The 132415-nt window shown below is 36.6% G+C and overlaps 5 protein-coding genes across 8 annotated transcripts; 3 read left to right on the top strand and 2 right to left on the bottom strand.

Moving 5' to 3' along the window:
• Positions 1–3546: 3546 nt before the first annotated feature.
• On the bottom strand, positions 3547–10856 carry LOC117338043 (protein C8orf37 homolog). The gene is made up of 6 exons (XM_033899206.1): positions 10670–10856; positions 7560–7629; positions 6994–7052; positions 6686–6751; positions 4998–5146; positions 3547–4354 (listed from the first exon to the last, which is right to left on the bottom strand). Exons 1-6 carry the CDS (start codon positions 10765–10767, stop codon positions 4257–4259), a joined length of 540 nt encoding a protein of 179 aa, XP_033755097.1. The 5' UTR covers positions 10768–10856; the 3' UTR covers positions 3547–4256.
• Positions 10857–11089: 233 nt separating this feature from the next.
• LOC117337882 (vesicle-associated membrane protein/synaptobrevin-binding protein-like) lies at positions 11090–30266 on the top strand. Its single transcript, XM_033899025.1, has 7 exons — positions 11090–11233; positions 16344–16496; positions 20846–20952; positions 21608–21703; positions 23036–23110; positions 24886–24984; positions 25103–30266. The coding sequence occupies exons 1-7, from the start codon at positions 11179–11181 to the stop codon at positions 25274–25276; spliced, it is 759 nt and encodes a 252-aa protein (XP_033754916.1). The 5' UTR covers positions 11090–11178; the 3' UTR covers positions 25277–30266.
• A 2792-nt stretch (positions 30267–33058) lies between these two features.
• LOC117337881 (kelch-like protein 10) lies at positions 33059–37020 on the bottom strand. Its single transcript, XM_033899024.1, has 2 exons — positions 36907–37020; positions 33059–35076 (listed from the first exon to the last, which is right to left on the bottom strand). The coding sequence occupies exons 1-2, from the start codon at positions 36907–36909 to the stop codon at positions 33064–33066; spliced, it is 2016 nt and encodes a 671-aa protein (XP_033754915.1). The 5' UTR covers positions 36910–37020; the 3' UTR covers positions 33059–33063.
• A 1725-nt stretch (positions 37021–38745) lies between these two features.
• LOC117337880 (low-density lipoprotein receptor-related protein 12-like) lies at positions 38746–63988 on the top strand. The gene is made up of 11 exons (XM_033899023.1): positions 38746–39085; positions 39421–39480; positions 42926–43058; positions 45391–45596; positions 46109–46240; positions 49221–49388; positions 49922–50275; positions 50707–50826; positions 51529–51648; positions 56973–57098; positions 57965–63988. Exons 1-11 carry the CDS (start codon positions 39064–39066, stop codon positions 58948–58950), a joined length of 2427 nt encoding a protein of 808 aa, XP_033754914.1. The 5' UTR covers positions 38746–39063; the 3' UTR covers positions 58951–63988.
• Positions 63989–71017: 7029 nt separating this feature from the next.
• On the top strand, positions 71018–116432 carry LOC117337879 (heat shock factor protein-like). 4 transcript variants are annotated; one of them, XR_004534908.1, is made up of 14 exons: positions 71019–71194; positions 91758–91866; positions 92381–92511; positions 93761–93885; positions 94401–94476; positions 96416–96595; positions 97177–97389; positions 97604–97785; positions 99343–99402; positions 101201–101306; positions 106411–106452; positions 106666–106732; positions 110933–111195; positions 111254–116432. XR_004534908.1 is itself a non-coding variant. In XM_033899020.1 (13 exons), exons 1-13 carry the CDS (start codon positions 71087–71089, stop codon positions 111109–111111), a joined length of 1575 nt encoding a protein of 524 aa, XP_033754911.1. In that variant the 5' UTR covers positions 71018–71086; the 3' UTR covers positions 111112–116432. The 4 variants fall into 4 exon arrangements, 3 of the variants coding, with proteins under 3 accessions (XP_033754911.1, XP_033754910.1, XP_033754913.1); XM_033899020.1 differs by having other exon boundaries at positions 71018–71194; positions 99346–99402; positions 110933–116432; XM_033899019.1 differs by having other exon boundaries at positions 110933–116432.
• Positions 116433–132415: the final 15983 nt, after the last annotated feature.

Raw genomic sequence — 132415 nt, 5'->3', positions numbered from 1 at the left:
TAAACCAACAATGTTACTACAAAGCGTTTTGATAGGTGAGGCCAAATATATCTATTCTTCTTTGTCAGACATTGCAGACTATCAGGTAGTAAAGAAAGCTATTCTAAATGCTTATGATTTTGTACCTGGGGCTTATCGCAAGAAATTTCAAAATTCCAAAAAATAAAAAAGAACAAACTTATTTAGAATTTGCTCGAGAGAAAGAACAATTGCTCAATAGGTGGTGTATTTCTTAAGAAATTGACAAGGATTTTGACAAACTTGGGCAGTTATTGTTAATAGAATTCAAACGTCGTATCTATGGAAATATCAAAACTCATTTAGATGAGAGAAAGGCTGAATCACTGAATGAAGCGGTTGTAATGGCTGATGACTACGCTCTCAACCACAAAGGACCATTGATTAAAACCAGTTCTTAAGAGAAAAACAGTACCAAAGGTACTGGTGTTATTCAGCCTAGGGACCAAGCAGTTTGTGCTCTTCTAATGATATACCTAAAGTATAGGCTAGGTCTGATTCCAAACCAGATCGAAGGTCTCCTTCTGGTCCTGTTTATAATTACTGCAGAAAAGTAGGACACATGCTATGTCTGACTGTAATTTCCTCCAGAGCAAGGAGCAATGGCAAAAACAGTCAGATCCTTCTTTGCTATGTCAAAGCCTAGTCAGACACTTATTGATATTAAGGAAGATTCCAAGTGACTGTCTATTGAGGTAGTCTGATAGTGTATTGGAGAAGTACTCTCCCTTCATTTCTGAAGGTTTTGTTTCACTTGTCGGTGATCAAGCCATCTTGAAACCCGTGAAGATTTTACTTGATACTGGAGCTTCTCATTCTCATCAGTGCCTTTGTCCGAGAAGACTTCTAGTGTTGTTAGTGGTTTGCTTCATGGTGTATTGTTAGGTTCTGTTAATGTGTCTCTCCATTGTGTTTATCTAAAGTCGGACTTAGTTACTGGGCCAGTAACTGTTGGTGTTAACAGGAATTTTCTATAGAGAGCGTGTTTACACACCCCTAACACCACAGGACCAGTCTGTGTTTACACACCCCTAACACCACAGGGCCTTTCTGTGTGTACAAACCTCTAGTTTTGTAACAACAGGGCCTGTCTGTGTTTACACACCCCTAACACCACAGGGCCTGTCAGTGTTTACACACCCCTAACACCACAGGGTCTGTCCGTGTGTACAAACCTCTAACACCACGGGGCCTGTCTGTGTTTACACACCCCTAACACCACAGGGCCTGTCTGTGTGTACAAACCTCTAACACCACAGGGCCTGTCTGTGTGTACAAACCTCTAGTTTTGTAACACCACATGGCCTGTCAGTGTTTACACACCCCTAACACCACAGGGTCTGTCAGTGTTTACACACCCCTAACACCACGGGGCCTGTCTGTATTTACACACCCCTAACACCACAGGACCAGTCTGTGTTTACACACCCCTAACACCACAGGGCCTGTCTGTGTGTACAAACCTCTAGTTTTGTAATACCACAGGGCCTGTCTGTGTTTACACACCCCTAACACCACAAGGTATGTCTGTGTGTACAAACCTCTAACACCACGGGGCCTGTCTGTGTTTACACACCCCTAACACCACAGGGCCTGTCTGTGTTTACAAACCTCTAACACCACAGTGTCTGTCTGTGTTTACACACCTCTAACACCACAGTGTCTGTCGGTGTTTACACACCCCTAACACCACATGGTCTGTCTGTATTTACAAACCTCTAACACCACGGGGCCTGTCTGTGTTTACACACCCCTAACACCACGGGGCCTGTCTGTGTTTACACATCCCTAACACCACAGGGTCTGTGTTTACACAGGAGAATGGTGTGTATACACCCTATTTTGAGGGCCTGTCAATGTTTACAAACCTCTAACACCACAGGGCCTGTCAGTGTTTACACAGGAGAATGGTATGTACACACCCCTCACACCACGGGGTCTGTCTGTGTTTACACGCCTCTAACACCACAGGGCCTGTCAGTGTTTACACAGTAGAATGGTATGTACACACCCCTAACACCACAGGGCCTGTCTGTGTTCACACACCCCTAACACCACAGGGCCTGGTTGTGTTTACACACCCCTAACACCACAGGGCCTGTCTGCGTTTACACACCCCTAACACCCTGTCAGTGTTTACATAGGAGAATGGTGTGTACACGCCCCTCACACCACAGGGCCTGTCTGTGTTTACACACCCCTAACACCACATGGTCTGTCTGTATTTACAAACCTCTAACACCACGGGGCCTGTCTGTGTTTACACACCCCTAACACCACGGGGCCTGTCTGTGTTTACACATCCCTAACACCACAGGGTCTGTGTTTACACAGGAGAATGGTGTGTATACACCCTATTTTGAGGGCCTGTCAATGTTTACAAACCTCTAACACCACAGGGCCTGTCAGTGTTTACACAGGAGAATGGTATGTACACACCCCTCACACCACGGGGTCTGTCTGTGTTTACACGCCTCTAACACCACAGGGCCTGTCAGTGTTTACACAGTAGAATGGTATGTACACACCCCTAACACCACAGGGCCTGTCTGTGTTCACACACCCCTAACACCACAGGGCCTGGTTGTGTTTACACACCCCTAACACCACAGGGCCTGTCTGCGTTTACACACCCCTAACACCCTGTCAGTGTTTACATAGGAGAATGGTGTGTACACGCCCCTCACACCACAGGGCCTGTCTGTGTTTACACACCCCTAACACCACAGGGCCTGTCTGTGTTTACACAGGAGAATGGTATGTACACACCCCTCACACCACGGGGTCTGTCTGTGTTTACACGCCTCTAACACCACAGGGCCTGTCAGTGTTTACACAGTAGAATGGTATGTACACACCCCTAACACCACAGGGCCTGTCTGTGTTCACACACCCCTAACACCACAGGGCCTGGTTGTGTTTACACACCCCTAACACCACAGGGCCTGTCTGCGTTTACACACACCTAACACCCTGTCAGTGTTTACATAGGAGAATGGTGTGTACACGCCCCTCACACCACAGGGCCTGTCTGTGTTTACACACCCCTAACACCACAGGGCCTGTCTGTGTTTACACACCCCTAACACCACATGGCCTGTCTGTGTTTACACACCCCTAACAACACAGGGCCTATCTGTTTTTACACACCCCTAACGCCACAGTGTCTGTCTGTGTTTACACACCCCTAACACCACAGGGCCTGTCTGTGTTCACACACCCCTAACACCACAGGGCCTGTCTGTGTTTACACACGAGAATGGTGTTTACACACCCCTAACACCACATGGCCTGCCAGTGTTTACACAGGAGAATGGTGTGTATACACCCTAACACCACAGGGCCTGTCTGTGTTTACACACCCCTAACACCACAGGGCCTGTCTGTGTTTACACACCCCTAACACCACAGGCCTGTCTGTGTTTACACACCCCTAACACCACAGGGCCTGTCAGTGTTTACACACGAGAATGGTGTTTACACACCCCTAACACCACAGGGTCTGTCAGTAATTACACAGGAGAATGATATTAATAAGTTCAGTTTAATTCACTTGATATGTACATAATTAACATTGTTTTTCATACAACCCTTTAAATAGTCATGTAAACAGCATATTCTTTAATTTGATTCTATAAAACATCACAGACATCACACAAAGTCAATAATAAGTATCTAAGAATGAGAGCAAACATTACACCTCACAAACTGTTCAGACAATTTCATATTAATTCAATCTTTTCTACAACAATCTTACTAGAAGGTTACTGTGAACACTGTTCATTCATTTAAAACAAATACAGTACTTAGTGTATACTGTTTTGGTTTTTGTTGATGTGTAAATAAAAGAGTTCAATTTCTCAGTATTATTTATATATATATATACATGTACAGTGTATATATATATATATAACATTTTGCAAAGTGTAAACTTGAAATCTTATTGTGTTAATAACAGTTTGTCAGAAATTCCTGATGCTTCCAGAATGTTATGACATTCCTTCATCAAGATAAGTAAACAAGAATCATCCATTCTGTCAGTGCCTAAAGATTGTGTATGAAATCCCACCACAGCAACAGTAAATTAATTTCCAAGAGGTGATGGTGTATTGTGAAAAAAAAACCCCACATTTTCCTGCAATTACTGTCTCACAGGAAGGAAATCCTAAAGCGACTGATGAGGAAGGGTGTCAATTTGAAATGTGCATGGATCATAAATGTCTAAATATAGGCTGTTGTCAATGTTTCCCACACACCCACTTAAGAGCAGAATCTGTCAGTTTTTCTAGAGTGGAAACAGAACGATGACAACACTGGCAGCAATAGGCCCGGCAACCTGAAATGAAACAAGTCATCTTTAGAATGGGTTCAAATTATCTTTTATGTTCTTTAGTCAACTATCATCACTCTAGTAAAGCTGCACTTTTTTATGAATTAAAATTTATTTACACATACATAAATATATTTTTTGTACTGCTATGATATCATACCAGCTGTTTAATAAACCGATGAAGAAACTGAATACCTTGTAGGAATATAAGAAATATCTGAGTAATACCACGCCTAAATCAATAAACTGGAGTGTAGAGTGCTGATGCTGCCTATAGAATTGGGTAGGATTTTGGCAGTTAAAGGCACATAACTCTGTCTGGTAACAGGTCATACCCAACATGTTTACAGCATATACTAGAACAAGGGTCCTATCCTATTAGTAAGGGGACATCACTCTGATAAGAACTAATACCTATGATGGTTACAGCATACAGAACATGGGCCTGTTCCGTGTAGTAAAGGGACATCACTCTAAGTGGTATCCTTGTATGACTGCAACATGCAATTATGCTGTAGAGTTTACTGTATATTAAAAGAACTTGAAATTAGGTAATAACTTGTAATATGTAGTTAAGGAAATTATAAACTGAATGCTTGTAGCTATGATTGGGTTATATATGAGATTTTAGCAGACAGTGAACACTTACCTCGTTTTGAACGCAATTTCGATTTTAATCTTTGGAAGTCTGGGCAATTATTCCTGAGAAATAGATAATCTGTTGATGCATCCCATTCAAAACTGTCAAAAATGGCAACTTTAAAATCACACGATGTACATCTCATCTGATCACAGGACCTACAAAAAGAAAGAAGTTTTCATAAATTATATTTTGCATATATTGCGCTTATATCATGAATTTTTATAAATTTTGAAGTTTTTGCAACAGTTAGGGTCAAATGAGGAATGGATATCAAGGTGACACCAACAGCCAGAGTCATATGAGGATGGGTGTCACGGGCACACCAACAGCCAGGGTCAAATGAGGATAGGTTATTAGAAATCAAGGGGACACCAACAGTCAGGGTCACATGAGGATGAAGGCAAGATGACACCAACAGCCAGGGTCAGATGAGGATGAAGGCAAAGAAACACCAACAGTCTGGGTCAAATGAGGAATGGATGTCAAGGTGACACCAACAGTCAGGGTCAGTCATATGAGGATGGATGTTAAGGTGAGAACAACACATGAAAACAAAACACAGAAAGAAAGACTTGACAGGAAAGAAAGAACCCAGTAGTTTATGTAGATTTATTGGGTCTTTGCATGTAAAGGCCTGTTTCCAAAATGGCCCCTTCTCTGATTCAAATTTCCTGTTGGATGTTTTGGAAATATTTATCAAAAGAAATTTATACTATGTTGCGAATTACAATTTCGAGATAACCTTCTTTTATTTACGACCTTATGTCTTTGATGCTCAAAATGACAACTTTATAAAAATACATTTTCACTGACATTATGAAATCTGGGTGTCGGAAAGGTGTAAAATTATTCTTCGGAAAAGAAAAACATTGTAGTTGAGCTAGATAAGAAATTATACGGGGGCAGGCTCCTATGGAGAATTAACATTACTGGAAACAGGCCCTTTCCTACATATGGAAGACACAGAAGAAATTGTTGTAAGTAAAACAAGATCAAATCATATGTAGTACAGCATTCCCCTTTTGGATAGCCATGACTTTGGCACTTTTTCTTTGTTTCAAATCATGACTCAACCCCTTGTGATAAAGCTATGAATTATGATAAAAACCACAGAGTGTAGCCTGCACATCCTGTTCAGAGACTAGTGATCCATAGTCCTGGAGATATTATTTTAGTCAAAGTCAGGAGACACACCTTTTCAGATCTATCCAACAGTACAGGGCTGACATGACATAATGAAAGGTGCACATGCACAGGTGTGGGGTGTACAATGATGTCTCTCGTTCTATTCACAGGTCTAGTAGTGTTTTTCTCATGATCTACTTTAACAATGAAATGTATATTTAGCTGATAAGATATTTTCTAAATTTGCCAGCGGTCTAGTGCTCTTATTTTTATTAGGTTATTACATACCATAAATGGAATATAAATGTTTATTACATTATTACAGATGAAATTCATACTTGATTAAAACTTCATCCACACTTATTTTATCAGTGATGATATATGAATAATATATTATCACTGTGATGAACATGAGTGAAAGATATTGGTACATCTATATATGTATACAGTCATACCTGTGAAATATATGCTATATTCAACAGGAAATCATTCAATATCCTCTGTAAAGCATATAAAAGTAGTTAACCTCTACTACCATGATATATGTATCACTTTCGTTCCCTTCTTACCTTGGGGTTAGAGAATTGGCCATTCCTAGAGAGCTAGCAGAACCTCCTAAATATAACGGGAAACACCTGTAAAACACAATGTTATAATATACCTGTAATACCTGATAATTCATGTAATTACCTCCCCTGAAAAGGAATTGTCTAAGCAATGACTCCTAATTATAAAGTCTGTTAATCTATGAATCATAACAGATCATGTTAAATGTGCCCTTACTAATTCAATGACATAAATAATCTAACACACATTTAACTGAATAAGGATTAAGGGTTGGACGTAATGGTCTGTAATACAGAATTGGTTGACTTACCTGCGGGCAGATTCTGGACGTATTACAGTTTGATTGCTTGACTTTACATCACTGGATTTCTGAAAAACAATTTAAATAGGAGTATAACAGTGAAATGATCATATCTGATACTGTGTAAATGAGTTCCTTAATTTCCAGTCATGTTAAATTACCAGTAATAATTCCACAGTTACCAAGGCTTAAACATTAGCTGTTAGAACAAAAGTTTCGTCTACCTGCACCACATGGCATGGACATATTATACTGACAGAGGTTATATTCTATATAAGTTGGCATGGACATATACTGACAGAGGTTATATTCTATATAAGTTGGCATGGACATATTATACTGACAGAGGTTATATTCTATATAAGTTGGCATGGACATATTATACTGACATAATATAATTGATGATATATGGATGAAGTTGTCTTATCATGAGATAATTGTTTACATTTATATTTACCAGTATATATGTATACATAAAGTTAGTATCAAGAAAAAATAAAGTGAAAAGTGATAGGACGAAAAGGGGTTCAAGGCTGATGTTTCTTTATGAATTGACATGTAGATATTTTACTTACAATTGGTTTAAAATCTGGATCCACTGTTATATCATTCAAAATGTCATCCAGGTCATCTTCTGTTGATTTTCTGAACAAAAAGGAACATTATATGAGAATATGTGACAATGTTTAAACACCTGTATTCACCTGATAAAGTCAATAAATCATATTGAAAGACTTTATTCACGTGACTTTCAAAGTTAATTGATGACATTGATGTGAATCAAATATTTAATATTCCAGTACACAAATAAGTTTAACATCATATCCTACATGTACATAGCTGCTTTCTTGGTTATATTAACTTGCTTAACATATTATTTTAGAACATTTGATCCCTGTGACCTTGAAAACAGTTCAAGGTCATTCCTGTGAACAAAACTGAGTTGACCTTTATCTTGGCATGGCCAATATTAGGACTAAAGGGCATCTAAGTTATTCAGAAGATATTATTTAAATACAGTTCAACATATTTAACTTTTGAGATCTTGAAAGTAGGTCAAGGTCATCCATATGAACAAACTTGGCAACCCTTCAATCCAGTACCCTATAGGCTCAAATCTGGGCCTCTTGATAGCATGAGAATTTGTTAAAACAATTCTAACCTACTTGACCCCTGTGATATCAAAAGTAAGTCAAGGTTATTTTTTATGTAAAACCCTTCATTGTAGCATCATATACATGTACTGCTGGCATTATGTCTCATGATTATTGAAAATAAGCGATTTAATATTTTAATACATTTGAACCCTATCATGTGACCTTGAAAAAAGGTAAAGGGCATTCATACAAACAAAATTGTTATATATATCAACAGAACACAAGCTTTGCTTTGCAGTTATGATTATATGATATAATCATCGACATGGTGCATAAAGACCCGGTCAAACCAAATTAAATACAAAAGCCATTACACGGCCATAGCCTTAATTCAATTTTCAAGGACCCTAATAAAAGATATTACACAAAATAATTAAGCCTCATATTTCACACTTTCAAATTGTGATTTCGAATTTCCTTGCTGATTTTCTTGAAGTGTATCAGGTTGCGACACTAAATGAAATTTGTTTTCAGATAGACCCAAGGTTTAAAGTCTCTCTTCAAAGGAAGAATATTTTCTTGATGGCTTTAGCTAGCTCTTTATTATCTTAATTCTAGTCCGATTTGTTAACCGATTGCACTATCTGGCTGCTATGAACCAGTCAAATCAAATCCCAGATCCCCTACACATATATATTAGTCTAGATCCGACCACACCAGCCATCTAAACAACACTAATACGGCTGCATGACAACAATAAATCAGTTATTCAATCTTCTTAATGTTGAAAAATGACAAGATAAAAACAAAAATGTCCCCATCAAATGAAACGAATAAGCATAAAAACACTGGAACGTTATTGGACTTCAAAACAAAAATTACGTAAGTCCGAGTTTCCTCTGGCCATGACATGTCAGGGAACGACACTAACAGTAGCCCGGCAGACCTGTGCTGCCTGGAATCTGGTCGGGCTGCCAGAATGTCCAGACCATGGCCAGCAGCCCTGTGGGCTGCCAATATTTTTAGCCAAAAGTATAATGTCCAGCTAAAGTTTTCTTTATTTACTTCAATAATTTTATTTTCAAAACTTTTTTTATAAAACCCTTTGGTGTAAGATCTAATATTTTTATGCTCAGAATGAACTAGAATACAGGAAACTGCATATAGAATTCAATTTCTTCCTCAGTGTTGTGGCTATGGGCTGTAGGGACATGCCGCCAAATACCCCAGGAGGGGTACCGGTTTCACCTTTTGCAGCCCGGGCTGCCTCATTTCAAAACCAAGGCGATAAAGTTAGTGTCAAACACCTGCATGTACACCAGACTTTGAAATATATACATATTGTCATATATATGTGTAAAAGGATCGGCTTTTCACCTCAAACCGACACCTTTAAAATATTTATACCCAGGTTCGGTGATCTTGGGTCCGTCAGGGTCTTACATTCTGGGTCATAATTTGTACGTGAAGTCTGGCAAATAAACACAAACTCAAGATATATAAAGTTCAGGTAGTTTTATTAGGATACCACTAAACACTATGTAAAAATATACAGAGACATAGGGACAAATTATACAATTCTGTCACGCACTCAACACACACATACTATAGGACAACATGGCAGTAGTTTAGTAAACTAGCGGCTACATGGCCATACTATAACGATAGTACACAAAACTACTGACAGTGAGTGTTACCATAACAGTCTAACAAAGACTTTCATTCTGACTACGTGAGTCGGGGAGAGCTGAGCCAGGCAGTCCTACAAAGACTTTCCATCTGACTACGTGAGTCGGGGAGAGCTGAGCCAGGCAGTCCTACAAAGACTTTCCATCTGACTGTGTGAGTCGGGGAGAGCTGAGCCAGGCAGTCCTACAAAGACTTTCCATCTGACTGCGTGAGTCGGGGAGAGCTGAGCCAGGCAGTCCTACAAAGACTTTCCATCTGACTGGCGAACTACACAGGTGTACCGGCTTATATAGACAACCGCGGCAATCCGCACGTGCAATATTCGCGCCAAATTACCTGTACTCGGAACACTTCCGCTGTCAAATGACTAAGGAATTCCGAATAGTATAAACAGCCGGTATATCGAACAATACAGTCGTAACTTGTAAGTAGACAATCACCATATAATCTATTCAATAAAGTTTATAAATTCCTCAACTGTTACATATGCATCACGTCGACAGATAAATGTCTGGTGTACTGTAGACCCGATGCCAGACATCATCACATGTCTCTAGAATGTCAAAGTCTGGTGTCATGACCAGAGGAAACTCGAACAAAACTTAAAGTAAAGTAAGGTAATCTTAACTATGCACTGACAAATGACGTACTTAAGATTTAAAATATATTCTAATATGCAAGTATGCTGCATTGACTCATTCAGTAAGGCAAGTAGGGTGTATTACATGTTGTCCAAACAGCCACTGTACTCAAGTCATGTAAGTGTTTCTGTCTATTTAAGATCTACTGCAACTATATAAATATATTAAAATATATCTATTCGAATCTATACTGTACAGTATACTGCAGTAGAGTCTGTATTTTAAGACATGCCCTGTTGTATCATATGAGCATCATACCTATTTTTGTTCAGCTGTTTATTTTTCTGTTTATCTCTCGAACAGTATTTAGTTTCCACTTCATCAAGAAGGTCGTCTAAATCGTCTGCCATGACCATATAGAATCTATCAACCGGTTCGGACAGTTTTTCTTTTTCTACAGAACTATTTATGTTTACATCATTGTCAAAACAATTCCTGTTCGAGGCAAGCGTTTACCGGATACAGATTTTTTAATAAAAAGTTGCATTTATGGGCCACAGTATATTTTAAACTTCAAAATGTTGTTGCCTAGACATTAGTTGCATGTGTATGATATGATATTAAAATGATCTTTTTATTGATAGCAATATTCTATATTTTTAAGAAAATGTTTCGTTTCATTAGTTTTATATTTTGACACAACCGTCTCGATTTCATACATCCGACTTATGTATACGCATGCGCATTACACGAAGCTGTCTGGCAGACGTGACATAGGTTAAAACCAGCGATCTTTCCCAAATTTCACAAGCTCTGTACACACAGAGATGGCAAGACAACAAGTTCTACATTTAGAACCTTCAAATGAGTTGAGGTTCAGAGGTATGGCACTAGGCAAGGTGAAATATTACGGTCCACACCCATGTTGTAGTCGCTCAAAATCGCGAACTTACCGACAACATTTTCGTCATACTGGGTTATCCTGTAAAATCGATTCCGAAAGTTGCATGATCCAGCGGTTTTGTGTAGTCTCTCTATCCTCCAGAAATGTCAATTAGACAAACACGTTTATATGTAGTTTTATACCAAATGTACAGAGCGGTATGGGATGGATTATAAATAACGAAAGCACCAAAGCAATTATGATTCCTACAGTACCGAAGCAGCTAATATTGACCGACATATCCTGTATGACATAACGTATTGTCGTAATACACACAAAATAATCAGCATCTACAGTGTAATACTATAGAGTACATTAACTAATTTTATGTCATGCACTACATCAATTCATTGTTTTGACACATGAATCAATGAGTGGCCACTGATCACGATGAGTCATAATTATTTGCACTGGCTGTGTTCGTATCAATGGCTATTTACTGTAATAGATTGTCGAGTACTGTTATCATCAGGTCATATCTATAGAGTGTGGTATTTGTTTTCAAATTATCATTAGCAAACTAGAAGATTGTTTGTCTTCTATACTGATTGACAAATCGACTGCATTCTGTTATAACTTGATTAGACCAATGTCTTTTGCTGATTTGTTGCATTGGCAGACATGCTTGCATTTTGCCAGTCCTATTTGGGAATTGAAACTTACATTTTTTTTACCCTAAATCAAATTTTTAATCCAGAAGTTGGGAACAAATTGTATGTTCTATTTTAACTTTCGCACCCAGTAGGGATCTGCTATTTCTGGAGATGCATGATTGGTTTGGTGTTATTTGTTTAACGCCCTGTCAACAGCTGAGGTCATTTAAGGAAGGCCTCCCGTGAGTGCGAAGTGCATGTGTGTGGTAAGTGTGTATGCATGTTTTGGGAGGCTCATGTTAAATCTCCTTGCGATAGTCTGGATCTTTTGTCGATTTTTAGGTCACCTGAGACAAAGTCTCAAGTGACCTATTCTAATCCCCTTTTGTCCGTCGTCGTGCGTCGTCCGTCGTGCGTCCGTAAACAATTTACATTTTCGACTTCTTCTCCAAAACCCACAAACCAAATTCTATGAAATTTGGCAGGAAGCTTCTATGGCTAAAAGTCAACCAAAATTGTAAATTATATGGTCCCCACCCCCCAGGGGCCTGAGGGGCGGGGCCAAAAAGGGTCAAATTGACTAAAACTTCAAAAATCTTCTTCTCTACTCTCAGATATGCTGGAATCAAACACTCTTCATAGATGGAAGGGTCTTAAGGTGTTTTACCATAATTGTAAATTTCATGACCCAGGGGTTTCACGTTTGCCCCTGGGGAGGGGCTAAACTTTACTATAGTTTATATAGGGAAATCACATTTTTGACTTTAATTTGTTTTATTTCTATTGGAATTCATTCTAATTTTGTAAACATTGTCAGCATGGGATGACAGTTTGATGGCATGCACATGTTGGCCCTGACTGACCCCCAGGGGCTGATGGGCGGGGCTAAAAAGGGCCAAATTGACTGAAATTTCACAAATCTTCTTCTCTACTCTCAGATATGATAGAATCAAAAACACTTCATAGATGGCTGGGTTTGAAAGTTCTTTACCAAAATTGTGAATTTCATGACCCTGGGGTCTCAAGTTTTGAAATTTCACAAATCTTCTTCTCTACTCTCAGATATGATAGAATCAAATACACTTCATAGATGGCTGGGTTTGAAGGTTCTTTACCAAAATTGTGAATTTCATGACCCTGGGGTCTCAAGTTTGCCCCTGGGGCGGGGCTAAGCTTTACTATAGTTTATATAGGGAAATAACATTTTTGACTTTTATTGGTTTTGGAATTCATTCTAATTTTGTAAACATTGTCAGCGTGGGATGACAGTTTGATGGCATGCACATGTTGGCCCTGACTGACCCCCCCGGGGCTGATGGACGGGGCTAAAAAGGTTCAAATTGACTGAAATTTCAAAAATCTTCTTCTCAAGACTGAAATAAGGTGGAATCAAATACTCTTTATAGTTTGAAGGGTCTTGTGGTGCTTTATTGAAATTTTAAATTTCATGACCCTGGGGTCACAAGTTTGCCCCTGGGGAGGGGGTAAATTTTACTATAGTTTATATAGGGAAATCACATTTTTGACTGATTTGTTTTGATTTCTATTGGAATTCATTCTGGTTAACATTTTCAGCATGGAATGAAAGTTTGATAATATGCATATGTTGGCCCTGACTGACCCCTAGGGGCTGATAGGGGGGGGGGGGCAAAAAGGGTCAATTAAATAAACTGAAATATTTCAAATCTCAGGTGACCGTTAAGGCCCATGGGCCTCTTGTTAGACTTGGTGCTACCTCACTGAAGCATACTGCCGAAGACACCCAGCAGGACACCCTACCCGGTCAAATTATACTGATAACGGGCAAACCAGTTGTCCCACTTCCAAGATTCTAAACGCTAAGCAGGAGTAGCAACTACCATTTTAAAGACTCTGGTATGTCTCGGCCAGGGGACAGAACCCAAAGCCTTCCTCTCGGGGGCGAATGCTTAACTGAAGGCCAAAAGTGAGGCATTGCCAAGTGAGACATTAGGAAGAAGAAATTAAAGTTGTTCAGAAAGAAGAGAAAAGATAAGATCCCAAATTTGGTCGCCTAGCTCTTACGATCATGCAATTGGGTCAGCAGGTACAATTCTTACGCCCTTAGTACCTGCATGGCAGTGGAGATGCATGAACAAACTTTCTCAAATCCCCTTATGTTCATAGCATTTTGTACGTGTTTTAAATTTTCAGATCATTTTGCTGAAAAGACTTCATGCATCTTTATCAGATGTTGTATGTAAAATGTACATTACCCCTGATCCCTCTGTTATTATACATGTGTTTATATAGTTTAGCCTTCTCAGATGAAGAAAGGTACAACTAAACCCATGTCAGTTTTTGTTTCTCTGAAAGCTCAGAAATGTGTTTGTCTGTGCTGTCCTTGTGTCCTTTAAAAAGACACTTTACCATAATTGCTCTGGATGGCATGTGACAGGCCTCCAGTATGTTGTTCAGTAAGGTAGTCACTAACTGCTATAAGGAGACCCATAGGCCACCTCAAAAGTCTGTTCATGGGGCGATCAACCATGCTAGTGAAGAAACAAATGGAGAAAAAAAAAATGGCTGACATGAGGCTGTGTTGGATTTAAATAGTTATTGTTTGTCAGGGATTGACACTAACGTAATCACCTTGACAGACCGCCGGGCTGCCAGGTTTTGGAATGAGGCAGCCTGGGCAGCCAAAGGTGATGCCCCTCTTGGGGAGATTTGGGAGCATTGTCCCTCACTCTCTTACCCCAACACTGAGGAAATAAATTAATATTCTAGATGCAGTTTCCTGCATTCTAGTTCATTCTGGGCATAAAATATTAGACCTTACACCAAAGGGTTTCAAGAAAAATGTTTTGAAAATTAAATTATTGAAGTAAATGAAGAAAAATTTAGCTGGACATTATACATTTGACTGAAAATGTTGGCAGCCCACTGGGCTGCTGGTCTGGATATTTGGGCAGCCCGACCAGATTCCAGGCAGCCCAGGGCGGACGGGCTACTGTTAGTGTCGATCCCTGTTTGTTATCACTGTTTCTTAGGAAGGAATTCGTATAAATTACCAAATATATATAGGTTCCCGTTGTTTTTCTTGTTATTTTTTTTGGCAGATCAGAAAACTAAAATAGTTGACATGTGGCCATGTTAGGTTTTGATATTTGGAGTTTGCACATGTTGAAGGCTTGGTGATCTAGCTGTAGAATATGCGAGTTGGGTGGCAAAGTGGTAACACTCTTGCCTTTCACCTAGGCGGCCTGGGTTAGATAACCCGATCGGATGTGAAAAGGTTGGGGGTCACCCGCTGACCACTTGGGTCTTCCCCGGGGTCCCCTGTTTCCTCTCATGACCTCTCACGCACTTCAGTCCAGGCAAGCAAGTGTGATTGATATAAGTTGATATAACTTGTTTTGCAATTGTTGTGAGATAGATAATATTTACAAGACTATGTGACAGAAGTGTCCCAACTAGCACTGGCATTGTATTGTATCCATGAACAAGATACTTTACTTCATTGTGTTCTAGTAGACTCAGCTGTAAATGCAGTACAAGGAAGGGCAGTGCAAGTAATGTCATGTGTATACTGTAAGCTGTTTGTGCTGAGATCAAAGCTCCGGCTGTATGCTCCCCAGGGAGACATTTGCTGGTTGCTAAATGCCCAATACCCATGCATTATAATTTTTGAACCTAATTGAGACAGCTTTGTTGCTGTGATATAAAGCAATAAATTATATAAAACTGCAAATAATCATTTTTATTATGTTTTGATGTTTCCAAGAAACAGCATGATCTTTCTCAAATCCATATGGAGACTTTCCTTTTCTCAGGTTGAGCCTTGATTATGAGACTAATCTGTAAAAGATGATGGCCAGATGACCATCTCGGATTCTAAGTTTGTTATTCTTTATTTCAGAAAGTAATGGATGGATCAAATTAAATGGAAATGTTCCCATCTATTTTGGTGCCTATAGCTAGTTCATGTTCAGTTTTCATACTGACCGGAAAACAAATTGAGCAACTGACAAGTATACATATAGCCACTTTTGATTTTGAGTTTGTTTGTTTATTTTTTCCATAAAGCATGGAGCTTTTCCAGTTTCAAAATACGTTTCCTTTAGTTCCTAGTATGACCAAAATGTTTGAGAAAACGGACAGGCATGGGCAAATGCTTTTCACGCTCCTTGTAAGATGAATAGATATTGATATTAACAACTTTGATAAGAAGAATATTTAAAATATTATAAAATATATGTACCATTGCAGCATATATATCATGTGTTATGACTGAAAGGTAGAGTTAGTTCATTGTTGATCATATGCCATGATGAGTAGTCTTGAAAATCTCATTCATGAAAAAAGTTAATAAATACGTAAATGTCAGTTGAGTTACATGTTTTAGTACTAACAAGAGATCTAGAGTACTTTCTTTAGGTGGTGTGATTTTATGTTTAGCCACACTTTCAGCCTATTCACTTTTTAATTTATTCAGGTCCTTTTACTGATGTCGTTACATCGAACCTGAAGTTGAGTAACCCAGAGGGAAGGAAAGTGTTATTTAAAGTGAAAACAACAGCACCGAAACGATACTGTGTACGTCCCAATAGTGGAATCATTGAACCAGGGGCATCAGTCACAGTTGCAGGTTTGTATATTCCTAAATTCACACTCAGATTATTTATTTAAACCTAAGGCTACTGAGCTTTATTTTTCAATAAAAATATAGAATCGGTATATGTATGTAATGCAAACTTTGGGGCCATGCATAGTTTTTGAACCTTGCACATTAATACATGTGCACTGATTTAATTCCAGGGGCAATATACAAGAAGCCAGGGAAACTTTTTTCTGTAAATACTAATTAGGCCCAGGTTTGCACACATATGGAAAAAAAATGTGTGCAGAGGTGGATGGTGGGCTATTCCAGTCACTCTGTGCCCCGGGTCTGTTGTCCATCTGTCCGTAAACAATACTTGTTATCGCTATTTCATGAAAAGCACTGGAGGGATATTTCTCAAACTTCATGTGTAGGTTCCCCTTTAAATTTGTTCCTTCTAGCTATTGTAATCAATGTTTCTTTGTTCCTTCTTGGGCCAATTCAATTTAGCTATTGTAATCAATGTTTCTGGAAAAGAACTAGATGTATATTCCTCGAACTTCATCTGTAGGGCCCTTTGATCCATAGTTTTACAAAATAGTTGTTATGGCTGTTTCTAGAAATGTACTGGAGGGATATTCCTCAAACTTTATGTGCAGGATCCCTTGGTCCCTAGTTGTGCCAATTTCATCAGAAAAATAAAATGGCCAACAGGCAGCAGTCTTGGATTGTGAGAATGGATGTTTGATATATATCACTATTTCTTGGAAAATACTGGAGGGAAATTCCTCAAACTTCATGTGAAGCCCCCTCTTGGTCCCTAGTAGTGCCAAGTTTATTTATTTTTTATCAGAAAAATAAAATGGCTGACAGGCAGCCATCTTGGAATTTCAGAATGGAAGTTTTTATTGCTAGTTCTTGAAAGGTACTCCTCAAACTTCATGTGTAGGTTCTTCTTTGTCCCTAATTGTGCTAATTCAATTTTGATTTTTCATCTAAAACAATGCTAACAGTCAGCTACCTTGGATTTTGAAAATTGAAGCTTGGTACTACCATGAGTGATGATGACACTGGCAAAATAATATTATATATATATATATGTATTTGACTTATTATTTATAATTACTTTCTTTTCCCTGTTGTTTTTAACACGTTACCAATTAATAGCAATATATATCCAGCAAACCTAATTGTTTCCATGCATAATGGACCATATTGTATTTCTGGTAAAACAACCATGGTTAACACATATAAAATGAAACCCAGGATTGGACATTTTTCCAGCCCACATTTTTTGAGCACAGCAGTAACTATTTAGTAAAGGCAGGTAAGAAGAGAGGCAACCTTTCAAAGTATTTCTGAAAACGGTCATACCATGGTGAAGTGTAAGCATATTGCTTACAACCCAGGGTAGACCAGGTTATATGTGTTTGTGTGTCATGATATTACATAAATAATTGCATTCTTGTTTTTAGGTCATCTGACCCGAAGGGTCAGGATGACCTATAGTCATCATGCTTCGTCCGTCGTCGTGCGCCGTGCGCCGTGCGTAAACTTTTCACATTTCAATCTTCTTCTCAAGTTCCACCAGTGGGATTAAGCTGAAACTTGCCTGAAATGATCCTGAGATGGTCCTGACCAAGTGTTGTTATTTTTCGGGTCAGTCCGAAATCCAAGATGGCCGCCATAGCCGCCATTTTGAAAACACATTTTAAACTTCTTCTCAAGTTCCACCAGTGCTATTGAGCTGAAACTTGCCTGAAATGATCCTGAGATGATCCCGACCAAGTGTTGTTATTTTTCGGGTCGGTCCGAAATCCAAGATGGCCGCCATAGCCGCCATCTTGAAAAACACATTTTAAACTTCTTCTCAAGTTCCACCAGTGCTATTGAGCTGAAACTTGCCTGAAATGATCCTGATATGATCCCGACCAAGTGTTGTTATTTTTCGGGTCGGTCCGAAATCCAAGATGGCCGCCATAGCCGCCATCTTGAAAAACACATTTTAAACTTCTTCCCAAGTTCCACCAGTGCTTTTGAGCTGAAACTTGCCTGAAATGATCCTTAGAAGATCCCGACCAAGTGTTGTTATTTTTCGGGTTGGTCCGAAATCCAAGATGGCCGCCATAGCCGCCATCTTGAAAAACACATTTTAAACTTCTTCTCAAGTTCCACCAGTGCTATTGAGCTGAAACTTGCCTGAAATGATCCTGAGATGATCCCGACCAAGTGTTGTTATTTTTCGGGTCGGTCCGAAATCCAAGATGGCCGCCAAAGCCGCCATCTTGAAAAACACATTTTAAACTTCTTCTCAAGTTCCACCAGTGCTTTCGAGCTGAAACTTGCCTGAAATGATCCTGAGATGGTCCTGACCAAGTGTTGTTATTTTTCGGGTCAGTCCGAAATCCAAGATGGCCGCCATAGCCGCCATTTTGAAAACACATTTTAAACTTCTTCTCAAGTTCCACCAGTGCTATTGAGCTGAAACTTGCCTGAAATGATCCTGATATGATCCCGACCAAGTGTTGTTATTTTTCGGGTCGGTCCGAAATCCAAGATGGCCGCCATAGCCGCCATCTTGAAAAACACATTTTAAACTTCTTCCCAAGTTCCACCAGTGCTTTTGAGCTGAAACTTGCCTGAAATGATCCTGATATGATCCCGACCAAGTGTTGTTATTTTTCGGGTTGGTCCGAAATCCAAGATGGCCGCCATAGCCGCCATCTTGAAAAACACATTTTAAACTTCTTCTCAAGTTCCAGCAGTGCTATTGAGCTGAAACTTGCCTGAAATGATCCTGAGATGATCCCGACCAAGTGTTGTTATTTTTCGGGTCGGTCCGAAATCCAAGATGGCCGCCATAGCCGCCATCTTGAAAAACACATTTTAAACTTCTTCTCAAGTTCCACCAGTGCTATTGAGATGAAACTTGCCTGAAATGATCCTGATATGATCCCGACCAAGTGTTGTTATTTTTCGGGTCGGTCCGAAATCCAAGATGGCCGCCAAAGCCGCCATCTTGAAAAACACATTTTAAACTTCTTCTCAAGTTCCACCAGTGCTTTCGAGCTGAAACTTGCCTGAAATGATCCTGAGATGATCCTGACCAAGTGTTGTTATTTTTCGGGTCGGTCCGAAATCCAAGATGGCCGCCATAGCCGCCATCTTGAAAAACACATTTTAAACTTCTTCTCAAGTTCCACCAGTGCTGTTGGGCTGAAACTTGCCAGAAATGATCCTGAGATTATCCCGACCAAGTGTTGTTATTTTTCGGGTCGGTCCAAAATCCAAGATGGCCGCCATAGCCGCCATCTTGAAAAACATATTTTAAACTTCTTCTCAAGTTCCACAATTGCTATTGAGCTGAAACTTGCCTGAAATGATCCTGATATGATCGTGACCAAGTGTTGTTATTTTTCGGGTTGGTCCGAAATCCAAGATGGCCGCCATAGGCGCCATCTTGAAAAGCACATTTTAAACTTTTCTCAAGTTCCAGCAGTGCTATTGAGCTGAAACTTGCCTGAAATTATCCTGATATGATCGTGACCAAGTGTTGTTATTTTTCGGGTTGGTCCGAAATCCAAGATGGCCGCCATAGGCGCCATCTTGAAAAGCACATTTTAAACTTTTCTCAAGTTCCAGCAGTGCTGTTGGGCTGAAACTTGCCTGAAATGTTCCTGAGATGATCCCGACCAAGTGTTGTTATTTTTTAGATTGGTCTGAAATGCAAGATGGCCGCCATATCCGCCATCTTAAAAAACACATTTTAAACTTCTTCTCCAGTTCCACTGGTGCCATTGAGCTCGAAATTGGTGAGGATGTTAAGGAAGGAGTGCCAACAAAGTGTTGTTATTTTTTCGGCCTTGTAAAAACTTTGGCATGGCAGCAATGGCGGCCATTTTGTAACATGATTGCGCAATCATGGTTTTCCTGAACAACACCTATTTCAAACTTCTTCTCAAATTCCACCGGTGGGATTCAGCTCTAGCTAACTTACCAGAAATGATCCTTAGATGGTCCAGACCAAGTGTTATTATTTATTGGGTCGGTCAGATATCCAAGATGGCCACCATGGCCAACAGTGCCACTATATACTTGCTACAGAGAATGCATACTACAATAATATAAGGGTTTTAATTTAGAGTCAGATGACCGTTAAGGCCCCTGGGCCTCTTGTTTAAACTGTACATGTATCTGACTTACATGGTTTTCTACAAATACTTGTTTAAAATAAATAGAAGAAAGATAGTTATGTACTACCTTAATGTAATTGTTGATACAGATAAATTGCAATAATTAATTATATTGTCCTGTGTTAATTTGATATCTGTAAGTTTAAAAATAAAAAAATGCATGTGAATAATTATATACACTACATCTCTATATGTTACTTTCAGTTATGCTGCAACCATTTGAGTATGACCCCACAGAAAGAAATAAGCACAAGTTTATGGTACAGACCTTATTTGCACCAGATGGTCCCATTGAAAGCCAAGAAGAATTGGTAAGTGTGTTTAAGATGGAAATGCTGAAGAGCATCATCACATGTTATAATTTTTGTATGTACTTGGCTCGATGAAGAATTCCAATGATTTTGGTCATGTTCTTTAAACTAAGAAGACAAAAAGTTATGAGATGTATGTCCAATGTTGGAGAAAACATTACTGCACATATGTACACTGTACTGTATTTCTCCTACTTCTTTAAAAAAGACTTCTGAATAACTAAAAGGCCCAAGTTCATGACATAATGCCAGTATTATAACATGTTGGAATAAAGGTCTACTCTATGAATTTTGTTACCTTGGCCTAATTTTAGATTCATAATTATTTTTGGAATGACCAAGAAACCAAGGTTCATGATGTTTGACCTATAAGCAGCATCATACTCTGGTATATATAAAAGAATGTTTAGTTTTGGGATCCACATTTATGACCAATATCAAGTTTTAAAGTCATTTGATTAAAATCTTCACAGCCTTCTGTTCCTTAGCTAAAGAATAATATCCTCTTCTAAAATAGATATTATGTCAATGAATTTGACCTACCTACCTTGATTTCTTAGAAGATGGATATGAATTAATAGGTGATCTAGATGAGCAATACAGATCTGTCGGGCCTCTTATTGAACTTGAACTAAAATTTGTGTTTTAATTACAGTGGAAGGAGGTTACCCCAGAAAATCTGATGGACTCTAAACTGAAGTGTGTGTTTGAACTGCCAGTGGATAACAGTCATACTGCTACCCCATCAAGCGTAAGTTGATAATCTATAAGATTTGGGGAGTAGATTCTACTTACAATAAATCTATATTGGTCAGTTTAAAAAAAAATGTTGTTGAATCTGTTTGAATTCTATGAAATTATGCTTCCGAAAATAAGTGTGAGTTTTAACTATCTGAGTCGTCATTGGTAAAACTCCTGGCAAAGTGCAAATAAAGGCCCAAATATACCTGACCTACAGGGTATTGTGTATAAGCCTATTTCCAATGCTTGGCAGATTTGCAACAACATATGTATTTTGTGATTATTATGATCGACATCGTAAAGCAGAAGCCTTTGTATATTCCCCAAAACACAACATGTTTGATTTGTGACCAAAAAGTTATGTTCAGAGACCTAAATATTGAGTCTCTGCATCATTAATATATATTTTGTTTAAATACAAACTATTGCATAAAATTTTGTAATGAATGGTCCATTTGAAAAATGAAAATGCAATAACCTGCAGGTGCATTTACAAAAGTACTACTTTCAAGTTAAAATTTAAATTTATAGTAAGATCAGGTCAGAACATGCCTGTTTTTGAATAATTAGCAGCCTAATGGACTTAATATCTACCAAGCTTATTTTATACCCCCAAAGTCACACACCATAATTTGGAAATTTAGCATTTCAACTGGACCTGAAAGCTAATCCTGTCACTCTCCATGATCAGGCAGCCAGCTCATTCAAATTTACCATGAAACCTTGTCGCTTTCCCTGGGTGATTATGAGGGCATGTTTATTGGATATAATTAAGGAGTGGTCTGGATGCAACTAAAAAATCAAAATGCTTAGTTAACACTGTTTTTCAGAATACACAGGCAATCTTATCTTCTCATACAGCGCAACATCAGCATATCTTACTGATTGCACATTATACATTGTCAGGGCCTAAAGCTGAAATGAACTCTTTCATGCACATGTATTTTCCAAACAATGTAAAAAAAAACAAATCTTTTTCTGCCACAGTTGTGCTACAATGATCGCACATATATGCAACCCATTACCCTTTACCCTTTCAACTTTTTATGCATCTGTGCTATGGTACAATTATCTACTTTCATTATGTACTGAGTTAAATGTGAATTGCAAGATGAAAATATTATTTATTGAGTTACTAGGACTTTGGATTGTATATACAGTGGAACTTCATTAACTCGAACTCGGAAAACTTGAATACCCCGCTTAACTCGAAGTCGAGTTAGAGTTAACGAAGTTCCACTGTATATTAAAATGTTGCCTGATCAAAATATATCTAATTAAAAATTTTTTTTTGAACATGTCTTGTGATACAATACTACAGTAAATAATACTTCTTTTATAGGTCAGCAAAGAACCCGAAGAGAAGCCATTAAAACCTGTGAAACAAGTTCAGCTAGAGAGCTCTCCACCAACCAAAGTAATCAAGTAGTTTATGTCTCTGGGCTACTACATACTGAGTTTGCAGTTTATTATACCCTACTTAGTTTAATTTGTGTGTGTGGTGGGGGTGGGGGGAGCTATAAATGAGATATGTGTATCTGTACAAGATATCTCATGAACCATGGACAGACTTAGATCATATTGCTTCAAATTTTACACCTGATTAGATTTTGGTGGTCATAAGTCACCATTAAAGGTCAAATGTCACCCTTGACAATTTTCAAAATAAAAAGCTGGTGATAGAGATTATTTAGGTCATCCGACCCAAACGGTCAGGATGATCTATGTGCCTTTGTGCTCTGTCCATCGCTGTCTACTGTTTGCTATCTGATATCTGAAAACTGTTCACATTTCAAACTTTGGTTGGTTCAAAATCCATGGCCACCATTTTGAAAAAAAACCATTTCAAACTACTCTCTAGTTCAACTTGTGTCATTGAGCTGAAAATTAGTAAGGAGGTGTTATAGAAAGAAAGACAACCAACAATGTGTGGTTATGTTCAGTGTTGTAAAAACTACCACACGGCAGCCACAGTCGCCATTGCACATTTATGGTTCTACCAGTGGGATTCAGCTCAGACTTGCCTGAAATGATCCTGAGATGATCCTGGCCAAGTGTTGATAGTTTTCAGAATGGTCTAAAATCCCAGAATGCTGCTAAGACTGCCATTTTAAAAATGATATTCTTAAAAGTTTTCCACTGATTCACCAGTTGGATTTAGTTGAACATTGCCTAGAATGATCCTGATAAAGTGTTACTTATTTAAGCTGGTCCAAATTCCCACATAGAATCTGCATTGTTCTCTGTACTGCTAGTGAGTATTCATGTATACTACACAAATACTATAGGGTCTTTATAGTCAGATGAATGTCAAGGCCCATGGGCCTCTTGTTTTATTGGTGAAAGGGGTTAGGTTTATCAATGTGAGCCAGCCCGCAGGCTCACATGGCTTTTATTAGTCCCCTACAGGTGAAACCGGGGGGGCTATAGGTTTTTCCTGCGTCCGTCAGTCAGTCCGTCTGGTTAAAGCTTTATAATGGCACACCATTCTCTTAATAATGGTATTAGGATGCTGATTCGTTGCATAGAGGTTCTTTGGGTGTGTGGCATTACTTTTGTAAGGTTTAAACTGGAAAAAATATTTTCATTTTTTGAAAATTTTGGCATATTATGAACTTAACTTTTTTCTCTGTATTCTTCAGGTTAAAGTTTTGGTTTAAGTTTTATAATGGCACACCATTCATTTATGGTATTAGGATGCTGATTCTTTGTATAGAGGTTCTTTGGGTGTGTGGCATTACTTTTGTATTTTTTGAAATTTTTTCCATATTATGGACTTAACTGTTTTCTCTGTATTCTTGAGGTTAAAGTTTTGTAATGGCTCTCCATTCACTTAATAATGATATTAGGTTGCTGCTTTTTAATTGTGAGTATCAATCCAAGGCTGTTATTACACATTTCACTTTAAATTCACTTTAGATTCTTTTACTCTGTGCAGTAGACATACCAAAAGAATACCTGTATATCTTTTAGGGGCAGGAAACATTGTTTATTCAACCCAATAGATTTGAATTTACACATTGTTTGGAATGAACTTATTTTCATAAAATGATCATGTTTCAGTTTTGGCTAAACTTTTTTACTAAAATTTGGCTAAAGTTTTAACTTGAGGGCTCCGGTAGGGGACATGTATTGGTTTAGCAAAACTCACAGAATGCTTGTTTCTTAAGTATCATATTTTCTTTATTACAGGCCACAAGTCAAGATGCAGAGTTAAGAAAATCTCTGGAAGATAAACACAGATTGGAAAAGGAGGTACAGAGTCTTCGGGATGAAGTTAGTTCTCTAAAGGTAATGTTACATTCAAAGTCTTATAATCTTAGTGAAAAGCTAAAAAAAAAAATTTCTCAGTAATGGAGTTTTAAGTAGTATGATGGTTACAGATGTAACAAATGTTTTTTTCCCACAGGAAAATGAGGTACGTCTACGGAAGGTTGCAATGTCGGACACAGTGAAGTCTACCCCTGCCCCAGCCTCAGTGTCGTCGTCGTCCTCCCAAGCTCAGGCCATGAACCTTCCCCCAGTTGTCTACCTTATTGCTGCACTTGTGATAGGAATTATCATCAGCAAGTTATTACTGTAGTATAACCTCAACACGCTGAGCGACTTTTAAAAAAACTTTTAATGTAAAATAACATAAATGTGCAAGACTTACAAAAAAAGGAATGAGACAAGCTGCATGAACATGTTTGATGAAGGTTACAGAAGGCTTGTTAATCTTTTGTCACTCACAACAAGAGATCGTGAAGATTATGCTGGTCAGTGTCATTATAACATGACTAAGAGTCTTACTGTTTGCAAATCCCACTAGCTAGTAAATGTCTATTTCTTTTTTCAGCTAGGTGGCGAAAATCGTTTGTGTTTTAGTGTTTATGAAGAATATGATATATTAGTCACCTACCTAAACACTTAACTATTGTTAAGAATAACCCTTCACAATCATTTTGACACTCTTTAATAAGATATACCAAATCAATAGTCACATTTTTGTGAAGTAAAGGGGTTAATATAACAATGTAATCAGCACTTGATGCACATTTTGTTTATTCATCAGAGACTTTTATGAAGATGTAAGAAAAATATCTAGTTAAGTATCCTTTTGGAGGATATTTATGTGTGTTTTGTTTGATTTGTTGAAAACTTTCGGGCCATAGATAGGATTGGTGTGATTACCACTGCCAAGGAGTGGAAGGCTACAATCTTTAGAATCTGATTCTGATAATGTCACACAACAGCAGCGAAGACAGCAGACTTTGTTAAATATGTATAATGATAAGAGGTGAATGACTACAGTAAAGGACAGGATGATGTTAATAGTTTGAGAAGAATGCAGGTTTCATGCGATAATCCACTGGAGTGGTAATTGACTTTCAAAGTACAGTAAAACTGAAACAAACAGATTTAGACAAAGTTCTGCTGATTACAAAGTAAATTAAGATCCCACTCAACCACCCTGGGGGGGATCTTCCTGATTTTCTGTGTTCCCTCCACATTGAGACCACCAACCTGGGTCCACGTGAGTGAGTATTGTAAGTTGATGTAATTTGTTTGATATTTGTTGCAAATGATTAAAATTCATTATCAGCCTCTTACAGCAAAATATTTAAAAAAAAAAAAAAAAAGCATTGAGAGATCATTGGCATCTGATCTGCTTCTTGCTGATTTTGCTAATCTAGAATTTAAAAACAAATAGCTGTTGCTATTCAAAACTTTCCTTTGATATAATTACAAACCAGTCAACAAGACTAAGGCTCATATTGCATCAACATACCACATTATTTGTCGCCTACAGGTGAAATATGGGGACTAAAGGTTACCATTCATCAGTCTCAAACATACAATATTTACATAACGCCAAAGATTTCAGTGCTCTGGGGACTACATTCCTTGAGGAATTTTGATCAAACCTTGCACAATGATAAAGGACCATAATATCTTGGACAAGTTTGAGTTTCTACCCAGAATGGTTGTTCAAAATGAAAATCTTACGCAACTGCTGCTGTTGCGTGACATTAAATGCTGCTAATTGCAAATAGCCATGTCTTCATCAGTTCTGTTATTGCATGCAATACAAACTGTCCATTCAATTTGTTATGCATCAAGAATAAACACTTGGTTTACTGCTGTAAATACTTGAGTGGAGATCAACTTCTTTAGTGACATATACCGGTAAATCATATACATTTGTATTCAAATTGAAGGCTTTGCAACATTAATTTGTGTAATGTTCGGGAAAATAGAACTGAAGTTGGTGACATGAAGTCACTCTTACTATATGTATATATATATATATAAGATAATTATTATTATTTGTCTCCTTGGTACATGTAGTGTAATTGCACTAAATAGCAAACTTTTTATTTGCCATCAATTAAGGATCCCTCATTGTTGATTTTTTTGTTTCCACTTTTTTTTTTTTTTTTTACTTGTAATGGTATAAGTAGTTGTTATGCATGGGTTAATGCAGCATGAACTCAATGTACATGTATACAACTAACCCATGCTGTATTTGTATTATCTCATGAAACTGTTTTTACGCTATTTGGATCTTTTTAAACTGTAAACCTGAAATTGGTATTTAATGAAACCCTTGCTTTTATCTTACTGTACAGAGCAACATCACTGTCTACAACATGGAATGGAAGATTTGAGTTTTGCTCAAAGCTTTTCCAGTTATTTGGTGCTTTCTGAATCTTTTATGACCTTGCTGTTTTATTTCTACCAACAAGCTTAAGGCGTACATTATGGTTCAACAAAAAGTATTGGCAGCAAACGAATTAGCCAATAGTTGAATTCTATAATCAAAATATGACTGAAAATAGCAGCTCAACTGGGTTTCTGTAATATCAATTTCCTCCTCGTGATTTGGTATGTTGAGTCTTCGTAAAATTTGTGAATTTTCAGATTGTGAAAAGGATGTGCTGGAAGGATTTTCCTTAATCTTGCACCATTTTTTGAATGCAATTATCCAATTTTCACACTGAGTTCTATACAGAGAAGCACTTATGTGTATTGGGAAGTTATCCCTCTATTCACTTGCCCAGAGACTAAATTCATACTTGTTTTTTATGTCAGCTGTACAAATAATACCAGTACATCTTGTTAACGTAGTTACCGCTGTACAGTAAAGTATGCTGATGTATATTGAGTCTGAACATCTCTTCTTAAAGAAATTTATGGTATAAATCTATGACAGGAAAATTATTTCATGAGTTTTGTATGAGGTAATTAAACAGTTGGATTAGTGCCAAGTTATTCTTAATCATTAAAGTTTGCAGCTTGAGTGTTTAATGTTTGTAATTGGGAAGGAAATGGGATTTAATCTAAAAGGGGCTATATCCCTTCGTATGTTTTTCATTTACACTTGACTTCGTGCAATTGAATGTTAGTGTGAGTACTATAGCTAAGTTAATGGCTGTAGTAATGTGTAAAGAGTTTTTTTATAGGGAGACCTCCTACGAAGGAAGATATTAAAAGCTAGTACCATAACATTTGTAGTCTTATTTGGTATGTGCTAAAATACTGCAATATATGTTAAAATTATACAAACACATTTTACATGTCTGTGAAGTGAAAGTGCATGATTGTATGGTGTTTTGAATAGTTACATAGTGTTGAAGTGGAGGATAGAAAATATGGGTGGACATTATGATATGTATAATTATTATACTTAAGTTGTATAGATTATTTAAATTAGTGCTCATTCATGTATGTTACTTAACTTTCAACAGATCATATCATATATGTTAATGAAAAGAGAGGTCATAGTTTACTGCACTGTTTTTATTTGATTTTTCTCTCTAGTTATTGTGGCTAGCAAACAGTCTAGAAAATGATCAAACTTGTAATTTGATAAAATTCATGTCCACTATAAAGTAATATAGTGTATTATTATTTGAATGTAATGAAGTTTGATTCCCTAAAACAATGTCTCACACAATTGTTGAGAAAATGCCTGAAATAAAACTTGTTAAATGGACGTTGTTGTGCATGTTAACATTTATTATCCTGCTACAGGAAGATCATGAGATGATACCCCATTCCACTCTCCTCAAGCCAAACAAGGTAAATTTAATCCAGTTACAAAATATCTTAAGTTGGATATAAAGTTTCCATAGAGTCCTGTCTAACAGGGATTAGGATATTTCTAATGTCAAACATGCCGTACCCCCATTGCTGTCATGCAAATAGGATGTCAGTTATTATTACTTTTCCAATGCCTTCCTCATATGACTCAATTTCAACAATTGCAAACATAAATTAATACAAGCATTTGGATGATAATGTATGTTGAAAAGGTCACATGATTTAGTATTACTCATTCTTGGTATACTGAAGTTCTATTTGTGTGAAAGCCTGCTATCATAGGAATACATTTTAATTCCTTATTTTCAAATAAATAAAATAAAAAAAAAAATCCAAGTATGAGTAGTTTAACAGTGCTGTACAACATCAATTTAGGACCTCTAGAATGTATGACTTGTGATACATCCTTGAAACAGAATTTGAACATTGTTACTAGTCGCAATAATACGCAGTCTCAATATAGATACTGTACATGTGTATATAAGAGTGTTTGGGACCATGTATGCATGTAGCATTTAATTTTGGTGAAGAGAATAGTAACTTTTTCAAATTAAACACAAATGCAGTTTTTTTGAAGGAAAAAGACAATAGGTAAGCACTGTTTTCACTATTATGTAAATCAATGCAATGTTATGAAGGAAATGTTAGAAAGACTTTTTTCAGTGAAAATGTATCTGAAATTATTCATTTTGTTATGAGGGATTGCTATGATTGAAATATGTTCTTAATTTATTAATGGCAGGTGTATTATAACTATGAAACTACACACTTCACATGGAATCACCAGACCATAACACCAACATTGGTTCACAAGGTTAGTGAACACCACACATGGGATCATGAGGCCAGTGGGCATTCTGGGGTTACAACTGAGGTCATGTACCTAGTAAATCCCCATACATTATATAGTGAACCTCAAACATGGGGTCATGGGGTCACATGGCCAGTGAATCTCCATACATTATGGAGTCGTGTCTAGTGAACCCCAAACATGCGGTCATGGGGTCACATGGCCATTGAATCTGCATATATTATTGACTGGATTGTTTGCAATACAACTAGTAATCGTATTCATTTGTGCAGCCTAGTGGAAAGAAATGGTACCAAGGCAGGCAATCCAGTCTACATCCATTATGGAGTCGCTCGTCATGCAGCTGGTGTGTACATATGGAGCGAGTAGCCAGCATGCAATCATGTGACCAGTGATACCCAACACATTCTGGGGTCGCCAAGTCCATGAACCTCACATGTTATGACCCTTCTTCCTCTTTTCATGCATCAATGCCACAATATCCAAGTTTTCCACTTCATTCGGTTTTGTTATTATTATTACTTGATAATTATTTTCGTGTATGATAATGCCCTTCCAGTGTTTAGTGTTGTGTTGACAGAAACACCCTGATAGTGATTTTATATAGTATATCTAATTTATGTTCATGTTATATGATCATTTAAGTCAATAAAAATCCCATATTCATCACCTCAAACTTGTATGATTATTTATTACTCCATGGAATCGTATGTAACCAAACCAATTTGATATAAACTTGAAATGACATTTCTACAAAAATCCCTGACTGACTGACTGACTGACTGACCTATGTTTGCATGTACCTAACGTGGACTTGAAAAAATGACGTATTTGTTGACATTTTCAGATAACAATTTTTTTTTTTTAAATTCTATAATTGTCGATTTATTGTACTGTCCTTCCCAACCGTGTTCTTTGTGTTTTGGTTGCATGGATTTGTTAGTTTGTCTGCATTATGTTTTGTAATCAGTTTACTGGGTGAAGAGCTCTCTCGAAGACAAAACCATCTACCTGCACAAGTACATACCTACTAGTACAAAAACTGAGAATACCAACACATACACAACATTAATAGAAAAAATGACATGGGCAAAATATTACCAAAATATATATGTACGTGAAGACTATTGAAAATGTTCGAGGGGAATGAGACCAAGTGTTCAGTAGGCGACTCTTCTGCTTCATTGATGAAACCCACCAGATAAATCTCCGGCAACTTCATATTTATGGTATAAGAAAGTATAGTTTTCAAATTTGATCATGCGCGGTGGAATATGGGATACGGGGTTTTTCTTTTCAGTCCGTGTACAGTGAATACACACTAAATACTAACATGACGATTTAACAATTGTCATTTTATTATGGCAATGTCCATGTCACCTTCATTACCATCGTATACGCTGGTACGCAATCTCGATAAATTGACGACACATGGCTTTTAGATCTACATTCTTCAAAAGGGTTGCGTACAGTCCGGACAAACAAGGCTAGTGACCCAACAACTGAATCTGTTAAAGATCAAAATACAAGACAGGAAGAAGTTTGATACAGCAATTGGTAGTTCAAAAGCACGTTAATTTGAAAAATTATCTGCCATTTTAAAGATCTGGGTTGACATTTAGAGCTGGTTCTTTACTAGTTAACTGAAACACGTTCGCACGCACATTAGAAAAGAAAAAAGGTTTTTCGTCTAACGGTCACACGCCTTTTTGGCGTCAGATAATACAAAAGAAATTACAACTGTTTTTTGTCCTCATTTCATGTTGATAGTTTGATGTCGAATTTCACATTCTCGTTGAGTTTGTGAGAAAACAATTTGTATATGTATTGATTTGTTAATGTGAGTTTATTGTTTTCGCAAAGAAAAAAATGCGATAAAAACTATTTTTTTTGGTTGGGTGGGAAGAATAATAATTATAGTTGAGTTTCTGACATTATAGTTTAGAGGAAGTTGACCAAGAAGAGGACATCACGTTTTCGAGAATAAACGTTTTTAGACAACACTGCCTCCCGTTTACCCCGTGTACATTAACACAGCTGCCCGCCGCTTTCATCGAGATCCAATTCGTGTTGGCTGTAGTTATCAAGACGAATATGTCGCCAGTGTTTCAAGACAATCCTAACAATCGATTCGTAGATTTTCTCTAACCGGGTCGAATATGTGTTCGTGTTTGTCTCCTTGTGATAGTGCGGAATTGATGCTGACTTGATATTGCCTCTTCACGTTTTCTAGGGAGGCCGGATATTTCAGCGTCAGTGGTTGAGATGATTGTTTTCCAACACAGGGGCTTGGCACGATTTTCCAAATGATGGTCCATATATATATGTATTACACTATAATACATATACATATGGACCATCATTTGGAAAATCGTGCCAACCGTAATACATATATATATGGACCATCATTTGGAAAATCGTGCCAAGCCCCTGTGGTTTCCAACATACCTTTAGCAGTTGGCATTTCAGAGGGCAGCGCTAATCACGCACTACTAGTAATCACGTGTTTGAAATTTTAAAAAGCTTTGTTCCGATGGATATCTACCCCATTTTCTGACAACTGAATAGTAGGAAAAGAATTTGAATTGTATTAAAATCACTCTGAAAATGCAAGATAACTGCAACTCACGAAAACTTTGGGGAAGTCAGGGGGAACGAGACATGCGTGCACTATGATGAGAAATATAAAAACAATCAAGCAAGGCCAGTGATCGTTAAACGTGTATGCCGTTTTCTCCAATTCTATTAGGCCAGTAGTTAAGATACCACGCAAGGAAGGAAACCAATCGTTGTTTTATAGTCTACTATCAATGTTAACGAAGATGGTCAATTAATGACTGAATGGTTTACAGCTAAGTACTATTGTAAAGTGGCTCTCTGAAACTTGTGACTTGATTCCTTTGTCAAAGAAAAAATACTCTCTGGAAAATGTATGCGTTCAGAAGTTCACCAGATGCTGCAATAGCTTGATTGCGAAAGTGTCATGGAGGGATACTTCTATTGATTGTAATAGAAAAAAATATAACAATGGAAGTCATATTTGATTGACAATAATGACAGAATTTACTTAATGGTCCGAAAAAAACTATATAATAGAGGGCAAAGAATATGGCCTTTTAGTGGTTTTAGTGAATTATCTGTAAATTATATATAAAAACTTTCCAAATTATAAATTAAACCTTCATGCCATATGTTATCAAAAGCTTTTGAAATACCACAAAATACAACAAGGAAATCTTTTCCATTTCCAATGAATTTGTATTGTAGAATTCATATATGGTAGTCATTTATTAAACCAGATTATTCCTTTGTGCGATAATCTGCGACAAAGTACGTTCACCAGATTTTGATCAAGAAATTTTGAGATATCTTTGACGGTATTTTTGTGAATTTGGCAAATTTCTGCTGTTTTTCATGTGTCGTAAATCAGTCTGGCCTAATTTTTAATTAAAATAATCAAACCCTAACTACATTTAAACGGCCTTTATTTCTTCACTAAGATATTTTCTACTGATTCCTCCAATTATACTATAGTATTGATTTGAAAGTCGTTTCCATGGCAAATTCACATTTTTGCGAGCGTCTTGTTTTTTGTTGCGTAACTCAAATGCCTTCATTTCTGCTGACTCCGTCTTGTTGGATGTACCGCCGATGATGTACAACATACCTCGAAAACAGACACACGAAAAGTCCATGAACGAGGAGGCGTGAGCTTTTCCTAGTAATACGGGGTCCCTGTCGTACTCGTATTCCATCACGTGACCTCGAGGACTTACTATATATAGAATGTGTTCATGCAACGCTATGTCGGTAAAGCTACATTGCATTGGGAGATTAGCTATCACAGAACATGTTTGTTTTTCCGTGTCAAAGCATTGAACGGCGTCTGTATATTCACCAAATGAGAGTGATCCACCGCACACCAATATGTTGGAACCTACCACTGCAGCAGATGCGTCCGACACCGGCAACGCCAAAACACCGAAGTGGCGCCACGACCTTGTTCCAAGGTTATATCTTTCTATGCCGGATATGACACTATGCACCTGGTTCCTTCCTCCTAGAATATACACGAAATCGCTAATAGCAACAGCGACGTGCTCCGACCTAGCTTCTCTGAATTTTGGCAAAGATGTCCACTTATTTGCTGCAATGCTATATTCGAAAAATACGCACGGATTCCCTGAACCCCCAGTCAGATATATAAATTGCCCAAGTGAACACGCGGCAAAAGCACTACCAGGATCATAATTTGATATCGAGGCCAGCTTGAACCACTGCTTGGTTTTGAAACTGAAACATGTCACGTGTACACCACCCTCCTGGCCACTAGCTCTGACCACCAGTAACACCTGCTCATTGCGTATTCTCACAGTTCCGGTGTTAACTTTGTCGACGAGCGTTTTCAGGAGATTGCATGAATCTCGTGGAAGTTTCTCATTAGTTATTGCGGTCTTGATGGCTGACTGTCTAACATCCGGGAGACTTAGGCCTTGAAAAAGAATTTCAAGATCTTCGTCTGGTCGATTGTTTGATGAAAACCACTTTAGAACGGCTTCGAATACTTCCGTTTCGTCTACCACATCTAGATTGTCGTTTTTAATGAAGTCCAGTAGCTGATCTCTCGACAGTGTCGAATATTCTTTGCTCCTGACAACTTCGTGGAAGTTGTGAACGATATAAGACAGAGCTTTCTTACGTAAAGAGTCAATAGAATTTAGTTCAGCCAGTCTCAACACACCGAGGATATTATCTGGATCAACGTTACTGGTCAGGAACCTCTCACATTGCCTCTGTAGTCTGCTCAGTTGAAAATAGGAGCACATTGAAATAAGACTTTCGACATTTGTCACGGTAACGCATTCTTCTCCAAGATATATAGCGTTCAGAATTTTAACGAAGTCCGACTTCTTTATACCATGCAAATCAATCTCATCAGCGTCTGTTTCACGCATTCCCGAAAGAAACATTGTATCGAAAAAAGGGGAAACAGAGGCGAGAATGGCTTTATGGCACCGAAATGTTTGACCTTCAACCTTAAGAATGACGTCACTAAATGTACCATCTTTGTAGCACTGTCGTAGTTTTGTAGAAAACTCCGCCATCCAGGATTTCCTTAGCTGGATATACGTCGTGATTTTACCTTTGACCACTTTTGGTTTATAGTTAAGAATAAAATTGATTTTAAGAGCAGACGCCACTGGCTTCATATCAAGTTTTAGTATATCTGATGTCATTTCCGGTAAGGTATAGAGCCAAGCGAGAATTACATCTATGGGCTTTGGAAGTTCAGAAAGTTTGATGACGGATTTTGTTCTGCATGTCATGCCTACTTGTGGCATAAATGCGTCCACCAAAATCCTGTGAGCTTGAGAGGATGTTTTGCCATCACCCAATGTGACGTCAGTGTGGCGATGTTCTTTCCATAATCGACATAGTCCTTCTAGTATATCCGCCACGTGTGTGGAATCTCCGGACGGCTTCTCCTATAAAACACAGAAATCAAACTAAAAATAATACAAAAATGGCAATTGATCAGTATCTATTGAAGTGTCCGGTATTACGGCCATTTCGCGTTGGCCACAACGCGGAAAATTAACGCGACAAAGCAAAACCCAATCACGTGACAGTATTTTAATGTCGATTTTGTCGGGTAACGTTATGTTTGTCGCGTGTCGTCCACGCAAACATGACAACTCGAAATAGTCGAAATGAAGGAAATCGACGATCAGCATGACAGAGAAAGTTAGTTTAAACAATATTTATTAGAGAATAAGTAATACAATACAATAAATCAAAAGTATACAAGAGGATTTGGTAACAAGCTAAAGCAGAGAAAGTTAAAAAGATGTGTTCATACTCTGGATGTGATGAATCGTGTTTATAGATATTAGCGAGGAAAGTATATCTACGCTTGCAATTGAATGCATGGTTTTATAATGAAGACGAAATTAAATTAAAATTAATTAAATAAATCTCCAAATTATGTGCTTGTAGAGCGTCGAGTCTTTAATGTATGGTAGGTGGTATCGATTGACATATTTATTGAATATGTCGCATGACACAAAGTATACCGGTACAGAGGTCACAAGCTTATGATACAGTTATCAGGGATGATGTCAAATCATTGACAAGTTTTTAACTGACTTGAAATCTCAGATATATATATCAGAGACTCGGCAATTGATGCCCGTCCCCAGTTACTGTTCTCAGTATATACAGTTGGGAAAATGTGCTAACTCCCTGTGTAATAGATACACCGGGAGACAAGTAGCTTTAATATCATTTAAAAAGATTAGCTACATATATTACATTGTTCCATTCAAGACGCAAGACAGTGCTAAAGTACATGCCTGTAGCGTGGACTTATCAGCTGGTATTTAAATAATATTTCAAACTTTCGCTGTCGCTTTATTACGGGCATTGGTCTCGATTTGTCATGTAGTTATCTTTGTTACTTAGGATTTTGAAAGCATATAGAGCTATAATTGACACATGTAAAACAAATGTGACCATGTATGATACATACTTTTTATATGCAATTAACGCGATATGTTTTTTTTTTATCAATACATGGATTGCATTTCTTAATTTGCGTTCATATTTAAACAAGTAAATATCAATTACACTTAACCAAGATATATTGTTACCAGGAATTTTGCTCTATATATATAGCGATTACACCAATACAACTATGATATCTTGTACAAACAAGTCTGTGACATAGGTCTAACGGAGAATTCTAGTCTGACCCCGGTAATCTGTTGAATTCAAAAGACACGTAATTCTTAGCCCGGGTTTCCTCTGGCCCCAATACCGGCCAAACTACTGTAATTGACAGCTACCTATAGCTCGATCATGCTTGACCTGGGGAAATTTAATTGGGCTAGCATGACATCACTTATGAGACTAAAATTGGCTATTTTTCACATAGCATTAAATGGAAAATACACCAAAATCGCTTCAATGACAGTATCGATTCGTATACACTATCATTAACATAAATCATACATTCGTCGATGCGCACATTTGTCATATTATATATATGTAATAGGTAGTTCACGTGCATGCAAATATACGTCAGCACTAGACTCTGTATAGTATCACATATGAGGACTGGAACCACTTGCGTGTGTGATACCTAGATCAACTTTTGTGTTCTCGATGCAGCATGTACACGTACCTGCAGAAAGGGGGCGGGGTCGCTCCTCAGTGGTACATATTGTACATGCATATCGATACACTGTTCTACTAGATTTCTAATATAATTATACTGTAATGGCTAAAAGATAACATACATGCAATGACGTACTTACCATTGTCAAACACGTTGAGGTAGCCCTAACATTTACTCAATGTCCATCCAGTGATAGTAATTGACCTCCTGAAGATGCGTGCGTGCACATACACGTTGTTTATCTGTATCCAGGGCCAGACAGGGGAGGTAACTCCCACATAAATTATGTTGAGACTTTTATAAAATTGGTAAAAAAGCTGATTAGTGGATGTATTCTGTTAAATTAACGAGTATGACATTAAATATATAAATAATATATATATAAATGCAAAGTTATTACCTCAACAGTGGATTTTAATCAAAGACTTAGATATAAGTCCGTGGTCTATATACTGATGTATACACTTGAAAGAGGATAATTAGATAGTATATGACCATTTCGACATCATATCTAAACGTTGCATGCCAAAAGTCGAAAAAGGGGAAAGAAATTCCATTTAGGAGAAAGAAAAATATCTTTTTAGCAAAACTGTACTGAGAGAGATCTACGAATTGTGCTAACACTCCATGTGAGACTTTAATTATACGTATTCTCTTCCATTAACCAAAGGGGTTCGTTACACATGATATGATATACGAGATGATAATAATATAATAATGTAATAATATACACGTATTGTGATGTTACAAAGCAGTATTTATCATATTAAGACGACTGGGTATCAGGAATGTGCATTGCGATAATTGATTAGAATTAAAATACTATTTGATTTTTTTTTTATTTTTTTTTTTGCCCGCTGAAAATCGAACCACAATTTTGCTAAATTCACAAGCCTAGTTATATATTTCTGTTGAAATGGCAAATGCTATGGTTAAAACTAGTTAATGAAATATGTGTCCAATGCCCTTTTCTACGATGGCCGATATGGGCTGGCAGAGCCTTATGTGAAACTTACATAACTTAATGTAAAACTGCCCAGCGTTTTTTAAAATGTAAAACTGCGTAGCATTTTTAAAGACGACGTACAGAAATAAATGCCTATTAAACACTGTTCGGCATTTATTTATTTATTTATTTATTCATTTTTGGGAGGGGGGGGCAGATATGCAGGGCATTTATTTTAAAGAATGATACCGAGAGAAATATATACAAAATGTATGCCTTCGTTGAGACAAGCCTGAGAAACTATATTGAAGGTTATACAGTTAGCAGAATCAATGTTATCTTTCGAAACTAAACCAACTACAAAATGTGATAGTGACAGTCCGCTCACTCCTAAAACACATACATATAAGAGTATCAATGACGATAGCAACAAAGATTTTTTTATGAAACTGTGATTCATTGGAGGACTGTGAACAGAGTTACTTCAGATGTAAGGATGAAATTCGCTTTTTGATAAACAGCTGATGAGACCAATCACCCGTCAAATGGTATAAATTAAATCACTGTCAATTAAGCATTTTGAATATAATTAAATTAGCCGAGCACAGTAAAAGTCAACCACATTTTTTTTTTGTAATACATGTATTATATGTTATATTTCTATTTCAGATCTGACTGTCCAATGATCGAAAACCCTCCATATGTACTTTATTTGTCAAAATGAAATTGATGTATCTTCTATATATTTGTTGCTATGAAGCGTTTGAACATCAATATATATCTGAATAGAGCTATAACGTGTAACTCAATCCCTACAGTACAGCAAAAACATCACCGTATTAATGTATTAATTATTAAGTATGTAGTAAAACAAGTCAGTTTCGAAAGATAACTCGAAAGATTACTTATATTGTCTCTGCTACTGACTGTACTGTAACATTTTCATGTCAGGAGCAATGAGTGATAAGATTCCGGACACCGTTTTCCGATACCATTTTAGACACCCCGGAACTTGGACGTTCAACGCGGAAGTTCACCATGGAGGACACACCAGCCCTGCAAGTCCTTCTAGAAAAGGATCTAGATCACGTGCTGTCGTCGGTTAGCTGTTAAGACGAGACATTAAGATTTACCTAAATGGAAACATCAGTAGTCCTGTAAACTGTCAGGCTGAACAACCATGGTCTCGAATTTGTCGACAGATTGAAAACCAAGCACCTGCTGTCAAACATTGTCATAAACAATAACAAAACGCGATGCTTAATTAGTACAAGTGTGTGTGAAGGAAGTGTAAGGATGTATTCGCTAGAGATGATGTGTTGATGACGAGACACCAGATATAAATTAACGATGATTAACTTTGGATTGTCAAGTAAGATTATGACGGTTTTTTTTTTTTATCTATTTTTAATGTCAGCTGTTTTGTTTACATAAATAGGCCTACCTTGTTACAGACATATCGGATATGTAAGTGATTATCTTATTAATTCATCTTAATGCGAAAGAACAAAATGACCTCTATCTATACTTGTTCATATGTCCATATTTGTTCATATGTTTTCTGAACTACAGCATACCTAGTGTAATTAATGCTTCTTGTTTTACTGTCAATATAAAAAAGTTGAATATAGGATCTGCTTATGTTTATATATCAGATATATGATACAAGTTCATAATTAATTACCACTGATCATGATTTCATTTCAGCTGTAAGTGTATTGTACCTTATCAATCTGCTGGGTTCGTGTGTCAGGTCCCAGTCAACAGGTATGTATAAACTTGTATACTTTGTAATTTTCGCCCACGTTTAATTTTCGCCCTTTGATGATAGGGCGAATTTAGATGACAGCAAAAATTTCAAGCTCAATTGCAGGATTTACAAGTTACTGTACATAGGCTAATTGTAGTCGGATCCTAAACATACCCTCATACTTTTCAAGTGTGTTTTATTCTATACAAGCAACACGTGTTATATATTTACACTAAATTTAAAAATTATTTATTGTTTTATTCCAATCTATATATATGCATATGAAATAAAATCTAGATCTAAATCTAGGCCTTGTAAATTTGCAATATTACATTGAGTTAAATCGAGAATATGGGCTAAGACAGTGTACTAGGTTTAGTATATTTGATTTAAAAAAAAAACCCTATAAATACTAATTATATAACTAACTTTTAAAATCATTTTTTTAAATGATGCAACCAAAATAGCATCAAATTCTTGCCATTGTGAAGACTGATTTTATGAGTTCATCGTTGCTTGTGGCTTCCATCGATGTCAAATGGACCAGAGAAAGCACTGGTCAGTAATTAGTCACGGTATGGTGAACTTACCACTCATCATGTTTGCTTAAAATCGACCATGCATACCTGATACTATTTGAATCAAAATAGGCTAAAAGTAAATCTGAATGGCTCATTTCCCGAACACCAACTCTGGTAAAGACAAAGGAAGGTGTTTATGTAGGGAGTTCTTTGAAGTTTAGTTATAGTCTGTTTCAATATGAAATACCAACTCAGGTAAAAAAAATAGGGTCAGCTCAGGTACATGAATCAGATATAGTTTTCTAAATTCAAAGCACTATCATATAGAATATTTTACTAGTAGTAATGAAATGAAAATATTATATCAATAAATATATACTGTATAACTTATATAATTATGATAAATAAAAAATCAAATTTTCAAAGCACTATGCCTAACTATAAATTTTACTATTGATAATGACAATATCATATTAAGATATATAAATAGAAAATAAATAAAATTGTTTTCTAAATTCAAAGCTCTAATTATAGATGCTACTATTAATAATGGCAATATCTGTTAATGATGAAATTAACGTTGACTTGTGCGTTCGCTAAAAATATTTCTACTAACTAAACCTGAAACAAATACACACATGAATATTGCTCTACAAGAGCTGATCTATAATGTAATTACATGTATATGGTAATCTTATCAAATCTGGAAAAAGGCATTATAGCGAGTTGAAGAAAACTTTTGTACTGATCAAACCTGGAACAGATACAACTTTACAAAAATATTACAATAGTTTTGCAGTAGGCCTAACTGATCTATATTGTGTTATATAATAGTTAGGGTTAATATTGCTTTCCAGTAAAAAGTATGAATTTAAGATTCCGTAATTATGCCAATTTAAATGCTAATTTATATGTTGATAATCAGATATATATAATATTTGCATCATAAATGAAAAATGATACAAGGTTGAATTTGCTGAAATAATATAAAAGAATGTAAATTAAACAATCACATTTTTTTCTAAATATTTACATTAAATCTGAAAACAAGCACAAATTAAATCAATAAGACGCTAAATTTAATAAAATTAAAATCCAACGATACAATTGATTTACAATTCAAGATTCAGTAAATACATATGTATGCCAAGATGTTGATAATTCAAATATCGAAGCAAAATATGATGATTTTCCAAAGCGTGCTTCAGTTTTATACACTATTTTTTGAAACAGTTTGGCAATCATTAACAGTGAATGCTTTTCTGATCAGCTAAGTTGATTTACCTGTGTTCTGATTTACATGTGTTCTGATTTACCTGTGTTCTTACATTGAGGATATTTCTGTAACAGACTATAACTCCCTATCAACACACCTTAACCCCTATGTAAACACCCCACCCTCACCAGAGTTGGTGTTCGGGGAAGACCCCAAAAAAATAGGGTCAGCTCAGGTATATGAATCAGATATAGTTTTCTAAATTCAAAGCACTATCATATAGAATATTTTACTAGTAGTAATGAAATGAAAATATTATATCAATAAATATATACTGTATAACTTATATAATTATGATAAATAAAAAATCAAATTTTCAAAGCACTATGCCTAACTATAAATTTTGCTATTGATAATGACAATATCAGATTAAATATACAAATAAAAAATAATTAAATTAGAAATTGTTTTCTAAATTCGAAAGCACCAGTTTTAGATGTTAACTATTAATTATGACAATATATGTTGTTGATGAAGTTAACATTGACCTGTGCATTCGCCATTCCGGGTATGATAAACAAAAAATATTTCTATTAACTAAACCTGAAACAGACACACACAAGAATATTTTTCTACAAGAACTGATCTTTAAAGTAGTTATATGATAATCTAAACAAATCTGGAAAAACACAGGTAAAGATTGTTTATTTCACACCTGATTACATTTCACACCTCAGCGGGATATGCAAAGAAAAGAAAATGGGGGAATTAGATAAATCCAGAGTGTTGTGAGAGAATTCTGAACAGAATTTTCTGATTATAAACAAGGAAAAGACATTTCTTAAAAAGTAGTTTAGGGCGAAATTAAAACAGGCGAATATCTTTTGTGTTGCTCAAGGTCGAAAATAACCTGGGGCGAAAAATACCAGGTATACAGTATGTATGTAAGATTTTGATGGTGATCAATAGTCATTATTAATATTGTGTTTCTGACATTACTATTATAGACTTAAAAGTTATATTATTGATAAAATGTTTAATCTCTCATATATATGGAGACATTCATTTCATCAGAGACCTATATAATGTATTATTAGACACAATCAAGACAGAACAAACACTGAACAATATAACAGAAGAGGTATAACTACCGTAGTAAAATTATGTAAAATAGAGGGTTAGTGTGGCTCATGTCACTCAGCTGTCGGAACATGCTCAGGAGGTAAAGCCAGGTATTGTCATGTTGGTGATCATAGTTTGATTCACTTTTGAGCATTTGTTATCACCATTGTTATATGATTTTTCACTGTTCTACTGTAGCTGTATGCATATGGTGCCCAAATAAAATTCCTTGGCATTTTCTTTTTTTAAGTGTTGAAAGATTCCAGGTCATGATATTTTGGTTTGAAATTTTTAAAATTATACCTGGTATATATATATTCTCATATAAATGACCTAAGCTTATATCAACACACTTTTCGAGTCATAGGCGTCAAATACCTGAAAGACTTACTGGGTTACTGTCGGTACACTCATGCCCTGACTGAGCCTCGAACTCATGATCTAGAAGGAATATAGCATTCATCCTTTAACGTGATTGATACAAAATGGAGTCTATTTAATAATACACATATATAGCAAACCAAGTTTTGGATTAAACTAAAGGCAAAATAAGTTAAAATGATATAAAAAACTGAAACATTATGGTATTATTGTGATTTACAGACATCTGTAAGAGTGAGGAATACAACAAGGACCACGGCACTATCACCAGTCCTGACTATCCATCCCCATACCCCACCAACCTCTGTAAGGACTGGTTCATCACTGGAAACACCAATGATGTCATCACCATCAGGTTTGTATATATTCCTTCACAGTGTTCCAGCTAGGATTTGAAAAGGGCAGGGCGCTGCCTAAAAAAGGGGCATTTTTGTGTGCGACATTTTTCCGGGCCTATCTATCTTCTACCTTATTTTACAGGACAATTCAAGTACATCCATGCATTACATGTGACCTAATTCATAGGAGACAAATAGAAATCTGTTGATTTTTTTTATTATTATTTCGTTTGTGTGTAAAAAGGATATCTTCTTTCTTCTCTTTATTCTTCAAATATTGTTTTAAATTTGGATGGTAAAAGTTATGACCTAGAGTAATTCAAAAATAAAATGATATTAGCATTATTTCAATTTAAGGGTGTATTGAGAGAATCCATATATGATAATTACGTTCAATCAAAATGTTACTATCAGTTATAGTCAATAGAGCGATATTTTCAACCAGAAGCTAGTCTGACCAGAGACCTAGCTATATACTAACTAATTAATATAGGTCTCTGGTCTGTCCGTTGTGATTGTAAGACGACTAACTGTAGGTGAAAATATGATGGAGCAAAAGAGAAAAGTTGGTAAAGCATATACGAGAAAAAAATGATTAATTAAAAGAAATTCTATTATTTAATAGAATATCTATCTGAATATAACTATGATGTATCTTGTAAGCGGCGGTAAATTTCTACTTTCACTTTAGAAATAACGGTAAACTAAAATCAGGAAATTATAGCAAGTTCACATTTTCTTGAATTAATTATAAGAAATGGTAAGCAAATTGGGGCCGATCATGATTCGCAAGTTTCTGATCAAACATTTGTTCCGTTGCTCTCGTAAACAAACAGTCCCGCGTGTTGCAGAAATGTAATCACTTGGCTATCACATGACCCGCAGTTAATGCTGAGTGGGCATTTCAGATACGAAAATAACACAATATAAACTAAACTTTTGCAACCATTATTCACATAAGCAGATATTTTTACATGTCCTTTAATTATTTATGAAAAATAAACATTTTGTATAGAAATCCGTCAATCCAACAAGGAATTTGCGACATCTGCATTTACAACGAACCATTTCCGGCGTCCCGCCAAACTTCATCAAAAAAATCAACCGAAAGCTAATTTGGATAACTGGAAAATCACTGGAAAGTGATCTCATGATCATTTAGATATCTACTTAAAAGTTGCTTGGTAAAAACCAGAAGGATTTTGTGTTGTCATGTGAAGAAAATTTTAAAGATATATATAGATCGATCGCCAATATATGCACACGTGCTCATGGGATAACTTTACGACAAACGTGCGGCTCTTTTCGGTCTTGTCAAAAGTTGTTTACATAAGTAAAACAACATTTAATTTCCATCCATTATCATTACTGTGTCCATCTTCAAAAAACCTTCGTGATTATGATTTAATTGGATTACCAACCGATCCTATCGACTCGTCACGGTTAAATGAATCTATTAAAACACCAGCTCGATCCCCAGCTGACCGATCTGCCTCGGGCAGCGTCAGTACCGTGGATCGACCCCCGTGGATAAGGGTCCACAGGTAAGGGGACTAGTGTCACAGGAGGCCAATTAGTGACTGACTGTATATTGCATGGCTTCAGCAAATCGGATATAGAATATACGAGGCAAAATGAGCATCAATGACACTTAGAAAAAGGGCAGTACTTCAGGAAAAGGGGCGGGGCGCATTTCTAACTTTGAATTAGGGGCAGGGCGTCGCGCCCTGCTAACCCGACCTAGCTGGAACACTGCTTCATAATCAGAATAAGGCTCAGTCCTGTAACGTTACCATGTACGTTTCCCTGATGACCCCAGTGTTGTTTAAGTAAATGCATCGCCCTAAACATCCAACCCTGTCCTTCCCAACTCTCAAACTCTTTCCCAACACCTTTCCCCCTCCTCCAGTTGTCTTTTCCTTTTTTTTTTTAGCTCTTTTTCCCCTGAATTACCTTCCTTTATTAGAAAATCTCTGTTCATTTGCACCATCATTCATGTGAACCCTCAGAGATTTTCAGGTCATTTATATACTTACATTAACATTTATCAAATGTAATCCCATCCAAGATTCCCAGTTGCACAGAACTATAGAGGAGGCATTGAAATACACATTGGTACATCATATATAATAATGCTTAGAATCTAATACTTAAATCTCAAATAAATTTGCATTAAGTCAAATTAAAAATGCTCCTATTAGTATATGACTTTTTTGAAAACTGTTATAGATTCTGTATCTATCTAAGGTAATACATACAGTATCAATATTTATGACACAATGACAACAGTTTCTTCCCTGTCAGTTATATACCACTCATGCGGTCACTTTTTGTTGCTTTGATTTCCAGTTTTAAAGCATTTGATGTTGAGACTGGTATTCTGGGATCCTGTGACCGTGACTTCCTGGAGATTGGTCCTGACCCAAAGATCAAAGTATGTGGTGAAATAAGCAACATCCCCAGGGTTTACATTTCCAAGACAAAACATGTCAGAATTCATTTCAACTCGGACTACATGACAACAGGGGCTGGCTTTGAACTGATGTACATCATGGGTAAGTCTGATTTTCAAATAAATTGATAGGTTTTTGTTTGTTAAAAACGAGGAAAATGTCAGTATATACCATAAATATTCGTGAATAGTGCACACTTTTTCTAAAATTCACAAGTGGACAAATTCACTGCGCACTATATATATATATAAGCAGGAATAACCCTTTGCCGATCAGGTGCATGGATGTCATGAATGTGATTTCAGATTTGTAATTGTTGTTTCCTTTGACAGCAGGGTTATGACTAAATACTTATATATAAAAAGCATTTAATAAGTAAATATTGAACAAATAATCAAGGAAATAAATAGTAAATTTGATGTTTAATTCCTTCAAATTGTATATCTATTTATCAGCAGTTACATGGATTTATCTTTGTCGCGCCACACATGTTCCGCACACATAGGATTTCACTTGAGCAAGTTGCCGTATTCAGGTGCAATACCATGTATTATGGCCCAATTAACATTTAGTTTCAATTACTGTTTTTAGTTGTCACTGTTTGTTCATTCCAGGTCCATTAATAACGAGGAAATGCACACAAGACAGGTTCCGCTGTCGCAGTGGAAAGTGTATATACAAAGAATGGAAGTGTAACGGTCTTACCGAGTGTGAGGATAACAGTGATGAAACTAACTGTCCTCATGGTAGGTATAACTGTCCTCAGTGGTAGGTATAACTGTCCTCATGGTAGGTATAACTGTCCTCATGGTAGATATAACTGTCCTCATGGTAGGTATAACTGTCCTCATGGTAGGTATAACTGTCCTCATGGTAGGTATAACTGTCCTCATGGTAGGTATAACTGTCCTCATGGTAGGTATAACTGTCTTCGTGGTAGGTATAACTGTCCTCATGGTAGGTATAACTGTCCTCATGGTAGGTATAACTGTCCTCATGGTAGGTATAACTGTCCTTATGGTAGGTATAACTGTCCTCATGGTAGGTATAACTGTCCTCACGGTAGGTATAACTGTCTTCGTGGTAGGTATAACTGTCCTCATGGTAGGTATAACTGTCTTCGTGGTAGGTATAACTGTCCTCATGGTAGGTATAACTGTCCTCATGGTAGGTATAACTGTCTTCGTGGTAGATATAACTGTCCTCATGGTAGATATAACTGTCCTCATGGTAGGTATAACTGTCCTCATGGTAGATATAACTGTCCTCATGGTAGGTATAACTGTCCTCATGGTAGATATAACTGTCCTCATGGTAGGTATAACTGTCCTCATGGTAGATATAACTGTCCTCATGGTAGGTATAACTGTCCTCATGGTAGATATAACTGTCCTCATGGTAGATATAACTGTCCTCATGGTAGATATAACTGTCCTCATGGTAGGTATAACTGTCCTCATGGTAGATATAACTGTCCTCATGGTAGATATAACTGTCCTCATGGTAGATATAACTGTCCTCATGGTAGGTATAACTGTCCTCACGGTAGGTATGATTGTCCTCATGGTAGGTATAACTGTCTTCGTGGTAGATATAACTGTCCTCATGGTAGGTATTCTGTTCTCTCCATATAGAGTACCGCTGGAACCTTGTCTGGATACTTTGGTTTGTTTGTTCACTAGTTAGAACATACATATTCTTGACAATATATGTTTGTGTTTAAAGTGGAACCTTGCTAGACTGCAGACAGTTTTTTGTTCACTAGTTAGAAGATAGTTAGTTTGGACAATTTCTGTTTCAAGTGGAACCTTGTCTGGATATTTTAGTTTGTGTGTTCACTAGTTAGAATCCTGTCAGTCTGGACAATATCAGTTTGTGTGTACAGTGGAACCTTTTCAGTCTGGACAATATTTGTTTGTGTGCACAGTGGAACCTCGTTAGTCTGGACACTATCAGTTTGTGTGCAAATAGAACCTCGTTAGTCTGGAAAATATTTGTTTGTGTTGAAAGTGGAACCTTGTTAGTCTGGGCAATATTTGATTGTGTTGAAAGTGGAACCTTGTTAGTCTGGGCAATATTTGATTGTGTTCAAAGTGGAACCTTGTTAGTCTGGGCAATATTTGATTGTGTTGAAAGTGGAACCTTGTTAGTCTGGGCAATATTTGATTGTGTTGAAAGTGGAACCTTGTTAGTCTGGGCAATATTTGATTGTGTTGAAAGTGGAACTTTGTTAGTCTGGGCAATATTTGATTGTGTTGAAAGTGGAACCTTGTTAGTCTGGGCAATATTTGATTGTGTTGAAAGTGGAACCTTGTTAGTCTGGGCAATATTTGATTGTGTTGAAAGTGGAACTTTGTTATTCTGGGCAATATTTGATTGTGTTGAAAGTGGAACTTTGTTAGTTTGGACAATATCAGCTTTTATGTAAAGTTGAACCTTGCTATTCTGGACAATATCAGCTTTTGTGTAAAGTAGAAGTTTGTTAGTCTGGATACTTTGGTTTGTTTGTACACTACCATTATGGTAGTATTGTGGTTGTTTGTGTACAGTGGAATCTTGATAGTCAGGACATTGAGATTTTTTTGTGTACAGTGGAACCTTGTTAGTCAGGATATTGAGATTTTTTGTGTACAGTGGATCCTTGCTAGTCGGTATATTGAGTTTGCTTGTTTACAGTGGAACCTTGTTAGTCAGGACATTGAGTTTGTTTGTTTACAGTGGAACCTTGTTAGTCAGGACATTGAGTTTGTTTGTTTACAGTGGAACCTTGTTAGTCAGGATATTGAGTTTGTTTGTTTACAGTGGATCCTTGTTAGTCAGGACATTGAGTTTGCTTGTGTACAGTGGATCCTTGTTAGTCGGTATATTGAGTTTGCTTGTTTACAGTGGAACCTTGTTAGTCAGGACATTGAGTTTGCTTGTTTACAGTGGAACCTTGTTAGTCAGGACATTGAGTTTGCTTGTTTACAGTGGAACCTTGTTAGTCGGTATATTGAGTTTGTTTGTTTACAGTGGAACCTTGTTAGTCAGGATATTGAGTTTGTTTATGTGTACAGTGGAGCCTTGTTAGTCGGTATATTGAGTTTGCTTGTTTAGAGTGGAACCTTGTTAGTCAGGACATTGAGTTTGTTTGTTTACAGTGGAACCTTGTTAGTCAGGATATTGAGTTTGTTTATGTGTACAGTGGAGCCTTGCTAGTCTGGACATTGAGTTTGTTTATGTGTACAGTGGAACCTTGCTAGTCTGGACAATTATGTGATGATTTGCTTCATAAGAAGAGATATTAAAAGAATACATGCTAGATCCTATTTATAGACATGTCTGTCACAGAGCTGTACCTGATTGTATATACTACATGCTATATTGTACATGTTTTTCAAAAGCCTTCCTATATCTGATCTGTAAGTGAAAAGTGAATTGCTAAAAGATAAAAATTAAAATAAGGTCATCAGTTTCATAAGGCACGTCTCAAAAAGCTTTCATTTTGACTTGTTTTAAAACAAAAATTTGGAGGACAATATTTAAACTGAGGTAGCCATTTTGTTGCGCCATTTTAAATTCATGTTGTCACATCATTGTCCATATAATGACATCACAATCAATTTCTGACTGATACAACCAATGAGAACACTCCAAGGGTATAATACACTGGTCCAGCAAATTCACTGGATAACAGGCTAATTCTGTAATAAAATTCTATATTGTACCTTTGTATTTTTGCTGTAGAAGCCACATCAACCATTCCCCCAATGGCAACCACACATACATGTACCAACAGCAGTCTGCTATGTCAGGACATGGAGACGGGTAGGAACAGATGCATTCCAAAAGCGCAGTGGTGCGATGGGGTAAAGGATTGTCTTTATGGAGAGGATGAAGATAGCAAACTGTGTCGTAAGTTACAACATTTTGATAAATGAAAGACTTTGAAATGTCATTCTGACTTACTGAGCTTTTGCTGATATGTCAGTTTCGTTAACGGTTTACTATCATTATTTCCCATTATCCCACTCCTAACTGGTTGACAGGAAGTTGATTGTTTGCCTTTTACTTGGTGGAAGTATATCAGCAGGTAAAATTACCCTTGTGATGCATGAATGATCATACACAATAATAATGCTGTCGTCAAAAAAAACTTATTAGGAAAATCCTTATGTCTAAAAATTTGTTTTTGAAGCATGTTATTGCTGGTATATTTGTGGGTGATTTTATTTTGCTATATTTGCAGTAATTAGATACAGCTTGAAAATAAATATCCAGTGAATATTTAGTGTTCACTGCAGAAATCTAATACCTGTAACCTAGGTCTGACTAGGACAACAGTGAAATATTAGCCCTGTGAAATTTAAACAACTATACAGTACATGTATTTGATACCAAATACATCAATGGCAAATTGCTGAATATGAAGGATTTTTTATTTTCAGCTTCTTTCAAGTGTAACAGTCACATAGACAGTGAGACAGGGTTTGTGGTATCCCCAAACTTTCCCCATGACTACCCTAACAATCTCAGTTGTATCTGGACAATACATGTTCAGGACACATCAGCGCAAGTACAATTGCGGTTTGTTAATTTTGAACTCCAAAGTGAGGCTGGGACTGATTTCCTGACAGTGTATGATGGGACACACCTTAAAGGCAAGGTCATCGGTGTATATTACGGAGGATTGGCTGATGTTCCTACATTGTTGGAGTCCACCACTAATTATGTTACCCTCAAGTTCCAAACAAATAATGTCCGGGCAGAAAGTGGTTTTAACATTACATTCCAGAAGAAAGGTATGTGAATCTACTCCATGATACTATTTATAAATTATAAGTGGTGGTATTTTATGATTTCGAATATTTCTCAGAAAAAATTGTTTCAATAATCAAGAGATAAAGTTCAAACAAAGCTTTTCTGTACTGTGTATCATTTTCAAGTTTTGTATCACATATTATTTTCATTCTGATCAAAATCATTCCTTCATGGCTTCGTTTACTACCTTTATCAGTGTCCCATGCAGATGAGATTTGATATAAGCAAATCAGCGAGTCGCTTAAGCTTGTCCATTGTGATATATAAAAAGAATGGAATACCCAGCATTCTGGTTAATATGAAGGAAGACTTCGGAACATTTAATGCTACCATATATATCATATTATGGATACTACAACATAAGTTTTGACAGTACAGTTTCCTTATTAATATGATTTAATGATTTTGACAGGTGTGTGCCTTCCAGACCAGTCTTCTTGTGGGGCATTAGAGAAAGACTGTTATCCTATAGATAAAAGATGTGACGGGGTGTGGAACTGTCACATTCATGGAGGTGATGAGAAGGGATGTGGTATGTAAACTAAAAATTCCTACACAGCAACACAGAATGTGGGAAATATATTATAATTTCCATTCTGACAAATACAGCATTATTTTCTGCAACTCTCTCTCTCTTCTGCCTTTAAAACATAAAAAAATACCCAGAAGATGTGTAAATGAGAACTAGTTTACTTAGAAATCAATCCAATCAAATAGAATCAGGTTTGACGTCTGACCATGCATATTTGACATGTTTCACCTTTCAGATTTTGTGATTGACTTATAAGTTATGAAATTGCTATACCAAATGTCAGTTGTCAAATGAAAGCACTTGTCATTATGTTAATTTCAGAATATTACAGCAGTTTTGGACCATATATAAAATTAAACCTCTGTAGCCTCCTTGTGTATAATGTCTCTGTTACAGTCATCCTATGACAAGTGTTTACATGTACAATATATGTAGTCATGTCTTTTTGGAATTTTCACATGATGTCAGCTATAAATGATCACATGACCATGCAATAAAACATGACATGGTGATATGTACCTAATACAATTTTTTTTGTATATATCATTTCTTCTAGAAAAAAAAGAGAAAAGAGTGCATCATATAAATGTATATTATAAAAATTTAATAATAACATGCACTATCAATGGTAGATGTGCAGTTACACAAAATAATTTCAATATAATGCGGTAGTTACGAGACAAAATATGACATTTTTTGCAGGTGCTTGTGACAAGGATCACTTTCGTTGTGGTCTAAAAGGCAGTCACCAGTGTTACGAGGAGAAGCAGAGGTGTAACGGTATCTCCCGCTGTGCAGAGCTTGATGATGAACTTAACTGTAGTGAGTATATACAGTATAACAGTCTTGTGCAGGATTGTCATACAGATAGTATAGTGTGATATCCCCAAGGTCATACAGATAGTATAGTGTAATATCCCCAAGGTCATACAGATAGTATAGTGTAATATCCCCAAGGTCATACAGATAGTATAGTGTGATATCCCCAAGGTCATACAGATAGTATAGTGTGATATCCCCAAGGTCATACAGATAGTATAGTGTAATATCCCCAAGGTCATACAGATAGTATAGTGTAATATCCCCAAGGCCCTACAGGACTGTCATACAGATAGTATAGTGTAATATCCCCAAGGTCATACAGGACTGTCATACAGATAGTATAGTGTGATATCCCCAAGGTCATACAGATAGTCTAGTGTGATATCCCCAAGGTCATACAGATAGTATAGTGTGATATCCCCAAGGTCATACAGATAGTATAGTGTAATATCCCCAAGGTCATACAGATAGTATAGTGTAATATCCCCAAGGCCCTACAGGACTGTCATACAGATAGTATAGTGTAATATCCCCAAGGTCATACAGGACTGTCATACAGATAGTATAGTGTGATATCCCCAAGGTCATACAGATAGTCTAGTGTGATATCCCCAAGGTCATACAGATAGTATAGTGTGATATCCCCAAGGTCATACAGATAGTATAGTGTGATATCCCCAAGGTCATACAGATAGTATAGTGTAATATCCCCAAGGTCATACAGATAGTATAGTGTGATATCCCCAAGGTCATACAGATAGTATAGTGTAATATCCCCAAGGTCATACAGATAGTATAGTGTGATATCCCCAAGGTCATACAGATAGTATAGTGTAATATCCCCAAGGCCCTACAGGACTGTTATACAGATAGTATAGTGTGATATCCCCAAGGCCCTACAGGATTGTCATACAGATAGTATAGTGTGATATCCCCAAGGTCATACAGATATTATAGTGTGATATCCCCAAGGTCCTACAGGACTGTCATACAGATAGTATAGTGTAATATCCCCAAGGTCATACAGATAGTATAGTGTGATATCCCCAAGGTCATACAGATAGTATAGTGTAATATCCCCAAGGTCATACAGATAGTATAGTGTGATATCCTCAAGGTCATACAGATAGTATAGTGTAATATCCCCAAGGTCATACAGATAGTATAGTGTAATATCCCCAAGGTCATACAGATAGTATAGTGTGATATCCCCAAGGTCATACAGATAGTATAGTGTAATATCCCCAAGGTCATACAGATAGTATAGTGTGATATCCCCAAGGCCCTACAGGACTGTCATACAGATAGTATAGTGTGATATCCCCAAGGTCATACAGATAGTATAGTGTGATATCCCCAAGGTCATACAGATAGTATAGTGTAATATCCCCAAGGCCCTACAGGAATGTTATACAGATAGTATAGTGTAATATCCCCAAGACCCTACAGGACTGTTATACAGATAGTATAGTGTAATATCCCCAAGGTCATACAGATAGTATAGTGTGATATCCCCAAGGTCATACAGATAGTATAGTGTAATATCCCCAAGGCCCTACAGGATTGTCGTACAGATAGTATAGTGTAATATCCCCAAGGCCCTACAGGACTGTTATACAGATAGTATAGTGTAATATCCCCAAGGTCATACAGATAGTATAGTGTGATATCCCCAAGGTCATACAGATAGTATAGTGTAATATCCCCAAGGCCCTACAGGATTGTCATACAGATAGTATAGTGTAATATCCCCAAGGTCATACAGATAGTATAGTGTGATATCCCCAAGGCCCTACAGGACTGTCATACAGATAGTATAGTGTGATATCCCCAAGGTCATACAGATAGTATAGTGTGATATCCCCAAGGTCATACAGATAGTATAGTGTGATATCCCCAAGGTCATACAGATAGTATAGTGTAATATCCCCAAGGTCATACAGATAGTATAGTGTGATATCCCCAAGGTCATACAGATAGTATAGTGTAATATCCCCAAGGTCATACAGATAGTATAGTGTGATATCCCCAAGGCCCTACAGGACTGTTATACAGATAGTATAGTGTGATATCCCCAAGGTCATACAGATAGTATAGTGTGATATCCCCAAGGTCATACAGATAGTATAGTGTCAACTGTGATATCCCCAAGGTTATACAGATAGTATAGTGTGATATCCCCAAGGTCATACAGATAGTATAGTGTAATATCCCCAAGGTCATACAGATAGTATAGTGTCAACTGTGATATCCCCAAGGTTATACAGATAGTATAGTGTGATATCCCCAAGGTCATACAGATAGTATAGTGTAATATCCCCAAGGCCCTACAGGATTGTCATACAGATAGTATAGTGTGATATCCCCAAGGTCATACAGATAGTATAGTGTAATATCCCCAAGGCCCTACAGGACTGTCATACAGATAGTATAGTGTGATATCCCCAAGGTCATACAGATAGTATAGTGTAATATCCCCAAGGTCATACAGATAGTATAGTCTGATATCCCCAAGGTCATACAGATAGTATAGTGTAATATCCCCCAGGTCATACAGATAGTATAGTGTAATATCCCCAAGGTCATACAGATAGTATAGTGTGATATCCCCAAGGCCCTACAGGACTGTTATACAGATAGTATAGTGTGATATCCCCAAGGTCATACAGATAGTATAGTGTGATATCCCCAAGGTCATACAGATAGTATAGTGTGATATCCCCAAGGCCCTACAGGACTGTTATACAGATATTAAAGTGTGATATCCCCAAGGTCATACAGATAGTATAGTGTAATATCCCCAAGGTCATACAGATAGTATAGTGTGATATCCCCAAGGTCATACAGATAGTATAGTGTAATATCCCCAAGGTCATACAGATAGTATAGTGTAATATCCCCAAGGTCATACAGATAGTATAGTGTAATATCCCCAAGGTCATACAGATAGTATAGTGTGATATCCCCAAGGCCCTACAGGACTGTTATACAGATAGTATAGTGTGATATCCCCAAGGTCATACAGATAGTATAGTGTGATATCCCCAAGGTCATACAGATAGTATAGTGTGATATCCCCAAGGTCATACAGATAGTATAGTGTGATATCCCCAAGGCCCTACAGGATTGTCATACAGATAGTATAGTGTGATATCCCCAAGGTCATACAGATAGTATAGTGTGATATCCCCAAGGTCATACAGATAGTATAGTGTGATATCCCCAAGGTCATACAGATAGTATAGTGTGATATTCCCAAGGCCCTACAGGATTGTCATACAGATAGTATAGTGTAATATCCCCAAGGTCATACAGATAGTATAGTGTAATATCCCCAAGGTCATACAGATAGTATAGTGTAATATCCCCAAGGTCATACAGATAGTATAGTGTGATATCCCCAAGGTCATACAGATAGTATAGTGTAATATCCCCAAGGCCCTACAGGACCGTTATACAGATAGTATAGTGTGATATCCCCAAGGTCATACAGATAGTATAGTGTGATATCCCCAAGGTCATACAGATAGTATAGTGTGATATCCCCAAGGCCCTACAGGATTGTCATACAGATAGTATAGTGTGATATCCCCAAGGTCATACAGATAGTATAGTGTGATATCCCCAAGGCCCTACAGGATTGTCATACAGATATTATAGTGTGATATCCCCAAGGTCATACAGATATTATAGTGTAATATCCCCAAGGTCATACAGATAGTATAGTGTCAACTGTGATATCCCCAAGGTCATACAGATAGTATAGTGTAATATCCCCAAGGCCCTACAGGACTGTTATACAGATAGTATAGTGTAATATCCCCAAGGTCATACAGATAGTATAGTGTGATATCCCCAAGGTCATACAGATATTATAGTGTGATATCCCCGAGGCCCTACAGGACTGTCATACAGATAGTATAGTGTAATATCCCCAAGGTCATACAGATAGTATAGTGTGATATCCCCAAGGTCATACAGATATTATAGTGTGATATCCCCAAGGTCATACAGATAGTATAGTGCAATATCCCCAAGGTCATACAGATAGTATAGTGTGATATCCCCAAGGCCCTACAGGACTGTTATACAGATATTATAGTGTGATATCCCCAAGGTCATACAGATAGTATAGTGCAATATCCCCAAGGTCATACAGATAGTATTGTGTGATATCCCCAAGGTCATACAGATAGTATAGTGTAATATCCCCAAGGTCATACAGATAGTATAGTGTCAACTGTGATATCCCCAAGGTCATACAGATAGTATAGTGTAATATCCCCAAGGTCATACAGATAGTATAGTGTAATATCCCCAAGGCCCTACAGGACTGTCTTACAGATAGTATAGTGTGATATCCCCAAGGTCATACAGATAGTATAGTGTAATATCCCCAAGGTCATACAGATAGTATAGTCTGATATCCCCAAGGCCCTACAGGACAGTACCCCCAAGGAGTATTAGGGGGTGTCTCTGGTTTTTTACCTCTACCTTTCCATCTGTCTAGTGTGTACAGGATTTTGTCTGCACAGCTTCCTAGGTTTTCATCAAAATTGTGTGAAATAAGACTAAGACAACTCCTACAGTTTTGATCCAATCTTTCCACAATGTCACTGATGTAGTCAGCATACAGTGGGCACCTGCACTTCTTCTCAAGACCCAAATAAGGTAGAATCAAGTACTCTGCAATGTTGGAAGGGTCTTTTCATTTACTAATTACATGTATATAAAATTGTGAATTTCATGACCATGGGTTCTTACATTTGCCCCTGGGGAAGGGGTAAACTTTACTATAGTTTATACAGGGAAATCCCATTTTCGACGATCATTTGTTTGATTTCTATTAGAATTCATTGAAACTTGGTTAACATTATTATCATAGGAGACATTTTGATGGTATGCGCATGTTGGCCTTGACTGACCCCAAGTGGCTGATGGGCAGAACCAAAAAGGGATAAATTAACTGAAATATTTCAAAACTCATGTAACTGTTAAGGCCCAAGGCCTCTTGTTGTGTTTGTAGACAGCATCTTTCTAGTTTTGCCCCATTTTATCTTGATTATTAAGTGTTTGGGGAAGAATGAGCAATTTAATTGGAGAGCGAAGGGTATCAGATAGTCATCCTTGTGATAGTTCTAGTTTAGTTCGTCAAAGGCCAAGACTATTGGCCACAGATCATCTTTTCATTCTTTATCACAGTAAGATCTATAAGAGCTAATTTTATATAAGATGAGTTAATTTCAGCAAGTTTGGCAACTGCCAATTAAAAATTGAAAAGTTTTGTTTACAAATTGAAAGGTCGACAATTTGTATTGTTCCAGATCCTGTTTTATGTGGCTCCCACAATGGAACTTTTCTGTGTGATAATAAGCGATGTATATATGAGACATGGAAATGTGATAAAACCAACGACTGTGGGGATAACAGTGATGAAATAGATTGTCCAAGTAAGTAACAATTTGGACAGATTGTCCAAGTAAGTAACAATGAAGACATAGATTGTCCAAGTAAGTAACAATGAAGACAGATTGTCCAAGTAAGTAACAAAGAAGACATAGATTGTCCAAGTAAGTAACAATGAAGACATAGATTGTCCAAGTAAGTAACAATGAAGACAGATTGTCCAAGTAAGTAACAAAGAAGACATAGATTGTCCAAGTAAATAACAATGAAGACAGATTGTCCACGTAAGTAACAATGAAGACATAGATTGTCCAAGTAAGTAACAATGAAGACATAGATTGTCCAAGTAAGTAACAATGAAGACATAGATTGTCCAAGTAAATAACAATGAAGACAGATTGTCCAAGTAAGTAACAATGAAGACAGATTGTCAAAGTAAGTAACAATGAAGACATAGATTGTCCACGTAAGTAACAATGAAGACATAGATTATCCATGTACAATTTTAGGTTGTATATTAGCCAGTAGTGTATGTATTCCTTTGTAAAAAAAAACAAAAAAACAAAAAAACTTGAATTTTATTTGTTAGAGATTGTGTAACATATTTAGTTACATATTTGGGCCATATTTTGTAATGAAACTTACTCTTGAGAACATCATATGATAAGGTACAACATTGTTTTGATATCTTTTTATGCAAAAAAGTGAACCCTGTTATACACCTGATGGGCAACACTGAGTACCAGTAGGCCTTAGCACAGGCCCATTAGACCTTTTGAATTACTTAAGAAATACTTGGTGGGTTGTCTATATAGTTACTGCAAAGCATCTGGTTTACCTATGCATGTTCCTATTAATAGTGTTCCTGTTGACACATTTCTATAGGAGATAAATTCCATGACTGTTTCAGGAAGTACAAACCTGATAACCATTGCTGCAGTGGCTGGCTCTTTAATTTGTGCTCTGCTGTTGGTCGTGGCCATGGGCTGTACATGTAAACTTTACAATCTCCGAATGCAGCAGTTCCACGGACCACGACATGAGACACCACTTACACGAATGTACACAGAGTTTATGAGGAGAAGGGCGCCTCCACCTTATCATGAGGCCATGCTCACATCACGGCCTTATGATGAGGTGCGACAGGAGCTTGCTGAACAAAGCAACCAAAGTGAAACCTCAGGATCTCATTCACGTCGTCATCGTCGACGAACAGCTCGCTTAGCCCGCCAACAGCAGATGGCATCATACAACACTACAGGTCAGTCTGGTGAACAAAATGATAGCTGTCCAACTGATACAACAAACAATCAGCAGATAGGAGGAAACGCACGCACAGGTGAAAGTTCACAGACTATAAATAGTTCAAATTTGACATGGAACACAGATTCACATTCATCAACACTGGCACTTATACCCGACAACAGTAGTGATACTACAGAAGGACCTGACGAATCGGGAGATGACAGCGATCAGCAAGACGGTGAACATGTCAGTTTCTCAAACAATATTGGCATAACAGCAAGATGGCAGCGTCCAAGGAATTCTGGGAAAGAAAATAATAGTAGCGAGTGTCAAAATCTCCTACAGACAGATCCTCCAGACTCCCCGCTCTCCACTGGCAGGGGAAGCGGTGATGTAACTACAACATCATGTGACAGTGTTGATCCGTCTTCTGTCATCACCGGAAACACTCGTGATAGCGATAATGAATCTGATAAATCCTGTGATACTGATCTGTTGGGTGCTTCGTCCGCATTGCTCTGTCAGGGTGAAAGTCTCATATCCTTTACTGATCCAGATGTGGACAGACCTCAACACGAGACGAGCGAATCCTCCAGCGACACTGATGTTATAACCATTGGTGAAAGTTCATCTCATTCAGAGTTATTTTGATTATGTTTGGTTGGAGGTAGGTTGAACCATCCTACCTCGATATATGTACAGTGTTGTATACATTGTCCTTCACTATCGAACATACCAATTAGTACATACATGTAATTATAAGATGATTTTGCATAATCTATTACCTAAATGTGATTTTTTAGGTCATTTGAGTGAGACATAATTCTCAACTTAATTGACTGACTATAATCACCTTTTGTCCGTCGTCATGCATCATCTTAACATTTTGACTTTTTCTTTCTCATCTAAAATTGTGAATTATATGGTCCCCATCGCTCTGATGTCTGAGGGGTGGGGCTAAAAGTGGTTGTATTGACTGAAATTAACATAATTAATGGGTCTTATGTTTCCCCCTAGGTAGGGGGTAAACTTTACAATAGTATAGGGATATCACATTTTGACCATGATTGGTTGATTGAATTTAATGAAATTTAAAAAAAATGTCTTCTCAAAACCTCGTAATGGTAGAATCAAATACTTTTCATAGATGGAAGCTCCGCTAAGGGTCTAATGGTGCTTTACCAAAATAGCAAATTTCATGCCCCTTGGTTTTTCTCTTGGGAAAGGGTTGACATTTATTTACTATGGTTTATATTGGGAAATGATACTTCAGATACATTTTGTTAATTTCAACTTGGAATGATTCCAGCTTGTTTTAAGATATGACCCTTAATTGACAATATGGTACATAGAACATTTGGACTAGCCCTACCACAGGGACTCAAGAGCAGGGCCCAAAGTAATCTTATTGGATTTTATTTAATCAGTAACTAAAGGTTCTTTTTGTTGTTTGAAGGGTCTAGATATCCCCTGGCTACATATTAGGGTCTAGACACCATTCCCTGTCTACATATTAGGGTCTAGACACCATTCCCTGTCTACATATTAGATGTCTAGACATCATTCCCTGTCTACATATTAGGGTCAAGACACCATTCCCTGTCTACATATTAGATGTCTAGACACCATTCCCTGTCTACATATTAGATGTCTAGACATCATCCCCTGTCTACATATTAGGGTCTAGACACCATTCCCTGTCTACATATTAGGGTCTAGACACCATCCCCTGTCTACATATTAGAGTCTAGACACCATCCCCTGTCTACATATTAGGGTCTAGACACCATTCCCTGTCTACATATAAGGGTCCAGACATCATTCCCTGGCTATATATTAGGGTCTAGACATATTCCCCTGGCCTCACAATTTTAAAATGATCATTATAAGATCCAATTATGCCGGAATACTCTCTCTAAATTAAAGGGTTCAAAGGTTGTTTATCAGAGTTTCTCTACTCCTGTACGTAATAGAATATAATATAATGGAATTGTATAAGCTAGAAAATGTGGTAGGTTGTTATGAATATTTTACTGTAACCAACTCCAGGGGCTCGGGTTCAAGTAGTCAGGTGTACATGTACTTAATTTTTTTACAATATCCTTATTTGGGCCCAGAATCAAATGCTCTTGGGTCTTGAATCTGTATGCTAGATATGGATTGAGGTAGTTTTATTGTTTTTGGTCACCTTGCATAATATTTTTGCTTATATTTGAATAACAGAAATTAGCTTCATGGATGTGTATAAATAAATCAGAACTCAGGTGACTGTTGAGGCCCTTGGGCCTCTTGTTTCCAAAAAGTGATATTTTCCTAGTAAAATTATATATATTGTTGATATTGTTGGCATTTAATTGCCTTATATGTATAATGCAACACTCTTGATTTTCATCAGTTGTTAAAAAAAGTCAAGATAAAATGTAATCCAGCTTTGTCACTATTTGTTGAAAAGTCAACAAAAGGATATAGCCTAGTTACCTCATCAAATTCTTCCAACTTTCTGAGAGTGGATACATCTGCCTCATTTTGCCCAGTTTAGCAAACAGAAGTGTATATTTATCACGTAATTCAACTCTATTTTATGCGTTAATTTATCAAAGAAATATTTTGTCGTCCCAGAAATGAGTAATCTTGTATATATATCATACACATGTTCTGTTTGTTGCTTCATTTTGTAGTTTTACGACCATTTAGTTGACACAAAAAAAAATTTTTCTGCGTACCTGTTCATTTTTGAGATGTTAGGAGTCACTGATGCATACAATTGTGACTACCTACCGTTACATTCATATTCAAGGTGTAATTTCAACCATTAAACTATAAGAAGTAATACCCAGAACAATGTTAGTTTACATGTAGGAGAATGACTGAGTAGTAGGGTACAAACATCTATACTTCAAATTGCTAAACGAAGATGAAATGATCTTAACAAATCAATTTGTATTGGAATAATTAATGCCTTCACTGGTGGAATGTACTGCAAAATGGAACATGCCATTGATAGAGCTTCAATTCCAACACTGTGGTTGAACAGATCTGAAATCATTTCTTATTAGGTTTATATATACATGTCCCCTAGCGTTAATCTTACTTTAGTAGAGGTTTATAAAAATAGAAATGAAACAACAGACTCCTTTTACATTTTTCACAAGAAATGGAAACTCCTAGATCTGGAACTTAAAATGTGGGAAATCATTCCAAGACACGAGTACCTGCATGGATAGTGATCATGAGTGTCCTGGATTAGTTGAGCTGGACTTACTAGGACTAAGTATAGATAGGAAAAACAATATACAGAATAGTATCTAGTGTTCATATTGCACCCTAGTTTATAAAACTAAAAGCATTGAACAGTATATGTATGGTACTAGAGTTACAAAAATAAAAATCTATAGAAAATAATCAATTATGAATCTTCACTTCAGAAATAGCCTGTCATATTCATTGAAAATATAGAGTGTCATTGCATTCTCAATCTTTTAATCATCTTTCTAGAATGATTTTTTATAGTGTTTAGGCCCAAGTAACCATGCTATGGAACCCTGTACAGTCCTACAGAGTTTAGCCCAAGTAACCATGGAACCCTGTACAGTCATATGCCCGGGTAACCATGGAACCCTATACATGTAGTCCTACAGAGTTTAGCCCAAGTAACCATGGAACCCTGTACAGTCCTACAGAGTTAAACATAAAGTCCAGTTGTATATATACATATTATATATATTGCTGAAAATATTGAGTTCTTTATTTTGTGTCAAATACGTTGACACACTAAACCATTATATGCATTTAAATTGTAAATCTATTCCAGATTTGAATGATTTTTTTCCCTTTTTTTTTTTCAATAGAATTTTTATAGACCTATTCCAGATTAAATTGTACATTTCCATTGATTAGAAATACATGTGTCACAGCTGCATTTGTTTTTGCTTTTGTACAATTAATTATATTTATTTAAAGAGAAATGCTGTTATTATTGAACTATCTGTGATTCTTTGTTTTGTGTAGGATGGTACTTGTGCTATTAATTTGTGAATCATGTTTATATTATTTTGAAACAATGATATGTGTAATACACGGTATGTTTGATACATATGTGATGTGTTCCATATGAATTTGTGATTGCTTGAATACAGTAAAGATTCTTCAGTACATAGTTTATCGACATAATTAACATTAATTGGTAAAATTGTATATCAAATTAGTGCAGAGAGATAGCAAGGTGCTAAAATTGATGTTTTGTGGTATTTTACATACATGTATGTACACTGGAAACCAGAGTTGCTAGAATGTTTGTGTCACTTTATATATTGGCACTAAACAGCTGTATAGAGATGTATTTGGTCATGATAAATATTCCAGACATGGTTCAAAGCTTTTTTATCTACATGTACATTGGTCCTGAATTGTCAATTGGCTGTTACAATGTAGCTACATTGTATAGGAAAGCATTGTAATTACACAAAAAATATATTGAATCTCAAATTTTATCTGTAAAAGCACATATGTTTATGATTGAAAATTAATTCAATCTATATATGATATAGATAGCAAGTTTTATATAGGCATACAATTATACAACAGGTGTACAGTAATCACACCTGTCTCACACCAGTGCCATCTTGTATGAAATAATTGTCAGATTTCCACCAAATTAAGTTTGTTTCATTTATATTGTGTTTTTTTTTGTATTGATAAACATACCCTGATTTCTTTTGTATGCATTGTTTCATGTGTTATTGGTTGTTTTAAATAATATTTAATCAGAAATATTTTTATGCACAGAAGTCCATTTGCCAAAGTGTATCAATTCTAATCATGAGATATTCTTACAGATGCCATATTATTCACACCATAAGAGCAAATAATTTTCTCAATGTTCCAGTAACAACCTTTTTTGTTGTGGTCATCAAAATATGATGTCCATAAATATGGACACTGCTTGATTCTGTGTCCCATATGTTTCCCAAATGTGTGGGCCATACACGATTCCAATAAATGTGGGCCCTGACTGATTCCCTTCATTTTTGTGAACAATTTTTTCAGTTGAAAAGTATCCCCACAACCACTGCATACTGTATCATTTCATGGTTGTAGAGCAGAGTACTGTTTTTATCTTCAAATAAGCCCAGAGCCTGTTCACAAATAAACACTTTCTTAAATTTTATGAAACCTTCAGTTTCAAAATAGTAACCAAAATGTTATTTACAAATAAGGCCTCCCCAAATTCCAGAACCATGATTTTGCACTAAGTGAGAGGGTTTATCTGATAATAAATACAGTATGTATACCTATACTGAGTGTCTCCAGCTCATTAACCTACAATGTAATTAGTGGACCTAAATCAATTTACTGATTGATACACTGATTTTAATGCAAAATGATCGGGGTATTGATAACAAAAATGACATTACATGTTAACTTTGTATTTTGCAGAACATTTTTCGTGTACCTTACTCTCCCCAATATGAAATCCTTGATTGAAGGCATTCTGTATATACTTAAACCATGTTAAACCCAACAGAGTTAAATACACTGTACCAACATTATATAGAGTGATCATCATGTTTTGTCTTGTGTACATCTAAACTATGTGGAATCTCTTGTGATATAAAACAGGTTTGTTCTGTTGAAGATGTTTTGATTGATAAATTATCAAAAAAATGATTACCCCCCCCCCCCCCCCCCCCCCCCCCTTTTTTTTGCTTAGAAAATCCATTTAAATGAAGGTAATTACTGATGTGTGAAGTAAACATGCTGTATTTTTATGTCTGAATCTGAGATTGTTTTGCTTTACATTTATATAATTTAACCAGTATCAACAATATATGTATGAATACCAAGCAACTATGCCTGTATAAGTATCAAGCACATTTTATTGTGTTAAGACTGATCACAAAACAGTACAGCTGAAAGAAAAATGTGGATTCAAGATTCACATATTGTAATATGTTGGAATAGAACTGGGTTGCATACAACGTTCGACAAATTTAGAAAAGTGCATTTCAGACTTAATATCAGTTAATTCTTCAGTCTTATTATCCCTCTCTCCGTCAATTTGGCCAAACTTTGTATTGTTATGACATGTCTCCCAGAACTTACAGAATTCAATGGTTATGATAAATTTGTATATGATGTTATCAAACAGAGATTTTATGAGATACATGTACAGGAAATGTTGGGAAATATAAGTAATAATTCAAGAGGGTTCTTATACCAGCTTATTATTGATCATTTCTCAGTACAATGTTATTTGTGTAAACCTTTACCAGCAATTTATGAAAAAAAAATTGCTCTTTTCAGATTGTCTTATCATAGTTTAAATTTAAAATTCCAGTATAAATAGAAACATACAAAGAAATAACAGATTGTGTACTTTGTGCAATGAAGTAAAAGTTGAAGAAGAATTTCATTTTGTTCTGAAATATACCTTTTACAATGATCTCAAATGTAAATATGTAAAACCATACTAATTTAGAAACCAAGTGTTTTTAAATGAATTCTGTTATTAAGTGTATGGAATATGAAAGAACTTTGTGATCTAGGAAAATTCTCATCTTTATTTACTAACTGAAGCAATGAAAATGTTTGAGTGTATCAGTCCTCTTTTGGTATGTACTGGTATACCACAAATGTACATCTTAGTATCTATTAGTAACTGTCAATTGTTTATTTATAATAATTGTGTTTTCTCTAACATCTCAACTTGTTGATTTAACTTTTAATTGTTCACCTCTCCATCAATTTGTATGGACCAAGTATAGAAAAACACTCGAATTGTAATGTTCACTCTTTTGTATAAAAAAATGGATCAGAAATACAGAATTTTACGTTAGTTAACAAAGTAGGGGGGGGGGGGGATGTAATATTTTACTGTGAAGTCATGAATGAATCACTACTTTAGCCCTGCTAATTTGTGTAAATTCTAATTAAGAATGTCAGTTAAAAGTGTCCGATATATATATATTATTTAACCTGTCTTTATTATCTCTCACACATCACAACCCGAAAAACCTATTTTTGATACTTATCACTGTATAATGATGCGCTTCAGAGATACATTAAAATGAAAACAAAAATGATTTAAACATGTTGTTGTGTTCTGTTCAATATTAACACCAGTTGGTGAAGATATTAGAGAAGTTTGAAGGAAAAAACTCTAATGAACCTCCATCTCCATGGAGGTTCGTGAGATTGTAAATATTCATAATTGCATTTATTTGTGAAATATAGTAAAGTTCCTCTTAACAGGGAAACTCTTCAGGTAAACATGCATTCATCTATCTGCAATAAGTTCTAATGGTTTGAAAAAAGAAAAAAAAAAAAAAAAAAACTCCCAAGGATGTAATTGTTGTTGGCTCCAGGGTGATTGGAACACAGCGCTAATACTATCTCTGGTACAGTGGTATTTTGTGAATACTAGAGAAACTTCCACATTACGACTCTCTACTTCTGGGATTTCTAGGTTCACTGGGTGGGGCCGAAAAGACTTCGCACAAATTCCCAATCAGTGGTTTCTGAGAAATAGTGATAACAAATTTCAGCTGCCAAAATCCAAGATGGTTGCCTGTCATCTATTCTTATTTACAGATCAGTCTAAAAAATGAACGGGCATAATCAGCAACCAAGGGGAACCTACACATCAGGTTTGAGAAATATCCTTCCAGTAATCCAATGAAATAGGGATAACCAAGTTCGGCTGTCAAAATCAAAGATGGCTGCAGTCAGTCATTTTGTTTTCCCTGGTATCTATCTCACAAGAGGCCCAATGGGCCTGTATCACTCACCTGGCACTACATCAACTTTGAAGTTGGTTGAGGTCATTTCTACAGATACTATGCTGATTACTTCTTTATTCAAATATCATAGTAAGCTAGGTTTATTCATATTAATAAATTTTCTAGTCCTTCATTCCAGCATTCTATTGGCCTAATATCAGGTCTCGGAGGCCCTGGCTATCGCAAAATTATTGTTTACAGATTTAAGCCAATTTCACCCCTGTAACCTTGAATGTAGGTCAAGGTCATTCATTTGAACAAACTTGGTAGCCCTTCACCCCAGAATTCTAAAAGCCTAATATCAAGTCCTTGGGCCTCTTGGTTATTAAGAAGAAGTCATTTGAAGGTTATAGCCTATTTGACCAATGTGACCTTTAGTGAAGGTCAAGGTCATTCATTTGAACAAACTTGGTATCCCTTCACCAAAGCATGCTACAGACCCATTACCAAGTCCCTGGGCCTCTTGGCTATTGAAAAAAGTTGTTTGAAGATTATAGCCTATTTGACCCATGTGACCTTTAGTGAAGGTCAAGGTCATTCATTTGAACAAACTTTGTAGCCCTTCACTCCAGCATGCTACAGGCCCAATATCAAGTCCTTGGGCCACTTGGTTATTGAGAAGAAGATGTTTGAAGATTATAGCCTATTTGACCCATGTGACCTTAAATGAAGGTCAATGTCATTTATTTGAACAAACTTTGTAGCCCTTCACCCTAGCGTGTTACAGAACCAGTACCAAGTCCCAGGGCCTCTTGGCTATTGAAAGAAGTTGTTTGAAGTTTATAGCCTATTTGACCCATGTGACCTTTAGTGAAGGTTAAGGTCATTCATTTGAACAAACTTTGTAGCCCTTCACCCCAGCATGCTACAGGCCCAATATCAAGTCCTTGGGCCACTTGGTTATTGAGAAGAAGATGTTTGAAGATTATAGCCTATTTGCCCCATGTGACCTTGAATGAAGGTCAAGGTGATTTATTTGAACAAACTTTGTAGCCCTTTACCCCAGCATGCTACAGGCCCAATGTCAAGTCCCTGGGCCTCTTAGTTATTGAGAAGAAGTCGTTTGAAGATTATAGCCTATTTGACCCATGTGACCTTTAATGAAGGTCAAAGTCATTTATTTGAACAAACTTTGTAGCCCTTCACCCTAGCGTGTTACAGACCCAATATCAAGTCCCTGGGCCTCTTGGTTATTGAGAAGAAGTCGTTTGAAGATTATAGCCTATTTGACCCATGTGACCTTGAATGAAGGTCAAGGTCATTTATTAGCTCACCTGCCCGAAGGGCAAGTGAGCTTATGCCATGGCGCGGCGTCCGTCGTCCGTCCGGCCGTCCGGCCGTCCGGCCGTCCGTCCGGCCGTCCGTCCGGCGTCAACTTTCCATTCAAGCAACTTCTTCTCAATAACCAAAAGGCCTAGAGACCTAATATTGGGCCTGTAGCATGCTGGGGTGAAGGGCTACCAAGTTTGTTCAAATGAATGACCTTGACCTTCATTCAAGGTCACAGGAGTCAAAAAGGCTAAAATCTTCAAACGACTTCTTCTCAACAACCAACAGTCCCAGGGAGTTGATATTGGGTCTGTAGCATGCTGGGGTAAAGGGCTACCAAGTTTGTTCAAATGAATGACCTTGACTTTCATTCAAGGTCACAGGAGTCAAAAAGGCTAAAAAAAAATTAGACGACTTCTTCTAAATAGCCAAAAGACCCAGGGACTTGATATTGGGTCTGTAGCATGCTGGGGTGAAGGGCTACCAAGTTTGTTCAAATGAATGACCTTGACCTTCATTCAAGGTCACAGGAGTCAAAAAGGCTAAAATCTTTAAACGACTTCTTCTCAATAACCAAGAGTCCCAGGGACTTGATATTGGGTCTGTAGCATGCTGGGGTGAAGGGCTACCAAGTTTGTTCAAATGAATGACCTTGACTTTCATTCAAGGTCACAGGAGTCAAAAGGCTAAAATCTTTAAACGACTTCTTCTCAATAACCAAGAGTCCTAGGGAGTTGATATTGGGTCTGTAGCATGCTCGGGTGAAGGGCTACCAAGTTTGTTCAAATGAATGACCTTGACTTTCATTCAAGGTCACAGGGGTCAAAAAGGCTAAAATCTTTAAACAACTTCTTCTCAATAACCAAGAGTCCCAGGGAGTTGATATTGGGTCTGTAGCATGCTGGGGTGAAGGGCTACCAAGTTTGTTCAAATGAATGACCTTGACCGTCATTCAAGGTCACAGGAGTCAAAAAGGCTAAAATCTTTAAACGACTTCTTCTCAATAACCAAGAGTCCCAGAGGCCTAATATTTGGCCTGTAGCATGCTGGGGTGAAGGGCTCCCAAGTTTGTTCAAATGAATGACCTTGACTTTCATTCAAGGTCACAGGAGTCAAAAAGGCTAAAATCTTTAAACGACTTCTTCTCAATAACCAAGAGTCTCAGGGAGTTGATATTGGGTCTGTAGCATGCTGCGGTAAAGGGCTACCAATTTTGTTCAAATGAATGACCTTGACCTTCATTCAAGGTCACAGGGGTCAAAAAGGCTAAAATCTTTAAACAACTTCTTCTCAATAACCAAGAGTCCCAGGGAGTTGATATTGGGTCTGTAGCATGCTGGGGTGAAGGGCTACCAAGTTTGTTCAAATGAATGACCTTGACTTTCATTCAAGGTCACAGGAGTCAAAAAGGCTAAAATCTTTAAACGACTTCTTCTCAATAACCAAGAGTCCCAGAGACCTAATATTTGGCCTGTAGCATGCTGGGGTGAAGGGCTACCAAGTTTGTTCAAATGAATGACCTTGACCTTCATTCAAGGTCACAGGGGCCAAAAAGGCTAAAATCTTTAAACGACTTCTTCTCGATAACCAACAGTCCCAGAGACCTAATATTTGGCCTGTATCATGCTGGGGTAAAGAGCTACCAAGTTTGTTCAAATGAATGACCTTGACTTTCATTCAAGGTCACAGGAGTCAAAAAGGCTAAAATCTTTAAACGACTTCTTCTCAATAACCAAGAGTCCCAGAGACCTAATATTTGGCCTGTAGCATGCTGGGGTGAAGGGCTACCAAGTTTGTTCAAATGAATGACCTTGACCTTCATTCAAGGTCACAGGGGTCAAAAAGGCTAAAATCTTTAAACAACTTCTTCTCAATAACCAAGAGTCCCAGGGAGTTGATATTGGGTCTGTAGCATGCTGGGGTGAAGGGCTACCAAGTTTGTTCAAATGAATGACCTTGACCTTCATTCAAGGTCACGTCGATCAAGTATGCTTAAATCTTTAAATGACTTTTAGTGAAAAGCCAAAGTGCAGAGAGACATTATATTGGTCCTGTAGCATGCTTTCAAATAACTGCAGGATCCATATATGAAAAGATCACTGCATTGCAGGTGAGCGATTTGGGCCCATTGGGCCCTTGTTTGAACAAACTTTGTAGCCCTTCACCCCATCAAGTCCTTGGGCCTCTTGGTTATTGAGGAGAAGTTGTTTAAATGAAAAAGTTGACGCCGGACGTACGACGGACGCCGCACCACGGTATTAGCTCACTTGCCCTTCAGGCAGGTGAGCTAAAAATTGAATGGGCACAACTAGGGACTACAGAGAACCTTATACATAGTTTGAGAAATATCCTTTGGATTCAAGAAATAGTGATAAATATTGCTTACATACATACCATATATCGACCTATATTAGAGCAATTTGAATACAGGTAAACATGCATATATATGTGCTGATATAAAATATGTCGCATTGAAATTTTAAGTCCACCTAATTCATTAATTTTAATTAATTAATTGCGCTTTAAGTCCTAGCATGACTATGGGGTGGGGATTCAAAATTGTACAAATGGTGCGGCTGACCCCCTGGGGCCTGAGGGCGGGGCCAAAATGGGTCAATATAGCTATACTGATATTAACGACTTCTCTGAAACCGAGCAATGGATATCGCTCATATTTGCCTGGTAGTATCACTATGGGGTGGGGATTCAAAATTGTACAAATGATGGGGCTGACTCCCCAGGGGCCTGAGGGGCGGGGCCAAATGTGGTCAATTGGGCTATATTGATATAAACGACTTCTTCTCTGAAATCAAGCAATGGATATTGCTCATAGTTGCCTGGTACCATCACTATGGGGTGGGATTCAAAATTGTACAAATGGTGCGGCTGACCCACCGGGGGCTTGAGGTGTGGGGCCAAGCGGGGCAAATGTTGCTAAATTGATATGAACTACTTCTCCTCTGAAACAAAGCAAAAGATATTGCTCATATTTGACTGTGAGCATCCCTTTGGGGTCTGGATTCAAAATTGTACAAAAAGTGGGACTGAGAGGCGGGGCCAAAAGGGGTCATTTTGGCAGAATTGATAAAAACAACTTTTTCTCTGAAACTAAGCAATGGATATCTCTAATATTTGACTTGTAGCATTCCCTTGGGTTAAGGATTCAAAATTGTACAATTGACGGGGCCGAACCCCTTGGGGCTGAGGGGCGGGGCCAAAGGCCATGGTCATGGGGTGGGGATTCAAAATTGTACAAATTTTAGGGTTAACCCCCTCACCCAAGTCTTGTTACTTATTGTTTGGACTTTTATCCAATATGAAGTCTGCAAACAAATATAATTGATCATATCTCCAACCTGACTTTGAATGTGGTCAAGGTCGTACCACAGCCTTTATCCAAGAATGTTACTGGCCAATCAAATAGCATGACCTTGTGGTTCACGTTGCCCGGACGTGCTCCTCTGATTGAGTACTTTCAGCACTTTGATACTATATTGAAAAACGTGCATTGAGAAAAATATTTTATTACGCTTTGATACGTATTAAATTCGAATAATTTCATAAACACTCATAACATAAACCTGACGGTGAACCGATTTTTTTCCTTCTTTTTATTTAAGGTGAAAAATGTTTACCGACCGCATCACATATCCTTACCGGAAAACGGGAATGCAACGCATGCGCACTTTGGATAATGAATTTGCACTGCAGAGCAGTGATGTTGTTGAAAAAGGAATAAAATGCACAGTTCCTCCGGGATGTCATCATCAAACGTTCCAGCCTTCTTAACGAAGCTTTGGGCTCTTGTGGAAAATCCAACATGCGACGACTTGATATGTTGGGATCAGGTAAATTATTATATAAAAATTGCATGGTTCTATTCTGAGACACTGAAATTCCCAAACATGGCTGTCCGTGTAAAGTGTAAATAGACATTGCTATATGATTTTACTGTAAGTAATCATGTTTTGCTGTTGGCATTAATAAAGACCCTTTTAATTCTCCATTTAATACCAAAATAATGATTGCGTTTTAATTTTGTTGACCGACTGTTTTGATGTTGAGTTTCAGGGGAGATAACTTGCTACGCTATTTGGTTGCATTTTTTTGTTAACAACTGAACAATAGCCAGAATAGGGTGTGTATATAGTACAGTAATACAGTGCGTCCATGTATTTATCGATGGATTCGTAACAACGTAACATAATATAGACTAATATGCATTATTAAACTTAGTGCTGGCTTAAAAACGAGTATAAGACGGATCATAAAACATAAAAACAATAATTTTCAAAATAAACAAAATAACACCAAAGTTTTATACAGCCCACATATTGCTAATGAGATTTAAATGTAAGCTGATGTTGGATAGAATTTTGTTTTATGGTGTCACAGACAGTCGGTGTGAGTATACAAATTGTCATGTCAATGAATTGTCTCTTTCTTGACTTTCTGACCAGCAATTATATATACATATACAGATTGTGTTGACAGGAATCACATTGAAGTTAACATGCACATGCACAGTATTCAGTGTGGGAAAAATATTTTCTTTTGGCATGTAGATTTCAAAATGTACTTTCCTGAGATGAAAATAATACCTGCCATTATAGGTAAACTATATTTCAATCAGGAAGCGAAGTGGAAATACAATTTTACTTGTAGTACATTTAACTTCTAGCCTGTTATCAAGATATTGTGTTGTTTTGATAAAGTTTTGAATGATTTAATATCTGATGCAGCAAACCATGAGATGACACCAAGCATATATACAGTATACTGTATGTGTTTTGGTTGGATTATGATCATGACTCATTGACATATACTCTGTCTGCAATATATATGGCAGACAAAGCAGGCACAACCATTGCTCAAATCTACATACATGCCATACCTCCTGGCTGGATACAATTTTCCCTTTAATTCAAATATTGTATCCTGGCTATTCTGGATATAACCCCATTTCCCTTTTGTCATTTTCTGTTTATCAACAACAAATGCAAGACAAGATTTAAAATTCTCACTGTGTCACTAGATTTTTCGAAATATCAACATGAATTCAAAGCAATTCAAGTTGCATACAAACTTCATCATGGTTTGTTATCTGACTCTATGTGTCACTGGTAACCCTAAAACCTTGAATTTACTCGCGCGAGTTTGAATTTTTCAGTGAAAGTGAGCGTTTTCAACGTGGCGTGAGTATTTTAAGTATAATTGAGTATTCTCAGTGTGTCGTTTTTAAATTCAGTATGCCGTTTTTAAATTCAGAGTGCCGTGGATCGTTACGCATCAGCGCACTCGACAAGTAGTATATAGGATTACCTGTACCGATCGATCGATGAAACGTCCAACACCGCGCGCGACCTCGTGTATCGTACGGTAGAAATACGTGTTCTTGCAAACGGGAAATATTACTGGAAGCAACATTTATTGCTCTCGGATTTGGACGTTATTCTTTACCCCAGATCAATCGTTATCTATTGTAATTACGCCTGTAATTAATCACAACCCACCTATTCCGTTTACTTGCTCCGAGATCGACTGATATTGTCGTGATATTTGATGTACTTGTTTTCGGTAATACGGCGGTGGTGTTGTCAAAAAAATACCCATGTTATGATTTACCCCGTATAATGTGAAGTGTTCATATGAGAAAGTGTATTGAAGCAATATACCGGTTACGTTAACTACTGTACATCATATTTTGTTATTTATTTATAATACTTGACCCGGGCGGGATCCATATGTAATCACTGTGTATTAACTGTGTCAATCTTCCTGTTTCAGATATCCATGACTGAGAAGTATCGCCGTTGCTGTATTACGTGTTCAAGAAACCGTCAACACATGTGATGATTGATAAACATGTTAAATGATACAATTAAATTGTTAAATCGCCAGTATATTGCATTTTGTTATTTATACTTACCCGGGACGTATCGGAGATGACGTACGTACAGTAGCAGGTAAAGTATTCAACGTTTATATTAACTGTTTCAATCTTCTTTTTCAGGTATTCCATGACCCAGGTAGAATGACGTTGTTCATCATATTTTCAAGTGGGTTCGAGGATAGAAACCTACATCTCATTTATCAATAAAATAGTCATCAGTAGTATAATCTATATGCAGTTATATTCATTAGCTTACCTGGAGCAGATCGACGATCCTATCCATTAACGGGTGTCTTCAGGTAAGATATATCCTATCACAACACACTGCGTTTAACAGCTATTAAAGCAAAACCCTTCCATTTGTTGTATATGCTATCAAACAATATATTTGCTATCAGTGATCCCATGTGTGCACGTTGTTGTTTTTTTTTGTAAAAAAAATGTACAAGGGGTCCGTGCGTTAAAAATGACGAATTCACAACTTTAAAACTAGTTTGATATATTAATTATTTCTTAGACCCCTTTATGTCCGATAAAAATATAGCCTGTCAAATTGTATTGCAGTATTTCAAAGTAAGAGCCTGTAAACAAATTGTGTATCATGACACGAGATCCGTATTAAATAATAAAAAAGGTCGATTAATATTTACTGAAATAAATGGTGATAATTCGTGTCGTTTGTAAATGCAGGGACCGTGATACCATACTCCTACATTTGTGTAGCCACGGACAGAGCAATTAAAAATCTTAAGTTCCTGATATCTAACATAAAAAGGCCGCTGATTTTATTTTGTATCCGACCTTATTGGACTGATACCAGTGTGATTAGAACCATCTTCTTGGGATCTAGATAAACTCTACCCTACCGCATTGTCCCGACAGTAAACGACCAATACCTCTCAAAACGGCCCTTTTCAGGGCCGACTTCTGTTCACGAAACGCAAAAAAAAAAAAAAAAAAATGAAAATGCACAACTCAAATCTATAGAACTAATATTTCAAAAAGCAAATCGTACGTATTACGTAGTTTCACTCGGGCAACAAACGGTCATTTTTGTACACGTGTTGTTGCAGCAGTACAAGATGGAGAATATAACATTTGGTATTAAATTTACTTTATTTTTTATGTTTCTGGTAGCAACAGGATATTTTATATTAGAATAGAAATAAGCAAACTGATGATGTGGGACAAACAGCACGACACTTAATTTGCTAGTTACGTGACTCCGCCTATTGATAGATTTCGTCACCTGTCACCGTCTTCCAATGAACACAAGTAGGCGGAGACGCGGGTTAGTTGACAGGTAGACACACTAGGGATTAGAAAAGTGGAAATTCGCTCGCCAAAGTGGAAATTCCTACCACTTTTGGCTTAACCTACCAGAGGTTTTTAGTAGTTTCCAGTGTATTTTTTATATTTCCGCAAAATGTTTCCTATTACCACTGCTTTAATAGTCTTTCCACGGATTTATCACTCTTACCACTAGCTGTTTATTCTTTCCAGTACAATTTAGTAATTACCACTAATTATAAATAATTTGGTTTAATTGGTAAAAGTAGACCGCTAGTAACTATAAATCGTTCATCTGTTTCAGAATACTTGCCGATGGCCTCGTCACGGCTGAGCGCGTTCACCTGTGTGTCAAACGTGCCCCGTGACGATGGCAAGTAAAGGCTTCATACAGTGAACGCGCTGTAAGTTTAGCTGAACCATAGCTCTTGACGACCATGGAATTATTAAATGTATATGAACCAACTGATTTATGGTTGTTTTGTTTTCATTTCCATCCACTATTTTTACAGTTGAAATCAAAATCCTTTGATGTACAGCCGGGGACGTCGTCCCCGATTCAGCGCTGCGTTTGCTGTGGGTACATATCGGTAGGTATCTAGATGTGCTGCTAAGTGAATTAAAATCACCTTGTAAAACCATATGTCTATCTTCTGAGAGATGTATTTACCTGAATTATTAAAATGTCACACACAAAGTTGTATTACAATGTTTGTTTTCACTTCCAACGGAGAGATCTCGACATATGTGTCTGTGTATTGATAGCAGATCGAGAGCACCACTGTTACGTAGGTGTGACACGTGGGAACACACTGTAAGTTTAGCTGAACCATAGCTCTTGACGACCATGGAATTATTAAATGTACATGAACCAACTGATTTATGGCTGTTTTGTTTTCATTTCCATCCATTATTATTTTAGTTGAAATCAAAATCCATTGATGTACAGCCGGGGACGTCGTCCCCGATTCCGCGCTGCGTTTGCTGTGGGTACATATCGGTAGGTATCTAGATGTGCTGCTAAGTGAATTAAAATCACCTTGTAAAACCGTATGACTATCTTCTGAGAGATGTATTTACTGGAATTATTAAATGTCCCACACAAAGTTTTATTACGGTTTTTGTTTTCACTTACAACGGAGAAATCTCGACATATGTGTCTGTGTATTGATAGCAGATCGAGAGCACCAAAACTGTTACGTAGGTGTGACACGTGAATCTCGGCCGAGTTGTGTGCGCTAGACTTTATATTTTGCTGAAACTGTAATAGATTCTACTGGATTATTCGATTTTAAACGACAATACATTGTAGATATGTTTTTACCGTTTTGCATGACTTCTGCATGTACGGACTATCCGCGTTGTCTTTGATGACCTTTCACCTTCAATAGACGGCGCTGTTTAATAACTTCAGGAAGTCTACACAACGGTCACGTTTATAAGGCAAGATTTTGTTTTTTGATATTTGTAGATTACAGCAATTCGACTGCTAGGCCTCCAACCACGGACTTGGTATTTAGTCCTTGAAAAATACGGCCAGCGACAGCGAGGATGGGATATCTTACGATATTTGTTCTCAATTCATTTCAGAAGGATCGTCAAACCAGAGACCTGTTATTACACGTGATTAACTGATATATGCACGTCGATGGTCAAATAAGTGAAAACAATAGTTTGTCTTCATTACATCCATGGGTTAAGTCATTTCGTAGATCATATGGGTGTCGGACCTAAAGTGTATATAGGTCCTATATCACATGTGATGATTTTGGTAAAAGTAGGCGTCTGAAAGTTTACCCGCGGCGACTCGATTTTCAAGATGGGTTATAAGTTATTATCAAGAAATTTTTTGTTTTAATAACAAAACGATTATTGTTTTTGTTTGTTCTCTTTTAGCGTTTTAACTATGTAAAAAGCGGAATACATTCCTCATTCACTCATTAAATATTTGAAATAAATTGTGTATCAAATAATGTATAGTCGGTTTTTAGCAAGTTTTCTCCAGAAGTATTCTATATCTATGTCCCTGGTATAACCCTGCTATAGTCCTATTACACACGTATCTTGCTCGGTCGGGTACGGACTCGTCTTATAAAAGTGTCAGCTGTCAATCAAGTTAACTGATAAACGTGTGATAGTCCGTTATGAACCAAGATTCGTAAGTCTACCAAATTAACTATTACGGTGGGTTGACAGACATATTTTCAAAGATAGTATTATTGCAATCTGTTTACATGTGACAAAATAATTTGATTGTTGAAATTTGGATTCACCGAAGTAACCAGTGACCATAAACTCGTCAAAAAATAAAAACACGATTTAAATCACATTACAGTGGACCCGCGATAATCCGGACGCCGATAGTCCGGAAATCTCACAGCCCGGACGGAAATGCACGGGAACGGATTTCCGTAACGTTATTTGTACTCACCAGTGGGAAGGGAACGTACTTTTCATTAGTAAATTTCCCTCAATAATCCGGACGATTTTTTCACCACGAGGAGAAAAAAATGTCGGGCCAAGTCACCCGTGTCGACAGCTGTACAAACTATCGCTTGACACTGTGCGTAGTCATAGCGACCGCTGCCAGGTCATAGCCCCGGGTGTTTACCTGTGTTACAATGTGTAGCTTTTGTTTTTATAACGGTACATTGCTTTTTCTCTACGACCTAAATGTTACAGAATTTATGCACAATCATACATTACGTGATACGATAATTGATTAATCTCAAATACATGTAATAAATTTATGATCGGAAATTAAACACGGATATCGGCTTTGTAACACCGTTACGTGAAACGACGACTCATTGAAAGATGCATGTTATTAATTACATACAAATTTACGTATTAAGCAGTGAAGTACTTATATCCTTGCACTAAGCATGCACCCGTCGTCTTGAGCTACGACATCGCAACTTATGTAGGTCCCTCAGTTGCGGTGGATTGATTTGAGAAACCTCCTAGGTTGATATCATAAGGATGAATGATTGTCAATGAAACACGTGGCCATTAAAATGACGATTGCCTTCGGTTGTTAGTTCATTTGTTTATTACAGCGCTGTCGGTCGACTGCTAATCAGCGTATCGGTCAGTCACGCTGATTTTGAAGTCTATGACGCCACAGGTTTAACAGTAACTGAAATGGTGGCCAGCAGTATAGACGACAGTGTGAACAGAAACAACACAGCATGTCTGAATACGATCTGGACATGAGATTTGAGGTTGATGATTTCGGCGAATATTGCGACAAGAAGTCGAAATCCAGCAATATCAGTTTGAGCGTTCAAAAAAAAGAAGATTTTAGTGAAATCGACTCTCAAAATGACCGCTTGGGTAACAAAGAATAATGTATTATACCAGGGGCAAACAGATGTCATACACGACCCAATAATCGGTCAATCACCAATAAAGGTATATTAGTTATGTGTTTACCATTTCTTCCTCGTTACTATAAAAGGAACACGGCATCAATATTTCTTTTAATAAAATAATGTGCTGTTTTATTCGCAAATTAATATTCAAATAAGCATACCACAAAAATACAACAGTTCTGGATACTCTGGTTTGTGAGAAAAGACGAAATACAAAGATACAGTAAACTTATGCGTTGTATTCTATACAAAACCCTCTTTTAGTCATGAAGGATACTTCATTCAGAGAGTAATATATTGTATAGATCATGATCTACAATAGACTAAATCTCTCCCGAATGAAAACCCGTGTTGAAGCCTCCAACACACTTCTAAATAATTATACAGATTTTATCCCTTATTTTACATGTCACGGTCTCATGGATTATCGACGATTAAATGCTTGAGAAAGATATAATCTATGAATTCGCAATGGTTAAAGTGTATGACTTTTTGTAATTGTGTAATAATCGTGAATTGATTGAGATCCTTGTAATTTTACTTTCAATTCGTGTGTCGCAAGTCAACAGACTTTAATAAATAAACAAACATGCTCAGAGAAACAATTGCCAGGTGTGAGATTACGCTCGTCACACCTGTCTCTTACACCACAGGTGTCTGTGATTTCTGGCGTTCTAATTGGCACGCGCCGATAATTACTTTTGAGTTGACGCGTTTGGTTTCCGTGCACTTCAAAAAATTCCGAAAATATGCTTATACAGGTTGTGCGTAAATTTAACTTGAATTCTGTTAAGAATTGTGTTTATACGATAGGGAATTCAGGTTGATGAAATCAAACGATTTTTTTTTTTTTTTTTTTTTTATAAAATATGCATGTCTTTGTACAGACACTACAGTACCATGATCAAGAACATCTATCATACACTTCCTGATAAAAAGTCATTGAGAGACTAACCCGTTAGCACACTCAGCTAAAGTAACCGTATTACCAATATTGGGTGAATATTACAGCCTTGACTTTCGAGCTTGTATTAGTTGAAAATAATACATGGTTTTAAACGAATCAAAACTGGCGTTGCATAGCAAACATAGTAGAATCAAATGTTACAAGTTATAAACAACCTGTTATGATAAGAAATTAGTAAGATGATACTCGTTGTATTTGGCCCGTTATAATAGAATATTAGTAAGATGTTACATGTTATATTAATATGGCCCGTTATAATAGAAACTTATATATGTCCCTGGTTTCGGTAGCACTTGTTAATTCACAAAAGTTTATTCAGCACTTACATTATTGTTGTCTAATTCGCATTTATTGCAGGTACGTGTTCACGCGTTTCTATATTTTCCTATATGGCGTCTCTGATGTAATGTCACCGAATCAGTCCGTGTTTTTTTTTCGTTTTGTTGTTGTTGATTTTGTTTACATTAGTTTACTTACGATCAGTCCATGATTTTATGATTCTTACGTAAGTTAAAAACCTGAAATAAAAGACCCGGTAAAGAAGCTAACATTGTCACACAGGTAAACACCCGGGGCTATGACCTGGCAGCGGTCGCTATGACTACGCACAGTGTCAAGCGATAGTCTGTACAGCTGTCGACACGGTTGACTTAACCGGGCATCGTCCGGATTACTGGGTGAATTTACTAATGAAAAGTACGTTCCATTCCCAAAGTAGGGTTCCGGAAACGGAATCCGAATTTCCAGACTGGTGAGTACAAATAACGTTACGGAAATCCGTTCCCGTGCTATTCCGTCCGGACTGTGAGTTTTCCAGACTATCGGCGTCCGGATTATCGCGGGTCCACTGTACCCTGATTGAAAATAGTGGCAAAATGGGATCCATTGATTTTATTCACACGATAACTTAGCATAAAAGTCGAAAGGGAAAGTGTTTTTCTGTTAATGAAGATATTTTAACTAGAATCTTGATACCTATTAACGCATACTTATTACAAAACCTGAATTTTGGCAACTTCTTTTGCAAATTAATCTATATCTGACATAACATCTTGTGAATATTTTTTTTTTTTTTTTGTTGTATTTTTGGTTTTTCAATCTCTATCACTGTGTGTGCATGTACACTATTGGACAATACATGAAGTAGCACACACCATAGAGACTCCCCGGACGGTCAAAGCTTCCGACAAAACCTTACAAATACTGTATACTGTACCTCGTGGGAACAGTGACATCCTTTACTGTCTGTCCAGTGTAACCGGTTGCTTAGACCCGGGGCAGTAAACGGACAACCATAGGAACACATATCAACACATACACCAACAGAAATTAAACTGTTTACACAATTTTTTTTCTCTCACTCCTTTTATTTTTTTTTAATATGCACAAAATATATTTCTATACTACATCTTGTTGATCTTCTTAGCCCTGATCGCCCTCCCACGACAGTAACACACTAACATGTTTTTGGGGGCCGATTTGGGGTAGAATTTTGGCCCCATTTCCCATGGTAAAATTGGATATTTTTCCCAATCCGACCAGTTAAAATTCCCAATCGAATGATCTATAAAACAATTGTCTTTATGAATGCGGATGGTGCCGTCCCGTTTTTTTATTTACCAAAAGCCCCAAGGCCTTCAGGTATACAAGATATATAACATTAAACAAATACTGAGGTGTACAGGAGAGTGTTGCATACATGTACATGAAAATTGTTCGATATATAATCAACACTAATCAATTTTGTCTTTTGCTAGCCAAGTAGAGATATTTACCTTTTGACAACTCTCTAACATTATTAACAGATAAGAGTTGGATTAATTAATAAAACCGGTGGTCTTTTGTAGTAACATTGCTTTATATATTTTACCCTCAGATCTGTATATAATGGACATACCAAAATAAAATGAAACTATGGACCCGTCGTCATCCAATTTCCAGTTCCTGAAGTAAAATCTATGACACTTCTGATTATCAACCATACCTTTTTTTCCCCGGTGGCATATTTCATTCAAAATAATAATAAGAAACTATCAATAATCATTGGATTGCATGTCCGTCGCAGATAATCCTATTACCCGTACACTTCATTGTATCCGAGAGGATGATGTAGACTAACCTACAATAAAAGTACCAATCTGTAGTTACTGCTAACCACATTTACCTCAATCCGGGACGTAGAATTTAGTTCACTTTTATCATGGAATTCTTTACAATACCGTTAATGTAGTAGTCTGATTGTTGTACCAAACAAATTTCAATACAATATCGCGCTACCGCACTATTTCACAAAATATAACTCGAGAAAAAAAGCACACAAACGTTCCCAATCACAGCGCCATCTATTGAAGGTGAAAGGTCATCCAAGACAACGCGGATAGTCCGTACATGCAGAAGTCATGCAAAACAGTAAAATGATATCTACAATGTATTGTCGTTTAAAATCGAATAATCCAGTAGAATCTATTACAGTTTCAGCAAAATATAAAGTCTAGCGCACACAACTCGGCCGAGATTCACGTGTCACACCTACGTAACAGTTTTGGTGCTCTCGATCTGCTATCAATACACAGACACATATGCCGAGATTTCTCCGTTGTAAGTGAAAACAAAAACCGTAATAAAACTTTGTGTGGGACATTTTAATAATTCCGGTAAATACATCTCTCAGAAGATAGTCATACGGTTTTACAAGGTGATTTTAATTCACTTAGCAGCACATCTAGATACCTACCGATATGTACCCACAGCAAACGCAGCGCTGAATCGGGGACGACGTCCCCGGCTGCACATCAAAGGATTTTGATTTCAACTAAAAAAATAATGGATGGAAATGAAAACAAAACAACCATAAATCAGTTGGTTCATATACATTTAATAATTCCATGGTCGTCAAGAGCTATGGCTCAGCTAAACTTAGTGTGTTCCCACGTGTCACACCTACGTAACAGTGTTGGTGCTCTCGATCTGCTATCAACACACAGACACATATGTCGAGATCTCTCCGTTGGAAGTGAAAACAAACACCGTAATACAACTTTGTGTGGGACATTTTAATAATTTCGGTAAATACATCTCTCAGAAGATAGTCATATGGTTTTACATGGTAATTTTGATTCACTTAGCAGCACATCTAGATACCTACCGTCAGATATGTACGCAGCGCTGTATCATCAAAGGATTTTGATTTCAACTGTAAAAATAGTGGATGGAAATGAAAACAAAACAACCATAAATCAGTTGGTTCATATACATTTAATAATTCCATGGTCGTCAAGAGCTATGGTTCAGCTAAACTTACAGCGCGTTCACTGTATGAAGCCTTTACTTGCCATCGTCACGGGGCACGTTTGACACACAGGTGAACGCGCTCAGCCGTGACGAGGCCATCGGCAAGTATTCTGAAACAGATGAACGATTTATAGTTACTAGCGGTCTACTTTTACCAATTAAACCAAATTATATATAATTAGTGGTAATTACTAAATTGTACTGGAAAGAATAAACAGCTAGTGGTAAGAGTGATAAATCCGTGGAAAGACTATTAAAGCAGTGGTAATAGGAAACATTTTGCGGAAATATAAAAAATACAGTGGAAACTACTAAAAACCTCTGGTAGGTTAAGCCAAAAGTGGTAGGAATTTCCACTTTGGCGAGCGAATTTCCACTTTTCTAATCCCTAGTGACAGGCGCCAAAGTTATATAAACTAACCCAATTAGACAACACCGCAGGTGGGCGGAGTCACGGATAGATGATCTGTCATGCCAGATGATCACTTGTCTCAATGATTGTTACATTCAATATTAATGCATTAATTGATCACTTAGTAATTGTATGTATGTATTCATGGTTATGATGAATAATGAGTGTTTGTAAGTATTTATTTTTCAGGTTTCAAATTTGAAATTCTGTAATTAACATATCCCACGGACAGTGAAGTGATCTCCAAGGCTGGATTCAGTATCAAAATACATCGATATATATACACTCGTCCCATTGCAATAAAATGTTGCACGATGTTAGATATAAGTACAATTTGTATGTTGCAGAAAAAAAAATAAACAAAACATATTAATGAACGAATTCCTTGGCGTGTAAAAGTCACTGGACACCGATATATGTATTTAATTCTATACAATTTTTCATTAAAAGGACGTCAATTTCATTTGAATAATTTTTGTAAGATGGGTACGACTTCGCCTATTTCTCTGGGTACGAGTCCGCCAATTTTAGGTACGATTCCGCCAATTTAGGGTACGAGCTTCTATGAAACATACATATACATTTACTAGCACCGTGCCAGAAGTGTAATTTTCTTTTTTATGCATTTTCCACCTTTCATTTAGTGTAAACTTTTATTCTTTCATACAGACAAGACAAAATACAACAAATATCGCTTCAAGACTGAACAGGATATGGACTGTACCTTTACTGAGGAACGATAACGTTTCAGAAAATATATCAAGTACAATGAATATAACTCTTGTTGCATCAATAATTTATTCTATTGCGCGATAGTTTCAAAATATGGACGATGTATACCATTTCACTGCCTAAATCTTCTGCTGGATTTTATATATACAAAATGAATAAATGTACTTTGTATCTATTGTGATTGTTACCATGCCGCTAACGATTGCTCTTTCTCAATGTTAATAAAATGAAAATATAGATTTTCAAATCAATCATATAGCAATTAAAAAAAAGATAAAGACTTTCCGTGAATACAGCATCCAGATGTGAAAAATTTAGAGGATATTGTTTACACTGACTCTATCTTTGTCTCTATGTTCAATAATTAAAAGCTATTGACGCTATTAGCTTTATTATTATCTAATGATTAAGAAATGATTAACGATGATTCGTGTATTGTTGCAAGATATACAACGAGGACGAGGATATTTTGCAATTAAATTAATAACTCTGCAGAGGATATTTTGCAATTAAACTAATAACTCTGCTTATAACATTAATGTATTACAATGGCCTTACAGACATAAGGGCGTGATATTCTGCAAAGGTAAGTGTGTTTACTCGTGTAACATACAGGTTACGGTATAGTGTACAGGTGACCGCTCCAGCGTCTGACCGGGTCCACCCAGCCAAACTCGGTCAGTCGTCACTGATGTGTGTTTGTGTCCATGTTTCTGGTAACATATAGGTTATGGTACATGTATTTTACAGGTCTTCTAGAAGAACTCGCGCCGTGGGAAGTTCGGTTAGGGGATAAACTTCACTGTTTAAAATGATAATCTCAAAGAAAACAGTAACCACATGTGTCCATGTAATTAACAATGGGTGACTGGACAGGTGTAAAAGAAGACTGGCACTTTCGGAGTGAAACGGAGGAAAGTAACTCTTAATGATGATAATTGCTGTATATTTAAGGAAATCCAAAGGAAGAACGCTGTTATTTTTTTTATATAGTTTGCATTATTATCGTATTTTCTTTCTCTGTATACCTTTTTTGGTAAAGGTGTTGAGATGAGATGCATCGGGATAAGTACAAACTCAAACATATGTTATCCCCATATAAAAGTGCTACCGAAACCAGGGACATATAATTTTCTATTATAACAGGCCATATATAACATGTAACATCTTACTATTTTGTTTATTATAACGAGCCGTATACAACATGTAACATCTTACTAATTTTCTTTTATAACGGGCCAAATACAACGTGTATCCTCTTGCTAATTTTCTATGATTACGGGTCATTAACATTAAAAATTGAATAATTTTCTATTTCAACGGGTCGTTGTAGCACTTGTTCATGAACGATTAGTAACTCCCAGACAGGATTCATAGAGTAAATTTTCAACATCGTGGTTATGTGAATGAGCCAAATTTTTGGTTAATTATTCTATAGGCAAACTTTTGAGATACGAATTTATTTTGCTTGTAGGGAAAACGAAACTCACTGAATTCCAAAAATATATCTTCGGAACTTTTTTGAAGTGCATGGAAACCTAACGTGTGAACTCACAAGTAATTATCGGCATGTGCCGATTAGAACCTGAACGCCAGAAATCACAGACACCTGTGGTGCAGTGACAGGTGTTATAAGCTTGTGGACCGTAATTTCTCACCTGGTAATTGTTTAGCGGTATACTAACCAACCCAAACTTGAGGATTCGTAATTCTCCGAACATGCTGGTATATTTTTTCTAATTCCTGTTTTAAGAGAAGACATGACTTGCGACACACGAATGGAAAGTAAAACACAAGGATCTCAATCACTTCACGATAATTACACAATTACTAAAAGAAAAGAAAGATAAATAAATGAAAAAACGAAATAAAAGGAAAAATACACTTTAACCATTGCGAGTTTAATAATTTTAGTATTAATTATGATTAGTCACGATGAACTAAATTGTATGTTTTTTATCACACGAAAAAACGGAACTAAAATTATGGTTTTAACAAGTCTCTGTGATATGTACCTGTACGTATTGACCAATACTATTATAATTGTTGCCAAGCACTTTTATATAATTTCACTTTCAACGATCGTATATAAATTATATCTTTCTCAAGCATTTAATCGTCGGTAATCCCTGGGACCATGACATGTAACATAAGGGATAAGATCTGTATGATTATAAGCAAGTTGTAGGCTCAAACACTGGTTTTCATACGGAAGAGATACTAGTCTGTTGTAGATCATGATGAATCTATATAAAATATAATTTTCTGAATTAGGTGTCCTTCATGACTAAAAGCGGGTTTTGCATAGATTATAATGCATAAGTTTACAGTATGTGTGTATCGTCTCACAAACCAGAATATCCAGAACTGTTGTATTTTAAAATGACACATTATTTTATTTAAATAATGTTGATGCCGTGTTCCTTTTTATAGAAATGAGTAAGACATAACCAATATACATTTATTTATGATTGACCGATTATCAGATCGTGTATAACATCTGTATTTCCCTGGTATAACACATCAGTCTGTGTTACCCAAGCGGTCATTTCAGAGTCCATTTCACAACAAATTAATCTCTTAAAAGCTCAAATTGATATTGTTGGATTCCAAGTTCTTGTCAGCAATATTCACCAAATTCATCAACCCTAAATCTCGTATCCAGATCATATGTGAAAAGAGAATAAAATGAAGTTGAATTTGAATCTTCAGACTGGTCTGTGTTACTACTGTCCACACTGTCTATACTGCAGGCCACCATTTCAGTTACTCCGTTAAACCTGTACATCAATCAATCAAACAAAAAACGATGGTCTATTATAATCTGAAATTCTAATCTGAAAGCAGCGCACACGATGTTTTGTCAGTGAACATATTAAATAAAACAGTCAATTGGTCATATATCTATAAGCCTGATCGACAGAAGAATTGATCTCGTAGCATTACAGCAGTGCTGCTACTGAAACATGTGCACAACATGTGTGTAAGGCTACCTCACGAAAAGTGGGTCCACACACCAAAAGTTAACTGACCCCGTCAGGCACAAGCTTTTCACCGAAGACCTCATCCCCGGGGCATTAATTAGAATATAATTAGCGGCAGTATACAGAACTCGGTGAATTTCGTAAATACCTGTTTACCTGGGAAGTGTCCAGTTGACCTGCTGACCTAGCGGTGTCCTGGGGCGTTGATTAATAAGTCGTTGACATGCCTGACTTGCCTATGATTTGTTGCATTGGCCAGTTTACCTGGGTATCTCACCTGTGCACAATATTATCGGTTTCATGAATAAAACAGATCACATGACACGTTAGTCTTTCTGTACAGACACTATGCAGACGAATCTGTATTGGTTTACTTGAGTAATTAATAGCCGTGGATATCGATATTATAAAAACATGTCAAAGTTATTATCAAAATACATGTCACCAAAGTTAAGTTCTTTATTACTTTAAGCCTTTCGGCTCATCCGTAGACATGTGAATATACATAATATAACAAAAGCATTGATTACTTTCGCACCACACTCACACCGACTAAAGACCTGTCCAAGTACCGGGCAGTCTTCATCCAGGCCGGAGAGAATGATGTAATGGACAGTACATCGGCTGAAATCAAAACAACCACCATTCGAATCTATGACGTTTTGATTGCCCAGGGAGTTAACCAAGTATGTTTCCACGTCATGATCGGACCTTCAACAAACGGGTTATTACACACCTGACTCTAAAGATGGAATTTGCCTTCTCCAACAGCAGATACTGCAGTAACAATGGAAGGAAGATATAAGTCAGTCGCTTTGATTCGTCTATAGCTACACTATAATGACGGCCCTTTTCAGGACCACCAAAAACACTCGAAAAACATCCAGCACTCGAATTTATGCAATAAAAACAACTATTATATATTTATTGCAAATGTTTATATATATAAAAACAATATATCAATTACCGAGTCGGTATCTATAATTGGGATAATTACGTCCACACATTACAGTTTCTGTAATGGCCGCCTTCCATAACATGATACGCAGGGATTCGAAATTCTATCAATACTCAAGGTTCATATTTGAAATTTCTTAAAACGTATGAGTTTTCTTCTGCTTGGGGATATAATGAAATATATGAGATATGTTCAGTGGCAAATGTTGTTGGGAACGTGAATTTTGGCGACTTTGAAAATTGACATAAATTCCACACATAGTTTCTGTAATAGCCGCCTTCCATAACATGATGCGCGGGGGTTCGAAATTCTATCAATACTCGAGGTTCATATTTGAAATTTGTTTAAACGTCTGAATTTTCTTCTGCTTGAGAGTATAATGAAAATCAAGTATGTAACTGTTGTATTTGTACTTATATTTGGGAACGTTATTTCAACATCGAAGCTCGTACTTTGGAACGACTTCCTAAAAACAGGTTGTGTCAAATTCGAATAATTCAAAGTTGTGATAAACGTTGTCCCGAACCCCTTTTGCCAACACCAAATCTTGATATTCTATATAAAAAGTGTTGCGTTGACAATTAAATACAAGTCCCCGTGGGGTTTACACAGGTCGACAAAAAGACACGACCGCCCATCTTACAAATTCCATGGTACGATTAAATACATTGGATACAAAATATCCGGGTTAGTAGTTGGACACTTATTTCTTTGTATATATATTGTTTGATAACATATACAACAAATGGAAGGGTTTTGCTTTAATAGCTGTTAAACGCAGTGTGTTGATAGGATATATCTTACCTGAAGACACCCGTTAATGGATAGGATCGTCGATCTGCTCCAGGTAAGCTAATGAATATAACTGCATATAGATATACTGCTGATGACTATTTTATTGATTAATGAGATGTACGTTTCTATTCTCGAACCCACTTGAAAATATGATGAAGAACAACGTCATTCTACCTGGGTCATGGAATACCTGAAAAAGAAGATTGAAACAGTTAATATAAACGTTGAATACTTTACCTGCTACTGTACGTACGTCATCTCCGATACGTCCCGGGTAAGTATAAATAACAAAATGCAATATACTGGCGATATAACAATTTAATTGTATCATTAAACATGTTTATCAATCATCACATGTGGTGACGGTTTCTTGAACACGTAATACAGCAACGGCGATACTTCTCAGTTATGGATATCTGAAACAGGAAGATTGACACAGTTAATACACAGTGATTACATATGGATCCCGCCCGGGTCAAGTATTATAAATAAATAACAAAATACGATGTACAGTAGCTAGTCAATGTAATCGGTTTATTGCTTCAATACACTTTCTCATATGAACACTTCACATTATACGGGGTAAATCATAACATGGGTATTTTTTTGACAACACCACCGCCGTATTACCGAAAACAAGTACATCAAATATCACGACAATATCAGTCGATCTCGGAGCAAGTAAACGGAATAGGTGGGTTGTGATTAATTACAGGCGTAATTACAATAGATAACGATTGATCAGGGGTAAAGAATAATGTCCAAATCCGAGAGCAATAAATGTTGCTTCCAGTAATATTTCCCGTTTGCAAGAACACGTATTTCTACCGTACGATACACGAGGTCGCGCGCGGTGTTGGACGTTTCATCGATCGATCGGTACAGGTAATCCTATACTACTTGTCGAGTGCGCTGATGCGTAACGATCCACGGCACTCTGAATTTAAAAACGGCATACTGAATTTAAAAACGACACACTGAGAATACTCAATTACACTTAAAATACTCACGCCACGTTGAAAACGCTCACTTTCACTGAAAAATTCAAACTCGCGCGAGTAAATTCAAGGTTTTAGGGTTACCAGTGTGTACTCTCACGAGACAGATCTATAAAGACACTGTATTAATTAAGTTAAAATAAGATTTACTGAAGAAGATCAAGAACCCTACTTTAAACATTATCTTCTAATGAATTATATAATTATGATTAGTCATTAACCATGGACAGACTTAACTTGCGATTGATATTTTCAACAATGCTAAAATGACATAATGATATATAGCTGTTATATTTTGCGGGGTTTTTATTTTTGCTATAATCGTTCCACTAAAATCTGCTAATTCTAAAAAAATACCAGCAAAATATTTAGCACAACGTTAAAATACACATGTTATGGAGAGTACTGTACATATAATTACTCTGTGAAAATATAAATCAACAATGTTACATAATTTTAAAGTACTTGTTAATTATATGTATAATCAATCAAAATGAAAAAAGAAGTTGGGATTTGAAACATATTCCGAAAGTAATATCACTGACCTGCTCAGAGATGTCCTGTATTAATAAATCAGATGTTAAAGTCATATTCAAGAGATATGATGTACAGTAATTACTTTATATTAAATACAGTGGTGATCACTGGAAAACTGTATGAACAACAGAAAACTGACCAAATCATACATGCTCTAATAATAGGCTAGACAAAATGCAATCCAGGTCAATTGATTGAATACACGTGCACCTCACTGAAATCACTTGTGCATATATGTCAAATATGACGACAGTCGGAATGGTGAATGGTGTATACAGTCAAACTTCGATGTTTCGAAGTTCAAGGGACTAACAGAAAAACTTCGAAACAGCGGGACTTTGAATTATTCATGGTTGACAATAGATCGATGTTTTCTTGATAATGACCATATACATGTATGTTAACGTTACATGTCCTCGGTGTCTTCGTGATGATCGTCGCCTGTCAGGCTCAAAAGTTAATTTATACCTCAGATCAAACACAACAAAATAAAAATACTTTTCATTAATTATACCTAAGCATTTTATTGATTAAACAAACTATGTATCGGTTACAAAACACTTATATCGCGTTTAACAGATAAAGCAAAAGAAGCTTACGTAAGTCGTTAGGCTTTTCTGCTAAAGTCACGTGCGGTTAAGTTATGTGCATATAAAATACGGAATGCCGATCGGTTGGAGAATGCATGATTGAATGACAAATAATCGATTTCCTTGGATATTTATGACATTTATGAGTGAAGACATTGCTAATTGTTTGTGTTTAAAATTGGTCCGCTTGTTTTATAGTTCCGTAAAATTTACTCACCGACCGCTGATTTCAATGGCGGCGAAGATTATCAGAGACGACTACCGAAATGTTTTATCGGAGTGATTAAATGTCATGGCTTCTAAATACACCTTTTATCTATCAATTTGGTCTGATTATTAATTAACCCCATGATCGGGAGTGACAACACACGCTATCGTTATCCCTATTGTCAGTCAGGGCATCTAGGGGAGAAGTGTGAAATCTTGCCGCGGGGGTCACGACCAACACCTGTCCAGTGGTCAGTACAGGTAAACTTTTGTTCGAATCATGAGATGTCAATTACCTATGACATCATAGCTAATGGGCCATGAAAAAAGTTCGATACATCGAAAACTTCGATTTATAAAAATTCGAATCATGCATAGGTTCGTTAGTAGCGTTATATAGTGAGGAAATTCGGGACCAAGCAAAAAGTTCGATACAGCGAGAAATTTGAATCAACGAAGTTCGAATCATCGAGGTTTGACTGTACATGTATATACAAGACATATTGACAAGCTGTGTACCCATTCCATAATAGATTTGTCCTCAAACAATAATTATAATACAAAAGAAAACTAAAATAATGATGAGCGAAAATGATATTGATATATATATATACAACAGATCCGCAAATTGTAGGAAGCGGTGTACAGCGAAATTTAACCCCTGCAAGTATGTTCTTGAAAACAAAATTGTGAAATATTGCCCCGCAAATGTAAAGCAATATACGATATAGTACATTGTTATGCAGACATGACTAGTAATTTTTATTGTACTACTTTTAATTAGCATGCTGCCTCATCATATGTACTGTATGTGATTCTCAGGCATCAAAATTAGTTTGCATCCAGCAAAATTCAGTGCCTTTGTTAAAATTACTGCACATAAGAAATGGATGTATAAACTTAAAATGAGTAATTAACTTCTTTAATTTTAAGAACTTTCTTGTTATCCTATATATACTACTATCTGTTTTAATTTGCTGATATTGAACACACATTTATGCATTTTGATTGCTTACTGCTGGTCCCGACATAGAAAATTGCAGGTATTATCAATCTTCATTTAATTTAATTTTTTCAATGTAGTTAGAATATATATATATAATAACAAAAAAAGAAACAATTCCCCATTTGTTAGTAAAAAAGATACCTGTATTTTCATAATTATCATGAGAATTGAATTCTTTTACCACGAAAAAAAAAATTAAACAGTACATGTATATGTGTAACTGAAAAGGACTTTCCTCTGGACCAAAGACCATATTATAAACATGATGTCTGATAGCTATATATCACTGGTACCATATATATATATACTGACAGTATATATCTGGACAGGTGAGACAATGGTTTCCTATATTATTCTAGACATGTTTCTTTTTCCAGACTGGGAACAGCTTCCATGTCTATGATCAAGCAAGGTTCTCCAAGGAAATTCTACCCCTCTACTTCAAACATAGCAATATAGCTAGCTTTATTCGCCAACTCAATATGTGTAAGTGTCATTATTGTTGCCTGTGATTCTCGACTAACAGACTTGTGTGAAGTATATTGTTATATGCTGTGAAATGAATGGAAGTATTACATATAAATGTACATGTATCATTTATAAGCTGTAGAAGTACTTTTTTAAGAGGAGTAATTATATAACATTTTCAAGAGATTGAGGTCAAAGGATACTTTCAAGAGTACACAGTGTTTTTTTTTAGGTTCAAAATTGAATGAATTAATTAGCATATTTGTGTTGGCTTTTATATGCCTGTCAAAATGTAATGAGAGTATCATGGTACTGTAAAGCATCAACAATCTTTTGAAAGAGAGTGTCATGATCATGATTTTTTTTAAATACAAATACGTTGATGACATTGACTTAAAATCATATTACAATTTGTAAAATAATTAATTTGGGAAAAAATTGTCTTGAAATACGTACATATGTGTATATATGTACGTACAAAATGAATGATTTAATTTATAGTCTGCAATAACTTTTGTGTTACATATGACAGATGGTTTCCGTAAGGTGGTCCATATTGATACTGGTTTGAAGACTGAGAAAGATGATGTGGAATTTCAGCATTCATTCTTCATTCGGGGCCAAGAACACTTGCTGGAAAACATAAAGAGAAAGATCAGTGGGGTAAGAGTATATCATTTATCAGTGAATATTAGCCGTTACATTAAGAATCTATAGAAATGAAATGAAAATATAAAATAACTGTCCTTCAGCACTTCCATTTTTAGTGATTATCTCACAATACAAACTTTCTGAAACTTAATGGTGTTGTGCTATATGTATATGATTTACCTAATTTTATGCATAATAGGGGTTTAGAATGTTCCTGAAATCAAGGTCCCTGTTACTAAAGATAGAACTGAGTGTATACGGTCAAAATTATGCCTTATAAGCTTAAGGTCATAAATGACCTAATGTCAAGGTCAAGGTCACTGTTACAAATCAAAATATATACCAGCAGGAATGTACTGTCAAAAATACATCATGTAAAGCCATTTAACAAAACCAGATTTTCTAAAACTTTACATGATGATTCACTCTAGATCTGACATACAGATTTGTGTGGACATCATTCAAGGCCCAAAGGTCATGGATCCAATTCAAGGTCACACTTGATCACTGCTGAAATAAAAAAAAACTGGATTAAAAACAGGATACTACTATATTGCCATCAGTTGCATGATTCAATATGTATTGTGATAAAGGCTGGTGACCATTAGATATCACAATACATAAAAGTACATTATATTTATCTACTACAGATTTTTCACAGAGTTCTGTTATGACATATGGGTGCATAGGTATGGAATATTGATAAGAAGCTAGTCTCATAATCTCTTCATTTTATTACTTCAAAAGCTAATTTAGAGATAAAAACCAGCAAAAGAAAAAGCACAAAAAGAATTTCATTATAGAAAAATATGTTTAAAACTAAAAAAAAACTTTTAGAAAAAATGTGTAAAATTAAACTGATAATTATGATTACAAAGCATAGAGCATGTTTATTAAGATTTGTATCAGTATTCGATTATAAATCTTCGGGCAATAACTTACTTCATCACTTTTTGTTAGCACACACCTGTTTTTTCTATGCATCACGAATCCAGAAAACTCATGATTCAAGTTTTGCCTTTGAAACAGTGAAAGGTTAATTTAATGTTAAGCGAATAGATATTTAGTTCCATAAAAAAGAGAGAGTGAAGGTTTGTTAAAAGACGTTTTGTCAAGGCAGTGGAAGTTATACACTGAAATTAGTATATTTCAATGTACTAGTAATTAAAGGTGTATTAGATTGATGAATCTGCAAAAAAATGTATGTAAAATGTTGTTTATGTGTTAGCTAATTATGTCATATTGTTAAATTTACCAACAGGCAGTGCCAATAGTGAAGACTGAGCCCCAAGCTGTGCCAAATAATGTGGACAAAGTTCTGACAGATGTTGTGGTCCTCAAGGGCAGGCAGGATACGCTGACAAATCGACTGGATACAGTCAAAAGGTTACTTATAATGATTCTGTCATAATTACAGAGTTCAACATTGAATTGGGATACAGACTTCACTTGCCATTCTAAAAAAAATCAGAATTGAAAGTTGTTCACAATAAAAGTGAAATATGGTATAATGTTATGTATATATGAGTTTAAATTAAAAGAGTATAAATATCAAAATAATACATTTTTAGATTCAATATCATACATTAACTTATCAATATTTGAAGATTGTCAATATTATATTCCTAGTTTTGCCAGTGAGTATTGCCAGTTCACTCTGACTCCATTTACATTAACTACCTACATAATTTGACAGGATTTTTTTTCTAAAAAGGAAACTGACATAGGTACATAGATTGTATAAACTGTGAAGTAGAATTTTATCAAGTTTACCTATTATCCACAGACGATATAACCTAACAATAACCAGTCTGACACTAGTTGTTATAGGAAGATCCCATGGTTCAGACCAGTCTTGTCCTTCTCTGTTTACAATATATCAAACTATTGCATATTTACAGAGAAAATGAACTCCTATGGAGAGAGGTGGCTTCCCTCAGACAGAAACACATCAAACAACAACAAATCGTAAACAAGGTCAGTATTGCAATATAATATGCTGTAGATTTAACAGACCAGAAGAATTGTTCAGTTATCTTAAAATGAACAAGCATGACAATTTTCAATAAAAGATCTGTTTTTTTTAAGGTTTTTAGCTCACCTGCCGAAGGGCAAGTGAGCTTATGCCGTGGTGCGGCGTCCGTCGTCCGTCCGGCCGTCTGGCGTCAACTTTTTCATTCAAACAACTTCTTCTCAATAACCAAAAGGCCCAGGGACTTGATATTGGGCATGTAGCATGCTGGGGTGAAGGGCTACAAAGTTTGTTCAAATAAATGACCTTGGCCTTCATTCAAGGTCACATGGGTCAAATAGGCTATAATCTTCAAACGACTTCTTCTCAATAACCAAGAGGCCCAGGGACTTGATATTGGGCCTGTAGCATGCTGGGGGGGAAGGACAACAAGGTTTGTTCAAATAAATGACCTTGACCTTCATTCAAGGTCACATGGGTCAAATAGGCTATAATCTTCAAACGACTTCTTCTCAATAACCAAGAGGCCCAGGGACGTGATATTTGGCCTGTAGCATGCTGGGGTGAAGGGCTACAAAGTTTTCAAATAAATGACCTTGACCTTCATTCAAGGTCACATGGGTCAAATAGGCTATAATCTTCAAACGACTTCTTTTCAATAACCAAGAGGCCCAGGGACTTGATATTGGGCCTGTAGCATGCTGGGGTGAAGGGCTACCAATTTTGTTCAAATAAATGACCTTGACTTACATTCAAGGTCACAGGGGTGAAATCGGCTTAAATCTGTAAACAATAATTTGGCGATAGCCAAGAGCCTCCAAGACCTGATATTAGGCCAATAGAATGCTGGAATGAAGGACTAGAAAATTTTCAATATGAATAAAACTAGCTTACAATGATATTTGAATAAAGAGGTAATCAACATAGTATCTTTAGAAATGACCTCAATCAACTTCAAAGTTGCTGTAGAGCCAGGTGAGCGATACAGGCCCATTGGGCCTCTTGTTTAAATTTCCCATTAAAAAATATTCTAAATATGGTATTTTAGATTTTTTAGGTGCTGTGGAACAGCCACTTAAAGCGATCATCACCAAATTCCTCTTAAACGAATTCATATGGAACACTCGGGGGAATCAAAATATTGCTTATTTCTATGATAGATCCCGATGAGTTCAGGATGGGACCGTAGATCATTCTTCACCAAAAAAAACTAACAACACACTAAATTATCTTATCTCCTTCTGCGAAGTATATTTGTGATTTAGTAATATGACTCACGCTTTTATATGTTTGAAGGCATCTGTTTAAGATAAATAAATTATAGATAACAGTTAAAATAATACACGATGAACTGTTTATCCCTGAGTATTTCAGACTATTTTCTGTGCAAATTATTACGCTTGCTGCCAGGTTTATGCCAGGGGAGGTAACTTAGATCAAAGAATACAAGGAGAGAAATATAACAGTAGATTTAAAAATTTAAAAACAGTAGATTTAGCAAAGTAAAAACTTTGGAACCAAAATATACTTGGAGAGTAATTCACAAGAATCTTATATGTAGAGTATCGCATTGTGGTTTATCAAGAAACATGATGGACATCAAGGATCGATCAATTTAAGAATTAAGCTTAATTATAGTATGCCAATTCAAATGAGGTTTAAAAACGTAATTCTTCACTGTTCATCACAACTTTTACGCAACCACAGCCTTTTTAAAGTAAAATAAAATTCCTTAAAATGACGTAAGATAATCATCAGTAAAACATCAAGGAATGCACTTAAAAAAAAAAATATCTTCTTATTTTCTGCTATTTTATATTTGTATACTACTTGCTTTTCTCCTTTATTTCGATCCCTCATGCACAGCACCAATGACTGACCTTGGCATTTTGATTTATATCACCCAATAATTACCACATTAAGGGATGGATTTTAATTTTGCAGTTGATTCAGTTCCTGGTACATATGGTTGGGGGTAACAGAGGTTTGTCAGGGATGAAGAGGAAGATGGGTATGTCCCTGATGATTGGTGACACTGAGGAACCCTCAAACAAAGTAGCTAAGTACAGCAAGAGTATGCAGTCTGTACCAGCCAAGTCCGCACAGAATTACTCGGTACAAAGCGTAGGTATTTTGTATTCAGAGGAATTGTGTTCACCAGAAGTGCTTCATGCAGTTCTATAAGACCTCAAGGATGTTTTAATTTTGTTAAAAAAATCAAAATCAAAAAGGAAAAAAATTGTGGGTTGATTTATTTATTACCTGCTCTTGTTTTATTTAAATCCAGATATGAAGCTATAATTGGCTACTGAAGAATTTATCCTTAGCTGAATCTTTCTCCTTTTAATATTTCATCAGTAAGTGAAATTATTTGAAAGTGAATTTAGACTTTTGAAATAAAGCCTCAATAGATGAAACAAAAGTGTAATATTGATGAACAATACTGGTACTAACAAATTAAATAACACCCAGAACAACTTCACTTTCTTGACATATATTTTCTGTGTGGTCTCCTTAACATTTAAGCAGTATGTTATAATTTTGTAATTTGTAATGTTGATTCGTATGAATGTACTAGTACTTATACCACATCAGATGAACATGTTAATCTAATCTGTGGTATACATACAGAGGAAATATCCAAAATAATATAAAAATGAAAATAATTTGAGATGAAAATAAAAATGTGTATCTTTTGTCTCCAGCCCCCATCCGAATCAAATGACTTTGTTGACCAGGGCTCGGGTATCATTATTCATGATGTGACGGACATGGTCAAGAAGGAAAATGTATCGCCTGCAGTCCCAGTAGGTGTGTTCAGAAACGCAAACACCGCCCAAGAACAGGCCAGTACATCCACTCTCGGGAAGTTTGTCATGCCTGAGGGTTTGTCCCTGCCTGATGATGTCACAAACTTGGTATGTCACCCACACAATCTTACTTCAAGCTGCTTTTAGTTTCTAGAGACATTTCTTATATGATTGCAGATCAAGCATTGATCTATTTTGCTATTTAATTTATTAAAACCTGTTTTATCCAAGGACTACTTCAGTAATGACCTGTATAGTAAGTTAAATGATCCTTTGACTCTTCAAAGTTTTAACATTATAATCTCACTATTTTGTTTTGCAGCATTCTGATCTGGTTGATAACATTGATATGTTTACTGAGGGAATGTATCCTGACATAAGTGAGATTGTGTCCGAGACACCAGCAGAGGAAAATCAGAAAAACATGGGGCAGGCTAAGTCAGATGGTGCTGCAGGGGAGATAAATTCGTCACCACGCAGCATTGCAGTCAACCAAATCTCCAAGTGGGTTGTACACATGGATATGTGATATTACACAGCATGAAATTTAATGCCAAGTGTATTTATGACCTTTATAGCAAAGGAAATGGCATTTGTTAAATTTTACAAAAATAATTTTGTGCAGAATGGTTTATTTCTTTTCTCAGATTATGTCCCAATTTGCTAAGGAAATAATATAATTTTCCCATGAATGTATTTGATGATAACTGGGTGTTACTTGTAGCATTCTAACAGATGGCCCATGGTGTATGTTTAAAAAATTGAAAAGGTTTTTTGGGCTTTTGCTATGGCTTACTTAGTGTTGCTCATCAGAGGTGAATGAAATTGTTCACCTTTTTTCGTTGTGGTATGATAATGACGGAGCATATAGTGGTACCCAGGCGATAAAAAGCTTGTGTACTAAATATTTCATAAATCTTCCGAAGGATTTGGTGCTTCATCTTCACAGCGTATAGGACTGACTTTGGGTGTATCACTTCTGTAAAAGAAAAAAATAGAGATAGCTAATAATGTTTCTAAATGTTCATAGTGTTCAGGACTGGATGTGGGTGTATCAGTTTGTAAAATATTGGAGATATAGCTAAAAATGTGTCTAAAATTGAATGTTTTTGTTATAATTGAAGATGGCACAACTTCTTATTATGCAATAATTGCTATATATTACATATTTGTGATTAATATATTAGAGCAGATAATAATACTATTCAAAATTACAATGTAATTTGACGGCACACAATGTTGATTTGATAGTAACATTGTTATTACGGTACTATTCTAGAGAGCGATGTGATGCTACAAAAAAACCAACAGTTATCAAATGATTATTATGACATCAAATTCCATTGTGTCTGTAAAAACAAGTCCTTTCTTACTGCCTTGCTGAACTGCTCAAATCGCTTTTCATCCATGGTCTGACATCTCAATCCTAGTCATTGATCATTGTAGATCCTTATCGGAAAGAACATATTGATGGAGCTATTTGTCAAAAAAAAAAAATGTTTGTGATTGAATTTTGTATGCATGATCTCTTTGATTCTTCTTTATCTGTGCTCCAAAATGGAAATAATTATGATGAGGAAAATTTTGCATGTGAAGTTTGTTACTGCTATTAAAGGGGGTAACAATGACATTTGCTGTGCATGATCTCGAGGGTATTTGTGCACCTTCCAATTTTATGCTGAATGTGGAAAATGATATAGCAAGCAGGCAGCCATTCTGAGATTTACATTAGAAATTTGTTACCACTTATATTAGCTTGCTTGCCTGTCTGATGTCATTTTTTCCATGCAAACAACTTCTCAAAACGCCAGGTGTCAATTTTTCCATTTAAATAACTTCATCTCAAAAAGCCTGGTGTCAATTTTTCTGTTTAAACAACTTCTCAAAAAGCCTATTAAAACCCTCGGGAATTTTTGTTTTTGTATTGTAAACACATATTTTGTTCGTGTTGAGTTATATCTTTTCCCTTTTTATCACCGAGCTTGATGTTTGAACGCCTGTAACTGTGCTGGTCCTAAAGGTACTGGAATGGTGTGGTAATGTTTATGTGTTTCTTTGCAGCAGCTCTAATGTTGCCCAGCAAAATCCTCCCGTCCACTCACTCAGTAGACAGCCTTCTTTGTAAGTGTGCCAAAACACGATGAAGGGGGTAGTTGGGACTCCTAAATTCAGTATTATTGACTTTTTATACACTTTACTATATCCATGCATGTCTTAATCATCTGTGGACATGGACACGTGACAAAACTATACCAAATTTGTGGAGCTTCTAGAGTATGTTGTATAATAGTTGTTTAATTTTGCACTCTTACATTTATCAACTTTTCACTGAAATTGTAAACTTACATGGTGACCAAAAAAATTCGAATTTAAAATGATGTAGTGATCCTCAGATGCAATTGCTGATAAGAAAGTAAATACCCATGCCTGCTGTTGATATTATCAGCCACAGACATCAGAACTATCCCTAACTCTGAAGACTCTGCTAAAGTATCCCTCTGTACCATTTTTATACCCCCACTTTGTACAAGGGTTATATATTTTTAGCCCACCATCATCAGATGGTGGGCTATTCAAATCGCCCTGCGTCCGTGGTCCGTCCGTCCCTCCGTAAACAATTCTTGTTATCGCTAATCCTCAAATTTCATATGTATGTTCCCCTTGGTGCCTAGTTATGCATATTGCATTTTGAGACCAATCAGAAAATAACATGGCCGACAGGTAGCCATCTTGGATTTTGACAATTGAAGTTTGTTATCGCTATTTCTCAGAAAGTGCTGAAGGGATCTTTCTCAAATTTCATATGTAGGTTCCCCTTGGTGCCTAGGTATGCATATTGCATTTTGAGACCAATCGGAAAACAACATGGCCGACAGTCAGCCATCTTGGATTTTGACAATTGAAGTTTGTTATAGCCATTTCTGAGAAAGTACTGAAGGGATCTTTCACAAATTTCATATGTATATTCCCCTTGGTGCCTAGTTATGCATATTGCATTTTGAGACCAATTGAAAAACAACATGGCCGACAGGCAGCCATCTTGGATTTTGACAATTGAAGTTTGTTATCGCTATTTCTCAAAGTACTAAAGGGATCTTTCTCAAATATCATTTGTAGCTTGGCCTTGGTCCCAAGTTAAGCATATTTCATTTTTGGACCAGTTAGAAAGCAACATGGCCTTCAGGCAGCCATCTTGGATTATGACAATTGAAGTTTGTTATCGCTATTTCTCATAAAGTACTGAAGGGATCTTTCTCAAATTTCATATGTAGGTTTCCTTTGGTCTCTCGTATTGCATTTTGGGACCAGTCTGTCCTGAAAACAATCTGGCAAACAAACAGCCATTATCGCTTAATCTCAAATTTCTTATATAGCTAGGATTCCCTTGTTTGAAAAGTACTGGAGGGATGCTTCTCAATTTGCACAGATTAGTAAAATGAATGGAAAAGTAGGGAGAAGATCTATCTGACATAGCGTATAAAGATCATTCAATGGTGGGCGCCAAGATCCCTCTACTATGATTTATACAATGTATATATAGTTGGTTGAGTATTTATTAAATATTTACATGCATGGTTTTCATATCTTTTTTTAAAAAAAGTACAACATTTAAATGTCTCTTTTTTGTTTGAAATTTTTTTTTGTTATGATGTTTAAGTGCATGCACCTTAAGTTTTTATATATCATAATTAGGGAAGTTTGTGGAATTTTCAGGATTTTTTATGTTCAAAGGTGTTAATACATTTAATATTGGCAATTTTGTTATCTGTGAATAAATTCAGATAAAGTATTATCAAGATTGTTGAAAATTAAATTATTATTTGGTAGCTGTTTTTTTTTATTCGATACAGGTATGACTAAATGTATTTTGATTGGATACCTGTACAGTTTGTCCCTGTAATGCTGGTCTCTGTTTCAGGTCCGAGATGTCAGACCACCTGGACACCCTACAGTTTGATATTGATAACCTGAAGGATGCACTCTGTGGGGGTCAGTACAGCGTTGACCCTAGCTTCCTGTTGGGGGTAAGTACTATTCGTATTCTAAATGTTATGCTATTGGGGCATTTGGTATCTGGAAAGTATAGATCAGTACGTATACTCATCTAGGATTAAAACATGGTGTACAAATCTTAGAAAATACTTAACACAGCAGACTCATTTCTATGTTTATAATCAAAAGACTTTGGAAATCTTTCCTTAATATAGCATTATAGGGAAATAGAAGGGAATAATACTTTGGAAATCATGCGTGGTATGGTACATTGTTATTTTTCTTGATTTTTCGTGCTCAACGATTGGTTAGAACTGCATCATGTGTATGTCAGTAAAAGTATATTGACTTGATAGAAGCAGAAAAGTTGGTAAAAAAAGTGTGTTGCACAGTTAGAATAAGGAATCCCCGCTGTATATCACTTTGAAGCTTGAATGGTGCATCTAAGTCCATCAGAGTCGAGAGCTCTCAAGACCTAGTTACGAAGCAACGCTCTTTTGGCAAAAAGGATAAAGTAGACATCAACAAATAGCTGAAAACATCATGATTCTCCTTGCTCATTGGAGAGGAAATTTAATCCATATTGGATAACTCGGATTCAGCCAATACCAAAAAGGCCACATTGATATGGTGAAATTTTCTTCCTCTGTACATGTAGGGACCGAATCAGAGAATGTGTTCAGTGCTACTACTTGCAATATTCCCATGCCAGCCCCAGTTTTTAGCTCACCTGGACCGAAGGTCCGGTGAGCTTATGCCATGGCGCAGCGTCCGTCGTCCGTCCGTCCGTCGTCCGTCGTCCGTCCGTCCGTCCGTCCGTCCGTCCGTCCGTCAACATTTGCTTCAAATCGCTACTAGTCATAAAGTTCTTATTGGATTTTGACCAAATTTGGCCAGAAACATCCTTGGCAGAATGGGAACAGATTTTGCATAAATGGTGGCTCTGACCCCCGAGGGGCCAAAGGGGCGGGGCCCAATAGGGGAAGTAGAGGTAATTCCTTTAAATCGCTACTTGTCATAAAGTTATGAATGGATTTCAACCCAATTTGGTCAGAAACATCCTTGGGGGAAGGGGAAAAGATTTTGCATAAATGGTGATTCTGACCCCCGAGGGGCCAAAGGGGCGGGGCCAAATATGGGAAATAGAGGTAATTCCTCTAAATCTCTACTTGTCATAAAGTTATGAATGGATTTGAACCCAATTTGGTCAGAAACCTCCTTGGGGGAAGGGGAAAAGATTTTGCATAAATGGTGGCTCTGACCCCCGAGGGGCCAAAGGGGCGGGGCCCAATAGGGGAAATTAAGGTAATTCCTTTAAATCGCTACTTGTCATAAAGTTATGAATGGATTTCAACCCAATTTGGTCAGAAACATCCTTGGGGGAAGGGGAAGAGATTTTGCATAAATGGTGGCTCTGACCCCCGAGGGGCCAAAGGGGCGGGGCCCAATAGGGGAAATAGAGGCAATTCCTTTAAATCGCTACTAGTCATAAAGTTATGAATGGATTTGAACCCAATTTGGTCAGAAACCTCCTTGGGGGAAGGGGAAAAGATTTTGCATAAATGGTGGCTCTGACTCCCGAGGGGCCAAAGGGGCGGGGCCCAATAGGGGAAATTAAGGTAATTCCTTTAAATCGCTACTTGTCATAAAGTTATGAATGGATTTTAACCCAATTTGGTCAGAAACATCCTTGGGGAAGGGGAAGAGATTTTGCATAAATGGTGGCTCTGACCCCCGAGGGGCCAAAGGGGCGGGGCCCAATAGGGGTAATAGAGGTAATTCCTTTAAATCACTACTTGTCATAAAGTTATGAATGGATTTGAACCCAATTTGGTCAGAAACATCCTTGGGGGAAGGGGAACAGATTTTGCATAAATGGTGATTCTGACCCCCGAGGGGCCAAAGGGGCGGGGCCAGATATGGGAAATAGAGGTAATTCCTCTAAATCTCTACTAGTCATAAAGTTATGAATGGATTTGAACCCAATTTGGTCAGAAACATCCTTGGGGGAAGGGGGAAAAGATTTTGCATAAATGGTGGCTCTGACCCCCGAGGGGCCAAAGGGGCGGGGCCCAATAGGGGAAATTAAGGTAATTCCTTTAAATCGCTACTTGTCATAAAGTTATGAATGGATTTGAACCCAAGTTGGTCAGAGATATCTTATCAGACCTTAGAGAGTCTGGACTTCATTAATCTTTAAAGCAGTTGGGATTCCCACACTATAACCATATATAGCATTGTTAGAATTTTACAAATAAAACAACTTGAATATGAACATTATTTCAACATTTGGTCTAATCCAACCAGGTGAGCGATACAGGCCCCATGGGCCTCTTGTTAATAATTGTGGACACATCACTGTAAACTACAATGTCTTTCAGGCACCGCAGAATAAGTGAAAATTGTGTAGATGGCACATCATTCTTAAAAGTAATGTCTCAATTTACCATGTTTACATTATAGAGATACAAAAATAAATTTTGTATTGTTTGAAGGTTCCATTTAAAAAAAATTTCAATCAAGAAAATTGAAAAAAATCAACGGTAGATACATGATTATATCGACCTAGAAAAAATATTAACTTCATCCTCAGTCTATATTTTCTCATAGGTTGATATAACCAATTGTATATTATTGTATGATAAGTATGTACAAGCGTAAAAAGAATACAGTTTTTTCTTAGGTCGATATAACCAATTGTATATTATTGTATGATAGGTATTACAAATTTTCTTCATTACCATAGTATCTTATCAGCAGTAAAACAATTTTTATCCTCAGTTGAAATTCCTAAATCAAAGCTTCAATATCCTTTGGTACCTTTGAACATAGAAGTATTTTTGAGGAAAAGAAAAGGATCCAGAGATTTCTATAACATTTTAATACAAAATAATATTACACCTACTGGGAAAGTTAAGTGGAATAAAGAGTTTGAACTGAATGATGCAACTTGGGCTCAAATATACAAAACTCCTTTCGTTGTCACTAAAAATACCAAACTACAATGGATCCAGTATAGGATTAACCACCACATTTTAACAACAAACTCTTTCCTTTTCAAGGCGCATCTTGCCATTACTCCTCGCTGTATTTTATGCAACGCAGAAACGGAAACAATAATACATGCTTTGTGGGAATGCCAAGAAGTACAAACCTTACTTGTTGGTTTCACAATCTTACTTGATGCTTTACTCATTCCATTTGCTTTTAATAAACAATCCTTTATTTTTGGATTGTTATCTCCAAACTCTATTTCCTACAAAGCTGACAACGAAATACTTCTTCTTATCAAACAATATATATAGAGTATGAGATGCCTCCACAAGTCCCTCAATATCAATAGTCTTATCAGCACTATAAAAGATTACTATAACTTGCAAAAATATATTGCCTACAGTCAGGGTGAAAGGGTACGGGAAAAATTCGAGAAAGAGTGGAAAAAAATGGGAAAAAATATCCAATCTCTAGTTTTTCTTGTATCAGTGTTTATTGTAATATTATGAAATGATTGTCACAGTTTCTGCCGATATAATATTTTTCATATACATTAACTTAGAAGTTTTATCCTGTATCATCCCAACAATCTCTCTCTCTCCCTCTCTCTCTCTCTCTCTCTCTCTCTCTCTCTCTCTCTTTGATAGGATGTGTAATGATTATATGTGTAATTTGTTTTGTTCATGTGTTTGTCCTTGTGTGTGAGGATATGTTTTTGTATCTGTGTGTGTGTTTGTTGTGAAGTGAGTCTGCTATATGTGTGCAAGAATGGGTGTGAATGTTTAGTAGAAGACGCATGTTCATGAGAAGGATGATGATGATGCATATGATGATAATGATGCATGATGATAATATATGATGCATGATGATAATATATACTGATAAGGATGATGTGATGATGATGATGCATGACATTGCATGATGATGATTAAGATTATGATGACAGTGTGTGTTTGACTATAATGATGATTATGATGCATGAAGATGATGATAGTGATGCATGATGATGTTGATATATAATGATAATGATGCGCGATGATGATGATAAATGATGATGATGATATATACATGCAATGATAATGATGATGCGTGATAATGATTAAGATTATGATGACATGTGTGTTCGACTATAATGATGATGATGCTTGATGATGATGATAATGATAATATATGATGATAATGATAATATATGATGATAATGATGCATGATGATGATAGTGATGCATGATGATGATAGTGATGCATGATGATGGTAGTGATGCATGAGGATGATATATGATGTATGATGATGATAATGTATGATGCATGATGATGATATATATTGCAAATGATGATGCATGATGATGATGATGATATATGTTGTATGGTGTAGATGATGATGATGATATATGTTGCATGGTGATGATGAAGATGATGATGATATATGGTGATGCATGATGATGATATATGATGATGATATATGGTGATGCGTTATAATGATGATGCGTGATGATGATGATGATGATGATGATGTGTACGATGATGCGTGATGCATGACGATGTATATAATGCATGATGATGTGTGATGATGACATATGCTGATGATGATGTATATGATGCATGATGATGAAATATGATGCATGATGATGATATGATGATCATCATCATCATCACAACATGTATGTGTAAGAGTGTGTGTATGTGTTGTTGTTTTTTTTTGTTTTTTTTTCTTCTTTGTCTTGTTTTTATTTCTGTCATCCATGTCTATTGTTTTAATATGTGAAAATGTTCTAAAAATAAAAGAATTATAAAAAAAAAATGATAGGTATGTAGAAGGGAATACATTTATTACATAGGAAATCATAGCTAGTTGCTATATTGGGACGATTTTAAGATCTTGTTACATTTGTATTGTTGAAGTTATTGATAAACATTTTCATCAACAAAGGGATAATATAATGAGTGGAGGTTTTTTTTATCATGTTTAACTCTTGTTGGGGAATCTTTATGTATACAAATATTGCTAAATATATCTGTTTCCATGAAGTGTTACTTGTTGGGGAATCTCTATGTATACAAGTATTAATAAATATATCTTGTTTCCATTGGAGTTATTTCCAATTTCCTGTACAGAATAATCTGATGTTACTCTTTCTGTTTCAGCTGTTCAATCCTGACTCCCCAGTTACAATTAGTCCAGAAATGGTAGGTAGAATGTTTTGCAAATTCCACATCTATAAATTAATCTAACTTCTTCTTGTCACATTTGATTTACCCCTACTTTGATTTTTTGTAATTTTCATTTTCCTAATGTGTAGGTATCAGAAGAGCTGATTTTCTTTATCTTGAAAGCCTTGATAACATTTTATTCTGGGACTTCATTAGATGAAACACTTTTTTGACTTTTTGTGTTGATAGTTTTCAAGTGAAGCATCTACACCTGCCAAGGAGGAGGATGATCCAACAAAGTCCAGTTCAATTCTAGGTTAGTTTCTAGTGATTAAACTTGCTAATATAACTATCACATTATCAAAATTGCTCCTTACCTGAAATCACTCAAGGGAGGTAATTTTACACAGAATGCAACAGCAATACTCACAGGGGTCAATGTTTCTCACATCATTTAAAGATTTGCCTCTCGTTTAACCCGTTAAAAGATTTTTCTGTCACCCCCTAAGATGTGATTTTTCAGTCAGTTTCCCCTCTCCCCCCTCCCTCCGGATGTGATTTCTGTTGTCACCTCTTAGCCCCCCCCCCCCCTCCCCCCAATGCAAAGATGTAATATCAGCATTTGATTTAAACATTTTTAGGTCACCTGAGACAAAGTCTCAAGTGACCTATTCTAATCCCCTTTTGTCTGTCATCGTGCGTCGTCCGTCGTCCGTCGTGCATCCGTAAACAATTTACATTTTCGACTTCTTCTCCAAAACCCCCAAACCAAATTCAATGAAATTTGGCGGGAAGCTTCTATGGCTAAAGGTCAACCAAAATTGTGAATTATATGGTCCCCACCCCCAAGGGGCCTGAGGGGCGGGGCTAAAAAGGTTCAAATTGACTAAAACTTCAAAAATCTTCTTCTCTACTCTCAGATGTAGTGGAATCAAACACTCTTCATAGATGGAAGGGTCTTAAGGTGCTTTACCAAAATTGTGAATTTCATGACCCAGGGGTCTCAGGTTTGCCCCTGGGGAGGGGGTAAACTTTACTATAGTTTATATAGGGAAATCACATTTTTGACTATTATTTGTTGGATTTCTATTGGAATTCATTCCAACTTTGTTAACATTATCAGCTTGTGATGGCAGTTTGATGGTTTACACATGTTGGCCCTGACTGACCCCCGGGGGCTAATGGGCAGGGCTAAAAAGGGTAAAATTGACTGAAATTTCGAAAATCTTCTTCTCTAATCTCAGATATGATGGAATCAAATACTCTTCATAGATTGAAGGGTCTTAAGGTGCTTTACCAAAATTGTGAAATTTCCTGACCCTGGGGTCTCACGTTTGCCCCTGGGGAGGGGGTAAACTTTACTATAGTTAATATAGGGAAATCATATTTTTGACTATTATTTGATGGATTTCTATTGGAATTCATTCTTATTTGGTTAACATTATCAGCTTGTGATGGCAGTTTGATAGTATACACATGTTGGCCCTGACTGACCCCCAGGGGCTAATGGGCGGGGCTAAAAAGGGTAAAATTGACTGAAATTTCAAAAATCTTCTTCTCTTATCCCAGATATGATGGAATCAAATACTCTTCATAGATTGAAGGGTCTTAACCCTTTGCCACATGCAGGTTATAACACTTCAGCACTCTGTGCTGATAGTGCAAAGATACATTGTTGCAATGCAACATTATCGCGCTGACTGAAATATACATACACCATCTCAATGGCAGTTTTTGAGAAATCAAGCTTTGTTTTGATTAATTTTTCTAAACCTAATTTTGAAAGTGAAATAGTTGTTTTAGACATTTTTAGTAAGTTAGAATTATGTTCAGAATTTCTTAAATTTTAATTCTGTGCTATTTTCTTTATAAAACCAACAACACATAACCACGAAATCAGCTGTATACAAACAGAACAGACAAATTTCAAAATATTTTGACAATGTAATTTATAATTCATTGAATTCCTGTACATGAAATGATTCAACATTAACTCCCAAATGAAACAAACTGAATTTTCAAAGTTTTCACAAGAATATTTCAACAGTTCAGGCTTAGGCCTAGAATATTTTATATCCGATGTCGTGACGAAGGAATGTGTATCCGACCATTTTGGGTCAAATCTACCTTCGTTTTTCAAATGCCAGCAAGCGTAGTTATTAGTGTGTCAAGCTATGGTGGAAAACTGATTCTCATTGAAGAAAAGGTAGAAATAATCAATGGGACTTGCAGTATCAACATAAAAAGTTTCTGGAAGTACTGGCCCCGTTTCCCTAACAAAATCATTTACTGTGATCGGCGGAAAATCTCGGTCAACATTACCTAATGGCGGCAGTACAACTAGTTGCCGTTCGTCCTCATTTTCGGACTCGTTATCTGTTGACAGTTCATTTAGAACATCGTTAAGATCAATATCTGACTCAATGTATTCAGGTCCAAAGCCATCGAACTCTAAATTATCATCATCGTCGTCAAAAACATCGCGCAAAATCGTAGCCACAGCCGCCATCACGCCTCGTTGTTGTCACACTTTTCTACACTCATGACTCACACTTTCTAGGTTAATTTATTCAAAAACTTTCGTATGAATGACGTGTACAAATCTGATTGGTCGATGCATTGATATCTTCTTAAAATAGTATCAGGGATTTCCAGATAGGTGTCGCTCTCAATCACGGGATTTTCCATGTCTAAGTTTACCGAACCGGCATGGCGTCGAGAGGCGCTTGCATTGAGATAACGTAGAGGCGTCGAGAAGCGCTTACATTGAGATAATGCAAAGGCGTCGAGAAGCGCTTACATGTGGCAAGGGGTAAAGGCGTCCAGAGGCGCTTACATGTGGCAAAGGGTTAAGGTGCTTTACCAAAATTGTGAATTTCCTGACCCTGGGGTCTCATGTTTGCCCCTGGGGAGGGGGTAAACTTTACTATAGTTTATATAGGGAAATCATATTTTTGACTATTATTTGATGGATTTCTATTGGAATTCATTCTAACTTTGTCAACATTATCAGCTTGTGATGGCAGTTTGATGGTTTACACATGTTGGCCCTGACTGACCCCCAGGGGCTAACTGGCGGGGCTAAAAAGGGTAAAATTGACTGAAATTTCAAAAATCTTCTTCTCTAATCTCAGATATGATGGAATCAAATACTCTTCATAGATTGAAGAGTATTAAGGTGCTTTACCAAAATTGTCAATTTCCTGACCCAGGGGCCTCACATTTGCCCCTGTGGAGAGGAAAAATTTACTATAGTTTATATTGGGAAATCTCATTTTTGACTATTATTTGTTTGATTTCTATTGGAATTCATTCTAATTTGGTTAACATTATCAGCTTTGGATGGCAGTTTGATGGTATGCACTTGTCGGCCCTTACTGACCCCCAGGGGCTGATGGGCGGGGCTAAAAAGGGTCAAATAGACTGAAATTTCAAAGATCTTCCTCTCAACACCCAATTAAGACAGAATCAAATACTCTTCATAGGTGGAAGGGTATTAAGGTGCTTTACTAATGTAATGTACTTCATGACCCTGGGGTCACAAGTTTGCCCCTGGGGAGGGGGTAGATTTTAAAATTTACTATAGTTTATATAGGGAAATCACATTTTTGACTATTATTTGTTTGATTTCTATCGGAATTCATTCTAACTTTGTTAACATTATCAGCATTGGATATCAGCTTAATGGTATACACCTGTTGGCCCTGACTGACCCCTAGGGGCAGATGGGTGGGTTCAAAAAGGGTCAATTAAATTAACTGAAATATTCAAATCTCAGGTGACCGTTAAGGCCCATGGGCCTCTTGTATTTGTTCAATCTAACAAATGTTGATTCAATCATGTCACTTCAACATTGCATTACATTCCAATAACTATTAATTTTGTAAACAACTGGACCCTGCTGCAGGGTAAATAAAATAATATATGAAGGAAGAAGAATAATCATCCCCTACTTCAAGGATGTAATAGAATAATCCAACCGGAGAGGTGATATTCTTGGTTGTGTAATCAACCAAGCGTAGCGTCAGGATAGACAACCAAAAATATCACCCCTCTGGTTGGATATTTCTATGTTGCATCCTTAAGGTTAATGTCATGATTTAGAAATTTCTCCCATGTTTTCGCTGAAAATCTCATTGAAATATTCAGAAAGTGCTAAAGTATTTATTCCCATTGTCTTTCTACAAAACCCTGAAATTCTCCACAAACAATGATGACCCAGAAGGATCCACGAAGACCACTATTTTATCACACCCACTTAACTAGTTTGTTCACCATGCAAATACCTCTGATAAGGGACACCATTTTGTCATATCTCAAAGCAGCTTATTTTTTATCCACTCTGATTAGTTTACTATTTTAGCACCCGATATAAATACCTTTTGACAATTTGCTGGAGATCACTTTTGAGCATTCTTTTTGGCCATCTTTTAATACAGTACGTATGAAGATTTTGAGCATATGATGATGTAAAATCTGTCCTACATTAACAAATCATGTGTTTTATCATGGGCAGGTAATGAAGTGATGCAGTACAAGCCATCAGAAGATGTGATCCCGGATCTCTTTGACCTGGCTGATCTGTCCCAAGCAGAGGATGACCCTCTGAGTAACTCTTCCATAGACACATTTAAAACAATCGCCTTGGAGACTCCGAATGTGCAGTTGTCATCGGATGAGCTTGACATTGATTGACAACATGAAATCTGTGATCTTGTAGCTTTAGTACAGGTCTCTCGGAGATCCATATACCTCATGGACACATCTGTGAACAGATAGGTAGGAGACTTGATATGGACAGTTTCCTCTATATAAATCTGTGGAAATGACACGATAGGTAGGAGACTTGATATGGACAGTTTCCTCTATATAAATCTGTGGAAATGACACGATAGGTAGGAGACTTGATATGGACAGTTCTCTCCATATATAAACACTGACTGAAACATTCATCTGTATTGGAGACATCTTGTATCTTGGCTTCTAAAATGTCTTCAACCAGATACGGGATGTAAATTGGTGAAGCTGCATGCCTCCCATGCAAACATGGGGTATAAATGACAAAGGTCACCTCCAAATATAGTTCTTAAACTATTGAGATCAGCCCAAGACAAACAATAGGCCTTAGTTGTTGAAGTCATTCTCAAACAAATGATAAACCTTGGCTATTGAATTTGTCCCCCGCACATGCTGGATCTTGACTATTGAAATCATCCCCAATAAATGATGGATCTTGACTTTTGAAGTCTTCTCTCATAAATGGTGGAGCTTGGCAACAAGTTGCCTCCAAACAAATAATGAATCTTTGCAATTGGTCATCCTGAAATTGATCTTGGCAATTGTTCAGCTTCATCCCCAAGGAAGGGATGAATCTTAGATGTTGAAGATCACCAAATAAACTATGGATCGTCAATCCTGAAGACATCCCATAGCAATGGATCTTTGATATTGGAGTTATCCCCTACTATTGGGCGAACTTGATTCTGACGTGCCGGTGTGCCGGCGGCAAGGTGGCAATGCGGTAAAATTACTTGATTGTGTCCCAAAAGTGCGCGCACAATTTCAGCATGTGCCGATCGGCGTAAATTCCAGCCGGTTTGGAAGCTTAAGCACCGGCAAACAAGATGGCGACGTGTTCAACCGAATGATTAGACAAAGTTAAAAGTTAAAAGGATTTCAACTTGTTTTGAGTCTGTCAGGCTATTTTAGTCATTTATATTGCAAAATATGTTGATTTTGAATGTTCTGCAGCGTTTGATGTTTTCAATGCTTTTGAAATATTTTTATTCATATATAGATAAATAAAATAAATACAAATAAATATGTTTTGGTCTATGTCGGCCATATTGCAACTGAGCCGCTTTGCTTGAATGTACGTGCCGTCGGCAAGCTCAAAACCGGCAAGCGGCACAAACGGCAAGCTAGAATCAAGTTCGACCAATGTCATCCCAAAACAAATAATTAATCTTTGACATTAAATTATTTGACCTTAGTTATTGAAATCATTGCAAAACAATAATGGGTCTTAGATATTAAAGTCTACTCCGAATAAATCATGAATTCTAGCAATAAATCATCTCCAAACAGACATTGAATTTTACTTAATGTTATAATCATCACACAAATAAAGAATCTTGGCAATAAATTATCTCCAAACAATGGATCTAGCATTTTATGTCATAATAAGTGAAGTTATCTTTGGTTGTGTGATTTTACTTTGAGAAGTACATGTTTAGCGTTAGAAATTATATGAATGCACAAAGAGCATTGCGTTTGATTCTAGGTGGTACATGTATACAGCAATATGTGTATGATGGGTCACCTTATTTTAGAAGTCATTTAGTCATGAACAAATTGTTACGATTGATCTTTATGGAAAATCTTATCCTATTTTAACCACCTGTGATGGTGATAACTAAAGGCAGGAAGTGGATGTAGGAAAATAACCTGTAATCAGGATAAATTCATGGCACATGGCACAGGTGAAAAAATTGTTTTCATTTGTGTTTCTATCACAAATGCTGGCAATTTTTTAACCTTTACACAGACTTGGGCCACATACTCACAACCTACAGCATTAAATCAATCCATAGTATAATTATGTGTATCGTTATATTTACTGTCAGTTCTTAAGGCATATAAAACCTAACAAAGTAAAAGTATTAAAATAAGAGATTATTGTTAAATTCTCTGTGCTCTTGTCCACTGCCTTGAGTTAAAATAATTTTACATAGTGTTTCTAGAGTGTAAGGCCAAGTTAAACACTGAGCATAATCTGTACATACATGTATATGTGTGTGAATAGACATTCGTATATCACAACCAGTGTTACATTTTATGTGTAATGTTTCGTTAACCACACCTTGTCATCTTCACAAATTGACCAGTGAAGCATTGGACTGTCTATTCATATGCATACGTGTAACTTGAGGAAAAGGTTTCGTAATATCTGTACATACGTGAGTAATAGATTAATTTACTAAGCTGTAACATATAAAGATTTATTAAGAAATTCATCAACAGTTACAATCTACAAAGTGCAAGGTCAGCTTTGATGTTGAGCCAAATCTACACATTGTTTCCATACCAAAATCGGATTTGTCAATTTATTTATAATTTTAATAATTATCATTGTATATAATAAAACTTGTTACATACCATTCTCATTGGGACATATCATGGTATAACTTTCAACCTATTAATATCTTCTCCAAACTCTTCAAAACTTGTTGCATTTTAATAAAATCATTAGTTGGTGTATAACCATCTGAAAAAATAGCTATGTAGCTATTGATAAGAGTTATTTCCCTTTTAATATTAGGATTGAAATAGTATTGGTATAAACTTGTTTGAATGACTACATCAGAGTTTTAAAAGTCTCAGTATTATAATACTATTGTTTGTGGTTGTGCATATGTATAATGCTAAATGACCTAACGATTACTGACATGTAAGTTGTTGTTTTTTTGTTTGCCTCTATACAAGCTTTTACATACAGAAAGACATGGGAGTACATTGTTGATGTACTAAGCAATGCAAAGTTGTTCAGAAGACTACTGCCTCTACATTTTGTCACAGTGAACCAGTTCTGGTAGTTTACTAAACTATTGCCACTTCACCTTACTTTAATAGGAATATCAACATGGAATATCACACTTAGGATTGACTGTCATGTATCTTTGCTGCATTCTAATAGATTATATAACTATCAAGTGTTTGGGAGGTAATTATAATTCGCAGATCCAGATATGTGTGTATTAAATTGATCAGACATAATACTAGTGACTTTTAAGTTACCTGGTACAAAATACCTGTGTCAGGATTTCCTTAAAACCACTACAGCACTTGCCATCCCTTCAAGGCCAAGGATTTAAATGTGTTGAAACATTTGAACGACTTCTTTACATTACAGAACTGTATGTCCTTCATTCCAGCTGGCAGGAAACCAAATATAAAATTAGAGTTACACTGGGGCTGTATCGGCTGTAATGAACTTTTTTTGAAGTTACTCCTGGTGTTGGAATCTGTACAGTTGCTATAATTAACATTGGGGTGTCGCTGACCAAACAATTGTATCTTTAATGTTAAAGCTATCATTTATCTGTTGTACTTGTTGTTGTTTTAACTTGTGTATTTAAGATATAAGAAAACGTTTTGTTTTCATGCTTTATTTTTTTATTGTGAAACCTTAATTGATTCATGTTGAATGTTTTATCATAATGAAAATGTTGAATGTTGAATTGCTGATGGAAAACAATATTTTACATGACATTAGCTACAGGAAGTTATTTCTCAACCGTTTTTCAGCCATCAGGCACAGTCAATATGTTTCATCAGACTTATTATTATGCATGCTATTTAATTGGCAAAATTTTAATGAATTTAATTTCAGCTACAAGTTAAGATTCTGCATTCTTCTTCTTCTGTTATACCTGATAGGCACTGTGTGATACAGGGGAAAATATAATTTATCTGTAAATAAATAAGAATGTTAATCTCCTTTCATTTTTGCAGAATCGTCAATTCTGAAATATTAAGCTGAACGAAGTTTCACAAATAAGCCCTCATTTAGTACTAAATTGTTACACAAGTGTAGGGGGCTTATTTGAGGATAACTACAGTAATCAAGTGTGACTGGGATGAGGTCATATGTTCACACAAAGTATTCTTGTTTTAATGAGTGAGTATAATCATTTGATAACAACTTTTAATCGCCATCGTCATTAACATATTTGTTTAATATATTCATTATCATTAATGGTAAAATGAAGACTTAGGATCTGATATTTTAATTATATTTTGTATAATTAATGCATTTTAAGGTTTGAAATGTTTTCAGATATTTTGTTATATGAATAAGAAAACATTATAGGCCAACAAAACAAATTAATTCTATTAATTAGACATATAGATAACTTTGATGTATGTCTGTAGATGTAGCTAGTATGGCCAGTACATCGTATGTTGTATTGGGGTTCAGATATCTGGTAGAGAAATTGGTATTTGTTAGCTATATATAGTGCTGCTGCGATTTGTACACTTAACCAATATGCAAGTTAGTTGTTAATTATTTCATTTACGTTTGTCTTCACCATTTCTTTTGGAGTTGAGACCCTTTAAAAAAAAATTACTTTAGGAGTACTGCGTGTTTCAATGAACCTTTTCACACTTTGTGTTAATTATCTAAGATTCTTTTCACTTAAAAGTGTGATGGTAGTCAACAACAGATCACTTTCTTTGCTGAAAAGTCTTTCATATTTTAACCATCTCTTAATCAAGAAAAAAATCATTTCCACCAAATCTGAACCCATTAGCCTGGTTTCATATTTGGAAGCACATCACAAAAGATAAATAAAAAAAAAAAAAAAATAAATAAATAAAAATTAAATAAACATGATCATGACAGGGAAGATGTCCCAACTATTAATTTTTTTTTTTTTTTTTTTTTAACAAAATCATGTTCATTCAGTTATTGATGTTGGAGGATCTTTAGTTGTTATGTATTGTTACCCGACACTGATTGACATATATTGTTGATATAATGTATTGATCAGTTTTAAGCTTATTGTTTTACTATCACTGTACAATTAATTCATGTGTCTTGGTTAAGAGGCCTTGCTGTTTAGAAGGGTCTTTCTTAGCAGAGAGCTGTAAGGAATGAGATATTTTGTATACGGGGAGGCTGGGGTGTAGTTGCTATGCATTAATGAAATACAAATGTAGGACAGACGATTGTATACTGAAACTGATCATTGTAAACAGCACGAATATCTGTATGTTAATTAATGTAAATTATAAGTCATGCTGTCATACGTGATATGTACATATAGAGTGTGTGAGCATGCGTGCGAGTGTGCATGAGCTCAATAAAAAAAATGGCCACTGAATATGTGCAACTGCAAAATGCTTGTGTGTGTGTGTGTGCACATAACCTTTATAATGTAAATTAGAAGTCACATGTGCAGTTATGTGTTATCATGTACATTCAAAATTTTGAAATAAACCATCAAAGCAAACTGTTGAATTTTTTATTCATGCACTGCAAGATTTAATGATGTAGAATATTTGTTAAAAACAACTTTAAGTCGCATTCTCTCGATGTCCGCACACTATCAGAAAAATGGTGTGGTGAGGGCCTGCAGGGGCCCACACATTTATTAATTCACCTGCCCGAAGGACAAGTGAGCTTATGCCCTGGTGAGGCAGCTGTAGTCTGTCCTGTCAATTTTTACCAGTAAACAACTTCTCCTGTCGAGAGGTCAGGGGACCTCATATTAAGCATGTATCATGTTGGGGTGAAGGGCTACCAAGTTTGTTCAAATGAATGACCTTGACCAACATTGAAGGTCACAGGGTTCAATAAGCTAAAATCTTTTTAACAGTGACTTCTCGATAACCAAGAGGCCCAGGAACCTAATATTTTGCAAGTTGCATACTTAAACGAATGGCTACAAAATTAATTGAAATGAATAAACCTACACCTGGTTTTCAGCTCCGCATTTGCATATAAGACCAAGATCAACTTCAAAGTTGCATTAGAATTAGGTGATCGATACGGGCCCATTGGGCCTCTCTTGTTCACCGTTATGACTAGAGTAAAACAGCAGGCATATTTCTTTCAACTCTTGCTTGGTTAAATTTATAAGATTAATTAAGGCATACAATAGATAATTTGGTGAGTGGAATATGTATTCATTTATAGAGATATGCAAAATTTGGGACCTCAATAAACAGGTCAATAGGAATGCTGAAAAAAAGTAAATAAAACTAAGGGGGGGAGGGGGGGGGATACCACCATCAGTTATGTAGGTCTGTGCTCTGGAAGAGACGCATCTTTCAGAAAATAACATGTATTTAAGTCAAGGAATATTAGCATTTGATGTTTGTTCTGAATACAGTACTTTGAACATTTTGTGTCGTTAAACTTACAGAAGGTTTCAAGTTTTACGTGTATGCATTAGTATTGAGTATCAGGATAATTTTGTCGTATGTGGTATCTAAATAGTCTAAATACGACAAAATGGCTCCATTTGAAGTTCAAATATCAGAATTTTTCGGATGCCCCCAGAACGTTATTTTCTCTAAGGAGCTGGAATGCCCATGGAAGGTACAATGATGCTTAAAACAGAAATGATAAGATGTGTTTGCCTATGTAGACTTGGAAAAGATCTACAAATGAATTGTCATCAATGGATTAGATGGCCATGTCAAGGCCTTTGTTCTGGGGAAGGAGGCCAGAACAATAGAACACGTTATAAAGTATGGGACAATGGCTGGAACACTAAGTAGTCGGTGTTAAAAAAAGGAGGATACTGGCACCATTGAAGCCCTAAAACAGGAACTGGCTGCTCTGAAATAGTAGTACGAATTAAACAAAACGTTTGCTTGTTGAACGGTCTGCAACGGAACAGAAAGTATAGGACAGTAAAGAAAGGGAAAGTATTGGCATGTTGCGAACATATGTAGGTTCCAAAATGCTGCATGTTATAACTGTGGTAGAAAGGATCACATCAAAGCCATTTGTAGAAGATTACGTAGGAAAAACCAGAAACAAAATATGAACAAATGGGGGTGCGCGCCTGTCCCTAGGGATGTGCACAACAATAGAAGTCAGCGTGTTGTTACTAACATGTAGGGACAAAAGCCAGGTACCTGTAGCTCCAGTAGATACGGGGCAGATGATGTTTCTTACATAGACAGTAAAGTAATGGATAGTTCAGAGTTGGGGAAATCATTTGAGCTTGCGAAGTCTGACTTGAAATTATTACATTCTGCCAATGGTAACGACATTCAGATCAGAGGTCAAGTTACTATTCCCATCTAGATTGGACATTTAGAAATGACACAAAAGTCCCAGGTTGTAGATACTTTAAGCTTTCCCTTAATCCCAGGAACAGAGTTTTGAGGAAACATGCTATAACAGACTGTGGGAAGGGATGTCTAGAATTACAGGATGGCATCAACATGGTTTTTGAGGCCAAAGAGCAACCACAAATCAATTTTAGACTCATGTGTGATATTCAGATAGCACCCCAATCTGCTGCAAATTTCCTGTTGAAACAATGGTAATGGTTTAAAAATATTAAACAGTCTCCCTACTGTGGGTGCCATAACGGTATCCCAGATTAAGAGAAACAAAACTGTATACCAAGTTTTGAACCCTACTAATAGCTTTGTAGAACTAAGAGCCGGGAAACCATTTGCTTTGGTGCGCCCTTGTGAGAATCTACACTAAACAATTTGGTGGAACATTTAGAACACCAGAGAGTTTATAAGCATAACCAGATATTTGGGTGTTAGGGTAAATAACGAGACATTCTTCTAGCCTTTTCTGGAAGAGAACAGAAAGAAATGTATTTGCTAAGGATCTATAGAACTTGGAACAGCTGACGGGAATTGTCAAAGAAATCAAATCGGTTGTATAGGTTCGCCATTGGTTACCGTAATTTCAGAAATCTTTTTCTCCAGACCTAACTAAGTAGAAGCAAATATTCTTCATAAATAGAAAGGTCATCTGATCCTAGTGAATTGTGAATTTCATGACTCTGGGGAGGGGGTTAGTTTTACTATATGGAAATCACTTTTTTTGACTATTATTTATTGAATTTCTATTAACTTGATTAAAATTATCAGCACAGAATGACAGTTTGATGGTACAGTGTATGACCATGGTGGCCCTATCTGATCCCCAGGGGCTGATGAGCTGGACCAAAAAGGGTTAAATAACTGCCGTTGAACCCTATCTGTGGACGACAAAAGTACTTCACTAAGTGTTGATTGTATTGAATGTACTGACACAATCAGTAATCCACATCTTACTCGTGTTACGTACGGTGGCGGAGTTCGAATTAAAATGTTGACAACACCGAAAATATGTAACATAAATTCGGCACATGGTTTTGTGTTCATGCATGTCTACACTGATCAAATTTAAAAACAACGACTGAAATAGGGATTTGTAATATCCAGAGGAACAATAATATCGACAACATATCCTGTTTATCGTTCAGTCGATCGGATTAAGATTGCAGACAGAACTGTCGCTACCCCCAACTTGTATGTGTACCGTCATAACCAGGTCCCCTGTTAGTACTAGTACTGTTGCAAATAAATCTGCGATATTTATCGGCATGAGTGTCGTCGTTAAAATTGAGATGCGGTTTACCTCGCGGCCAGGGCTGTTATGCGTTTATATGTAATTAGTAGGGGCCCCGCTAAGCTTATGGGCAAACTTGATTCTGACGTGCCGATGTGCCGGCGGCAAGGTGGCAAGGCGGTAAAATTACTTTATTGTGTCCCGAAAATGCGCGCGCAATGTCGGCACGTGCCGATCGGCGTAGATTCCTGCCGGTTTGGAAGCACCGGCACACCGGCAAACAAGATGGCGACGTGTTCAACCGAATGATTAGATTAAGTTAGAAGTTAAAGAATTTCAACTTGTTTTGAGTCTGTCAGGCTATTTCAGTCATTTCTATTGCAAAATAAGTTGATTTTGAATGTTCTGCAGCGTTCGATGTTTACAATGCTTTTGAAATGTGTTTATTCATATATAGATAAATAAAATAAATGAAAATATATATGTTTTGGTCTATGTTGGCTATTATTTGTTTGATTTCTACTGGAATTAGTTGACATGGTTAGAATGAGCAGTTTTGTAATGCAAGTTGATGGTATGTAAATGTTAGTCTGATTGACCCCCAAGGGCTAATTGACAGGGCCAAAAGGGGTCAAAACTCAAGTGACTGTTAAGACCCATGGGCCTCTTGTTTCAATTTTCACCTTTCACAGGTCTCTGTTTTCCATGTCAAAATATCTTACTACCGCCTTCTTCAGGTTTTTTTTATTCGAAATCCAAAATTTCAAAATTAATCAAATTAAAGGGTTAGTACATCCTTTCTGTATTCTAACCTTTGCTGTGGTCCTTGTGGCTTTTCGATTCCTCTCTGGAGTTTCATAATTTGGCCACCAGAATCACTGTCGATGTGCGGAAGACATTAGCTGTATGTTATATTCGGCAATCCTTCAGATTAAATATTATATTTACCATGTTCATTCTATAATCAAAGATTTGGTCGATATACATTAAATTGAAAGTATTTTAATACTGGCCATAAATGTACAACAAGCAAATCGTCAAAAGTTCATGTATTTTTTATTGTTAGGGGATCGTGATCACGATCCCCTAACAATAAAAAATACATGAACTTTTGACGATTTTTCTTCCATAATCTGTCTCCATTTATATACCAGTGTTTAGAAAACTAAAATTGTATGTTTACAGAAAATATCTGCATACCACATATATAAGGCAAAGCCTTAGAAGAGCGCAGCTATTATCACCTGACTCACTCACTGTTAATCAAGAAGAAAACACAGGAACCTGAGAATTACAGTTACAGCTATGAGCAGGTATATATATATTTGGACCTATTGCAGTGTGTGCATACTACCACATTTTCAGATTTTAAAACTTTTTTTGTTGGGGGGGGGGGGGGGGGGGGGGGTGATGTAAAAGAATAACATAACGCGTCTTCAAATTATACTACAAATAGGCCAACACTAGGTCCTAATCCAATACATATATACTGTAATTATACCCCCTTTAAAAAAAACCCAAACAAACATGTAAACACCTTGTTACATAAAGTATGTATTACATTTATACATATATCGGCTGAAATTCGTATTGCTGGTCCTGATGTGACTTACATTGTCTTCACTTTGCATTGTCGGATTCCAGATGATCGTACATATATATCCGTGATGACATGTGCTCTGCATAATGATATCAGTATTATACTGCCTCATTTCATATGGTTCGAACCCGCGACTCTCTGCTTACCGATCAGCTGCTCTACCGACTGAGCTAAAGGGAAATTCCTCCATTACCACTTTGTACACTATTTACAATTAAAACCTGCCACACTATTCCTCACTTTTTAAACGTGTTCGCCCCGAACACACATTAACCAAAATTTTATCCCCAACGAAGCCTCTCAGCTCCTATAGCTTGCACTTGAGTGGTCAACGGCACCAAATGTAGCAGAAAAGCAAGTAGTGTGCCTCCACCGACATCGAACCAGCGACCCCCGGGCTTTACTGGACAGCTGCTTTACCGACTGAGCTAAAGGGAACTAGCGCGAAGCTAGATGGTAACCGTATCACTATAAACACTATTTACAATTAAAACTTGCGATGTATATTATTTTTCATTTTATGCATGTGTTTGGTTTTGGTTTTGTTTTTGTTTTTTACTGAAGCACGGGCATATATCAGTATGTACGTATATCCAAGTCCGTGGTTGAAGTAACAAGACGCAAAGTCCGTGGTTGAAGTAACAAGACGCAAAATCACTCAATTAGACATCCAAGTGCATATTTGACAATTTATAAAAAAAAAAAACGGGCTTCATTTTCCACACAAAGAAACAAACGACATAGTGTGTTTTTGGAATACTTAACGTCCTCACTGTATGTTTAGACAATGAGAACTTTAATGTGGAAGTTTGTAATAGAACATCACATAGATTTTTGAAACTTAGACTTATACCAATAGAATGGAATCTCCTCATTGACATAAATGTTTTGATACACACTGTACAATGTACTGTCTTTTTCATGATGCCTTGTTAATCATACTATCCAGTAATTTAAGGTCGGGGTGTAAAGAGTTCAACACAGTAAGATTTTTTAATTATGAAATTTTACTAATAGAGTACAAGATTTGATAAAAAAAACTTTAAAATAAATTGCAGCAACTACTGTATACCCTCTTAGAAAATACAGAAGATATTGAATCGTTTCCCGTAAAATATCACATACCAAAAAAAAAAAAAAAAAAAAGTGTATTTCACAGACATAAATTAGAATATATATATTCTGTCTTGTAAGTAAAATAGATATGATATTCTACGGTAACCCACTTAAATTTCATCTATCATTTACTTTATCTGTACAACGAAAAATATAGGCGCTGATCACTGTACACAGCGCGAATATCTGTATGTTAAATAATGTAAATTATAAGTCATGCTATCATACGGGATATGTACATCCCCGTCGAGGGTTTCAACTCCTATCCCGGAACTCTCCGGATGGTGAGTCAGCAGGGGTGATCGGTTCCTGCTCTCCTAAGGTTGACTTCTTCACGCCATGACCATCTGTTTCCTTCCCTAACTCTCTCACTGCAATCACCCCTGTTCCTTTAATTAGACCCAGGATTCTGAACATCCTCCAGAATGATTGGGTCGGGCATCCTCTGCAGTCTACTTCCACAGGAAAGTCACACGCCAAACTTTTACGGCCCACTCCTCTGTCAGCTCTGCATACTGGTTCTTCTGTCGTTCGTGTAATGTTTCGCATCTTGTTTCCAGGGCACAGTCAGTTCCACCACCGCCAGTTTCTTCTTGCTGGGTGATAACAGCACTATATCTGGTCGCACTGTTGTCTCCACGATCTCCGAAAAAATCCTTCTGCCTAGATCCATTTGCATCTCCCAGTCTCCTGATCCTCCAAGAATACCAAAGTTTGCATTCGTGATTGTTTCCGATAGTTTCTGGTCCCTCCTTCTGAAAATGGATGAATGGTGTTCTCCTGTGTGTTTTATATGCTTTCTCCTTTCCCTCTGAAGACTGTGAACAAGTTGGTTTAATATCTGGTCATGTCTCCACGTGTATTGGCCTTGTGCTAACGCTAGCTCGCAGGAAACGAGACTATGCTCAAGACTTCCGGCCCTTCCACATTGATGACATGTAAAATATCTGTGAAGATTTATCGGTGTTTTGGAAGCACACCATAAACAGTCCTGAGAATGATCTCTGCCCATGTCATATTCATCTCTTCCGTCTCCCATTGATTCTTTGCCCGTTGACTCCCCATCCTCGTTGCTTCACTTTCCTTGCTTCCTCTACTGTTTCCCGATATCTGTCTGTACTTGCATCCTCCTTTCTGTTCCATTAGCATCGTCCCATCTCGCTGGCTGCCATCTTTCCTATACTGATAATGTTGAAATTACGTGAAGGGGAAATTGAAGCTAGCGGGAAATTTAAGCCAAACGTTCTCCCTACGCGCAAACTTGTATAAAATTGCGAAATTAAACCCCCGCGGAAATTACCACGTTTACCACACTGGTTTCTGACAAACACTGTTCCCACAATGTCCGTGGGCTACTCTCTAGTGGTACGACTGACTTGCTGGACTATATGTTATATAATTTTGATGTATGACGGGGGAATGACATATTGCTACACTTTTGGTCTACATAAAGAAGTACATAATGAATGTATCTACAGCTATGCAATTGAGTAAAATAAATACATGTTGGTAAGTATATGTATTAAACAACAGCAACAATATTATGACGTCATCACTTAATTAAAAATAATTAATAACAACTTCTGACTTGTCAAATTTTGGACATATCAACCGCTTATTGAAAAATTCTGAAGATATCTTTCATTTATAGGCAGAGATATATTTAAATATTATTTGAATTTGTACTACATTTTGAATTTTGCAAATATGTCAATGGAGCTCATCTCTATTACCTAAATTTTAGCAAGGACATGGTATATCTTTTCGTTCGATTCTTGCCCATCTCCCTGTTCTAATCTACAAAATTAACTTTCGTTCAATCATTTTAAAATCTCACTGACCACACTGATGTTTAAATATCGAGCTCTTTATAAGCTTTATATTGTTGTAAATACTTATAGTGTGATAACATTTTACCAGTGACATTTCAAATTTATCAAAATACACCTGTGGAAGCTGCGAACTTACACTAGTCTCGAGACTATGTGAACTATGTGTGTAATCTGTCAGTTGCTTCTACACATCTCTTAAGCCGACACTACCCGGGGTATTTAAATATTATCAAACAATGTAAGCCCCATTTTTTCAATTTAATGTATGGATGCATTAATTTATACATCCGACTTGTTTACATTCAAGATTACAGCATACTCTTATCATTTCTAATACGATAGGTTTCTCGATTTCGGTAGGGCATTTCGAGTGACGCTATAAAGCTTCAGTATGTACTTAAGACTTATCCGTCAAAGTTAACGAGACATTGACCCTGTTTTACCTGTATCCATGTAGGAATAAAAGAAGCATCGAATCAAGTAAACATAGCGAAACCTTTCTTATCTCTCCCAAAAAGACCGATCGATAACCACTTCTTGGACATATGCCTAAAGGACAACGTTTTGGTATCAGCGAGTAATTACCATCGACTGGAGGAAAGTAGGACTATAGGAGAAAGGGAAACTATGGAAGATAGTAGGATTATGAAGGATAGGATGACTATGTAAGATAGGAGGATTATGTAGGATACGAGGGCTATGTAAGATAGGAGGATTATGTAGGATAGTAGGACTATGTAGGATAGGAGGACTATGTAGGATAGGAGGACTATGTAGGATAGGAGGACTATGTAGGATAGGAGGACTATGTAGGATAGGAAGACTATGTAGGATAGGAGGACTATGTAGGATAGGATGACTATGTAGGATAGGAGGACTATGTAGGATAGGAGGATTATGTAGGATAGGAGGACTATGTAGGATAGGATGACTTTGGAGGATAGGATGACTATGTAGGATAAGAGGGCTATGGAGTATAGGAGGGCTATGGAGTATAAGAGGACTGTGTAGGATAGGAGGACTATGTAGGATAGGAGGACTGTGTAGGATAGGAGGACTGTGTAGGATAGGAGGATTATGTAGGATAGGAGGACTGTGTAGGATAAGAGGGCTATGGAGGATAGGAGGACTATGTAGGATAAGAGGGCTATGGAGGATAGGAGGACTGTGTAGGATAGGAGGATTATGTAGGATAGGAGGACTCTGTAGGATAGGAGGACTGTGTAGGATAGGAGGATTATGTAGGATAGGAGGACTATGTAGGATAGGAGGATTATGTAGGATAGGAGGACTATGTAGGATAGGATGACTATGTAGGATAGGAGGACTATGTAGGACAGGAGGACTTTGTAGGATAGGAGGGCTATGTAGAATAGGAGGACTATGTAGGATAGGAGAACTATGTAGGATAGGATGACTATGTAGGATAGGACTATGGAGGATAGGAGGGCTATGTAGGATTTGAGGGCTATGGAGGCTAGGAGGGCTATGGAGTATAAGAGGACTATGTAGGATAAGAGGGCTATGGAGGATAGGAGGGCTATGTAGGATAGGAGGACTATGGAGGATAGGAGGACTATGGAGGATAGGAGGACTATGTAAGATAGGAGGATTATGTAGGATAGGATGACTGTAGGATAGGATGACTATGTAGGATAGGACTATGGAGAATAGGAGGACTATGGAGGATAGGAGGACTATGTAGGATAGGATGACTATGTAGGATAGGAGGATTATGTAGGATACGTGGGCTATGTAGGATAGGAGGATTATGTAGGATAGGAGGGCTATGTAGGATAGGAGGGCTATGTAGGGTAGGAGGACTATGTAGGATACGAGGGCTATGTAGGGTAGGAGGACTATGTAGGATATGAGGGTTATTGAGGATAGGAGGATTATGTAGGATAGGAGGATCATGTAGGATACGAGGGCTGTGTAGGATAGGAGGATTATGGAGGATTTGAGGACTATGTAGGGTAGGAGGACTATGTAGGATAGGAGGACTAAGGAGGATAGGGGAACTATGGAGGATAGAACTATGGAGGATAGTAGGACTATGGAGGATAGTAGGACTATCTAGGATAGGAAGCGATGGAGGATAGGATGACTATGTAGGATAGCAGGACTATAGAGGATAGGATGACTATGGAGAATAGGAGGACTGTGGAGGATAGGACTATGTAGGATAGGAGGGCTATGTAGGATAGGAGGGCTATGTAGGATAGGAGGATTATGGAGGATTTGATGACTGTGTAGGATAGGAGGACTGTGTAGGATAGGAGGACTGTGTAGGATAGGAGGACTATGTAGGAAAGGATTATGGAGGATATGACTATGGAAGATAGGAGGGCTACAGAGGATAGTAGGACTATGAAGGATATGAGAAGTATTTAAGATAGGAGAACTATGGAGGACAGAAGAGGTTGAATACAATGGCGCTGGTCGTCTTTTAATGTTTCTTACAGGAATAGACTATACAGTGATGGACAGTTGTACGATAGCAACTTCAACACGCGGTAAACTTCAAATACTACAACTACAGACGGGCCTCGTTCAGATAGAGCAGGAGATCGCAAGCGTCATTGATAATCCAATTCACAGTCAGAACATCAACCCAGACGGACTGCATCCACTACTGCACCACCATTGTCAATGACGAGGTCCAAACCCATGTGTTTCCATAACTCCTATCAATCAGTTGGAACGTACGTTACGTAAGTCGTCAACAGTCAATTATAGATGCCAAAAGAAAATTTACCACGTTAGAAGTATCGCTCGTGAGAATGCTGAACGTGACGTAAGTTATGTGTCAGTGCCGGATGAGGACAGCCATTCACGCGCTCCAGATTATTGCTCCACGTCCTACGAGGACAGATCGGAGAGCTATTTTTATCATCCTTTCACAGAACGTTTCAAGAGAACTAGGGTCTATCACTTTTAACGTATCATATGCGAACATGATGTTATCTGTCTGCATCAATGTTGTATGCGTGAATGTACAAAGAATACAGAGATGGAGAGGTGATATGTTCTATATATTTGAAAGAAAGCATACGTGAGATGTTATGCAGTCGAAATAATCTTGAAAAAAAAAACTGACATCAGTGAAGATTTAATTGACTGGTTGGTAAACATGTTTGCGTCTTCTTCCTTGGTAATTCGAAGGTTTCTGATGTTTTATCGGACTTTTGCCGTCGTGTGGATAGAACACAAACACATACTCATGTCACCAGTACCAAACAAAAACACATCAGGCCACTCATTTTATAATCCAACTCCGAGTTTCCATACATTTTCCGGCCATATTTGTAATGACTGCATTTATGTGCTTTTGACACATGTGAACAAACATCAAAAATGCTTTTATTAGATACTATCAAGGAGGCTGTTTTTATGAACAATACAATTGTTCAAACGCTGAGTTTGAGGTTATATAGCTTAAGGCCCCAAACTCCACAGTTTAACTGTTTAACAATGTTCTTGAAATACCCTTCTTACTTTGATCAGGTGTGTTAAAGGTATGGAATGTGAGTTTTTTTATTGATTGAAATACTCCCTTTTATAAATGTAATTTTATTCACAGCCACCTTTTGCATTTCAAGGTCAAAGCAAACTAAGTGTGTACATGTATACGTACCTAAAGTCAAATCAGTCGGGTCAAACAAGTGCTATAGATACATATGAGAATATCAGCATGCCTTTGTTTTTTAGGTCTGACTATTTGTGTGACTTATGATTATTCTATGCTGCATCCTACCACAAAGTACCTCCACAGAAGAAACTATTAGAAACAACAGAAAAGTATTAATCATTTTGAAAAACTACGTCTCCAGACCAACATTTTGGTATATTATAATACTAGTTTTTAAGCATTTATTGGCTATTAAGATTAAACATCATTCTCTTATATAGATGCCCGGGTTGGTAACGTAAAAGTCTTTCAATCATCGGCGTTATATTTGTCCTATGTGTCCTATTTGTTTGAAAAAAACTTAAAAACTAAGCAAACGGCTAAACTGTTGTGTTATTGATTACATGAGGCCTTTGACTTTGTTAGATAAAAGTTAAAAATGATCCAGGAAGGAATAGTTGGCAAAATGTTGACAATAATTACATAATTGTATGTATAATATTTTCCAAATGCGAATGTGGATAACTCCAAGGTTATACATTGTATGTAAATGATTTAGACGATATGGTTGTAATTTTTGAAACTATAAATGGGTTGTAACAAATGCTCATATTCCAATATAGGAAAACCCAAAGAAATAAAGCCAAAACTATATTGATAGGGTGGAGGTGGGTGTGGGGGTGGGGGTGGGGGTGGGTGTGGGTGTGGGGGTTACTGGGGCATTGGGTAGCGTTCATTTCCATCTTCGTGATCATTATGAAGTATGCATTGATGGTTACAACTTTATGGATTGGTATTAGCATTGCTTGCATAACCAAAATATGGTAAGTGCCGCTCTATAGTCAACAGAAGTCTGGATTCTGAGTTCTTCAGCTCCTGGTTTAATGAAATAAGGTCATTCCGAAAGTTTTGATGGTTTTCCCAAGAGACATTATCAAATTAAGTTTGAGACGCTGACGCTTTCTTTTTCTCATTTTCAGAGTGATAGCGTGTGTCATTCAAACTTTGTCATAAGGTCTGTTGGTAAATTATCTATGGGGTAGAAACTATTAAACACTTATTGAGATTGGATAAGAGACATATTTCCAACGTCACCTTTTAAACCTTGGGGATCACAGTCAATTGAGTTGAAGTGGTCATTTATAATTTGAAATACGTGCATACGATAACCAGGTCGCTAAGCTCGATATCGGCACGTATCATGGGTATGTAGCTACTTTTGTTGCTCAATTGATAAATTATCTCATTTATTTAGATTCAATAATAACCTAACCTAGCAAGAAAATGTAAACTTTATTTTACAACCACTGCAAAAGTAGTTATATTAATTTATCTTAATCAAGATTGTAGGCACGGATTGAAAAACCGGAGTATCCTTATTGAAAATGCATTTTCACGACGGATCAGGTAGTCGAACTCCGGCCGCCTATGTGAACGTGTACGGCTTTGCAGTATAAACATGGCGGGATCTTCCCCGAACACCAACTCTGGTTAGGTTGGGGTGTTACGTAGGGGTTAAGATTTGTTGATAGGGAGTAGTGTAACAACACAGGTTAATCAGAAAACAGGTAAATCAACTCACCTGTTAGGGGATCTGAAAATCATTATCTGTTAATGATTGCCCAACTGTTTCAGAAATACTGTATAAAACTGAAGCACACTTTGGAAAATCATCATATTTTGCTTTGATATTTGAATTATCAACATCTTGGCATACATATTTACTTACTGAATCTTGTCTTGTAAAACAATTGTATCGTTGAATACTTTTGAATCATATTTTCTGTAAAAAAGTTTGATAAAACTTTAACATTGTGTGTCATGTTGATTTAATTTGTGCTTGTTTTCAGATTTAGCGTAAATATTTAAAAAATACTTTAATACGTTTGTTGAATTTACATTTTTTAAAAGTATTTCAGCAAATTCAGTCTTAATACATTCTTTTAAATTATTTCAGCAAATTCAGTCTTGTATCATTTTCATTGATAGTGTAAATATATAACTGATTATCAACATTTAAAGGTTTAATCAGTAGTAATGGTTTTTGTTATACATGTATTTTATCTTATTTAGAATAGATATATATATATTGTATTTTTTTCATATTTGTTATTATATAACACTATATAGATCAGAACTATTGTAACATTTTTGTAAAGTTGTATCCGTTTCAGGTTTAATTAGTACAGGTTTTCTTCGAAAAGCTATACATATATTGCTTTTTCCAGATTTGTTTAGATTATCATATAATTACTTTATAGACCAGTTCTTGTAGAACAATTGTAATATTATTTTTAAGAGCGTGTATCTGTTTCAGGTTTAGTTAGTAGTAATAATTTTTATTAATCATACACAGAATGGCGAACGCACAGGCCAACGTTAAGTTCATCATCAACATATATTGTCATTATTAATAGTAATCTCTGTAATTAGTGCTTTAAATTTAGAAAACAATTTCTAATTTCAATTATTTTTTATCTATTTATTTTAATCTAATATTGTCATTATCAATAGTCAAATATATAGTTAGACATAGTGCTTTGAAAATTTGAGTTTTTATTTATTTTATATATACATGTATATTCATTGATAAAATATAATCATTTCATTATTACTAGTAAATTAATCTTAATGATAATGCTTTGAATTTAGAAAACTATATCTGATTCATATACCTGAGTTGACACTATTTTACCTGAGCTAGTATTCCCTATTGAAACAGACTATAACATAACGTCAAAGAACTTCCTATAGAAACACCTTCCTTTATCTTATCAGAGTTGTTGTTCGGGGAATGAGCCGACGAGACGAGGCGGTCTACCAGATCAGGCATTGTGTGAAAGATAATAGGTAGCATCACATATGTTAATTAAACAAAAATGTCTAATTTACCAGCGTGGTAGTTTTACCATATCTATCCACAAATAAGACCTTGTCGACAAATAAACACCTTCATTTTTTCAGAATCATCAATTTTTGAAGTGGTTCACAAATAATATTCGCTATTCACATATTCAATGCTAACTTTTACATTAAGGGAGGGGGGTGCATATTTTAGGATAAATACAGTAATTTATTAATGGCGGCTTAATTCTACTTTTGTTTCGAATTCAAATTAGTCTATGTACATAAGAGGTTACACCAGTAGGCAATTCTTCTCCATCCTTAACACAAGCTTCGGAATAGATATGAAGGAGTAAAAATCTTATGCCACACAACTATTTTCAAAACAGTCAGTCAAAACATATATTACAAAACAATGACAATATGTTCCAATTTTGCTCCTTCTTTTTTGAATATTACAAGAGAAATGCAGTTTTTGGTATGTTAAGAATTCTTATCGGTGCGATAATAATGAGTTGGGGAAATAATCGTCGATATCCACTTAATTACGATTATGACAGTGGTAGCAAAACAATGTAAACTATCTTTTTAATTAATTTATCACCGTGAGATTAATTTCCCTAAAACTTGGAAATTTTTTTTCTCGTGGATATCGTTTACTTGTTATTGTTTATTTGTTACTATTGGCCACTTCAATCTGACCTCAGGCACATGTAACTATATATTTTGAAAAACATTATTGAAAATACCATACACGAAGTAAAAACTAGACAAAACGAACCGGTAACGCTTGATTTGTTGACTTATTATAATGCCGTAAATTTTAAAGTGCGTTCTGTACGGACAGAGAAAACGTTGTATTTATCCGCATGGTATACTTGGTCTACTATTGAGCTGAGCGGGTCTTTACACTATGTTACACTAATTGAACACGTCACGCAAAGCAATTAGAGTTGTTGGCTAGCAGTCGCTATTGTTAAGAATCATTGTTGCATGAAACTGGTTTTAAACCGAAATATCGGTCATGGTATCTCACCTGTTCATCTCTTTTTTAAACTGAGAGGTTTCTCGTGATAATATGGCTGTTTATCATCATTTCGCTGTGTAGCTCTTCCAGTTTCGATGAGAGACCCTGCTTTCTAGTTAAACTATGTAACTCTACACTACCATGATCTGAGAAACTATTGATCAACTGTTACTCTTGTTTCACACACGTGTGAATGGAAGCAAGCACATAATCATTTCCATCCAAATTAGAAGGATTGAAGCCGTGTTGACTATGCTGTCCAATGTAAAATTAAGTTGATAACAATCCCAACAACCCATTTTCTTTACATCTACTACATAAACATAGAAGTACTTTCATATAGCGTTTTGCTGTGTCTGTTTAGATTCGGACTGTTATATGATTGGACGCATGGCAGGACACAAAACAAAGAGTTCAAATCAGTTTGTAATGGTTTCTTATATTATTTCGTCAAATAGTTTCAAATCATAATATCAACCGTTTTGCAAATTAACAGAAAAATTAAGTCCACAATGTATTGGTATTCCAATAAATACAATGTATATAGTTGGCGATCGAATCTTGTAAATTAAGCAAGTCCAATGATGCAGTTCTGATCACACTTGGTAATCCGTAGTGTACGTGTTGTACATTTGCTGGTTGGGAATCCAACTGCCGCCCGGGTCTCCGGTGTACACATATAAAATGAAACTGACCATTGTCCAACTTGACACGTAGGGAAGTATATAATTAAGATGAATGATACAAAAAGACGTTATCACAGGTAAATAAAACTGGACATGCAAGTGAACTTTTCCTGACATAACAATAGATGATGTAATCGCCTCGGGAAGGTATATAGATAACATTGATA

The sequence above is a fragment of the Pecten maximus genome, chromosome 11 (assembly GCF_902652985.1).
Source record: "Pecten maximus chromosome 11, xPecMax1.1, whole genome shotgun sequence".
Lineage (NCBI taxonomy): Eukaryota > Metazoa > Mollusca > Bivalvia > Pectinida > Pectinidae > Pecten > Pecten maximus.
Note: the sequence above shows the minus strand (reverse complement) of the source record. Positions and strands in the feature narration are given on the sequence as shown.

Excerpts from the sequence above, each read along its gene's own strand:
- LOC117338043 (XM_033899206.1), bottom strand. The coding sequence starts at position 10,767 with ATGGTCATGGCAGACGATTTAGACGACCTTCTTGATGAAGTGGAAACT. Across the intron at positions 7,630-10,669 it reads AAACAGCTGAACAAAAATAG|AAAATCAACAGAAGATGACC; the intron begins GTATGATGCTCA and ends CTTTTTGTTCAG. Across the intron at positions 6,752-6,993 it reads CGTCCAGAATCTGCCCGCAG|GTGTTTCCCGTTATATTTAG; the intron begins GTAAGTCAACCA and ends TGTGTTTTACAG.
- LOC117337882 (XM_033899025.1), top strand. The coding sequence starts at position 11,179 with ATGGCAAGACAACAAGTTCTACATTTAGAACCTTCAAATGAGTTGAGG. Across the intron at positions 11,234-16,343 it reads AAATGAGTTGAGGTTCAGAG|GTCCTTTTACTGATGTCGTT; the intron begins GTATGGCACTAG and ends TAATTTATTCAG. Across the intron at positions 23,111-24,885 it reads AGAGCTCTCCACCAACCAAA|GCCACAAGTCAAGATGCAGA; the intron begins GTAATCAAGTAG and ends TCTTTATTACAG.
- LOC117337880 (XM_033899023.1), top strand. The coding sequence starts at position 39,064 with ATGATTAACTTTGGATTGTCAA. Across the intron at positions 50,827-51,528 it reads AGGTGATGAGAAGGGATGTG|GTGCTTGTGACAAGGATCAC; the intron begins GTATGTAAACTA and ends CATTTTTTGCAG. Across the intron at positions 51,649-56,972 it reads TGATGATGAACTTAACTGTA|ATCCTGTTTTATGTGGCTCC; the intron begins GTGAGTATATAC and ends GTATTGTTCCAG.
- LOC117337879 (XM_033899019.1), top strand. The coding sequence starts at position 71,087 with ATGCACAGTTCCTCCGGGATGTCATCATCAAACGTTCCAGCCTTCTTA. Across the intron at positions 96,596-97,176 it reads AGAATTACTCGGTACAAAGC|CCCCCATCCGAATCAAATGA; the intron begins GTAGGTATTTTG and ends TTTTGTCTCCAG. Across the intron at positions 101,307-106,410 it reads ACCCTAGCTTCCTGTTGGGG|CTGTTCAATCCTGACTCCCC; the intron begins GTAAGTACTATT and ends TTTCTGTTTCAG.